This window comes from Rhinoderma darwinii, chromosome 1 (assembly GCF_050947455.1).
Source record: "Rhinoderma darwinii isolate aRhiDar2 chromosome 1, aRhiDar2.hap1, whole genome shotgun sequence".
NCBI classification, from domain to species: Eukaryota; Metazoa; Chordata; class Amphibia; order Anura; family Rhinodermatidae; genus Rhinoderma; species Rhinoderma darwinii.
In genome coordinates this window covers 115,414,447-115,558,625 of record NC_134687.1, presented here as the reverse complement: position 1 = coordinate 115,558,625, position 144,179 = coordinate 115,414,447, and the positions used below count along the sequence as shown (strand labels likewise).

At 42.8% G+C, this 144,179-nt stretch overlaps 1 protein-coding gene across 1 annotated transcript; it reads left to right on the top strand.

Annotated features, from left to right (window-relative positions):
* Positions 1-41,948: 41,948 nt before the first annotated feature.
* On the top strand, positions 41,949-142,504 carry FNIP2 (folliculin interacting protein 2). Its single transcript, XM_075860297.1, has 18 exons — positions 41,949-42,294; positions 75,554-75,680; positions 85,931-86,059; positions 93,440-93,540; positions 98,328-98,399; positions 100,844-100,944; positions 101,413-101,502; positions 103,095-103,166; positions 105,604-105,739; positions 106,527-106,728; positions 108,737-108,825; positions 116,178-116,324; positions 117,775-117,944; positions 119,957-121,205; positions 122,268-122,424; positions 122,624-122,824; positions 123,577-123,692; positions 139,216-142,504. Exons 1-18 carry the CDS (start codon positions 42,209-42,211, stop codon positions 139,292-139,294), a joined length of 3,324 nt encoding a protein of 1,107 aa, XP_075716412.1. The 5' UTR covers positions 41,949-42,208; the 3' UTR covers positions 139,295-142,504.
* Positions 142,505-144,179: the final 1,675 nt, after the last annotated feature.

Genomic DNA, 144,179 nt, shown 5'->3' with positions numbered 1-144,179 from the left:
ACGGGCACGTTTTCGATGCAAAAGTGCACTGCACTAATCAGCAGCCCCTTCTCTCTATCAGTGAAGGATAGAGAGAAGGGGCAGCCCTTTCTGAGGTAAAAGTAAAAGAAATTCATACTTACCCGGCCGTTGCCTTGGTGACGCGTCCCTCTCTTGACATCCAGCCCGACATCCCTGGATGACGCGGCAGTCCATGTGACCGGTGCAGCATGTGATTGGCCTGTGATTGGCTGCAGCGGTCACATGGGCTGAAACGTCATCCAGGGATGTCGGGCCGGATGTCGAGAGGGACGCGTCACCAGGGCAACGGCCGGGAGACCGGACTGGAGGAAGAAGCAGGAAGTTCTCGGTAAGTATGAACGTCTTTTTTTTTTTTTACAGGTTGCTCTATATTCTGATCGGAATTCACTGTCCAGGGTGCTGAAAGAGTTACTGCCGATCAGTTAACTCTTTCAGCACCCTGGACAGTGACTATTTACTGACGTCGCCTAGCAACGCTGCCGTAATGACGGGTGCACACATGTAGCCATCCGTCATTACGGGAGCTCCATAGACTTCTATGGGCTGCCCGTGCCGTTATTACGGCCTGAAATAGGACATGTTCTATCTTTTTCAACGGGAAGGTACCCGTGGCCAATAGAAGTCTATGAGCCCGTTATTACGGGTCGTAATTACGACCCGTAATAACGGGAGTTTTTACAGTCATGTGCATGAGGCCTTACCAAATTGATCCGTGCAGTCTTGGAGGCATATGGACAGTGACATCAAGGGCAACTCTTGAATCGGAATCCCCGTCCACAGCGTTGCCTGCGCGGTGGCCAGTGATTCGGCTCCAGGAGAAGCCCATGACGTCATTGTCCATAAACGTCATTGTCAGTGGCTTCTCCTGAAGTGGAATCCCCGGTCACAGAATCGGCAACGCTGTGGAATTCCACTTCAGGAGTTGCCCCTGATGTCACTGTCCATATATGGACAGAGACATCAAGCGCTCTGTTCAGGAGCGGAATCCCTGGCCACAGGGGGATTCCACTCCTTCAGGGAGCTACAGTGGCGCTATCTACAGGAAGGGGGGTGCTATCTACAAGGGGGCTGTGTGGCACTACCTACAAGGGGGTGTGTGGCACTATCTATGGGGGGGTGTGGCACTACCTACAAGGGGGCTGTGTGGCACTACCTACAAGGAGGCTGTGTGGCACTACCTACAAGGTGCTGTGTGGCACTATCTACAGGGGGCGTCTGTGAGGGGGGCTGATGGTCATTTTACTGTGAGTAGGGGGCTGATGGCCATTTTACTGTGAGTGGCGGGCTGATGGTTATTTTACTGTGAGAGAGGGGCTGATCGTTATTTTACTGTGAGTGGTGGGCTGATGGTCTTCTAGTGGTTTCCACCTCTGTCCTCCAATTGAAATTAATAGGAGGCAGAAAATACCTGCGGCACTCGTTTGGAGTGCTTTTTTGCCTGCATCTTTTGAAGCAGCTTCAACGGCTTAAAGAAAACGCAAAAAAAAACTTCAAATATTGCTGTCAATTCAAAATCTGCCTCAAAATTCCTACGGGTATGTTCACACGGCCTATTTACGGACGTTGCCCCGAATTACGTCCGAAAATAGCGCCTCAATAGCGCTGACAAACATCTGCCCATTGAAAGCAATGGGCAGACGTTTGTCTGTTCACACGAGGCGTAATTTACGCGCCGCCGTCAAATGACGGCGCGTAAATAGACGCCCGCGTCAAAGAAGTGACCTGTCACTTCTTTGGCCGTAATTGGAGCCGTTATTCATTGACTCCAATGAATAGCAGCGCCAATTACTCCCGTAATTGACGTGGCGTTCAAGCGCCTGCACATGCCGGTACGGCTGAAATTACGGGGATGTTTTCAGGCTGAAACATCCCCGTAATTTCAGCCGTTATGGACGCCCTCGTGTGAACATACCCTAAGGGAATTTTGGGGCAGATTTTTTCTGCCTTACAAAAAACGCTGTGAACATACCCTAAGGGTATGTTCACACGGCCTATTTACGGACGTAAATCTGGCGTTTTTGCCCCGAATTACGCCCGAAAATAGCGCCTCAATAGCGCTGACAAACATCTGCCCATTGAAAGCAATGGGCAGACGTTTGTCTGTTCACACGAGGCGTATATTTACGCGCCGCTGTCAAATGACGGCGCGTAAATAGACGCCCGCGTAGAAGAAGTGACCTGTCACTTCTTTGGCCGTAATTGGAGCCGCTATTCATTGACTCCAATGAATAGCAGCGCTAATTACGGCCGTAATTTATGCGGCGTTCAAGCGCCTGCACATGCCGGTACGGCTGAAATTACGGGGATGTTTTCAGGCTGAAACATCCCCGTAATTTCAGCCGTTACGGACCCCCGCCGTGTGAACATACCCTAAGAGTGTAGTGCTTGTTTTTAGCCATTTTCTGTCTTCCTCTAAACTATTTTTGGTAGGGGTGCCCTTAGGGCAATTTTTTTTCCAGAGGTGCCACGAGTCCGAAAAGGTTGGGAAACTTTGTACTAGGCTACAGGCTGTTCGGCCTGCAGCCTATCAAGTGTAGGGACAGGATCCCTGCGCAGGCCGGCGTGATGACATCACTGGATCACGCCGGCCTACGCAAGGATCCCATCATCGGAGTTGTGGAGCAGCTCCATTCATCGTGGAAACGGGGCCTAGGTGAGTAAACATTTTTTAGGTTTGGGGGGCACAGTCTTCAAGAGGGAGGTGGGGGCTGTATGGCACTGTCTACTAGGAGGAGGTGGGAGATTATGACACTGTTTACAGGGAGGCTGTATGGTATAATCTACAGAGGGGCACTATTTACAAGGGGGGCTGTGTGTGGCAGCCATGGGAGGGGGGCATTATACTTTGTGGAGGCCTCTAAGCAGACATTAATCTGTGTAAGGGCATTAAAGTGGGCAATATACTGTGTGTGTGTGTGTGTGTGTGTGTGTGTGTGTGTGTGTGTGTGTGTGTGGCACTTAGGGGGCATAATACTGTGTGGGCACAATTAGAGGACAAAATACTGTGTCCTTGAAGGGGTTATAATATATATTATTAAATATTATTATACTGTATAGGGTTCACTAAAGGGGCATTATATAGTGTGTGGTGCACAAAAGGGGCATTATACTGTGGGGGCACTATATAGGGCATTATAATGTGAGGGGCATTATAGTTTTTTTATGGGCTATATTTTTTATGATGGGGGTGGGGCTCCAAAAGATCATTTCGCAAGAGGTGCCAACTATCAGCCCTGTCTTTCTTCACTGAAATAAGTTCTATTGTTGGTATTTACATTTGCTTTTTCTGGCTTGATAGGAACTTCAGCGCAGATAACCGTCCATGTAGATAGATGTTTTTCGTTTTTTCAGGCGTAATCGTTGATGAAACAATGTAGTCTGCAATGTTTGCAGATACCTAGTCCCCCAAATCCACAGCCTCCAGAAAAGCATAGAGGGACAGAGCAGGATCTGAAGTCTTAGAAGAAGAGCTGCAGTTGAGATTTAATAAGGAAAATCTGCCCCAGAGGAAGGGCGAAACCCAGGGTCGGGCGAGTGTGTTTGACGTGCCGCCTAGAAATTTTAAAGATTTTTACTTACCTTGATGCTTTTATTTCTTGTTACTTCTGTGAGTATGGATTAAACTTGGCGTGGAGCAATCCTTTTTCAGAGGGTGTTGCACTATGTGTTCCTTTTTCCATCTATTAGAGACATATAATCCTTTTCCTACCAGGAGTTCTTTGAATGTGGAGAGAGAAGATGAGCTCGGTGGAACTACAAGGATAAGAATTACCATCCACACCCTCATTGGATTGCGGATTGTCCACTGCATTTTTCTGGGAGAGAGTGTCCATATTGAATGATATTGGACTGTTACCAGTGCCGTTTGAGTTGTAAACTTAACTGTACTTTTTATATGTGATAATAGTAAGTTTTTAATGTAAAAGGGGTGAAATCCACTTCAAAATACGCATGTAACGCGTACGGATTTTGCGGCGGATATGCTGTGGAAGATTCCCAGCATTTCTGTCCCATGTACTGTAAATTCAGCCTGAGTATTGAGACATAATATCGTCTTACCTGTGTTGACACCAAGCACATTGGTAGATAAACACGAGTTACTTTCTGTACATATGCCAACCATAATGGACCATGTCCAGCCTTTTGTGCTCCATCAATAAGCCAGCAGGAAGCATGACACATTTCATGGACTAATGTGTCTCTTACTTGTGCTAGGAAACATCCGTCTCTTTAAGATTCATGACTACTACCGGTAGCCTGGCTTCTGGGTGGTTCTGGTTTTAGTTGCAGAGCCATTCTCATTTCTCTGTCTTCTTCCTATCAGATTCTAGGGTAGAGTATTTAAAGGAACAGTGTTACCACAATTTTTTTTTTAATATGTTAAAGATGTTAGTGCTTTATTAAAAACGTTTGGATTAATTTGTGTGTTTGTGTGTTACTTTTTCTTATTTTTACACTTTTTCTTCCCTATGGGGGCTGCCATTTTTTTTTCCATTTCTGTATGTGTCGATTAACGACACATACAGACATGGAATACGGCAGCTCCAGTCCCATAGGGACTGCGAACGGGGCCCGTTCCATCCACTTCTGTGTACGCCGTCTGTGTGGGAACGGCGCATGCGCCGCTCCCACAGTCCAATTTGAAATGCGGACTGTCCTGTGGACCGGAAGTCGCGGCCGGACAGTACGATTACTACTTCCGGTCGCGGCTTCCGGACTTGTGCACTTGGACCAGCGGCAGCAGACGGAGCGGAGGGAGCCGCGGCGGCAGGAGCAGGTAAGAGATTTCTATGTGTGTTTGTGTGTGTTTACTACTGTATGTAAACCTACTACACTGTGTGTTAGCTCAAAAAATGGCGACACACAGTGTAGGAGGTTAGACCGTTCAATCCCCTCGTTTATCCCGGCACTAGCCAGGATAAAGGAGGGGGGGATGCTGAGAGCTCACTAGAGCGAGGGCTTTTTACCCAATTTTGCAGCATAAAGCAATGTGGTTGCTTTACCACATGCAATGCTGCAATTTTGGGAATGGCTCCATCTAGTGACCAGCAATGGGAAATATTATAAATTAGAATCCAATTGAATCCAATTTATAATATTTCCTGACTCGTGAAAAAAATAAAATAAATTAGAACAATGTTTAATCACCCATACACTAATTGTTTAACAAAAAAAAAATAATCATGTTTTGCTGGCAACACATTTCCTTTAAGTCTGGTCAGTTCTTTTGTTGCTTGTGAATTTCTTTGTGTATGCAAGTATTTCATCAAGCTCCTGGCTACACCCTGTATCCCCTGACTATTTTGATTTTTGGAACTGGACCTCGGCTTGTCTTTAGATTAACCCTTTGCTCTGATTTGGAAATTCTGCTCTAGGCTGGTTTTGACCTCTGCAACTCCTGGTGTTCCTCTGCTTTCTGATTTGGACTTACAGTCTCCCCTGGTTATTCTGTTGCTGTGTACCCGCTGTCTGGTTTCGGTTCTGGTATCGCCTGCATTGCTCCTCCTGTCCAACACCATATTCTGTTAAAGCAACCTGGGTTCTATGCAGCCAAATCTAAACTTCCATGCGGTGGGCTCTGGTGAAGACCATAGAGTAGCCTAAGGCTGGGTTCACACGACCTATTTTGAGGCGTAAACGAGGCGTATTATGCCTCGATTTACGCCTGAAAATACGGCTTCAATACGTCGGAAAACATCTGGCCATTCTGGGTTTCGCCGTCGTACTGTGTCGACGACGTGTAATTTACGCGTCGTCGTTGGACAGCTGTCAAACGACGACGCGTAAAATGTCTGCCTCGTCAAAGAAGTGCAGGACACTTCTTTGGACGTAATTCGAGCCGTTTTTCATTGAATTCAATGAACAGCTCTAAATTACGGCCATCAATGACGCCTCGCAAAATGCGAGGACGAGCAATTACGTCTGAAATTATGGAGCTGTTTTCTCCTGAAAACAGCTCCGTAATTTCAGCCGTAACGGAGGCTGCCGTGTGAACATACCCTTAGACTTTGCTGATCAGAGTAGTGACGGACTTGAGATAGTGGATTACCTCCATCTTTTATCCAGGCACCCACCAGCTGCCTCTGGGGAATCAGTTACAGAGAAATTCCATAACTTGCACTCTGGGGAATTGCTCAAATAGTGATTCCGTTACAACTCGGTCTAAAAGAAAAAATAAATCATATGTACAATGAGTATAAAAGACATATTACATCCCATGTACCAACCTGTTACTTGTATCACAGATGGAGGACTTAATAGCAGGGAGACGGTGATGCCACAGCCAAAAGCAAGACTGGTTCGAAATTACAGATAGCTATACGATTCCACGCAGTTTCCAAAATGCATCGGGCACTAAACGGAAAACACATGACTTTTTGCCGACACAGGACGAGAATACTCGTCCTGAGCGGCAGCCAGTGTCTGCGCGCCATGATGAGCGGGCAACGGCTGTAATACACAGCCGCAGCCCTGCTCTAATGGTGGAGAGAAGAGAAATCTCTTCTCTCTGCCGTTAACCGCTTGAATGCCACGATCAAAGCTGATCGTGGCATTCAAAGCAACACTGAGAAGGGGGATTCCCCTTTGATCACGTCACAGAATATCCCTGTGGCGTGATCGATAGCTATACCTGGTATGGGCAGACAGCCCAGGGTCTATTGAAGGACCCCAGGGCTGTTTCACCATATTCTCTGTTAGGGCATACTGTGGTTTGCCCTAAAAACTGCCTGTGTACAATCAGTACACAGGCTAATATACTGGCAAATACTGTAGATATATGCCAGAGCATTAAATTTGAACAATCAAAATTAAAAATTTCATAATAAAAAAAAGTATTAAATTAAAAAAACGAAATATACAGAAATACACATTTTTTACAATAAACAAACTTTTCAAAATATAAGTCCCAAAACATGAAATAATATACGCATATTTGGTATTGTGGTATTGCCACATCCGTAGCAACCTGTACAATAAATGTATAGCATTATTTATAATGATCGGTGTAAAAAAAACAAAGAAACTGCATGGGAACTGCCTTTTTTCTACATTTTTGCCAAAATAAAAATTTATATAAATGAAACGATAATGTAAATGTACCAAAAAATACTACCTACATAAAGTACAACTCGTCCCGCAAAAAACAAAGTCTCATACAGCTACGTCGGACAAAAAAATGTAAAAGTTATGAGCACCGTGATGCAAAGAGGGGGGGGGGGAAGCTCCTTAAGGGGTTAACTTTATTTATTTTTGTATATATACACTGCATGTCAACAACAAACATTTATAGCAATATACATACATTTAAAGTAATACAATTATTTTTGTATGTAAGGGAAGGAAACATGCGATCTACCTCCCGTACAGGTTCTGTCACAGAGAAATCAACAGAAATGCTGACAGACACTTGTTGGTAACAAACATCAGCACTTCAACTTATAACATTATACAAAGTGCAGTAGATACCGCGACTCCTCGGAGAATATGGAAAAATATTAAGAGACAGCAGTATTTATTTCTTATATTTTAGGGAGATGGGGTGTCATGTTGGGTACGTGGACCCACTGGGCCGTACCGTCTTGGCGGTAAGGCAGCTGGCCAACAGGACGCAGGTCAAAGTCTATAGTTTGTATAGGTACCAGTGGTAGCTCGGACAGTAGCAAGGCAGGCTTGGCAGGAACTTGGCAGCAGGTGAACGTCAGGCGTGGAGAAGCAGGACAGGCGTGGTATACAGCACGGGACTAGATCAGGATACAAATATAGGATACAGGAACACTGGGAGCAGGAAACACTAGGAGGCCATATGCAAGACAGACTAGGAATAAACAACAAAGCTTAGGCAAAGAACTAGCGGGCTGGACCCCTCTTACAGTCCAGAGTACTCACGGGTCAAGGTTCATGAATGAAGTCCGGTGCGCGCGCTGCCCCCTTTCAGAGCGGGCACGAGCGTGCGCGCGCACCCTACGTGATCCGGCCTTGGTGAGTAGACGCGAGTGCTGGCTTCTCCTGAGGAGGCTGGGGCCAGTGCTTGCCGACTCGTGGCTGCGGCTGTCAGGGGGGAGAACGGAGCTAACAGCCCACAGCCACGGACATTACATGGGGATAGGGATTGGGGCAGAGTAAGTTTTGTATTTTTTATATTTAGGGGAGGGATGGGGAAAGGGTTCATTTTATTTTATTTTTTTATGGGGAATTGATAAGAGACGGAGTAATAGTTAGCTCCACTATATAGTTTTTCTTTCAATGAGCAGGATCTTTATTCCTGGAAGAAGCAGCACATCCTCCTTGGGGAATAGTTTTTTTTTTTGTTTTGTGTTCTCTTTTTCTTGGTGTGTTTTTCTCCTGGTCCAACTCTTCTCCCTCTACTGCAGTAGGCACACAACTGGTATCTAGATTTGCTTTTTCCTGGTTTGACGGGGACTTAGGTAACAACTGTCCATGTAAATAGTTGTTACAGGCAGAATTGGTTATAAAGCCATGAAGTCTGCCATGTGGATGCCAAATTTCCCCCCAAATGTACATCCTTCAGAAAAGAATGCAGGGCTGGAGCAGGATCTTTAGTCCAAAAGAAGAGGCGCAACCTTGTTGGAGAATTTAGTTTTTGTTTTTTTTGCTTTTATCTTTGGAACACTCTTATTTCTCCACTGCAGTATGTCCATTGTTGGTATTTACATTTGCTTTTACTGCCTTGATAGAAACACTAGCGCAGATAACTGTCCATGTAGATAGATGTTTTTTCAAGCGTCATCATTGATGAAACAATGTAGCCTGCAATGTTTGTTCTTAGAAGAAGAGCTGCAGTTGAGATTTAATAAGGAAATTTTTTTTTTTTCTAGAGGTGCCAGGACTGAGTTTTTGGATGACATTATGGTGGCCAATTCTATATGCTGCTTTCCTGGCTAGATCGTAGTTCTCTCTATAGGTCTCGGTAGATGGAGTATAATGACTCACAGATGGATGTTCATCATTTTGGCTGGTGGTCAGTAGATGTAGTCTGCCTCCACAGAAACGGCAATAAGCTTTATTATCTGCAATGTTTCTGAAACGCCCAAATCTATAAAGGACAAATAATATTGGTCACCAGACAAGAATTGGTAAAGAACACAAGTTAATACAGAACAAACATAGATGCCAACAACAACAGCAAATCTTCACCAATGTATGAATAACTGTCGACATGAAAATAGCTCTAGCACACATAGAATTGGCAGCAGCCTTAACCCATAAAACTGCCCTCAGACATCAGTCTACTGTGATAATAGTAAGTTTTCAATGTAAAAGGGGTGAAATCCACTGCAAAATCCGCATGTAACATGTACGAATTTTTCTGCGGATAAGCTGCGGAAGATTCCCAGCATTTCCGTCCCATGTAAATTCAGCCCAAGAGCATTGAGACACAAAATCATCTTACCTGTGTTGACTCCATGCGCATTGGTAGTTGAACTTGTAGTTGATGTCATATGTGTGGTAAGTGGACACCATTGGCAGCTCAGGATACACACCGGTTACTTTCTGTGCATATGCCAACCATAATGGACCATGTCCAGCCTTTTGTGCTCCATCAATAAGCCAGCAGGAAGCATGACACATTTCATGGACTAATGTGTCTCTTACTCGGTCTAAAAGAAAAAAGAATTAATATGTACAATGAGTATAAAAGACATATTACATCCCAAGTGCTAACCTGTTATTTATTTCATAGATGGAGCACTTCATCGCAGGGAGACAGTGATGCCACAGCTAAAAGCAAGACTGGATCGAAATTACAGATAACTACATGATTCCACACATTTTCCAAAATGCATCGGGCACTCAACGGAAAACACATTACTTTTCTTTAAAACGTAAATGTTTATTTTGTGTATGTACACAGCAAGTCAACATCAAACATTTAAAGCAATATACATACATTTAAAGCAATACAAAAATAATTGTATGTAAGGGAAGGAAACATGCGATCTACCTCCCGTACAGGTGCTGTCACCCAGAAATCTGCAGAGATGCTGACAGACACTTATTGGTAACAAACATCAGTACTTCAACTTAGAACATTATACGAAGTGTAGTAGATATCCCGACTCCTCGGAGGATATGGAAAAAGATTACAAGACAACAGTATTTATTTTTTATATTTTAGGGAGATGGGGATAGGGATTGTGGTAGGGAAATTATTTTTTTTATTTAGGGGATGGATAGGGAAAGGGTTAATTTTTTATGAGGAATTGATAGCGACAGGGAGTAATAGTTAGCTCAACTCTATAGTTTTTCTTTCAAGGTTATACACATTTTTCTTCCTCTACTGCTGTAGGCCAATAGCTGGTATCTACGTCTGCTTTTTCGTGGCTTTTTTGGGTTCTCTGGTGTTATCCATGTAGACAGGTGTTGTTATAAATTGCTTCCCTTGTGCTTCCAGAAGCAAAGTCCTCAAATTCACATTCTTCAGAAAATCATACATAGCCAGAGCAGGGTCTTTATTCCTGGAAGAAGCAGCACATCCTATACTATTGGGGGATAGTTATTTTGTGGTTACTTTTTCCTTTTTTTGGTGTTTTTTCTCCTGGTCAAACTCTTCTCCCTCTACTGTAGTAGGCACACAACTGGTATCTAGATTTGCTTTTTCGTGGTTTGACGGGGACTCAGGTAACAACTGTCCATGTAAATAGTTATTGTCAGTTGTTACAGCCAGAATTGGTTATAAAGCCATGAAGTCTGCAGAGTTTGCAGATGACAAATTTCCCCTTAAATCTACATCCTTCAGAAAAGCGTGCAGGGCTGGATCGGGATCTTTAGTCCAGAAGAAGAGGCGCAACCTTGTTGGAGAATTTAGTTGTTTTGTTGTTCTTTTGCTTTTATCTCTTTTTGACAGTGGGTCTGAACACGGAGCAATGGCTCATTAAGGCTAAAGAGGTCTTTTCAGATAGAAAAGAAACATCAAAAATCAAACACAATATTGTCCCACGAGGGTTAAGAATCACTTTAACACTGGCTCCTAGGTCCAGAATCCCGGGTCTTATTAACAAATGGGAAAAAGAAGCAACTAGTAGTTCTTTGCTTCATGAATCTACTCTTTGAGGATGAGAGATCCAACCTGGAGGTCCTTGATGCTAACCTCAAAGAACAAATAGATGTCACTCAAAAATGTAAGGGTGACACTGATTTCTCTACTAAAGAGAGCCAACTACAGAATACTCTTGAACGTTTCCAATGTCATCTCAAGGAACTGTAAAACGGACCTTCCTGTCAATCTTGTAGCCAAGCAATCAGGCAGAAACTGGCAGATTTAAATCTACAGTTTTCCACAGTTTATCGTGCACAGTCACAAGCAGCAACTTAAACAGGCTTTAACAGGAAATTTAGAAAATAAAATGTCCTTAGTTTCAGGTTAACAGTACAAACTCAAGTTCAGTGCTTCTCACCAAGCTTTGTAGGTTCAGTCCAAATGTGCTTTCTCTTTGCACCCTGGTCAATTTAGGCATTGAACTCCCAGTCTGGTCTTTTCTGCAAAACCACCCACTTCACACTTCTCTCTGGCAGACTTCTTTATTAGTCTCTCTGGACACACCTAGACTCCAGGTTCAGGCAGATAACACCAAGAATGGAGTATGAAGTGACCTTCTTACATAAGACCTTCAGTCACCCCTAAAACCCGGACCCAAACTCCAGTCACTTACATTACTGAGACAAGAAGCCTCAATGACACATATCTGCCATCAACTACTTTACCCACTGATTGTTTACATATACCTCTGCCGAAAGCCAAGGGGCTTGGCACCTACAGCCACCAAACAGTGGACCCTTGACAGTGCATCTGCATTTACATGCAATTTACCTGGCCAATGTTCCACCACAATATCAAAGTCCTGTAATGCTAGGAACCAATGTGTCACCCTAGCACTATTTCCATTATTTTGACTCATCCACTTCAACGGTGCATGGTCTGAGACAAGCCTGAACTTTCTGCCAAGTAGGTAATATCTCAAAGAGTCTAGTGCCCACTCTATTGTAGAAAGAGAGTGTCTGGCAATCGAGTAATTTTTCTCACATGAGTTGAGTTTTCTGCTCATGTGCATGACTGGATGCTCTTCTCCATTAATTTCCATGACAGCCCCTAACCCAACCTCTGATGCATCATTTTGTATTATAAACTCTTTGGAAAAATCTGATGCTGTCAACACTGGTTGTCTACATAATGCCATTTTCAACTCTCTAAATACTTTTTCTGCCTCAGCAGACCATTGTATCATTACAGACTTTTTACCTTTTATAAAATCAGACAAAGGAGCTGCAATACAGGCAAAGTTAGGTACAAACCGTTGGTAATCCCCAACAATGCACAGGAAACCCCTCACTTGCTTTTTTGTAAGGGGACGTGGCCAATCTTGTATTGCCTCTACCTTATTGACTTGAGGTTTAATCATACCTCATCCTGCAATGTAGCCCAAGTTCTTTGCCTCTTCCATGCCAATGGCACACTTTTCTGGGTTGGCAGTAAACCCTGCATTTCTAAGTGAATCCTAAACAGCCTGAACCTTACATAAATGGCTTTTCCAATCTAGGCTAAAGATCACAATGTCATTTAAGTAGGCCTCTGCAAAATCCTTGTGTGGAATTAATATTTCATCCATTGCCCTTTGAAACGTGGAAGGGGCTCCTTTCAACCCATAAGGCATCTTGATATACTGAAAACATCCATTAGAAGTAGAAAAAGCAGTTTTTTCTCGAGCCTCTTTTGCCAAAGGTATTTGCCAATACCATTTTGTGAGGTCCAGAGTTGTTATGTATCTAGCCGGTCCTAACCTTTCAATTAGTTTGTCAATCCGGGGAATAGGGTAGGCATCCATTTTTGAAACCTCATTAAGTTTCCGAAAATCATTACAGAAGCGCCAGCTTTCATTTGGTTTAGGGACTATTACAATTGGGCTAGACCATTCACTTTTGGATTTTTCAATTACTCGTAAAGTTAACATTCTCTGGATTTCTTGTGAGACAGCCCATCTACGGGTTTCTGGAATACTGTAAGGTTTTACCTTCGCTTTTACCTGCGGCTCAGTAATGATATAATGTTCAATAATATTAGTGCAACCCGGCAAGCTAGAGAACATTTCCTTATTGTGTTGCAAAAAGTGCTTACTCTCCTGTTTTTGAGAACAAGACAAAGTATCAGGAATTGTCACCTTATGGAATTCTGGGTCAGGAACAGGGGCAGAGCAAGCTAGTGCTGTCAGTGACTCCCTTTCTCTCCAAGGCTTAATCAAGTTCACATGATATATCTGCACTTGTTTCCTTTTGCCTGGCTGATGCACTCTATAATTTACATCTCCAACTTTTTGCAGGATCTCAAAAGGTCCCTGCCACTTAGCCAAGAACTTGCTCTCAACGGTAGGCACTAGTATTAAGACCCGGTCACCTGGCTTGAATCCCCTAATTCTAGCAGAGCAATTGTATACACTTTGTTGAGCTTATTCTGTAGGTGTTCCTTCACTATTGGCATCACCTTAGAAATTCTTTCCTGCATTTGTGCAATGTGATCAATTAAACTTTTATATGGGGTGACTTCAGACTCCCATGTCTCGTTAGCTACATCAAGCAGACCACGAGGGTGCCTACAATATAGCAACTCCACTGAGGAAAACCCTGTAAAAGCCTGCAGAACTTCCCTGATTGAGAATAACAAATATGGCAAAAGACAATCCCAATCTTTACCATCTTTGTCACGATCTAGGGGTATGTGAACCCACTAAGTAGCTCCACCATAGCGGAGAGGCAGCTGGCCAAGTTACAGTCAATGCACAAGTCTATACAAGAAGTATGTAGCACACAAGTACCTGAGATAGTGCAGACAATTGGCAGAGGCTTTAGCACGGATGAAGGTGGATGTAGCAGGTTGCGCCAGACGTGACAGATGACAGCAGGTTGCGCCTGGCATGGCAGATGACAGCAGGTGCAGCAGATTGCGCCAGACGTGGCGGATGAACGCAGGTGCAGCAGATTGCGCCAGACATGGCGGATGACAGCAGGAGCAGCAGCACATGACTCCAATCACTAAACAGGCTCAGGAACAATAACACAGCACAGGATACAGGTAGCACGGCACAGGAACACTGGGAGCAGGGTAACACTAAGGGACCATTTGCAAGACTAACAAACAATGCTCAGGCAAGGATCGAAAGGGCAGGGCCCTTTTTATAGTTCAACGTGATTAGTTAATTACAAATGCGCGCACTGGCTCTTTAAGGCTGGGAACCAGAGTGCGCGCGGGACCACTGCGGGACAGAGCGGACGCGTGTTCCGGCGTCTCGGGGAGGGAGATGTCGACAGGAAGAGGAGGACCTGCTGGAGGCAAGTAAGAGGAGGTTGCGGTCTGTGACCGCAGCCGTAACAATGTTTTTCAACAGCTTTTTTTAACATTGCTTTCAAGGTCTTATTAAACCTTTCTACCAGCCCGTCCATTTGCGGATGGTACACAGAAGTTCTTAGCTGTTTGATCTTAAGAATTTTACATTATTCTTTAATCACCTTGGATATAAATGGTGTACCTTGGTCTGTCAAGATTTCTTTGGGAAGACCCACCCTAGTGTATATATGAAACAACTCACAAGCAATACACTTAGTCGAGTTGTTTCTCAAAGGAAATGCCTCTGTGTATCGGGTAGCATAATCTAGAACCACCAAAATGTACTGATGTCCCCCTAGCAGACTTGACTAATGGTCCCAATATATCCATGGCAATCCGCTCAAACGGCACCTCAATGACATGAAGGGGCACCAACGCGCTTCTGAAATTTGACACGGAAGCATTTAACTGGCCGGTAGGGCAAGATCTACAGTAGTTTTTAATTTCTTTATAGCAGCCTGGCCAATAGAACCTCTGAAAGATACGCTCCCTAGTCTCATCTGTAGCTCGATGACCCCACCCCCAACACATGAGAATGAGCCATGTCTAACACCATTTTTCTATAGGCCCCTGGGACCACTAATTGTTCCACAACTTCATTATTCGCTTTGGTCATCCTATATTGTTTGTCAGCTCCCGGCTCTTGGGCAACACCATTTAGAACAGTCACATTTTCTAAGGCATATTTTTAGTGTGGGATCTTGCAACTGAGCAGTCCCAAATTAACTTGCGAGACCTCAAGGTCTGGCAAGGCTGGTCCAGACTCTGTGGCCTCAGCTTCATCTCCTACTAGAACGTCTAGGGGAAAATTATCAGGTACATCCGTGATTTCCTCTACCATTTCAGGTTGCATTTCATTATCAACAATGGGAGATTTACCCCACAACTCCTAGAAAAAAGGAAAACCACACCCTATTATGCTTGCATTAAGTCTTTTACAATGCCCACTTTGTGGGAGACATTACCACATTCAGTCTCTGTAGTCACTTGAGCAATGGGATAGTCCTTAACATCCCCATGTACACACATCACCGCCATGCTTTTTTCAGGCGCACACAACACATGGAAAGGATTATCCCTAAGAAGGGTTACCAGGCTCCATGAGTGCAATCACACAGTTGCCATTGACAGTCACCTGGCACATCTGGGGACCCCCTGTTCGGTATGGCACAGAACTGCAGACAGGGTATGCAAACAAGGAGCATCATCCAGCCACATCATATTCCATGGGCTCTGACCCCAAAGGACAATGTGCTGCTATGTGCCCAGGGTCATGACACCTCCAACAGATTATTTGGCAGGGTTGAGCTTTTGAACTGTTTTCAAAATGTTTTTTTCTTGTCCACTGCTTTTAGTCACCCCTCTCCCCAAGGTTTAAATAATCTCTTACTGAGTTCAGCGTGTACCTTGGGGTTCTTCGGAGATTACTTTGTTTTTTCACCCCCAGAGAGGAGATTCTCAGCTGTGGTATATCTTTCCACAAGGTTCACCAGGCTGTCTACATTCTGTGGATCTCCTTGGGCAACCCAGCGCTGTACCGACACTGGAAGAGCATGGATATAGCGATGCATCACAACTCTTTCTACCATCTGCTATGGGGTAAATGTTTCTGGTTGCAACCACTTCCTTACCAAGTGGAACAGATCAAACATTTGTGACCTTGGGGGTTTATCTTTGGAGAAAGTCCATTGTTGTATTCGCTGGGCCTGGACCACTAAACTGACCCCCAACCGAGCAAGTATTTCAGCCTTTAATTTGCTGTACTCTCTGGCAGACGTCTTTATTAGTCTCTCTGGACACACCTGGACTCCAGGTTCAGGTAGATAACATGAGGAATGGAGTATGAAGTGACCTTCTTATATAAGACCTTCAGTCAGCCCTAAAACCTGGACCTAAACTCCAGTCACTTACATTACTGAGACAAGAAGCCTCAATGACACATATCTGCCATCAACTACTTTACCCACTGATTGTTTACATATCCCTCCCCCTCTGCCGAAAGCCGAGGGGCTTGGCACCTACAGCCACCAAACAGTGGACCCTTGACAGTGCATCTGCATTTACATGCAATTTACCTGGCCTATGTTCCACCACAAAATCCCCAAGTGGTTAATCTGTCTGACAGAACTCTCAATCTATCTGAGAGTAGTATTCTGGAAAAGGGACTTTCCTTTGTACCTGCTTCTGATTTTAAGGTGTTTAGCTGAGTTAAGTACCTCAACCTATTTGCCCGACTTTTACACTGGCATAAGTTTTTCCAACTGCAAGAGAAAAGGGAAGCATTTGAATTGGGTGTATCAAGGGATATGGTGGCGGATGCTAGACATATGAAGGGGCTTAGTGAGGGCCTCGGTGATCTGAGGGGCTGTGGTCCATTTACATACTTAAAGAATAGGAGTACTAAAATACCGCCTCTAGCTGACGTATCGTGCATTGATCTATTTGTTAATATCGTATCAGATGAGCTTATTAACTCCAATTGTGGAAGTAGCACACATAATTGTAACAAAAAGGAGATGATGGCATTATGCACTTTGGAAGAGGATAAGTCTATTACCATGAAGCCCTTGGATAAGGGGGTAATGCCGTAATCATCACACCATACAATATCAAAGGATGTGTGAAATACTCATATGTGCTAAAGATGGATATGAGACTTTGCCCCCTTGTAACAGCATTGCCATCATATATGCGAGATACAACCTACCTACTTAAACGACTGGAGGGTATCTCCCTCAAAAAAGGGATGTGGTTGGCAAGCATTGATGTAGAAGCTTTTTACTCCACTATTCCACACGACATGGGTCTACAGTCGGTGGAATTCTTTTTGAGTACTAGGCAGTTGCAGTATCTTGCCCATAGTGATTTCCTATTGAATCACCTGTGGTTTCTATTGACGAGGAACTACTTTTTGTTCAATAGCAAGTTTTACCACCAGCTTAGGGGCACTGCGATGGGGAACCCATGTGCCCCCACGTATGCCAACTTGCTCCTGGGCTGGTGGGAGGAGACTATGGTCTTTGGTGATGAGGCTAAACAGCTTATTGACAAGTTTGAACTATGGGCAAGATACATTAATGACATTTTCGTCATCTGGCGTGGCACCAGGGAAGACTTTGCGGAGTTTGTCAGCGGCCTCAATACGAATATCATAGGTCTTAAGTTCACCTCTGAGATTGATGCACACTCGTTACCTTTCTTGGATGTACTCATGCGCACGTCCAATGAGGGCGCACTGCTGACGGAAGTCTATAGGAAATCGACGGCCACTAATTCCCTTCTTAGATGGGACAGTAACCATCCCCTACAACTAAAACGTGGAATTTCAAGGGGACAATATCTCCGACTTCGAAGAAACTGCTCATTAAATAGTGGTTTCATACACCAAACAAATGACATAAGATGCCACTTTAGGGAGAGAGGCTATCCTGATGACATACTTAGACCGGCGTTTCAGAGGCCACTCACCAGAATTATCTACTTATTCCTAAAGAAAAAACTGAGCAGGGAAGTCACATAATTCGAATGATTAATACTTTTGATAATGGGGCACATCTGGCTAAAAAAAAGTCTTTAATAAATAATAAAGTATCTTGAAAATGGATAGTGACATCAGAGATGTTTTAGGCCCAGTCCCTCAGATCACATTCAGAAAGGGGCGATCACTAAGGGATAGATTGGTTCATAACCATTTCTCCCCGAATACCAAAGGCACATGGTTGGATAGGAAAATTAAAGGTTGCTTTAGGTGTAGTAGAAGCATAGCTTATATATTTATGACATGTGGCAAAAGCTTCACTAGCACGGTTAATAATAAGACCTTTTTTATCAATGATTTCATCAACTGCAGATCGCGTGGTGTAATCTATAAAGCAACCTGTACATGTCAAATGGAGTATGTAGGCAAGACCATCCGTGAGTTCCGTAGAAGACTTGGGGACCATGTTGGAGATATCAAACATAAAAGGGATACGCCTATCTCCAGACAGATTAACACTGAGCATAATGGAGACATTACCGGCCTAAGGTTCATAGGTATTGATCTTGTGCCCCCATCGGATAGAGGGGGATACTGGGACAATAAAGTTCTGCAAAGGGAAACGGACTGGATTTTCAAACTGGGCACGGTCGCACCCGCAGGTCTGAATGAGCAGATCAAATTTGGCTGCTTTCTATAATGGCTCGCTTCCCCGACTCTTTTTAAATGCATGTACTATGTCTATTTTCACATGGAGTAATCTGTTTATATGGGGCTCAGATATTCAGTGGTTCCAGGACTTATCTGTGATGCTGCTTTGGGGAAATGGTGGCGTGCCAGTGTACCTGGACGACCTCCTTGCTCCCTACATCAGTGCCACTTCCGTTATGTTAGTGCATAGATACTGTAATGTCGGGGTAGGGAGACAGACAGGTGAGCCCTAATCTACCCGCCACTCCCTGCCTACTTGCACGGCCCGTCCTAGGCGACGGTGTACAACTGGGCGACGGTCCCTACGCTCAATAAGTGCACGACAGACAAACAGACAAGGGTACACAGAAGCGAAGGGAAATGGGGCAGTTGCCCACTACAACACCGTGAGCAACAAGAGTAGTGAACGAGCCGAGTCAAACTAGGAGTGTATGAGGTACCAAACGCAGAGCAGGAGAGTAGTCAGTAAAGCCAGGGTCAATTTGAAGCAGAAGTCAATAGTACTAGCAGGAACAGCAGAGCCAGGAAACCAGACAGAATCACAGGCAAAGGAAGAGCAGGAAATGAAGGTATAAATAGACCGAGGGCGGGAGCTAGCTCCGTCTGGCCAGGCTGTGATAGGTTCTCCCACTCCTCAGCCTACCAGCCTGAGTGGTAGCAGATCGAGTCACACTATCAGACCTAGGAGCAGATGCAGACTGATTAACCACGGGCGTTGACACAGAAGCGGTGTCTGGCAGATCCTTTACAGTACCCCCCCTTTTATGAGGGGCCACTGGACCCTTCCTAGGTGGACCTGGCTTATTGGGGAACCGAAGATGGAACCTCCTGAGCAATACCCCAGCGTGAACATCCCGGGCGGGTACCCAAGTCCTCTCCTCAGGCCCGTATCCTCTTCAATGGACCAAGTACTGGAGGGAGCCTTGGACCATCCTGCTATCCGCAATCTTGGCCACCTCAAATTTCACCTCTTCAGGGGTGATAACAGGGACGGGAGGTTTCATCGAGGTAGCCAAGGACGGGTAGCAGCGCTTCAGGAGGGAGGCATGAAACACGTCGTGTATTTGAAAAGACGGGGGTAACTCCAGCCGGAAGGAGACAGGGTTAAGGACCTCAATGACATTGTACGGTCCTATATACCGGGGAGCAAATTTTTTGGACGGAACTTTAAGATGCAAATTTTTTGAAGATGGCCACACCAGATCCCCGACCACAAACCCGGTTATTAAGGGAAAATTCGGCGTAGGGAATGAAGGAGACCCAATCATATTGACAGTCGGAGATAAAACACCTTAAATATTGTTCTAGAGACTGATTAGTCCTCTCAGTTTGGAAATTAGTTTCAGGATGGAAGGCCGAGGAGAAGGACAGATCAATCTCCAACTGTTTACAGAAAGCTCTCCAAAACAATGAAACAAATTGTACCCCTCTATCAGAAACAATATTGACAGGAACCCCATGGAGACGCAGGATGTGTTTGACAAACAAGGGAGCTAACGTCTTGGCATTGGGTAGTTTTTTGAGGGGCACAAAGTGGCACATCTTACTGAAGCGGTCTACTACAACCCACACCACCGACTTTCCTTGAGATGGAGGCAGATCGGTGATAAAATCCATGGAGATATGGGTCCAAGGTCTCCGGGGAATGGGCAAAGAACATAGTAAGCCCGCTGGTTGGGACCGGGGAGTCTTGGACCTAGCACAAATTTCACAAGCGGCGACGTAGGCCTTAACGTCTTTAAGCAACCCAGGCCACCAATAGTTTCTGGCAATGAGATGCTTGGTAACCAGGATGCCTGGGTGGCCAGATAGTTCAGAGTCATGATTTTCCCTGAGTACCCTTAGCCGGAATTGCAGGGGAACAAACAGCTTGTTCTCAGGAAGGTTCCCGGGAGCTGAACCTTGATCAGCCGCAATTTCGGAGACTAGGTCAGAATCAACAGAGGATATGATTATACCTGGGGGCAAAACACAAGCAGGATCTTCCTCCGAAGGAGGGCTGGCCATGAAGCTACGCGACAGTGCATCAGCTTTAATATTTTTAGACCCAGCCCTATAGGTGACCACAAAGTTGAATCTATTAAAAAACAACGGCCATCAAGCTTGTCTCGGGTTTAGCCTCCGGGCAGATTCTAGGAAAACCAGATTCTTGTGGTCGGTGAGGACAGTTACCTGGTGCCTAGCCCCCTCCAAGAAGTGGCGCCACTCTTCAAATACTCATTTAATGCCTAAGAGTTTGCGGTTGCCCACGTCATAGTTACTCTCAGTGGATGAGAACTTCCTGGAGAAGTAGGCACAGGGACGGAGATGGGTGAGGGACCTGGTACCCTGGGACAAGACAGCACCCACTCCCACCTCGGAGGCGTCAACCTCCACGATGAATGGCTCCATTTGGTTAGGTTGAATCAGCACTGGGGCAGAGATAAAGGACTTCTTAAGGATCTCAAAAGCCTGGACCGCCTCCAGAGGCCAGTGGAGGAGATCAGCACCTTTGCGAATAAGATCCATAAGAGGCTTAGCGATGACGGAGAAGTTAGCAATAAATCTCCTGTAATAATTAGGAAACCCCAGGAAGCACTGTAACGCCTTCAGGGAGGCAGGTTGGACCCATTCAGCCACAGCCTGAACCTTGGCAGGGTCCATGCGGAATTCATTAGGAGTAAGGATTTGACCCAAAAATGGTATCTCCTGCACCCCAAACACACATTTTTCGGATTTAGTAAAGAGTTTGTTTTCCCGAAGGGCCTGGAGCACCTTCCTGACATGCTCAATGTTGGAGGGCCAGTCCTTGGAAAACACAAGTATGTCATCAAGGTACACTACAAGAAATACCCCCAGGTAGTCTCTTAAAATCTCATTTATGAAATTCTGGAAGACCGCGGGACCATTACACAACCCAAAAGGGCATGACGAGGTATTTGAAATGACCTTCGGGCGTGTTAAACGCAATCTTCTACTCATACCCTTCTCTGATTCGGATAAGGTTATAAGCCCCCGAAGATCAAACTTAGAGAACCATTGGGCCCCCTGAACCTGATTGAAGAGATCAGGAATCAAAGGAAGGGGATACTGGTTCCTTACATTGACCTTATGCAAGTTTCGGTAATCGATGCACGGTCTAAGACCACCATCCTTCTTCCCTACGAAGAAGAAGCCAGCACCTACCGGAGATGTAGAGGGGCGAATTAAACTCTTGGCCAGGCTTTCCTGGATATATTCTCTCATGGCCTCACGTTCGGGACAAGAGAGATTAAATATCCTACCCTTAGGGAGCTTAGCTCCTGGTATCAAATCAATAGCGCAATCGTAGTGTTTTTGGACTTTGCAAAGGCATTTGACACTGTCCCCCATAGACGCCTAATGGGTAAATTACGGACTCTAGGTTTAGAAAATATAGTTTGTAATTGGATTGAGAATTGGCTCAAGGACCGTATCCAGAGAGTTGTGGTCAATGATTCCTACTCTGAATGGTCACCGGTTATAAGTGGTGTACCCCAGGGTTCAGTGCTGGGACCCCTATTATTCAACTTATTTATTAATGATATAGAGGATGGGATTAATAGCACTATTTCTATTTTTGCAGATGACACCAAGCTATGCAATATAGTTCAGACTATGGAAGATGTTCATGAATTACAGGCAAATTTAAACAAACTAAGTGTTTGGGCGTCCACTTGGCAGATGAAGTTTAATGTAGATAAATGTAAAGTTATGCATCTGGGTACCAACAACCTGCATGCATCATATGTCCTAGGGGGAGCTACACTGGCGGATTCACTTGTTGAGAAGGATCTGGGTGTACTTGTAAATCATAAACTCAATAACAGCATGCAGTGTCAATCAGCTGCTTCAAAGGCCAGCAGGATATTGTCGTGTATTAAAAGAGGCATGGACTCGCGGGACAGGGATGTAATATTACCACTTTACAAAGCATTAGTGAGGCCTCATCTAGAATATGCAGTCCAGTTCTGGGCTCCAGTTCATAGAAAGGATGCCCTGGAGTTGGAAAAAATACAAAGAAGAGCAACGAAGCTAATTAGGGGCATGGAGAATTTAAGTTATGAGGAAAGATTGAAAGAATTAAAGGGGTTTTCCAATACTTTTTTTTATTTTTTAAATCAATGCAATGTTCCTCTATTAAGATATTAGTGCACTCTGTCTAGCTTTTTCTTGATAATAAATGGTTTTAGTAACATTACTCCCTATTGTTTACCTGGAGAGGTTTGTTTTGCTCAGTAAGTTCATTCCTCTTCTCTTCCTGTGTTTCTCCTCCCTGCATGCACTGCTCTAGTCCCAGCATGCAATGTGCATGCAGCAGTGCACTTGCTCCGCCTACTACACCCAGCTCTACTAACTTCTGCAATCCCAGTCTTCATTTTGGTGCTCTCATTCTATTACTGCTAGCACAAGCTGAAATCACTGGATATCTGCGTTTTTAAACAACACTGACCCTATATGATGATACGTAAAGTTTGGTCTTTATAATTATAAGTTTTCTAAATGTATATTAACTGTTTATACAGTCTTAGTTTTAAATACTGTATTTTATATATATATATATATATATATATATATATATATATATATATATATATATATATATATAAAATAAAAAAAATTGAATTCTAACATGTGAATTGGGATAAAAGGAGCAATACCTGTGGATCGCCGCTGCATCCTGTGTCGGAGATTCACAGTGAGCAAGAAAAAACTAAAGGGAAGCAGCGCTCCTAACTAGCCATCGATGAAAAATAATTCCCCTTCATGTAACTCTGCTACCTGTCAACTGAAAAGTCATCCACCACAGGGAAAAATGTTAGTCCATCATGTCTGATTCCCAGGTGTTTCTTTGCGGTACTCCTCTGTGTGGAAACATTTTTCACTCTGGCAGCTGATTTTTCCATTGACAGGTAGCAGAGTTACACAACAGGAAAACAAATTCCCCATCATGTAACTCTGCTACCTGTGAACTGAAAAGTCATCGGCTGTTTGAAGGGGGTGCACCGCTCGTATAAGCGCTGCTTCCCCTTACTTCATCACACTGTGAATCGCTAACTAGTTCGTATAGAAGCGAAGTATTGCCTAATTATTTTTTTTGGGCTTCCAGTTCAGTTCTGAAGTGGCTTTGAGGGGCCTATATATTAGACACCCCTATGAAACACGACATTTTAGAAACTAGACCCCTCAAAGTATTCACAACAGCATTTAGAAAGTTTATGCACAAAATGTTTTACCAGAGAAACGCAACTCAATACTTATTGTCCAGATTCTGCAGTAGAAATATCCCACATGTGGCCCTCGGGCGGTAATGGACTGAAGCACCGGCCTCAGAAGCAAAGGAGCACCTAGTGGATTTTGAGGCCGCCTTTTTATTAGGCACCATGTCCGGTTTGAATAGGTCTTGTGGTACCAAAATAGTGGAAACCCCCAAAAGGTGATCCCATTTTGGAAACTAGACCACTTGAGGAATACATTGTAGTTTTCTTGGAGTGCATGCAGCTTTTTGATCAGTTTTCATTCTATTTTTAAGTGGCGCGGTGACTAAAAAACAGCAATTCTATTGTTTTTTAATTCTATTTTTGTTACAGCGTCACCGTGCGCTATAAATGACATATTCACTTTATTCTATGGGGCGATACGATTAGGGCTCATTTACACGAGCGTATTATACGTTTTTGCAACGCGCGTCGCAGGGACCTATGTGACTCTATGGGGCCGTGCAGACAGGTACGTGATTTTCACGCAGCGTATGTCCGCTGCGTGAAACGCACGACGTCCTATATTTGTGCGCTGTTCGCGCATCACGCACCCATTGAAGTCAATGGGTGTGTGAAAACCACGCATGTCGCACGGAAGCAATTCCGTGGGACGCGCGTGATTCACGCAACAGCACTGTAAAGGATGAATGAAAACAGAAAAGCACCACGTTCTTTTCTGTTTACAAACATCCAAACGGAGTGTCATAATGATGGCGGCTGCGCGAAAAGCACGCAGCCGCGCATCATAAAGGGCTGACACACGGAGCTGTTAAGTGCTTTTTGCGCACGCAAAACGCCGCGCTTTTTGCTTGCACAAAACGCACACGCTCGTGTAAACTCGGCCTTACGGTGACACCAGATGTTTATAGTTTTTTTATGTCTTATGGCGTTTGCACAATAAAATACGTTTTGTAAAAAATCATTCACTTTTTGTTACCTTATTCTAAGAGCCAGAACTTTATAATTTTTCCATCAATAAAGCCGTGCGAGGACTTATTTTTTGCGTAACGAACTGTAGTTTCGATCAGGACCATTTTTCGGTAAATGCAACTTTTTGATCTATTTTTAATACATTTTTTGGGAGGTGAAGTGACCAAACAATTGTGATTTTGGTACGGTATATTATTATTTTCTTTTACGGCGTTCACCGCGCGGGATAAATAACGAAATAATTTTGTAGTTCAGGCCGTTACGGACGCGGCGATACCAATTATGTATCGTTTATTTATATATTTTTATTAATAAAAAAGGACTGATAAGGGAAAAAAAGGGGGATTTTTTTAACTTTTAATTTCTTATTTTTACACATCTTTTTTAACTTTTTTTTTTACTTTATTACTTTGTCCCACTAGGGGACTTGAGGGCAGGAGGCCCTGATCGCTATTCTAATACACTGCACTACATCCGTAGTGCAGTGTATTAGAACTGTCAGCTATTCACTGACAGCAAGCATAGTGGGTCCTGACTTTGTTAGGACCCACTAGGCTTCCGTCGATGGCATAGCCGGACGCCTTTGTTTGGTGTCCGGTTGCCATAGTAACCATCGCCGGCCGCTATCGTGTAGCAGGCCGGCGATGGTAACTTAACCCCTAAAAACCCGCGATCTCTATAGAACGCGGCTTTTAAGGGGTTAGACAGCGGGGACACAGCGATCGGTCCCCGCTGTAGGAGCTGCGGCAGCTGCTGTACGAGACAGCAGCTGTCACAGCTCCTGCACCTGTCGGGAAGACGGCCGAAACGGCCGTTATTCCTGCAACTTCGTATACACACCGCTACACACCTTCAACCTTGCGCATGCGCAGTGTAATATACACGGCCGCTGAAGACGCAGCCACATAATTTCACAGAGCATGCGCGGTGGAGTGTGTTCACCACGCATGCTCTAATTCAATAAAGAAGCACGTGGTACGGTTACGTCATTTTTGACGTAACCGTACAGTGTGAAAGCCGGAAACCGGAAGCAAGGCAGAAGACCAAATGGACGGGTCTGCACAGGAAGTGCAGATTTTGCATTGCTAAGGGGACGGCGACGGAGGAGGATATACGACGCTACAGCCATCTGATGAAACGTAAGTACATTGGAAAGTTATATCTTTTTCATTGTTTTATTTAAATAAATGTAATTTTTTAGTTCCGGAATACCCCTTTAAACCTATTTAGCCTTGAAAAAAGACGACTAAGGGGGGACATGATTAACTTATATAAATATATTAATGGCACATACAAAAAATATGGTGAAATCCTGTTCCTTGTAAAACCCGCTCAAAAAACAAGGGGGCACTCCCTCCGTCTGGAGAAAAAAAGGTTCAAGCTGCAGAGGCGACAAGGCTTCTTTACAGTGAGAACTGTGAATCTATGGAATAGTCTACCGCAGGAGCTGGTCACAGCAGGGACAGTAGATGGCTTTAAAAAAGGGTTAGATAATTTCCTAGAACAAAAAAATATTAGCTCCTATGTGTAGAAATTTTTCATTCCCTTTTCCCTTCCCTTGGTTGAACTTGATGGACATGTGTCTTTTTTCAGCCGTACTAACTATGTAACTATGTAACTATGTATTCTCTATGAGGAGGTAACACTTTGGAGGCCTTTTTAGAAAAAACATCAGCGAAGTCCTGAATAAACTCAGGTAGAGTGTTCACCTCCTCAGGGAGAGAAATAAAATTAACAGAAAAACAGGACATCATGCATTCATTACTCCATTTAGTAAGATCCCCAGTACTCCAGTTAAACGTGGGATTATGCATCTACAACCAGGGAAGGCCTAAAACCAAATCGGACGATAATCCCTGCATCACAAGTACAGAACACTGCTCCAAATGAATGGAGCCAACAATGAGTTCAAAAACAGGGGTATGCTGCGTAAAATAACCATTAGCAAGTGGAGTGGAGTCGATACCCACTACCGGGACAGGTTTAGGCAAATCAATCAATGGCATAGCTAGAGACATAGCAAATTCCACAGACATAATATTAGCAGAAGACCCTGAATCCACGAAGGCACTGCCGGTGGCAGACCTACCCTCAAAAGAGACCTGAAAGGGAAGCAAGATCTTATTAGGTTTCATATTTACGGGAAATACCTGTGCGCCCAAGCGACCTCCTCGATGGTCACTTAGGCGCGGAAGTTTTCCGGCTGCTGATTCTTACCCCTAGGACAGTTGTTCACTTGATGCTTGTCATCCCCACAGTAGAAGCAGAGACCATTCTTCCTGCGGAACTCTCTACATTGTTGGGGAGACACGGAGGCCCCGAGTTGCCTTGGTTCATCCGAGTTTTCCGTGGAAGAACGAAGCAACGGAACCTCGGGAGCCATCATGGGGGAGCCAGAGGAGAAGGCACAAAAACGTTCAAGTCGTCATTCCGAGACGTCGGTCAAGACGTACCGCTAAAGCCATAACCTGATCTAGAGAGTCAGAATAGGGATAGCTAACTAACAGGTCTTTCAGGGCGTTCGACAGACCCAATCTAAACTGGCACCTCAAGGCAGAGTCATTCCAGCACGAAGCTACACACCACTTCCTAAAGTCAGAACAGTACTCTTCAACGGGTCTCTTACCCTGACGTAAGATCACCAGCTGACTCTCGGCAAAGGCAGTCTTGTCAGTCTAGTCATAGATGAGCCCGAGAGCGGAAAAAAAAAGGTCAACAGAGGAAAGTTCAAGGGCGTTAGGAGCCAAGGAGAAGGCCCATTCTTGGGGGCCGTCCTGGAGCCAGGAGACAATTATACCCACTCGATGGCTCTCAGAACCTGAGGAGTAGGGGCCTTAGACGGAAATAGAGTCTACAACTCTCCCGAAAGGAGAAAAAAGTCTTCCGGTCCCCTGAGAACTGGTCAGGCAACTTGAGATGGGGTTCAAGAGGTGAGGTGCAGGGCACTAGCTGGTTAGCATCACGCTGGTCGCACCTCTGAGCCAGGGCTTGGACCTGTAGGGAGAGACCCTGCATTTGCTGAGCCAGGGTCTCAAGGGGGTCCATAGTAGTAGGAACCAGGGTAGAACAGGTATATGGGCCTGTGATTATGTAATGTCGGGGTAGGGAGACAGACAGGTGAGCCCTAATCTACCCGCCACTCAGTCCCTGCCTACTTGCACGACCCGTCCTAGGCGACGGTGTACAACTGGGCGACGGTCCCTACGCTCAATATGTGCCCGACAGACAAACAGACAAGGGAACACAGAAGCTAAGAGAAAAGGGGCAGTTGCCCACGGCAACACCGTGAGCAACAAGAGTAGTGAACGAGTCAAACCAGGAGTGTACGAGGTACCAAACGCAAAGCAGGAGCGTAGTCAGTAAAGCCAGGGTCAATATGAAGCTGAGGTATTAGTAATAGCTGAACAAGCAGAGCCAGGAAACAAGAGAGAATCACAGGCAAAGACAAGAAGCAAATGAAGGTATACATAGACCGAGGGCGGGAGCTAGAACAGTCTGGCCAGGCTGTGATAGGTTCTCCCACTCCTCAGCCTACCAGCCTGAGTGGTAGCAGATCGAGTCACTCTATCAGACCTAGGAGCAGATGCAGACTGATTAACCACGGGCGTCGACACAGAAGCTGTGTCTGGCAGATCCTTTACACTTGTTTCTCAAATATTTTATCCACCTACGAACCAGGGATAAGCCGAGTGTTTGTGAATCAGGGGGGAGTGTCCGTGATGTCCTGCGGTCTCGTGTCTCTATCTGAATGGGCGGATTCGGAGTGACATTTTCGCCTGTCTTTCCCTGGCCCCTCCGGATGACGCGACACCGGAAGCACATCGCCGGACATCTTCGTACCTGGCGTTTGTCGCTGCATAGAGGCTATCCCTTCATAGTTTGCCCTCACACGTCTCTCTGGCATGATTGGACAATGCCTATGTAAATAGCAGCTTTCCGCTGGAGAGACACCACCCCCGGATGAAGGCATTCTGCCGAAACGCACGTTGGGCTGGAGTCTCTACTGTGCAGGAGCCACAATAGGGGTAAGTAAGACTGTTTACTGTGCCACTCACACAGGTCTGGCTGAATATACACTACCGTTCAAAAGTTTGGAGTCACCCAGACAATTTTGTGTTTACCATGAAAACTCACACTTATATTAATCAAATGAGTTGCAAAATGACTAGAAAATATAGTCAAGACATTGACAAGGTTAGAAATAATGATTTTTATTTGAAATAATAATTTTCTCCTTCAAACTTTGCTTTCGTCAAAGAATGTTCCATTTGCAGCAATAACAGCATTGCAGACCTTTGGCATTCTAGCTGTTAATTTGCTAAGGTAATCGGGAGAAATTTCACCCCATGCTTCCAGAAGCCCCTCCCACAAGTTGGATTGGCTTGATGGGCACTTCTTGCGTACCATACGGTCAAGCTGCTCCCACAACAGCTCTATGGGGTTGAGATTTGGTGACTGCGCTGGCCACTTCATTACAGATAGAATACCAGCTGCCTGCTTGTTCCCTAAATAGTTCTTGCATAATTTGGAGGTGTGCTTTGGGTCATTGTCCTGTTGTAGGATGAAATTGGCTCCAATCAAGCGCTGTCCACAGGGTATGGCATGGCGTTGCAAAATGGAGTGATAGCCTTCCTTATTCAAAATCCCTTTTACCTTGTACAAATCTCCCACTTTACCAGCACCAAAGCAACCCCAGACCATCACATTACCTCCACCATGCTTGACAGATGGCGTCAGACACTCTTCCAGCATCTTTTCAGTTGTTCTTCGTCTCACAAATGTTCTTCTGTGTGATCCAAACACCTCAAACTTCGATTCGTCTGTCCATAACACTTTTTTCCAATCTTCCTCGGTCCAATGTCTGTGTGCTTTTGCCCATATTAATCTTTTCCTTTTATTAGCCAGTCTCAGATATGGCTTTTTCTTTGCCAATCTGCCCTGAAGGCCAGTATCCCGGAGTCGCCTCTTCACTGTAGACGTTGACACTGGCGTTTTGCGGGTACTATTTAATGAAGCTGCCAGTTGAGGACCTGTGAGGCGTCTATTTCTCAAACTAGAGACTCTAATGTACTTGTCTTGTTGTGCAACGGGGCCTCCCACTTCTCTTTCTACTCTGGTTAGAGCCTGTTTGTGCTGTCCTCTGAAGGGAGTAGTACACACCATTGTAGGAAATCTTCAGTTTCTTGGCAATTTCTCGCATGGAATAGCCTTCATTTCTAAGAACAAGAATAGACTGTCGAGTTTCACATGAAAGCTCTCTTTTTCTAGCCATTTTGAGAGATTAATCGAACCCACAAACGTAATGCTCCAGATTCTCAACTAGCTCAAAGGAAGGTCAGTTTTATAGCTCCTCCAAACAGCAAAACTGTTTACAGCGGTGCTAACATAATTGCACAAGGGTTTTCAAGTGTTTTCTAATCATCCATTAGCCTTCTAACACAGTTAGCAAACACAATGTACCATTAGAACACTGGAGTGATGGTTGCTGGAAATGCGCCTCTATACACCTATGTAAATATTGCATTAAAAACCAGACGTTTGCAGCTAGAATAGTCATTTAGCACATTAACAATGTATAGTGTATTTCTGATTCATTTAATGTTATCTTCATTGAAAAAAACGGTGCTTTTCTTTCAAAAATAAGGACATTTCTAAGTGACCCTAAACTTTTGAACGGTAGTGTATATTTCTATGAGCGCTTTTTTTCATATGTTGTTACTCAACAATTACCTCACATTTTTCTTACAACTAGCTTTAACTACATGCACGGGGATTCTTGCCCATTATTAATCGCGTATACTGGGTCAGTATTCCTCTGTGGCTTACATTTACTCTCATTTATTGTGTCATGCCCATATGCTTCCTGATTTGTAGGACACCTTTTTGCACTGCATGTTTCATTTTTTAACCTGTTTTGTCTCATATATGTTAATAATAAAGGATATTTTGTAATTTTTTAAACAATCTTGTGTGTTAATTGACCTTACCTGTAGGCTATATCTTAAATATAATAGGTTAATGCACCAAGTTCTGACTTGGTTATATGTATAATCTTTTCTGACTGTCAGTCTAAAGATTTCTCTACTGGAGGTACATATAGGTGATATATTGCCCAGATTCTGCAGCTTTTAGAAATATCCAACATGTGGCCCTAGTGTGCTAATGGACTGAAACATAGGCCTCAGAATGGAGCACCCAGTGGATTTTGGGGCCTCCTTTTTATTACAATATATTTTAGGCACCATGTCAGGTTTAAATAGGACTTGTCGTGTCAAAATAGTGGAAAACCACCCAAAAGTGACCTGATTTTGGAAACTGCTCCCCTCAAGTAATTTATCTAGGGGTATAGTTAGCATTTTGACCCCACAGGTTTTTTGCTGAATTTATTGGAATTAGTTTGTGAAAATAAAAATCAATGTTTTTTTCTGAAAAAACATAGAAATTATTTATTTTTACTAGGAATAAAAGGTGAAAAAGCACCCCAACATTTGTAACGGAATTTCTCACCATTACGGCAATACCCCATATGTGGTAATAAACTGCTGTTTGGACCCACAGCAAAGCTCAGAAGGGAAGGAGCGCCATTTGGATTTTGGAGCTCAGAATTTGCATTAATTCGGTGCCATGTCACATTTGCAACGACCTTGAGGGATTAGAACAGTGGAAACCCCATGAACGTGACCCCATTTTGGAAACTACACCCCTCAAGGAATTTATCTAAGGGTATAGTTAGCATTTTGACCCCACAGATTTTTTTGCTGAATTTATTGGAATTTGTGAAAATAAAAATCAAATGTTATCAAAGGAATAAAGGAGAAAAAGAACCCTAACATTTGTAAACCAATTTCTCTCGATTATGGCAATACGCCAAATGTGGTAATAAACTGCTGTTTGGACCCACGGCAGGGCTCAGAAGAGAAGGAGCGCCATTTGGAGCACAGATTTTGCTGGAATGGTTTTCAGGTGCCATGTCGCTTTTGTAGAGCTCCTGAGGTACCAGTACAGTGGAAACCCCCAAGAAGTAACCCCATTTTGGAAACTGCACCCCTCAAAGAATTTATCTAGGCGGTGTGATCACTTTTATGACCCCATTGTTTGTTTTGCTGAATTTAGTGGAAATCTGGCATTTTTCAAAAATTAGTCATTTATAGGACAGATTTATCAGACACAGAGCATGTAAGTGAAGGAAAGCACCTAAACATTTATTGGGCTATTTCTTTTAAGTTCAGAAATAGCCTCAAAGTGGTCTATATATGTTGTCTGGACACATAGCAGTGCCTGGAACTGAAGGAGCACCACAAAGATTTTGAGGCCTTAATTTTACTTGGATGATTTTTGGCATGGCCGGCGTCAGCACCTGGCAAACCCAACTAACTAAAAAGTCCATTCCAGGCAGCCCTTCCATCTGCACGTGATTTCCTGCCACAGAAGTAAATTCTGGGATTTGGGTGGTGTAATTGGTTGGGGTAACCAATCAATGCTGGTAGTACCAGAGTCAGGCATCACGGCAGTACCATGGTCAGGCAGTACCTGGGCACTAACCCTCCTGCGACTATGAAGAGGTTCCTCACTGTCACTGGAGGAGGAGAGAATTAACTCTGGTTCAGCTTTGCTCACTGTCTGTATCAGACGCGATCATGGTAATGTCGTGCTGCCATTTTATTAATATGTGTGTGTGTATAGTCTCATGTAATGTATATACACACGAAGCTCAGTGAACTGTTGTATAACAAAGATGTTTTTCACATAAAACACTAACACTGACAAACACATATTTTTTTTTATAAGGGTATGTTCACACACACTATTTACGGACGTAATTCGGGCGTTTTAGCCCCGAATTACATCCGAAAATGCGCCTCAATAGCGTCGGCAAACATCTGCTCATTCATTTGAATGGGTCTTACGATGTTCTGTTCAGACGGTAATTTTTTTTACGCCCCGCTTTCAAAAGGCGGGGCGTAAAAAAGACGCCCACGTCAAAGAAGTACCTGACACTTCTTGGGTCGTAAATGGAGCCGTTTTCCATGGACTCCATGGAAAACCAGCTCCAGTTCCGTCCGTAACTGCCGTGCCGTGAAAACAGCCCCGTAGTTTCGGCCGCTGTCGTGTGAACATACCCTAACACTTCGCAACACTTACTACACTTACTAATTGACACTAACTGACAAATTCACGGACTGACAAGCTAAAGGACTGACGCTGACAAGTGACGCGACTAATTGACAGTGACGGATTGAAACTGACGGACTGACAAGTGATGCAACGGATTGACGCTGATGAACTCATGCTACGGATAGACACTAATGAACTGACAACTAACACGACGGATTGACGCTGACTAACTGACAAGTGACGCGACTAATTGACAGTGACTGATTGATACTGACGGACTGACAACTGACGCTACGGATTGACACTGACGAACTGCCGCATCGGATTCATGCTGACTAGCTGAAAACTGACACGACGAATTGATGTGGATGAGCTAGACAACTACCTAAGAACTAAAAAAAAAATTGTCCCTAAGGCCTCATTTACACGAGCGTGTGCGTTTTGCGCACGCAAAAAAACACAGCGTTTGGCGTGCGCAAAAGGCACTTGACAGCTCCGTGTGTCATCAGTGTATGATGCGCGGCTGCGTGATTTTCGCGCAGCCGCCATCATAGAGATGAGGCTAGTCGACGTCAGTCACTGTCCAGGGTGCTGAAAGAGTTAACTGATCGGCAGTAACTCTTTCAGCACCCTCGACAGTGAATTCCGATCACAATATACACCAACCTGTGAATAAAAAAAAGACGTTCATACTTAACAAGAACTTCCTGCTTCCTCCAGTCCGGTCTCCCGGCCGTTGCCTTGGTGACGCGTCCCTCTCTTGTCATCCGGCCCCACCTCCCTGGATGACGCGGCAGTCCATGTGACCGCTGCAGCCTGTGATTGGCTGCAGCCTGTGCTTGGCCTGTGATTGGCTGCAGCTGTCACTTGGACTGAATTGTCATCCCGGGAGGTCAGACTGGAGGAAGAAGCCGGGAGTTAGCGGTAAGTCAGAACTTCTTTTTTTTTTTACACGTTCATGTATATTGTGATCGGAAGTCACTGTCCAGGGTGCTGAACCAGTTTAACTCTTTCAGCACCGTGGACAGTGAATGTCTCCTGACGTCGCGTACCGGAAAATTTTTTGCCGGGTTCGGTCAAAACGAGTTCGGCCGAACCCGGTGAAGTTCGGGTCGCTCATCTCTAATTTGACACTCCGTTTGGATGTTTGTAAACAGAAAAGCACGTGGTGCTTTTCTGTTTACATTCATCCTTTTGACAGCTCTTGCACGAGTCACGCAGTTCGCACGGAAGTGCTTCCGTGCGGCATGCGTGGTTTTCACGCACCCATTGACTTCAATGGGTGCGTGATGCGCGAAAAACGCACGATTATAGAACATGTCGTGAGTTTTACGCAACGCACTTGCGCTGCGCAAAATTCACGCATTGTCTGCACTGCCCCATAGAGTAATATAGGTGCGTACGACACGCGTGAAAAGCACGCGCGTCGCACGCGCGTATATTACGCTCGTGTAAATGAGGCCTTATACGCTGGGAGGTGGTGGGGACAGACACTGGGAACAAGGAATTGGAAATGAGAGGCTTGGATTTGTTAATACTGTTTTTAACATTATGAGGGGCAGACAAAATGGCACAGGTTCTGATCTCTTCACCTACTAAGAGATCAGAGCCTGAGACTATTATTTTTCACCCGCCGTGGGTGAAAATGCAGTGTGACCCCGCACGATCAGCTGCTCTGGTGGCTTCCAGACGACCATGTCGGAAGCAGTTGGCTCCGGCCATGGAATAGCGGCTGAGCTGCAACTCTGCTCCTATTCAAGTGAATAGGAGCAGAGCTGCAGCACGGCCGCTATGCAATGTACGAAGCCAACTGCTTCCGACTCCGTGCATTGCATACTGTGCAATGACATCCGGTTCCTGCCGGCCACCGGAGTAGCTAATAGGTGAGGGGTCCGGGTATCGGATCCCCAAAGATCACATACTGATGACCTATCCGGTGGATAGGTCATCAGTTGTCCAATAGTGGCCATCCCCTTTAACCCCTTCCCGACATTTGACGTGTCCGTACGCTAAAGTTGGGTAGGGGAAGTATGGAACGGGCTCACAGAGTCAACCCGCTCCATACGATGCCGGTGTCGGCTGTATGTTACAGCCGACACTTCAGAGTAACGAGCGGGATCGCGCTCGATCGGGATCCCGCTTGCTTAACTCGGTAAATGCTACGGTCAATAGGACCGGAGCTTTTAAATAATTAGAAAGAGGGGGATGACCCACTCTAACAGCTCATCGCGCCCCCCGCAATGCAATCGCGGAGTGGCGATGGTTGCTATGGCTGCCTGGGGGCCTAATGAAGGCCCCCAGGTCCGCCATCTTTGTGCCCCTATTAAGCCCTGAAGCCTGTCAGAATCACGATATACTGCAATACATTAGTATTGCAGTATATAATGCAAGCGATCTAACAATCGCTGGTTGAAGTCCCCTAGGGGGACTAATTTAAAAAGTAAAAAAAATTCCCCCTGGAGCATAGTAAAAAAAATAAATAAATAAATAAACATAATTGGTATCGCCGTATCCCTAAAAGTCTGAACTATTACAATATATCATTATTTAACCCGCACGGTGAATGCCGTAAAAAAAAAAAAAAAAAAGTTAACGCCATAATCTCTATATTTTGGTCACCTCATCTCCCACAAAAAATGAAATCAAAAGTGATCAAAACGTTGCATGTACCCCAAAATGGTATCATTAAAAACTACAGCTTATCCCGCAAAAATAAGCCCTCATACCACTTAATCGACAAAAAAATAAAAAAGTCATGGCTCTCGGAATTTGCCGACACAAAATAAATTATTTTTTACACTTAGGTTTTTACTTATAAAAGTAGTAAAATATAGAAAAAACGATATATATTTGGTATCGATGTAATCGTATTGACCCACAGAATATCTTTAATATGTTGTTTTAATTGCACAGTGAATTCTTTAAAAACTAAGCGCAAAAAACAATGGAGGAATCGCTGTTTTTTTTCATTTTCTACCCCACAAATAATTTTTTTACCGTTTCCTAGTGCATTATATGGCCCAATAAATGGTGCTACGAAAAACTACAACCCGTCCCGCAAAAATCAAGCCCTCATAGGACTATATCAACGGAAAAATAAAAAAAGTTATGGCTTTTGGAAAGTAGGGAGGAAAAAACGAAAATGTAAATCTGAAAAATGGATTCGGCGGGAAGGGGTTAAAGGGTTTTCCCATGATATCATGATTTCACAGGATATGTCATAAATGTCAGATAAATGCGGGTCCCTCCTCTGGCACCCGCACCTATCTCTAGAACGGGGTCCCCTAAACACCGTTCTAGCTTTTTGTGCTCACGCTGCCTCCCGGCCACTTCCTGATTACATGGTCGGGAGTTACGAAAACAGCATAACTCTCTGAGCTATGCTGGTTCTGTAACTCCCAAAGTAGTAAATGGCATTTATGGAAGCAGCGTATCATGCGAGTTACGCTGTTTCCGTAACTACTATTCAGTTCTATGGGAGTTACGGAAACAGCGTGGCTCAGCAAGTTACGCTGTTTCCGTAAACCCCTGACCATGTAATCAGGAAGTGGCCGGGAGGCAGCGTGAGCACAAAAAGCTAGAACGGGATTTAGGGGGCCCCGTTCTAGAGATAGGTGCGGGTCCCAGAGGTGGAACACCACATCTAGCTGACATGTATGACATATCCTGTGGATATGTCATAAATGTCTCTGATGGGAAAACCCCTTTAAGGGCCTGTTCACATCACCGTTCGCTTTCCGTTTCGGGGTTTCCGTCGGAGGTTTCCGTCGGGTGAACCCCGCAACGGAAAGTGAAACCACAGCTTCCGTTTCAGTCACCATTGATATCAATGGTGACGGAAACATCGCTAATGGTTTCCGTTCGTCACCATTCCAGCAGGTTTCCAGTTTTCCGACGGAATCAATAGCGCAGTCGACTCCGCTATTGATTCCATCGTTAAAACGGAAACCTGCCGGAATGGTGATGAACGGAAAACATCAGCGATGTTTCCGTCACTATTAATATCAATGGTGACTGAAACAGAAGCTGTGGTTTGACTTTCACTTTCCGATGCGGGGTTCACCCGACGGAAACCTCAGACGGAGCCCCGGAAAGGAAAGCGAACAGTGATGTGAACAGGCCCTAAGGGTGCGAACGCATATGTCAGTTGTATCAGCATCAGTTTTTTTTGTCTCTCAAGTGATTACAACTGATGCAAAAATGGATCAGTTGCCATCAGGCTTTTTCACGATTTTTACTACAAAACCATCAGTTGTCATCAGTTGTCATCAGTTTTTACCACAACGGTCCACCAAAAAGGTAGTCTAGGGTCTGAAAATGTGCCAATTTTATAAGGGCCGGTTCACATCAGCGCTCACTTTCCGTTCAGGTGTTCCGTCTGAGTTTTCCGTTTGGTGAACCCCTCAACGAAAAGTTAAACGGAAAGTTGACTGCGCTATTGATTCCGTCGAAAAAACGGAAACCTGCCGGAACGGTGACAAACGGAAAGCATTAGCAATGTTTCCGTCACCATTGATATCAATGGTGATGCAAACGGAAGCTAAGGTTTCCGTTTGACTTTGCATTGAGGGGTTCCACGATAGATTGGATACATGATAGATTAGATACTTGTGTTCCATGTCAGGGCTCTCCTTCTCTGCTCCGGCCTTGGCGCTACACTGAAGTCTGACACACACATTGTAATGTCACGTGTGTCATATTCAGCGTAGCGCCAAGGCCGGCACCAAGAGAGAGAGCCCAGAAGGCAGCTGCTGTCCACTGACCTGAGATCAGATCTTTGAAGCAGCCATGGGAGCCTGAAAAGACGCCAAAAACTAGCCATAACTTCAGGGAGTAGTTTTTGGCGCCTTTACAGCTACCCAATACCACCCTGCATCTCCTACCCACACCACGCAGGGATTCACACAACAGGGTTTGGGTGTCGGCTGTTAAAAACAGCCGTCTAGGTCAGTTTTTGACGGCCGTTTTGCATCTGTTCCGTGTTTTCCGTTTTTGACAAATTTTTAAAAACAGATGAATTTCATGTGTAGATAATGAAACACTGCCCTCTGTAGATAATGCAGCAGTGCCCCCTGTACATAGTGCCACAAACCCCCTGTAAATAATACCGCAGCGCCCTCTGTATATAATGCCACAGTACCCCCTGTATATAATGCCACAGTAGCCCCTGTATATAATGCCACAGTAGCCCCTGTATATAATGCCACAGTACCCCTTGTAGATGTCACACAGCCCCCCTGTAGATAGTGCCATGCAGCGTCCCCTGTAGATAATGCCGCAGTGCCCTCTGTATATAATGCCGCAGTACCCAGTGTATAATGCCGCAGTAACCCCTGTAGATGTCACACAGCTCCACCTGTAGATAGCACCACACAGCGCCCCCTGTAGATGGCGCCACACAGCGCCCCCCTGTAGATAGCGCCACTCCCACTGTATATAGTGCTACCCCCCTTCCCCTGTAGATACCTCTAAAGCTACCCCCACTGAAGCAGAGGAATCCCCGGCCAGAGCATTGCCGACGATGTGGCCGGGGATTCCCACACGGACGACCCCCTGACTCCACTGTCCATGGATGGACAGTGACGTCAGTGGCTACTCCTTGAGTGTAATCCCCGTTGCCGACTCTGGCCGGGGATTCCGCTCAATGAGTAGCCACTGACGTCACTGTCCATACATGGACAGTGGAGTCAGGGGGTCGTCCGAGAGGGAATCCCCAGCCACTGCGTCGGCAATGCTCTGGCCGGGGATTCTTCTGCTAGAGGGAGCTTCAGGGCTCCCTCTAGCCGTTAAGGGCTTCCCCGAGCACAGCACCGTGCCCGGGGTATTCTCGGCAAGCGGAGGATCTCCCTCTGCTCCTCCGCTCTGAACTCATGCTGAAGAAGGGACCTGATCATTCACTGCTTCAGTATTAAAGAGGCTCTGTCACCAGATTTTGCAACCCCTATCTGCTATCGCAGCAGATCGACGCTGCAATGTAGATTACAGTAATGTTTTTATTTTTAAAAAAACGAGCATTTTTGGCCAAGTTATGACCATTTTTGTATTTATGCAAATGAGGCTTGCAAAAGTACAACTGGGTGTGTTTACAGTAAAAGTACAACTGGGCGTGTATTATGTGCGTACATCGGGGCGTTTTTACTTCTTTTACTAGCTGGGCGTTAGGAATGGGAGTGTATGATGCTGACGACTCGGCATCATTCACTTCTCTTCACAACGCCCAGCTTCTGGCAGTTCAGACACACAGCCTGTCCTCGCGAGATCACGCTGTGACGTCACTCACTTCCTGCCCCAGGTCCTGCATCGTGTCGGCCACATCGGCACCAGAGGCTACAGTTGATTCTGCAGCAGCATCAGCGTTTGCAGGTAAGTAGCTACATCGACTTACCTGCAAACGCCGATGCTGCTGCAGAATCAACTGTAGCCTCTGGTGCCGATGTGTCCTCGCTCGTCCGACACGATGCAAGACCTGGGGCAGGAAGTGAGTGACGACACAGCGTGATCTCTCGAGAACACGCTGTGTCTGCCCTGCCAGAAGCTGGGCGTTGTGAAGAGAAGTGGATGATACTTCTATACACACCGCCCAGCTAGTAAAAGTAGTAAAAACGCCCCGATGTAACACACATAATACACGCCCAGTTGGACTTTTGCAAGCCTCATTTGCATAAATACAAAAATGGTCATAACTTGGCCAAAAATGCTCGTTTTTAAAAAATAAAAACGTTACTGTAATCTCCATTGCAGCGCCTATCTGCTGCAATAGCAGATAGGGGTTGCAAAATCTGGTGACAGAGCCTCTTTAAGTTCAACTGTGTCTGCGTCCTGACAGCAACTTTACAAGCAACTTTACAAGGAGAAATATGACAGTCACTTGTGTGTCAGGATTCAAAATCCCAGTATGGGTAGAAAACCGGGCTGAGTTGGATTTAAGCCCCACCTCACTGAAGAAGACACGAAATCCTATTTACCACAGTGATAATACCAAATTATGACCCATAAGGACAAGTTAGTAGACTGCTTTTCAAATTTGTGTCTTGTGAGATCAATGAGAAGCTGCTTGCAGGCGTATTTCAAGTGTATTTTGGAACGTAATGCAAGCTTTTTCCGCTCCAAAATGTGCAGGAAAATATGCTGTGTGAGCGCTGCTGAACTAAAAAAAATGCCTCCTAAAAATACGGTTCATAAAAAAGAAGTGACGTGTCACGCAGATCTCTCCAATTAAGACTGGGTTCACACGTCACAGGTCAAAATGCGTTTTTGCCTTGCATTAAGGCCTCATGCACACGACTGTAAAAACACCCGTTATTGCGGGTCGTAATTACGACCCGCAATAACGGGCCCATAGACTTCTGTTAGTCACGGGTACCTTCCCGTTTTCTCACTGGAAGGTGCCCGTGCCGTTAAAAAAATAGAACATGTTCTATTTTTTCATTTTATGGGCCGTGCTGCTATACTTTATAATGGCAGCACGGCTCGCAAAAGCGGCCGGCTGCCCTTTGGCTGCCCGTGAACGGTCGTGTGCATGAGGCCTAAGGGTATGTGCACACATAGTGACAAAAAACGTCTGAAAATCCAGAGCTGTTTTCAAGGGAAAACAGACCCTGCTTTTCAGACGTTTTTTGACCAATTCGCATTTTTCGTGGCGTTTTTCGCGCTGTTTTTTTATGTCCGTTTTTGGAGCTGTTTTCATTGGAGTCTATGAGAAAACAGCTTCAAAAACGTCCAAAGAAGTGTCCTGCACTTCTTTTGACGAGGCTGTATTTTTACGCGTCGTCGTTTGACAGCTGTCAAACGACGACGCGTAAATAACAGGTCGTCTGCACAGTACGTCGGCAAACCCATTCAAATGAATGGGCAGATGTTTGCCGACGTATTGTAGCCCTATTTTCAGATGTAAAACGAGGCATAATACGCCTCGTTTACGTCTGAAAATAGGTCGTGTGAACCCAGCCTTAGACTGCGACTTGAAAACCCAGTTTGGCACTTCAAAAAAACACTTCCAAAACACACTAGCAAAAACGCTTCGAAAATTAGCTCCAAAAACTTTTGGATTTCAGAGGCTGTTTTCTTTCTAAATCAGTTTTCTGCTGTGTGAACATAGCCTGAGGGTATGTTCACACGTCCAAAAAGAAGTGGCTGAAATTTACAGAGCTGATTTCAAGGAGAAAACAGCCTCTGATTTCATGGCGTTCTTGAAGCTGAAAACGAAGCTTATTTTAATTTGAGGCTTCTTTTGAGCCGTATTTTAGGGACATGCTACTTATTTTTACAAGGCATATTTTTTAAGTTACCCCCTATCCGTATGATAACTTGCTGATCGATGGGTGTCCAACAGCTCGGACCCCCACCGTTTACGAGAACGGGAAGACCAAAGTTGCCCGAACCCCAAGTTTGAACCAAGCGGCAGGTCGCTCATGCGCACTGCCGCTTCATTCATTCTCTACGGCAGCGCCGGAAAAAGCCGAACACTGCACTCGGCTATATCCGGCGCTCCCATAGAGAATGAATAGAGCGGCAGTGCGCATGAGCGGGCAACTTCGGTCTTCCCTTTCTCATAAACGGTGGGGGTCCGAGCCGGACACCCACCGATCAGCAAGTTACCCCTATGGATAGGGGGTAACTTGTAACCGGAATACCCCTTTAATTCAGCAGGGTAAAAATACGCCACATGTGAACAGCAGTGTATTTCCCATTGATATAAATGGGAAACTGCAGGCTTATTTCAGGTGTATTTTGGAGCATAATACGAGCCTTTTTTGCTCCAGAATAAGCGTGAAAATAACCCTTGTGAACATACCCATTTGTATTAGGACAATAATCCCTGCTGATATAATGCTATATGATCTTAACATTTAATAAGAGACTGAGAAAAAATAGAACCAATTTTAGTCACATAATTGTTTCCCGCCTATGCTGCCTCCGGTGAATAGATACCATAGTGCTGTATATACGTGGGGGTCTGTCACGTGGATATTAGCTTCGTACAAGAAAGGAGACTCCGCTAAGACGTCATGCCCTGGATGACATCACACCGCTAGGTCCTCTCCACGTGGCTCGAGGGGAGTGGGGTCCCCTAGAATGAGTTGTGAAGAAGCTGCGTGGCCCCGCCCTCTCCTGTCTTCCCAGAGCCGGGTCCGCCCCTCCTCCCTTTCCAGTCACATGAGCCGCGGCTCCATGCAGGAGATAAAGCTCTCTTCTCCCACCATGGCGGGCAGCAGCTGGCGAGGGCTTTTACCGGCCCCGGTTATCTTGTTAGTCGGGTACCGGAGACCGTGCTAGGAGCGGCTGCTATGTGTCATCATCATGGCTCTTCTACATAGGCTTTTCAGTAAGAGGAACAACTGTACCCCTGTATCCAGCAGAGGTGCTAAGGAGGGAGCCGCGTTCAGGTGATTACCCAGCGCTGGGCATAGGCTCATGCCCCTCTGTATAGGTGTGATGCCCTCTACATAGGGTTGTGTGTAACGTGGCGCCGGGCATGTACTTTGCACAGCAGGGTTGTCTTATAATGGAAAGGTAATGATGCTGATTCTAGTTGTAACCTGCTGGATGGGCAGTGTTCCTCCCTGTGTCTTCAGCTGTCTGTGGGCATGGCCATTTATTGTTAGATGATGGCTGGTTTCAATCATTACAACATCTATGGCACTAGACTTGGTTGGCGTGTTTATTGGGCATGCTTTTGTAGTGTTGGTTGGTTGGGTTCATCACTTATGGGTACAATTTCTGTCTGGTCCAAGTGCAGAGGCCGGTGTGATGTGTTGGATGGCATTGCCATGTTTCACAATACAAGTTGCCCATTCATTCTATGTTTGGGAATTAATTTTTTTTCCCCTCTCAAACCAGTCCTCCTGACATGACTAATAAATGTGGTGGGGAATTGCCTGAAATGGCACCGCTGATGGTGCCAGCAGGGAAATGGTAAAATGGCTTTGGGACCAATACTGATGAACGCGTGATCTTGGGGACAGTACTGTACTCTATGTAGTTAAAAAATGACAATCCTTTAAAAGGAATATAATCCATTACACTTTTATGTTTTCTGGTGCAGCAGTTTGGTTTAGGGGCAATGAGTTACCCGCTGGAGGCACTGTGGGTCAGATCAGTGGTGCTGTATATATGTATACCAAGTATCCCGATTTATAGCTGTATAATTGCATTGCCAATTCCTTACCCTTTTTTTTTATTTTTTATTTTTTTTACTTTTTTTATCCCTTTATTTCCAACCCGTCACTGCCATGGTGTAGCTTTGATCTTCTGCTGGTGACCTGTCCATGGCAAGCTAAAAGTGCCCATTCACATTAGATGAACGTTGGCAGGACTGGCTGACCATATAATATGTATACAAACCATAAAATCACCGCAAATATCTGGATACATTATGGAATTTAAGCCCGTTGGGTGGTATTCCTGTTTATTCTCTGTATGATCTATATGACACAAGTTTTTTGATAAAAGGAGATTTTTTTTGCAAAGAGAAACCTGAGAACACCAGCTCGGCCCAGCGTGCCTGTGTATGTGGAGGACTGGAAGAATAGCTGTCCTCCGAGCATTCGGCTTACAGATATCTTATTTGTAACCACCTTAAACTGGCTTCCCTAGTCAAATGTGCACCCTAGTCCATGTCTGCAGATCAGGGAGAGAACTTGAGTAGATTTCTAAAAACTGGTGCAAAGACAAAGTGAAGTAGTTTACCCATGTCAACCAATCAGGTTACGGTTTTAATTTTCCAAAGGGCCTACTCCACTTTTCCTTTGCACCAGTTTTGATGAATCTCTTCCTTTTATGCCTTATTCACACGAATGTATAATACGTCCGTGCAACGCGTGTGAAAAATCATAGGTCGCATGGACCTATGTTACTGAATGGGGCCGTTCAGACTGTCAGTGAATTTCACACAGCGTATGTCTGCTTCGTGAAACGCACGACATGTCCTATATTTGGCCGTGTTTCACACAGCTCGCACCCATTGAAGTCAATGGGTGCGTGCAAATCGCACGCACTTCCGGGTGCAGCGCGTGATTTGCTCAACAGCGGTAAAAACAATGAATGAAAACCGAAAAGCACCACTTGCTTTTCTGTTTGTAAACATAAAACCAGAATCGTCATGATGCCGGCTGCGTGAAAATCACGCAGCCGCGCACCATATGCTGATGACACACCGACCTTTTGCACACGCAAAACGGACACGCTCGTGTGAATCCGGCCTTAGTTCGTATGCCTAAAGCCATCAGATCAGCTGGCCTAGCAAAGGAGTATTGTTCAGGCCAGCCGTGGACGGGGGGATACAAGGCGAGTCTACCCCCTTCAATAACTAGTATATACCGGTCAGATCCACTTTTTGGTAGACCCGATTTGAGATAAATCAATAGACCATTTACATGTAGTGATTTGACTTAATAATGGTCTGATGGTACTATGGGCAAACTCCTTATACTATTCTGTGATCATGAGGGACTCCAAGAATTTTCAACGACTAACCAGTCATGGCAGGCTTACTTCAAATGTCTTCAGTCAGTGCCTTCTTGTTTTTTTTTTTTTTTGTTTTTTTTTGAGCATCCGTGCCATAGACGGTTCAAGTCTATAAGGGAAAAAAAATCTCCAAATATTCCACCCCCAGAGCACACTGCCTTTTGAGCAAAAATTCCAATGAACAAGAAGTGTTGAACTTTTATTTATTTTCTATTAATCTGAGTCAAATTTGTTGCCAAATGTGCTGCAAATTCCTATTTAACCTGCATTTCGTGTACTTGTGGTTGCAGATTTTTTTTTTTTTTGACTGCCGACGTTTACTGGGACAGCCTTAGTTCTTATTCAGACGAACGTAAAATACGTCCGTGCAACCCTCGTGATTTTCACGCGCCTCGCGCGGACCTTTGTTAGTCTATGGGGCTGTGCAGACATTCCGTGATTTTTGCGCAGCGTGTGTCCGCTGCGTAAAACTCACGACATGTCCTATATTTGCGTTTTTCGCGCATCACACACCCATTGAAGTCAATGGGTGCGTGAAAATCGCACGCACCACACGGAAGCACTTCCGTGGGACGCGCGTGATTCGCACAAGAGCAGTAAAAAGTATGATTGAAAACAGAAGCACCACGTGCTTTTCTGTTTACAAACATACAAACCGAGTGTCCTAATGATGGCGGCTGCGTGAAAATCACGCAGCCACGCATCATATGGTGATGACACACGAAGCTGTTAAGTGCCTTTTGCGCGCACAAAACGCACACGCTCGTGTGAATCCGGCCTTAGGGTATGCGCGTACAGGGCAGATGTGCTGCGTGAAAGTATGCAGCGTATCCGACCTAAAACCGCAGGGAATTCAGTCTGAAAAACCGCACAAAATTGTGGTGCAGACTTTCGGTTGGAATCTCCACTGCAGAAAACAGAGTTGGAAAAATAAAACCAGCCTCGGCCATTGACATAACGGCGCGTCCCTCTGTTCTCCGTGCAGCCCGGCCTCCTGTGCTGACGCTGCAGCCCGTGTGATTGCTACAGCCTGTGAATAGCTGCAGCAGTCACATGGGATGAAACTTCATCCCACAAGGCTGGGCTGAACAGAGGGATGGGTGGCTATGGCAATAGCTGGGGAGAGGTGTGTTTTTTTGTTTAGTATCTAGTGGATGAAGAAGGTGGTTCTTTTTGGTTGCATATAGAGGATTGTGTGGTATTCTAGAGGTGACAGAAGGATATATGGTTGTGAGCTTCAAATTTTTAATTTTATTTTTTTGTTCTATCCATCTGTTGACATTAAAGAGGCTCTGTCACCAGATTTTGCAACCCCTATCTGCTATTGCAGCAGATCGGCGCTGCAATGTAGATTACAGTAACGTTTTTATTTTTAAAAAATGAGCATTTTTGGCCAAGTTATGACCATTTTTGTATTTATGCAAATGAGGCTTGCAAAAGTACAACTGGGCGTGTTGAAAAGTAAAAGTACAACTGGGCGTGTATTGTGTGTGTACATCGGGGCGTTTTTACTTCTTTTACTAGCTGGGCGTTCTGACGAGGTATCATCCACTTCTCTTCAGAACGCCCAGCTTCTGGCAGATCACGCTGTGACGTCACTTCCCCAGGTCCTGCATCGTGTCGGACGAGCGAGGACACATCGGCACCAGAGGCTACATTTGATTCTGCAGCAGCATCGGCGTTTGCAGGTAAGTCGTTGTAGCTACTTACCTGCAAACGCTGATGCTGCTGCAGAATCAACTGTAGCCTCTGGTGCCGATGTGTCCTCGCTCGTCCGACACGATGCAGGACCTGGGGCAGGAAGTGACGTCACAGCGTGATCTCTCGAGAACACGCTGTGTGTCTGTGCACTGCCAGAAGCTGGGTGTTAACGAAGAGAAGTGGATGATGCTGATTCGTCAGCATCATACACTCCCATTCACAACGCCCAGCTAGTAAATGAAGTAAAAACGCCCAGATGTACGCACATAATACACGCCCAGTTGTACTTTAGAAAGCCTCATTTGCATAAATATAAAAATGGTCATAACTTGGCCAAAAATGCTCGTTAAAAAAAACGTTACTGTGATCTACATTGCAGCGCCGATCTGCTGCAATAGGAGATAGGGGTTGCAAAATCTGGTGACAGAGCCTCTTTAAGTGGTCACCCTTTATTATTTGAATGGATGCTGTTTAATACGATATAAGATTTCTCTGGAAGGTTCTCCAGCTATATCAGTTTGTCTCATCAGCAGCACTCTGACAATCACTTAAACCCCTTAATGACAAAGCCATATTGCGCTTTAACGACCAAGGATTATTTTTAGTTTTTTCGCGGTCGCATCCAAGAGTCGTAACTTTTTTTTTTTTTTTATTCCATGGACATAGCTGTATAAGGGCTTGTTTTTTGCGGGACGAGTTGTATTTTGTAATTCTACAATTTTTGGATGCATATAATATATCGATTAACTTTAATTTAGGAGAGAATTGAAAATAGCTATTCCAGCATTAATTTTCACGTTCTAAATTTACACAGTTTACTATGCAGCGTAAATAACATGTTAACTTTATTCTATGGGTCGGCACAATTACGGGGATATCAATTATGTAAAGGTTTTATGTTTTCCTACGGTTGCACAATAAAAACCCTTTTAGAAAAAAATTACTTGTTTTTGCATCGCCGCATTCCAAGAGCCGTCATTTTTTTATTTTTCCGTCAATGTGGCCGTATGTGGGCTTGATTTTTCGGGCCAAGGTGTAGTTTTCATTTGTACTATTTTGGGGTACATAGGACTTATAGATTAACTTTTACTAAAAAAATTTTTATGGGGGGAAATGGGAGTAAAGAGAACATTTTGCCGTTGTTTTTTTTTTTGACGCCGTTCATCCGGCAGTTTTAATGTGTTCATTTTATTGTTCAAGTTGTTACGATCGCGGGGATACCGTGTATGTGTTATTTGTTTTGGCACTTTTACTAAATCCACTTTTTGAGCCAAAAAATAGTAGTTTATTTTATTTTGACTGTAAATTTATTATATTTTTTTCACAAACTTTATTTAACTGCTTTACATTTTTATTTTTTTTCGTCCCACCAGGGGACTTCACTATGCGATCTCCTGATCGCATATATAATGCTTTGGTATACTTAGTATACCAAAGCATTATTGCCTGTCAGTGCAAGGCTGGGTTCACACGACCTATTTTCAGACGTATACGAGGCGTTTTTTGCCTCGTTTTACGTCTGAAAATAAGTCTCAAATACGTTGTCAAACATCTGCCCATTACTTTCTATGGGTATAACGCTGTATTGTTCCCACGACGCGTAATTTTACGCGTCGTACGGCAATTACAACGCGTAAAATTACGCCTTGTAAAAAGAAGTGCAGGACACTTCTTTTGACGTTTTTGGAGCTGTTTTCTCAGACTCCAATGAAAACAGCTCCAAAAACGGACGTAAAAAACGCCGCGAAAACGGTGAGAAAAACGCAGCAAAAAATGCGAGTTGCTCAAAAAACGTCTGAAAAGCAGGGGCTGTTTTCCCTTAAACAGCTCTGGATTTTCAGACGTTTTTGGTCACTACGTGTGCACATACCCTAAAACTGACAGGCAATCTATTAGGCCATGCTTCCGGCATGGCCTAACAGGCATTTCCTGAAGACAGACCTGGGGGGCCTTTGTTAGGCCCCCTGGCTGCCATGGAAACCCGTCAGCGCCCCACGATTTCTTTGCGGGGATGCCGATGGGATGACAGAAGGAGCTGGGTTAAACTGCCGGAATCGGAGCGCAATTCCGGCAGTTGCAGCAGGAGCCAGGCAGTGTATAACAGCCGTGCTCCTGCCGCTGTTCGCGTGTGTACACTGACAGTACCCACGCGATCAGAGGACGGATATATCCGTCCTTCGGTGTTAATGATCAAAACTGAACTTAAGGAGGCAGTGGGGGGAATTTATTAACCTGTAGAAGAGTCGCAAAGAGCCCAAAAGTCGCAATCTGCGAATTCAGGGCAGTTATGCCGCTCACAACACTTTTTTTTTTTTTATTTTTTTTTTTTTTTGTCTTCGGCGTCAAAGGGCCCAATACATTTACTACAATTTTAGTCAGAAACTGAAGATGAACAATGTTTGCTAGTGAATATGTTCTTTGACCCCCTTGCTGACATTTGACACACGGTTAGGTCATACCCGGCAAGGAGAAGTATGCAGCTGGCTCACGGGCTGAGTCGGCTTCATACTTTGTGGGTGTTGGCTATATGTTAAATCCAACACTTAATTGCAATGTGTGGGATTGGCAATTAATGCTAATCCTGCCTGTTTAACCCCTGAGATGCCACGGTTAATAGAAACCACGGCATCTACGCCATTCGAAAGTGGAGATGGCTCCCTTCGACTTCCATTGGCCTACCCGCGAAGTGATCTCAGGGTGCCGATTGTTGTCATGGCAGCCTGGGGACCTAATGAAGGATCCTGGGTCTGCCACCTTTCTGCTCCTATTAAGCCCATAAGTATTGCAGTATATTGCACAAGCGATCCAATGATCGCTTGTTTAGGTCCTCTAGGGGAACTAATACAAAAAAGTAAACTTTTTATATACAAAAAGTCTTTAACAGTTATCTTTATAGGGTTGATAATGTGCACCGTTCAACTAGAACATTCATCCCTTAACCCTCTCATGATCAAGGGTCGTTGATGCCCCTGTGTCCAGGTCAAATTTTCCATTTCTAATATGCACTTTAAACGATAATATCTTCGCAACCGCTTTGAATATCATAACTATTTTTACTTATTTTTTTTTTACAAGACTTATGGGGCTTTCATTTTCTAGTTTTGTTTAATTAACTCCATGTTTTTAATTTTTATTATGAGCAGACAAATCACTAAACATGTGGAATAAAACACTTTTGTAATTTTTTATATATATTTCTCTATTATATGTATGTGTAGATATATATCTATATCTCGATAGAAAGCAGCAGTATTCTATAGCAAATCCCACTATAGTGACGGGTGCCCAGCAGGTAATCCTGATCCAAGGACCATGTAGTATATCAAGAAGAAATTCTGCAATACTCCAGTATAAGCAAAAAATAAAGTCATTTATTCAATCAATGCAGAGATGCGACGTCTCTGTCCAGCCTTAGGACTTTTCTGAAGCATGAGCATGATACTTGAGAAAAGTCCTAAGGCTGGACAAAAAGTCGCATCTCTGCATTGATTGAATAAATCACTTTATTTTTTGCTTATACTGGAGTGCTGCAGGATTTCTTGAGATATATATATATATATATATATATATATATATATATATATACACACTACTGTTCAAAAGTTTAGGGTCACTTAGAAATTTCCTTATTTTTGAAAGAAAAGCAGTTTTTTTTTCAATGAAGATAACATTAAATTAATCAGAAATACACTCTGTACATTGTTAATGTGCTAAATGACTTCTAGCTGCAGACGTCTGGTTTTTATTGCAATATCTACATAGGTGTATAGAGGCCCATTTCCAGCAACCATCACTCCAGTGTTCTAATGGTACATTGTGTTTGCTAACTGTGTTAGACTAATTGATGATTAGAAAACACTTGAAAACCCTTGTGCAATTATGTTAGCACCGCTGTAAACAGTTTTGCTGTTTAGAGGAGCTATAGAGACATTGGACAGAGGACGATTGGAAAAAAGTGTTATGGACAGACGAATCGAAGTTTGAGGTGTTTGGATCACACAGAAGAACATTTGTGAGACGCAGAACAACTGAAAAGATGCTGGAAGAGTGCCTGATGCCATCTGTCAAGCATGGTGGAGGTAATGTGATGGTCTGGGGTTGCTTTGGTGCTGGTAAAGTGGGAGATTTGTACAAGGTAAAAGAGATTTTGAATAAGGAAGGCTATCACTCCATTTTGCAACGCCATGCCGTACCCTGTGGACAGCGCTTGATTGGAGCCAATTTCATCCTACAACAGGACAATGACCCAAAGCACACCTCCAAATTATGCAAGAACTATTTAGGGAAGAAGCAGGCAGCTGGTATTCTATCTGTAATGGAGTGGCCAGCGCAGTCACCAGATATCAACCCCATAGAGCTGTTGTGGGAGCAGCTTGACCGTATGGTACGCAAGAAGTGCCCATCAAGCCAATCCAACTTGTGGGAGGGGCTTCTGGAAGCATGGAGTCAAATTTCTCCCGATTACCTCAGCAAATTAACAGCTAGAATGCCAAAGGTCTGCAATGCTGTAATTGCTGCAAATGGAGCATTCTTTGACGAAAGCAAAGTTTGAAGGAGAAAATTATTATTTCAAATAAAAATTATTATTTCTAACCTTGTCAATGTCTTGACTATATGTTCTAGTCATTTTGCAACTCATTTGATAAATATAAGTGTGAGTTTTCATGGAAAACACAAAATTGTCTGGGTGACCCCAAACTTTTGAACGGTAGTGTATGTGTATATATATCACTGTTGCCCTGGATCTCTGAGCGGTTAAGAGGGCTATATTCACACAACGTGAAAAAAAAGGGCAGTTAACAACGCATCACCTGTCCGCTTTTCATGGCTGTTTTGCATCAATGTGTCAATTTTTATCGCTTTCCCGGCCGCCTGATAATTTTCCACCGACATTTGCCATCCATTTATCATGAACGTTTAAAAAAATAAATATATAATTAATGAATTTTATTTGTTAGGGTTTTTTTTGTCACAGCCACCTGAATATACCATAGTGCCCATGTAGATAGTGATGCAATGCCACTGTAGATAGTGCCACACACTGTGCCCATGTAGATAGCGCCAGTGTCCCCTTTAGGTAGTGCCGATATAATGCCAGTACCCATGTAGACGGCGCCAACTGCTGCAGATAGCGATACTTTCCCTGTAGATGGTGCCGCTCCCCCTGTATTTATCACATATAATTAGCTCATCCTTCCTGTAAATAGCTCCCTGTAAAAGCTGAATACATCTGGCTGGAGATTCCGCTCCTAGAGGGAGCCCCTAAGTCTCTGCCCGTATATGGACAAACTCTAAAAGTGGAATCCCCTGCCTCAAGCGTTGGCAGTGCTTTGGCTGGGAATTCCGCTCCAGGAGTACTCCCTGACATCACTGTCCATGTATGGACAGTGACTTCAGGGGCTCCCTCTAGAAGCAGAATCCCTGAGACAGAGCAATCTGACACCGGGGATTCCGCTCCTAGCTGGAGCTTAGGTGGCACTATCTACAGCGGGGATAGAGAGATGTCGGGAGCTCCCTCTAGTAGAGTAATCCCTGGCCAGAGAGCTGGCCGGGGATTCCGCTCCTAGAGGTAGCTTAGATAGCGCTATCTGCTGGGGGTTTTGCGACAAATACAGGGGTTTGTGTGTGGCGCTATCTACAGTGGGGGGGGGGGTGTAGTCCGGGGCTTAAAGCCCCGCAGACATGAGTGCAGCGCTGCTCACACTGAAGCACCACTGCACTCATTAAAACCCATTCAAGACTTTCGTCGTTTATACATGTGGGAACTGCACGGGGCTTTGGCAGTTGGAACGTATATAGCTGTATTGCAGTCGTGAAGGGGTTAAACGATGTTTTTTTTTTTTTAGTTTTTTTGCAACTGCTTTCAATATCGCAACTATTCCTTTTTTTTTTTTTTCTTTTTTTTTTACAAGACTTATGAGGCTTTCGTTTTTCTAGATTAGTTATTTCTTCCCTCTCCATCACCCTGGATAGTTGTGAGGGGAGAGTGAAGAGGGCTATAAGACTATATTCACACGACGTGGAAAAAAAAGGCAGTAAACCGGATCAACGGTCGGTTTTTCTTGGCTGTTTTGTATCCATGTGTCTCAATTAGAATTAATTTTCTTGCCGTTTTTAACCGCCATTTGCCATCCGTTTTTCATGTGCAGCGCTGTTCACACTGAAGTAGCACTGCACTCATTAAACCCCGTTCCAGACTGCCAACTTCTTTATAAGTGACAACTGCACAGGGCATCGGCAGTTGGACCATAACTTTTTTTTTTTTTTTTTAATTTTTTGGCGACATAGCTGTATGAGGACTTGGATTTTGCAGGACAAATTGTAGTTTTTCATGGCACCATTTAAAGTACCATATAATGTACTGGGGAACTAAAAAAAAATAAAAAATATATATATATATATTTGTGGGGTGAAATGGGCAAATAACGATTGTGCCACTCTGTGCTCTTAAAAACTGCATGCTCACTTAGGATTAGGTAAACACCAAATTTGTGTGCTAGAAATATATATATGTGTGTGTGTGTGTGTGTGTGTGTGTGTGTGTGTGTTACCATTTTTAGAAAAAAAAAAATTCTGTGTTACCACATTCTGAGAGCCATCATTTTTTATTTTTTTTTCCATCGATTGAGTGGTGTGAGGGCTTAGTTTTTTAGGTACAATCGACTTTTTGAACACTTTTAATAAAAAATTTTGAGGGCGCGAGGGTGACAAAACAGCAATTTGGGCGATTTCTACGGCATTCACAGAGGTTAAAGAGACTGTCACCACATTATAAGTGCCCTATCTCCTACATAAGGAGATGGGTGCTATAATGTAGGTGATAGCAGTGGTTTTTATTTAAACTATTTTTACCACTTTGAGCGATTTTTAGCTTTTATGCTAATTAGTTTCTTAATGCCCAAGTGGGCGTGTTTTTACTTTAGACCAAGTGGGCGTTGTACAGTGTATGACGCTGACCAATCAGTGTCATACACTTCTCTCCATTCATTTACACTGCACTCGCGATATAGCTATATCGTTATGTGCAGCCACATACACAAACACTAACATTACTGCAGTGTCCTGATAATGAATTTACATTACCTCCAGCCAGGACGTGATGTGTATTCAGAATCCTGACACGTCTGAATCTTTTCTGTGAGATTTCCAGCAAGGCAATCGTAATCTCGTTTTAAATGACAGGCTACATTGTAATCTCGCGAGATTACGTTTGCCTTGCTGTAATTTCACAGAAAAAATTCAGATGTGTCAGGATTCTGAATACACATCACGTCCAGGCTGGTAGTGATGTATATTCATTCAGTTCACTGCAGTAATGTTATAGTGTGTGTATGTAGCTGCACATAACGATATAACTATATCGCTAGTGCAGTGTAAATGAATGGAGAGAAGTGTATTACGCTGATTGGTCAGCGTCATACACTCCTCTGTTTAACGCCCACTTGGTCTAAAGTAAAAAACGCGCCCACTTGGGCATTAAGAAACTATTTAGCATAAAGCTAAAAATCGCTCAAAGTGGTAAAAATAGTTTTTCTAAATAAAAACCACTGCTGTCACCTACATTACGGCGCCCATCTCCTTGTGTAGAAGATAGGCCACTTATAATGTGGTGACAGTCTCTTTAAGTAACGTTATATTGTAATAGTTTGGGCTTTTCTGGATACGACTATGCCAGTTATGTTAATTTTTTTTAAATATTTCTTTATGGAAATAATGGGAAAGGGGGGGTTGAACTTCTAATATTGTCCTTGACCTAGGCAAAAAGGAGGCAGACTTCGGGGCCTTCATTGGGCTGCCATAACAACCATTGGCACCCCACAATCACATCGGAGGGGGCCGGCCCCTTCTTTCTAACAGCTTAGATGGCGCTGTCGCTATTGATCGCGGCATCTAAGCGGTTAAACGACCAGGATCAGCGCGATCACTGTTCCTGGCCGTTAGTGCAGGGTGTCAGGTGTAATACACAACTGATAATCCGCAGTGTATGGTGCAAGCTCAGCGCCTGAGCCCCCTCCATAATTCACTGCCCCACACCGGGACCTATCGGCACGTCCTGGTGCGTGAAAGGGTTAAAACCACCTGTCTAATATTGTGACGGTCCCACTCGTCCCTCCAAAACAGCTGACCTGTCGTGGCATGGAGTCCACAAGACCTTAGCAGCAAAAATGGTGGTTGTCTGAGATTTTTAAACACAACCTGGAGGAAATGTTACAAAAATAAAGGTTACTTTCTTTTTAAATCCCTCTGCTGCTCCTGCACCGATCCTCCTTCGATGTCCGTGATGCCTTCATTTACAGCACGTGACCGTTGAGGACTGTGATTTGCCGCAGCGGTCACGTGAATGTCATTTCTGCTGAAACGGCAGGGGGATTTTTATTTTTACGTCGGGTGCTGAAACTTGTAAAAATCTCGGACAACCCTTTTAATTCTTGTAATTTGTGCGGTGAGGCCTCCGTGGATCAAGCTGGTTTTTCCAGCACCTCCCAGATACTTTGGAGCCCAAGTCACCACCTTGAACTCTGTCATGTTGCACAAACCTTTTCTGAACCATTTTTGCAGTGTGCTAGGGTGCGTTTTCCTACTGAAAGAGGCCAGTGCCATAAGGGAATACCATTGCCATGAAGTGTTATAATTGGTCTGCAAAAATATTTAGTTAGGTGGTACATGTCAAGTAACATCCACATGAATTCCAGGACCCAAGGTTTCCCAGCAGAACATTGCCCAGAGCATCTTACTGCCTCTGCCAGGTTGCTTGATTCCTATATTGCATCCTGGTGCCATCTCTACCAAAAGTAAGTGACACACCCAGCCGTCCACATATTAGACCAGGCCACCTTCTGTTGCTCCCTGGTCAACTTCTGATGCTCACGTGCCCATTGTAGGTGCTGTTTACAGGGTACAGCGACTGGTCTGCTGCTAGGCAGCCCCAAATACAGCAAGCTGGGGTGCACTGTGTGTTCTGACATCTTTCTAGCTCCTTCTTTTTTTTTTTTTTTTTTTTTTTTTTTTTTCTTTCAGCAATTTTCTGGATTCCCATGATTGGGCCACCTTTTGTAGGTACGAAGCACTTAATACCAGGGACACTCCACAAGACTTGGGGTTTAGGAGGTGCTTTGACCCAGTCATCTAGCAATCACAATTTGGCCCTTGTCAAGGTTGATAAGTTTTTTTTTTTTCACACTTGCCCATTTTTCCTGCTTCCAACATCAACTTCAAGTACTGACTGTCGACTTGCTGCCTTAGGCCTTGTTCACATGGCATGTATTCGACGCGTGGAAAAACGTGTCAAACGCTTCCCATTGACATCAATGGGGAAATGCATATGACCCGTTTTTGTTTTTACGCTCGTGTGTCTAAAAATAACTTGTCATGTAAAAAAGAAGCGTCGGGTCTATTCTTGGCGCGTACAACTTGCCGAAAACGCGCCTAATTCCCATAGTCAATGTGAATCCTAATTACGTCCCCAATAATGTGCCGCAGGCGTGTCAAACAATGCGTCAAACGTCTGTACTGTAGCGTTTTTGCAAAGCGCTTTAGCGTTTCATGCGTTTACACGGTGGTTTTTTTTAAGCGCGTGTGAACAAGGCCTTATATTTCACATTCCCTTGACAGGTGCCTTTTGTAATGAGAAAATCAATGTGATTCACTTCACCTGTTAGTGGTTTTAATGTTATGGCTGAATGGACAAGAGAAGGAGACTGTCTGTCTAAGGGCTCATTCAGACGAACGTGAATAACGTCCGTGTGCTGCGCAGGAAAATCACGCGCAGCGCACGGACCCATTGATTTCAATGGGGCCATTAACACATGCAGGAGTTTTCACGCAGCGTGTGTCCATTGCGTAAAACTCACTTCATGAAGTCAATGGGTGCGTGAAAATCACACAGCACACGGATGCACATCCGTGTGCTATGCGTGATTTAAGCATCAATTAAATAATAAATAAAAAAAATGTGCTTTGCGAGTGCGTGAATAACGCATGCCCTCGCTAAGAACACTGATGCATAACAGACCAGATTCACGCGCATCAATCTGATACGCTCGTGTGAATGTAGCCTGAGGGTATGTGCGCATATAAAACGGCTCCTGATTTCAGACGTTTTTTTTAAGCCACTCACGGTTTTTTACGTCTGGAGAGGTTTTTCTATAGTCTATGAAAAACTGCTACAGAAGTGACATGCACTTTTTTTTCGCAGCCGTTTTTTTACGTGGCCGCGTAAAAGAATGGCCCGTTGGAACAGAACGCAGTTTTTCCCATTTAAATCAATGGGCAGATGTTTGTAGGCGTTCTTCTTCAGATTTTTCGGGCGTTTACGGCCCAGAAAACACAGGCAAAAATAGGCCTATGGCTACATGCACACGTTGCGTATTTAGCTGCAGAAAATACGCTGCAAAACCGCAGGGAATTTTTTTTTTACCTGAAAATGTTTCTGTGCGTCTTTTTTTTTTTTTTTTTTAAGGCGCGTTTTCATTCTGTGGATTTTGGTGTGTTTTATCTGCACTAGGCATATAGAATTCGCAAGCGTAAACGCAAGAAAAATTGACACGTTGCGGATTCTAAAAAGCACCACAGGTCCATTTCAGTCCTGAAAAATACAGCAGCGTGTATACATGAGATTTCCTGGAAATCCGCACAGCAAAACCGCACGTAATACGCATCGTGTGCATTGATACTAAGGCCCCCGTGCACACGACCGTAGATTTCGTCCATAATTACAAACCCGTTCGTTTCTATAGCCGACTGACCCCTTCCAGTATATTTATGGGAAGGTGTCCAGGCCGTAGAAAACTGTAAAAAAAGAAAACGTCCTAATTTTTTTTACAGACCGTGCTGCCATATTTTATAAGGGGAGCACGGTCTACAAATATTGGAGACTGACAGCGACAGGCCATGCCGGTAATCATGGACTCAAGGCTGGGTTCACACTGAGCGTTTTTTTTTTAAATCATGTATTTTATTCTTTATGTGAACTCCCATTGAGATACATAACCGTTTATATACCAACAAAAAAATGCAACAAAAACGCACTGTGTGAACCCAGCCTAATAAGGACTCTACCTCCACACACCAAATCTACAATTAACTTCTATTCTGTATAATATACACCACAACACCCTACGTTTCGTATGTGGTCAGAAACCTGTTTAGCTAGCCAAGTGATGTTTGCCAAACACTGTACCTGAGGTTTAATAATAGATTGTTAGGTGAATAGAGCAAGGCATGGATGGCTTCATTATAGTCAGGTTCACATGTAGCGTAAATACTGTGGATTTCCACTATTGAATTGTAATTCTATCTCATACACACGCTGCGTAAACGCTCAAATTGGCCTCTGGTGCGTTACATTTTTTTTTAATCCGCAACATGTCCATTGTATTTGTGTAATCGCAGCACTTTTGTTACAGGTTTTCTCCATTGAATTCAATGGGGAGGTAAAACCTGCAACCAATAGCAGATGTTGCGTGTTTTTTTTTTTTTTTGCAACGGAAAAGCTGCGATTCTGCTGCAAAAATTGCAACTCGGGGAGGAAAAAATTTATACTTACCCTGAATTCTATGTTTCTTCGTCCAGGCCAACCTCCTGGGGTGACTTTTCATCCCGTGTGACCGCTGCAGCCAATCATGGGCTGCAGCGGTCACATAGGATGAAACGTCATCCCAGGGCTGCAGGATGTCTGAGGGACGCGTCTCCATGGTAAGTGTACAATTAACTTTTTTTTCATTCCCTCATTTCTGCAGCGGACATTCCGTCCGAAAAACTGCAACAAAATGTGCGGTTTTACGGCCGGGATTCCCTGCAGTGACCAGGTACGCGGTGTGCTACTATGCAGCATATCTGACCTGTGCGAACTAGGGTTGTCACGATACCAGAATTTGGACTTCGATACCGATACTTTGTGTAGTATTGCGTTTTTCGATACCAAAACTATACTTTGCCAACAGTAATAAAAAAACTAAATAAGTTCTTCCATTTTCTGATGTGAGGCACGATGAATTTTAAATTTGCCTCACATTAATAGTAATTAACCCCATCATGTTTAACTCATGTGTGAGGTACATGATGGGGTTAATTACTATTACTGTGAGGCACATGGAGGTTAAATTCATCAATGGGGTTCTTCTGCGCATGTACGAGCGGCTCTCCATTGATCTCTATGGAGCTACGGAACGGATAAGCCGGACACAGAACCCTGAAGTCCAGGCTTCTGATGTAGCGCTTTGGGTGGTCCCCTGTTCTCCTTATCGCTGGGGGGTCCCCGCGGTCAGACCCTCCCCCCCCCCCCCCCCCGCGATTTGACATGTAGCCCCTATCCTGTGGATAAGGGGATAAATGTGTTTTATGGCAAACCCCTTTAACCAGTTAAATGTCAGGGTCAATAGCGGCCGCAGCATTTATAGGGGTTTTTCTATGAAGGACATTTATGACATATCCACAGCATATGTCATATAGATGCAGGTCCCATCTCTGGGACCCGCACCTATCTAGAACAGGCCCCCTAAATTCTGTTCCAGCCTTCTGTGCTCTCCTGGCCACTTTATTACATGTGGAGTTACTGAAACAGCGTAAATCGCTGAGCTACACGGTTTCCGTAAATCCCATACAACTGAACAGTAGTTACGGATGCTACGCTGCTGCCGTAACTGCCATTCACTACTATGGGAGTTGGAGAAACAGCATAGTTATGCTATTTCAGGAGTGTAAAAAAAAAAACTTTTTCTGACTTTTTTTTTTTTCCCCCCCAAGCACAATGTAAAAAAATCAAATAAATTGGTGTCGCTTTGTCCGTAATAGTCCGATCTATTACAATATACCATTATTTAACTCGCATGGTGAGTTTAAAAATTGAAAACCTCAAAATAGTTTTTGGGTCACCTTAGTGCTTAAAATATGAAATAAAAAAAGAAGTGATGAAAAAAAAATCGTATGTACCAATAAATGGTGCCAATAAAAGTACAGCTCGTCCAGCAAAAAATAAGCCCTCATACCGCTCAATCGATGAAAAACATTTTGGCTTTCCGAATGTGGTGAAACAGAATAAATTATTTAACAAATAATTTTTTTCCTATTTTCTGTTGTCTAAAACCTGGGTGCGTCTTATGGTCAGGTGTGTCTTCTAGTCCGAAAAATACGGTACCTTAGTATGCCCTAACAGGAAATATGGTCAGACAGCCCTGGGGTCCTTCAATGGACCCTGGGTTGTCTGCCCATATATGGTATGTCCCTCAATCGCGTCACAGGAAATTCCTGTGACGCGATCCAAGAGGCATCTCCCACTTGAATGCTGCGGTCAGCTTTGATCACAGCATTCAGGGGAATAGCGGTGGAGATGATGATAGGTTTCTCTCATCTCTGCCATTAGTATCCAATAGAAAGAGATCAGCAGCACATCCGTGCCAGAGAGCATTCACAGGGAGCATTCAAATAGAGGGAAATTTTTTCTCAATCGGTGCAGGCAGTGTCAAGTTGTAGCCTCTCCTACTCCAAAGCAGACACCAGAAGGTAAAAAAAACTGGAGCACACATTATCCAGGTATCAAAAAAGGTGTCTTTATTTCACGTTAAAAAGCGACGCTTCGACTCCAGTGAGGGTCTTTTTCAAGCGGAGTGTGCTGCAGTTTTTTCTACCTTATCTCCGCCGTTAGAGCGGGGCTGCGTCTGTGTAATCTAGCCATTGCCCCGCTCCTGACAAGTGCGCGTGTGGTCAGCATGAGGTGATGCGGCCATCGCTGTACTAATGAACGGCGGCACAGAACGTGGGGGTGTCTTTGTAGTGCGCCTGCCATGTTGTCTTCAGTGCTTCGCTGGTCGCATCACATCATGCTGACGGCGGGCACTTGTAAGGACTCTGGAGCGGGGCATCGACTATCACACAGCCGCAGCCCGCTCTCATACATTCATGTGTTACAATGCTAAGTTGTGCGGCCGCACAGCTTCGTATGGAAATACGTGAAATGACGGTATTGAACCGTTTTAGGGTGCACGGTATCAAAACACTATTGAAGTTTCGATGCATCGTGCATCCCTAGTGTGAACATGGCCTAGCAATGTGCTTTATTTGTCCATCTAAACTGAGCCATTTTATGGTGTTTGCAGAGAGGTATAGTTGTTTCACACATTTGATGGATTGTTTTTGTTTTTTAACGGTTTGAACTGGGTATCCTTATTTTACAGCTTTCTTTACGTAGCGGACATGCTATGTAGAAAGTGACAGAGCGAAAAGTCACCTTGTGGGTTCTGTGTATGACCGTGTATGCTTCCCCAGGCAGGACTCGCTGTGAAATATCTGCAACAAAGTTCTGTACCGTTTAGAGTAGCATCAAAGTGGATAAGATTTCAGCCACACGCTGCAGAAGAAAAGCAGTGTGGAAACTGTTCTGCAGTGCAGCTTTTCAGTCCGCAGCATGTCACTTTATACGGTGTATTCTGTGCGGTGGAATACAGTATCGGCAAAGTGGATAAAACTTGAACAAATCTCATCCACACGCTGCGTAAATGATAAGCGGGGAAAAAAAACGCTCAAATTGCGTTTGTTTTTAATCTGCAGCATGTCAATTGTGGTTGTGTAATCACTGCTTTTTTTTTGTTGCAGGTTTTCCCCATTGAATTCAATGGGGAGGTAAAACCTGCAACAGATAGCAAATGTTGTGATTTTTGCGGCGAAAAGCTGCGATTTCGCTGCAAAAATCGCACCTCAAGAAATAAAAAGTTATACTTGCCCACGTCTCTCTGCTTTTGCATCCAGCCTGGCCTCCATGGAGGGTTTTTCTTCCCATGTGATTGCTGCAGCCAATCACAGGCTTCATGGGTCACATGGGATAAAGTCATCCCAGGGGGCCGGCCTTCAGTACGGCAGAGGGATGTGTCGCTATGGCTACGGGTGCGTTATAGGCTTTTTATTTACTTTTATTTTTTTAACCTGTGGTTTTACACAGCGGATGTTCTGGCTGAAAAAAACTTCACCACAATTTGGTGCTGTTTTTCATCTGGCATTCCTGGCAGGCATTCGCCCTGTGTGAATATACCATTTCTGTAACTGATTTACCTGTGGTTTTAGGAGATTCTTTTGCTGGTTTTTTGTTCAGGAATATCTGCAGCGTATCCTGTCTGTGGGAACCTATATTTTTTACCACAATCTCGGTAATCGCAGCAAAATCCTGCCACTTTTTTGCAAAACCACAGCGTTTTTACTGTGATTGTGGGGAAAAAAACACCCTAAAAGACTATTCATGTAAACATTCCCTAATAGACAGGCAATTGTCTCACGAACTGAGAGGTGAGCTGTTTTCTATCATAATAGAGATGGATCCTTTCCATTGTACATACCTGATTGCTGTAAAAACATTTAGATCATTGCAGTAGCCAGCTTGCCTTTTTTTAATGGCCCGGTAAAAAGTTTTCATAGACCTCAATCGCGATAAACCCTTAATTTTTGGGTTTGTAGACGACCTGGCTCTTGGGATTAATTCTGCTCTGTTATAAGCAGAAGGTCTGTGGCCCTAAAGTTTGTGATGGACCTTTATGAAGAAATTCATGTAATTTGTATACCTGACCCCCCCCCCCCCCCCCAGCATGCAATCGACACTATTTTATAAAGGTGTTTCAATACTAGAGTGTTATCACAAGCGCAGGACATCAGAAGTGTCATTTCGGAGCAGCTACTATACTTGGCTCCTGGTGGGTGCCCTGCTATTCACCCCAGATCACATGTACTAAGCAACAGACATACAAATATGGTGGAATGTAAGGGTATGTTCACACGGCAACACTAAATACGTCTGAAATTACGGAGCCGTTTTCAGGCGAAAACAGCTCCTGAATTTCAGACGTTTTGACAAGTGCATGCGTTTTTCACGGTGTCCATTACGGATGTAATTGGAGCTGTTCTTCAATGGAGTCAATGAAAAACTGCTCCAATTACGTCACAAGAAGTGACATGCACTTTGAGGCGCGTAAAAATACACCTCGTCTGCACAGAACACCGTAAGACCCATTGAATTCAATGGGCAGATGTTTGCAGACGGTTTTGAGCCGTTTTTTTCAGCCGTAATTCGAGGTGTAAAACACCTGATTTATGTCCGTAAATAGGGCGTGTGAACATACCCTTAAGCTGAGAGATTTTTCCTTTTTTGCTTGGACAGACGACTTACACGTCGTGGCCCTGTGCCCTCTGTCAGCACTGTTTACTTTGTCCGCCTGACTTTGGTATTGGGATAACAGAGAATTGCTCATTATGTGTAAAATATTTGGAGGGATTGAGGCATAGATTCCGGCGTTACATCAGCGATAACTGATGCAGACATTAGACATTAGACTTGATGTCTGGCAGTGAGTGTGACCTCTGGACTCCAAACTGTCACGAGACTATATCCGGGTTGTTTATGATCGCCAGCAATTCCTGTTTTGTAGGTGTACATACAGTTTGGGAAGATCTGTATTGATGAGCCTGTAAAATTGTATCCAAGATAAATAGTCCATATTGTGTACCATGACTAGGAGTTGACACGTGTGTACTATTGTTAGCTCTCAATTAAAGCGCCAAAAATTAGAATGACTTTTCATTAATACATAATAAAGGCAATAGATTACAATTTGCAGTGTGGGCCCCTTACCAATTTATTTTTTATTTTTTCATTTTTAACTCTATTCCGGTGCGAGTTCAGCTGGTTGTAGCATGGCCTCATGCACACGTCTGTGATCTGGCTCAAGACAACCTCCGAGTTGGCGTGAGCATACAAGTTTGTGTTTTGTTTGCCTCCTTTTTCATAGAGGCATATGTATCATCTGACAATTGTATTTTTTTTTTTTAACTTTTTTTTTTTCCATGTTCTATCGGAAGCGGTTTGTCGTTTCTAGGGGGAATAGCTTTGTATATATGGCACCTGATGGAGCATTGTATTACGGCATCACATAAAGCTGCTTAGTACGGGAGTAAGGTCATAGTGAACAGCAGGGGGGGGTCATGTGATCACGTCAGTCTGACAGCAGCAAAGGCTCTGAGCAGTTCCAATTAGCAAAGCTGGGCTACTGCGGACTTCATTATTCTATTGAAATTGGTAAAATTAGCAAAAATATCCCTGCTTGATTGGATATGCTAGAGAATGGAATATCTGAAAAAAGGGGTTGTTAAAAGTCTAAAGTAATACTTTTAACTTCGTTTATGCAACAATAATTAAATTTCGTCCGTTTATTCCAGGCGTCTGCAACCTATGGCATTGGTGCTACAGCCCGTACATGGGGCATGGTTTGCTGGCACACTTCCCTCTCCCGGTGTCCAGCGCAGAATGTGTGGGGGAGAGAGAGCAGTGCTTCATTATGCACTTGGCGGCACTGATCACCAGGAGACAGCAGTGATTCATTGTTTGTTGCTGCTGAACACTTGGCAAGCACACCATTCAGTACTGCTCTCCTGGTGTTCAGCGTTTCCAAGTGCATAATGAAGAGCTGCTCTCTCTGGTGATCGGCGCTGCAGGGACAGAGTTCAGTAACCGCGCTTTAGAAGGAAGTTAGCAGAAGATGGCAGCCCTCTCCTATGTGCACCCCCAAGCTGGTGTTCAGTAGCTGTGGTCTCTCCTATATGCACCCCACCCCCCCCCCAAATCTGGTGTTCAGTAGTCGCTCTCCCTCCTTTGTGCAACGCCCCAAAGCTGGTGTTCAGTAGCCGCTGTCTATCCTATATCCCCCCCCCCCCTGCACCTTATGTCAATACAAGGCTACTGAACAACAGATGGATTATTTTTGCAAAGAAAGGCCGGGACAAGGGTCAAACTGAAATATAAAATTAACGTATTAATTGGTTTGTCACATACATATTTTACCAGTTGGCCTTATGACTTTTGTGTTTGCATGGGACACTGAGTACTTCATTTTTTTTTTTCTTTATCTGCATGCCGTACAAAAAAAGGTTGCCTACCCCTATTCTCTACTATATGGGGTCTACAAAAATAGTCAGTGTGAGAGAATAGGGAGGGCTGGTGAAGAAGCTATTTGAGATTGTAATTATTGCTTTCCCTGGACTACAGTCTACTCCATGGCTGACGTTTGAACCATTGTTCTAAAGCGCTTAAATACAGTTTTTGATTTTATATAGGGGTTGTATCAGAATCAAAAAATCTAACCTACCCCAATTTTCTGATCGTCTGAGTTTCCAAATCTCCTGTTCCTCCTTACTGCTCGGCAGCAGTGAGGAGGACATTAAATGGAGCAGTGGTTGATCATGTGTCTTACTGCTCCATTCAAAGTTTGTGAATGAGGGAAACCGCATTTGGCTGTCTCAGTCATTCTCATAGACGTTGAATGGAGCGGCGGGCAAATGCTCGACTACCGCTCCATTCAAGCTCCTCCTCACTGGCAGGGGTGCAGTAAGAGGGATCTGGGCGTTTGGGGCACCCATTCTCCCAATTTCTTGGGGCCCCCAGCTTTTTAAATATGGAAATACTCCATTAATGCGAAGTCTGATTAAATCTGCGCAGTAGCTTCCGATTGACCCCATTGACTGTTACAATTGGGTTACAGCAAAAGTGGGGCTGTCTCAATCACTGACCAATGTAGTGATGCCATGTCCGTGCCTAGGCAAGCCTTGTGCAAGCCAATAGGAGCGGACTGTGAAAAGCATGACATGTATGGGTTGGCCACTTTTAAAAACCTGTTTTTATTGAAAGAGACGGTCCTCTGATGAGCAGTGTATCTTGCTAATGGGACCTTGGCCAAAAAATTCTGTTTTTCCCTTAGTATTCCGGCAGTCGTAACGACATACTTGTCTGTCTTGTATTTTTTGCAGGTATTATAATTTTTGTATTTTTTGTTAGTACCATCTTTTGGTACCATTTGAGTTAATATGTTAATAATTAATCTTAATCTTCAGACTAAATTGCAAAAACAAATGTTTTGTATTTTTCATTTTTATTACGCCATTCATCAATCAAATTAAATAAGATATTTATATGGTTTTACCCAATATGTGTGCAATTGTAAGTTTGTAACAGTTACATAATAAAATGTATTGTGTAAAAAAAAAATATATTGTGTTTGCGGTTTTATTTTGTTTTTGGTGTTTTACACAATGTTATCAGTTAATTTTTATTTCGTATTTTATTTTATAAATCCATAATTGCAATTTTATTTCTATTCCATACTACACTTGCATTTATACATTATGTGCAAGGACATTAGCCAGTGTGCTTATAAGTACATTGGCTCTTAAGGCTTACCTAAGGCACCATGCAACAACCGTGCCCGTAATTACGGGGGACGGACGGCTGCAGACAGCCATCCGTATTTACAGGCCATGCTCCCATTATAAAGTATGGGAGCATGAGCCTTAAAATAAAATAACACGTCCTATTTTTTTCGGCAAGTTTCTACGGCACGGACACCTTCCCATAAATATACGGGAAGGTGTCCGTCAGCCATAGAAGCGAATGGGCCTGTAATTACGGGCAATTTTACGGTCGTGTGCGTGGGGCCGAAGTATTCCCTAAGAGGAATCCTGAACAGACAGCCTTCAATGGACCCTGGGCAATCTGTGTAAAGGCATAGATCAAAGTGGGATCCCCCTTTGCTTCCCTCTGCTTTGATCGCAGCATAAAAGAGATTAGGTTAAACCAGTGGTCCCCAACCACTGGGCCGTGGATGATGTTGGTACTGGGCCGCGATATCTGGTATCTGCCCCGGTGGGCGCAGGGATTTCTGGGCGAATAACTGCGCCAAACTGGTGCAGGTTTTTTTGCCTGGAATGTCCGCTGTGGAAACTGCAGCATTAACTGTGATTGGCTGCAGCAGCGGTCACATGGGATGAAACGTCATTCCAGGATGCCTGAAGGAAGAAACACAAACTTCTGGTTAAGTATAGGATTTATTTTAATTTTTTTAAGTTGCGTTTTTTGCAGCAGAATCACTGCGATTCCACTGCAATAAACACAACTGCTATTTGTTGTGGGTTTTGTTGAATTCAATGTGGAAAACCTGTAACAAATGATCAGCGTTTACGCAATTACAATTGACTTGCAGTAGAATAAACTCCGCACCACATGTCGATTTCTGAGCGGTTTTTCTGCTCCGTATCTTTGCATTGTGTGGATGAGATTTGTTCTATCTTATCCACATTTCTGCTACTGTATTATGCTGCAGATTTTCCGCAACTAATTCCGTTTGCAGTATTTACGCAACGTGTGAACTGCCCTTAAACGTTTTTATTTTCTTCTTAATTGTGGGGTGTTTGGTAACGTGCGTGATACCGCCCTTCTGCCAGCCCGTGGAAAAATTGGCTTGCATGGAAGTGGTCCTTGGTGCAAAAAAGGTTGGGGACCACTGTGTTAAACGATGAATATCAAAGGTTTCCCTGATCTGTCCTTAGAGCAGGACCACGACGGTGTTCTACAGCAGAATGGTAAAATACAAGGCAACCCAACGTAACTGAAGCCCGCACCATTGCCAGCAGGTGTCAGCTGTGAATTACAACTGACACCCTGCTGCATGGCCAGAACCGGAGCTAGCCACCGATCCGGCCGATTAACCCCTTAAATGCAGTGCTCAAAAGCAAGAACTGCATCTTTGGGGTTTACCAGCAGATCTTAATCCAGCGATGTAGACGTGGGGTTCCGATAGCTGCTTTGGCAGACTGGAGGCCTAACAATGGCCTCCTGTCTGCCAAGTACGGAAGCCTGTTAGGTACCGATCGGAGGCGGGGCCTAAAAGGTTTCCGTCCCCAGAAACCAGATGGCTCAGAAGCTGAGCCTGTGACATCCGTCTGACACCCTGCTGTGACGGCAGGGAACGGAGCTAGCTCCGATCCCTGCCATTAACCCCTTAGATGTCCCGATTTTCAGGAGGAAACATCCCCGTAATTTCAGCCGTAACGGCATGTGCAGGCGCTTGAACGCCGCGTCCATTACGGACGTAAATGGCACTGCTTTTCATTGGAGTCCATGAATAACGGCTCCAATTTACACGCCGTCATTTGACAGCGGCGCGTAAATATACGCCTCGTGTGAACAGACAAACAGCCCATTGCTTTCAATGGGCAGATGTTTGTCAACGCTATCGAGGCGCATTTTTTGGACGTAATTCGGGGCAAAAACGCCCGAATTACGTCCGTAATTGGTGCGTGTGAACATACCCTAAAGATCAGAAGTGCAGGCCTTCAAGTCCCCTAGTGGGACAAAACAAAGTTAATAATGTTGAATAAAAGTGTAAAAATAAAAGTTTCAAGTTACAAAAAACAAACACTGCCTTTTTTCCTATAAGTCTTTTATTATAGGGGGGAAAAGAAGTGCACATGTTTGGTATCGCCGTGTCAGTAACAACCCAAAGTGTAAAGCTATAATCTTATTTTTTTCCCGCAAGGTGAACATCGCAAAAAAAACAGCAATGCCAGAATCGCAATTGATTTTATTTTTTTGGTCACCACCCCTCACAAAACACAGAATGAAAAGTGATCAAAAAGTTGCATGTACCCCAAAATAGTACCAACAAAAACTACAACTCCTGCCACAAAAAACAAGCTTTTACACAGCTTTTTTTTAATGAAAAATAAAAGTTCTGGCTCTCCCTTTCTAAAGTGATTACTGTGCAAAAACTGCAAAACATAAAAAAATATATACATGTGGTATCGCCGTCATCTTATCGACCCGCAGAATAAAGTAAAATGTAATTTATAGCCCACGGTGAACACTAATAAAAAACATTGTCCGAATTGCTTGTTTTTGGTCACCTTGCCAAAAAAAGAAAGTGATAAATGGCATGTACCCCAAAATGGTACCAATGAAAACTACACATTGTCCCGCAACAAATAAGCCCTCACACAGCTCTGGTGGAAAAAAAAAATAAGCGTTCCGGCTCTCAGAACATGGTGACGCAAAATGTGCAGTGTCTTCCAAAAGTGGATAAAATTGGGCACCATTTATCAGTGCGACATTGGCCAGACACCTATAAATTATTTACCTCATTATTATACCCTTATGTACTCTGCCGAGCCTACATATGCCTCCACATTATAAACTGAAATACCAGTAATACCCCAAACAGAACTCCAAAGCATACTCTGCGCTCCAATAGCCAAATGTCGCTCCCTCCCTTCTGAGCCCTACAGCGTGCCCAAACCGCAGTTTACGTCTACATATATGGCATCGCTGTACCCGGGAGAACCCGCTTAACATTTTATGAGGTATTTGTCTTCAGTGGCACAAACTGGGCACAATATATTGTGCACTAAAATGGCATATTGGTGGAAAATGTAAAAAAAAAAAATATAAAATAGGGGTTACAACTTGGGCGTTTTTGTTTTACTATTTGACCTCAAAGCCTTGCAATTGTGGGCCAATGCTGTGAAACCACCAAAATAGGCCTCAAATGCGCATGGTGCTCCTCAGTTCTGAGCCCTGTCATTTGTCCAGGCAAATGAGAAATGCCTTGTGGGGGTTGGTTTCCAAAATGGGGTCATTTCTTGGGGGCTTCCACTGTACACTGGTACCTCAGGGTTTTGTAAATGCAACATGTCGCCCAAAACTCAAATCTGCAAGATCTGCTTGCCAAATAGCGCTCCTGCCTTTCTGAGCCCTGCCTTGTCCAAACTTCAGTTTATGACCACATGTGGGGTATTCCTGTACTCTGGAGAAATTGCTTTACAAATGTTTTAGTGATTTATTTATTTATTTATTTTTTCTCCTTTACCTTGTGGAAATTAGAAAATCCAACGTTTTAGTGTTTAAAAAAAAAAAAAAAAAGTAGATTTTCATTTTCACAGCCTATTTTCAACTATGCAAAATATCTGTGGGGTCTAAATGCTCACTATACCCCTTGATAAATTCTTTCAGGGGTGTGGTTTCCCAAATAGGGGTCACTTTGGGGGGGGGGGGTTTCCACTGTCATGGTCCTTCAGGGGCCTTGCAAATGCGACATGACCCATAAACTATTCCAGCAACACTTGAGCTTCAAAAGCCAAATGTCGCTCCTTCCCTCCTGAGCCCTGCCTTGTGTCCAAACAGCAGTTTATTACCACGTGGTTTCTGCCGTAATCGTGATCAAATGTTTGGGTGTTTATTCTCCTTTAACCCCTACCCGCACGAGTCAGTAACTATACGTAGTCGCGCGAGGTTACTTCCGCACAAGGACGTATAGTTACTGAGTTGTTTCCGATGCACACTGTCGGCGACACTGTGCATCGGGAACCGGGAGGTCAGCTGTCGCCACCAGCTGACACTTAACTCTTGCCGGCCAGTGGTCCTTTGCCGCTGATTTTGGCAATTAACCCCTTAAATGCGATGACCGTTTGCAATTGCTGCATTTTAGAGGTTTCTAGCATATCGGCAGACCCCGGTCTGAAATCGCAGGGCTTGCCGATAGTTGGCATTTGCCATGGATGGAAGCCCATCCGGACCAACCTCCGGCTGGTCCTGATAGGCTTCCTGTCAGAGTGACAGGAAGTCACTGTCGTTCCCGATTCACACTGTCGGTTAAAAGCCTCTGACTGGTTCTCATAGACTTACTGTCAGAGTGACTGTGACGTCACACTGACCATTGGAATACATTACACTACCTAGGTGGTGTAATGTATTCTAGCAATGATCAGAGCTGCTGGTAAAAAAAAGTGTAAAGTATAATAAAAGGTCCTAAAAATGTTATAGGAAAAAATTTTTTTTTACACTTTTCAAAAAGTCTTATTAAAGGAAAAAAATGAAACCGTTAAAAAAAAAAACCCCCCACATATTTGGTATCACTGCGTTGGTTATCACCCAAACTATAAAACTAGAATGTTGTTTTTCCCACACGGTGAACACCGCAAACAAAATAAATGAAAAGCTGTGCCAGCATCGCTATTTTTTTAAAACCACCTCTCCCGAGACATAGAATAAAAAGTGATCAAAAAGTCTCATGTACCCCAAAGTAGTACCAATAAACACTACAACCCGTCCCGTAAAAAACAAGCCCCTACACAGCTGTGTTGACTAAAAATTAAAAAAAGTTATGGCTCTCAGAATATGGTGACAGAAAATAAATTATTTTATAGAAAAGTAATTTTATTGTGCGAACTCTGCAAAACATAAAAAAAAAATATATACATATGGTATCGCCATAATCGTATCGACCCACAGAATAAAGTAAAATTTAATTTATTGCCCGTCGTGAAGCCGTAAGAAATTAAAGAATTTAAAATGCCAAATTCGCTCAAAAATAAAATGGAATAAGTGATCAAGAAGTTGTACGTACCAATAAAAACTACAGCTCGTACCGCCAAAAAAGCCCCAAGACTGCTCCATCAACCAAAAAATTAAAAAAGTTATCCCTTCCCGAATGTGGTGATACAAAACTATTTTTTTTTTTTTTTAAACAAAGTCTTTTCTTTGTAAAAGTAGTAAAATATATATAAATTTGGTACCACCGTAGTATTGAGACGCAGAATAAAACTAAGTTGTAGTTTTTACCGCACTGTGAAAGCGGTAAAAACAAAACCCCAAAAACAAGAGGAATCCGTTTTTTCCAATTTCAGTCCGCAAATTTTTATTTAGTTTCCCAGTACATGTATATTTAAATGGTGTCAATAGAAACTACAACTCCTCCCGCAAAAAATAAGCCCTCACACCACTCTATTGATGGAAAAACGAAAATGAAATGGCAAAAAAGGACCAGTCCTGAAAGGGTTAGTTAATTTCTAATAAAAAAACATTTATCACCACATATGGGATATTGCCGTTATCGTTAGAAATTGCTTTAATAATGTTGGGGTGCTTTTTCTCCTTTTATTCCTTGTAAAAATGAATTTCATCTCCACTTTGCTTTTAATTCAATTCCTGTGAAATGCCTAAAGGGTTAAGACACTTTCTGAATGCGGTTTTAAATAATTTGAGGGGTGCAATTTTTAAAATGGGGTGATTTTTGGGGACTTTCTATTATATAAGCCACTTCAGAACTTAACTGGTACCTGAAATTACCTCTTGAAAATATGAGAAATTGCTGCTAAAGTTCTAAACCTTGTAACGTCCTAGAAAAATAAAAATGTTCAAAAAAACAATGGCAATCTAAAGTAGACAAAGTAATACCACACAAAATAGTTACTAGTTAACATTTACAATGTTTTTTACAAGCAGAGACATTTTAAATTGTGAACAATTCTAATTTTCCAAGTTTTCTCTACATTTTGGCAAATATTGATTTCTATCGATACATTTTTCACTAACAAAGTACAATATATCACAAGAAAACCATCTCAGAATTGCTTGGATAAATAAAAGCATTCCAAAGTTATTACCACAAAGTGACACATGTCAGATTTAAAAAAAAATATATAGGTTTTGTCCAAGGTCAAAGTTGTCTGTCTCCAAGGGGTTAAAGCTACCTCTTGAGTAGACCTCGAGCAGCCAGTGAGCCAGACATGCAGAGCCAGTGCAGACAATGCCAGTGAGTGGCAGAACTACTTTGCGTAGTCACATGACGAGTACTTCTCACATGACAGTCATTTAGCAGGCTGTCCAATGTTATTACAGTCTTGCTGCAGAGGGTGTGCACTGTACTGAAGTCCTGCCTTCTGCCAAACATATGTCTGAGTCTTGTGACTTTCTAATGTATGGTCGGTTACTAGAGATCTGGAAAGCAGCACGTCGTACCTGTCAGTATGTTATCTGTTCATACTAGGCAGAACCTGGAAAGGACCAGATCCTGCCTTGCCAGCCTGGGATCTCCATGCTTTTCCTCTCCATATACCGAAGGTGGACTTGTTTCTGTATTCATGGGATACGCATTGTAGTACTTTCCCATTTTTATTTTTGTGAATCAAGAGAATGTGTGGGGGCACCCAGAGAAGCGGCAGCTATGCTGGGTGCTGTTCAAAAAGACTAAGAAACCGGTGGATTGCCACCTGCCTGCTTACAGAGAGATGTAAATATTCTGACAGCAGAGCAGCAAAGGGAAAACGCACAAGACAACCAACGAACAACCGTCCTGAGACTAATTCTTACACACCGTCAAGGTAAAGTGTTCCAGCAGAGTCACATAAAGCAAGTGTGGATTTTATTGCAATTTATTATTTTTTTTGTTTCATAATGGTTTTCTCTCTAATCTACGATGGGAACTTGGGGCTGGCCGTTCTAAAAATTGTTCCTTTTTATGTTTTTTGTTTTTTTTTTTTGTTTTTTTAATCCAAAAATGAAGGTGGGTGAGGGGCTTTCACAAAGGTTTCTGTGATTAAAAGGAAAAATAAAATATTTAATATGGGTCACAAACTGGAATTACACTAGCATAGCTTTCTGTGGGAAAGTACAATTCTATTAATCCACATTCTGTGGATTGTCAAATAGAACCAGCGCTGTTGGGGTATGTTCACACGGCAGTGTCCGTTACGGCTGAAATTACGGGGCTGTTTTCAGGAGAAAACCGCTCCGTAATTTCAGCCGTCATGGCATGTTGAGGCGCCCTTTCGCTGCGTCAATTACGGACGTAAATGGAGCTGATTTTCCATGGAGTCAATGGAAAACTGCTCCATTTACGTCTGAAGAAGTGACAGGCACTTCTTTCACGTGGGCGTCTATTTACTCCCCGCCTTTTGACAGCGTGGCTTAAAACAATGACCGTCGGAACAGAACATCGTAAGACCCATTCAAATGAATGGGCAGATGTTTGCCGACGCTATCGAGCCGCATTTTCGGACGTAAATCGAGGCGGAGAACGCCCGAATTACGTCCGTAAATAAGCCGTGTGAACATACCCTTAAGTGACTTCATGACACACAACCTACTGGGCTCACATAGTCTGAGAGGAAAGGGTGTGTGTGATATATATCTATATCTCTGTATAGTTTTTGTTTATACTTGAATACGGCCCGCTGCTACTTTTGAGTGCGCTGTATGTATTCTACAAGATATGACCATATTTTTATGCACTTTTTAGGTTTGAAATCTGAACTTAGGCCATGTTTATACACCCGTCAGATGGCAGATTTTCTTTGATAACAATAGTGTAGCATGCTGCACTCATCTGTCAAGTTAAAAATGGATCATAACTTGGTTGTCATGGCTCCTGTAAAAATGGAAGCCATCGTGCCAGTGGGAAGAGAGCTAAAGTCTGTCATGCCCTATTGCGTGCCATTCTTCAGTCCCCATTGTGCTTGCGAGTGCACCTTCTCAATCTCTCTCTACCATATTCTGCAAAAGACAATCAAGCGTAATTGGTGACATACTGAAGGGATCTATGTATTGAACCTGCAGCTTACCCTCAGCTTTATTTTTTATTTTTTTTAAGCAGAATGTGAATTACGTTTTGCTTTGCACTTTATTTTGCTGCACATCAACCAGTAGGGCAACCATACTATGCACAATCTCTTCACCTTATCTCAAAGGTTGAGTGCTAGTAACTACACAAACCTTGTGGCGTGGACAGATATGTGCAAAGAGGGTCACCATACCAAAGATCAAAATGGGGCCCTCTGCAGGTACTTGTTCATATCATCTCCCACTATTCTGGGATAGAAAGGCCGCTTGGTGCCCTTACCCAGCTCCACCTAATCCCTTAAGAGAAGGATGGCATCGCCCTTTGGCTATGTCCCGTCCCCCCCATCAATAGTTTGCTTATGCAGCTGCGATTGTGGGTGCTTACCTCCTGTGGCTGGTCTATCGTTGGATATGGTGCATTATTTATTCGAGGTTATGAGGACGTGCTACTGTAACTCATCTGTGCCAGTGACCAATCCAATGACCATTGGCGTAGGCCTGTTGTATTCAGCTTTTTTTTTTGTTATCTGATGCAGTGTAGCCCACTGAAAAGTGCACACTTCATGCCAGTTTTCTGCCACCCCTACAGACTTTTCCTACACATAGGGAAAAGGTTCGGCATATTAAGAGCTGGATAACATTAGCTGTTTTCCTTTATGACCGACAAGTGTTGACTATAGAATGAGCAGGAATTGGCTGGCCCGGGTACTGACTGGGGAGAACGCAGGGTGATATCGGTGTGCTGTGTTGTGATCTGTGCTAGGACAATGCAGAATAGAAGTGCAGCCGTCAGTCTGCTCAGCAGCTTTTGTCATGTGGGTTAAGGGGAGCCAGCCCGTAGTCATCTGATAGTCTTTGTGCTTTTAGAATGGACCCCAAATGACGTTTGAGGGCAGTTCTACGTGGACTGTATTGGACAACCTGCCTGTGTCCATGTGGAGGTGCTCATGAATAGGATGAACTTTGCAGACCGGTATTCCTTCTTTTTTTTGGCAGACTGTAGTGTTGCTTTTCTGTAGCCAAGAATACCCAGCCGGTGACTTGGTTTGTGATTTCTTCATGAAACTGACTGTTGTGCTGTGTCTGTGCTTGTTCTGTCACATAAAAATCTGCTAATGATGTAAAGCTAAGTGGATAGTACAGGTATTCTATTTCTCCTGAACATGTTTATGAAAGCTTTTCTAAATCACTCGTATATTTTACTTTAGGTTAATACCTGGTCAATTTACATTACGATAGATAGATATCGGAGTATAATTTGTTTAATCTCTCATTACTTGAGCCGTATAGGTGCCGCATAGTGTTTGATAGTCATAGAAATGTATGTCACTTGTAGGCCTAAGGTGGCCATGCACATATTCGATAACGGTCGGCCAAAATATTTCTCCGACTCCCCCTAAACATGCACGCTCGGCTGAGTCTTCTCGCTTATTTTAATGAAGAGCGGCAGCAGCTTGTCTCCTATGAGAACAAAGGAGCATACATTTAGAAATGTAACATGCCCGATCCTTCTTTCCGCTGACATCTGCTGCTGTCTGTTAGTCGCCATACACATTAGATCATTAGTTGAGAAATCTGCAGTGTTGGCCGATGTGTATGGGCACCTTTTGAGAGAACAATTAGGTAGACGGCACAAAATTAAATATTACCACAAAATCTGCCTATAACATCTGAATTGGTTGTGTCTACAGGTAGCGTTAAACTCCAGTCGTTTTCTGTGCAGTAAAGAATTATAGAATTTTTTTGGGGCAGATTATCTGCATTATTTATTTCCAGACTAAATTTCCCTGCACCTATATCTTTGTTCTAATTTGTGAATTTATTCGTATATTTTCTTTTTTGCACTATTGGGAAGGGGGTGTGGCGCTTTATATTTTTTTTAACCCTCACCCCCCCTGTTTTGTAATTGTCTGAGTTTGGCCAAGGATATATATCCTTGACTCTGCAGCTGGCTTTGGTTTTTTAGGACCGAGCTTCTTATGTAAAGTAGAATTGTTGGTACATGTGGCCATTCGTACTTGTTACCAGCATTTCCAATCCCTGTCCGAGAGAGACAGATGTCATTCTCTGGGGAAGCGATACTGACAGGAGATTGTATCCCCCTGGACTGTTTCTTATACATTTAAAAATGACCAGTTGCTTTTAATTTAGAAAAAATAAAAAATGTATATATTTTTTTTTTTTCTGCTCTTCTGTGCTTCAGCAAATACAGCGAATGTGCATGGGAGATCCTGAGACCTGGTAATACCAGTCTGACCAAACGCCGTGTTTTTCATTTACAGCTGGCCTTGTACAGAGTTTGACTTGAATTGCATCCGTCTGATTGTTTACCAGGACTGTGAAAGAAGAGGCAGACAAGTCTTGTTTGACTCCAAAGCAGTTCGTGAAATAAAAGATGAAAACGCACAGGTGAGCAAAAAAAAAATGTTTTTATTTAAATTTTTTTTTTTTGGTGTGTCTGATTCACTGTATTTAATATTTTGAAGACTTGATTGTCTGGCATGGAAAAAATTCTCCTCCAGGTTAGCAAAAAATATACCTACCACGGAGAGTATCTTTATCCAAAGGGATCCTCATTCTCTGGGGCACCAATATTTTAATACCATTATGTAAGTATTAGGGTTTATTCAGATGAACGGGATATACGTCCGTGCAACGTGTGATTTTCACGCGCGTCGCACGGACCTATATTAGTCTATGGGGCCGTGCAGACATGTGCGTGATTTTTACGCAGCGTGTGTCCGCTGTGTCAGTCACGACATGTCCGTTCTTTGAGCGAATTTTGCACATCACGCACCCATTAAAGTCAATGGGTGCGTGAAAACCACGCATGCCACACGGAAGCACTTCCGTGCGACCAGCGTGATTCGCGCAACAGCTGTGGAAAGGATGAATGAAAACAGAAAAGCACCACGTGCTTTTCTGTTTACAAACATCCAAAAGGAGTGTCATAATGATGGCGGCTGCGCAAAAAGCACGCAGCCGCGCACCATATGATCATGACACACGGAGATGTTAATTGCTTTTGCGCGCGCAAGACGCCGCGTTTTTCGCGCGCGCAAACGCACATGCTCGTGTGAATCCGGCCTTAGGGTATGTTCACACAGTGCAAATGCTGTACACTTTGTCTGGAGTTGCTGTGGGATCTATGTGAGAAGCAGCAGCTCAGCCAGCTATATACAGGAGCTTCATATTCTACAGCAAAATGGTAGGACATTTATAAAATTAAAATCAGCACACCGGTATCCATAGCCTTTTAAAGGGTTTGTAAACATTAAATGTGTGGGTTGTTTTTTTTAATTGTATGTATTACAAATATTAGGTTTCTTTTCTACACATTATTACAAATGTTGCCTACTTTTTAGAGCTGCACCTTCTATGCCTCCACTTTACATAGAAGCTGCATCTCGGCATTTTCAGCCGTCTGTTCGTGTTTACGTGATTGACCGGCTGAGAGCGGATACATTATGGCTATAACCACTTATCTCACGCTAATACTAAACGGCGTTAAGTTGACCAGCAATGTTCCATGAACGTCTTTGCAGTCATGTATATGCTTATGTAAAAGTGTGGTACATATTTTCAACAGTCTGTTAACTACGATATTCTCATGTAGCTCTGCCTGATATAACATTTGAGGTGTCCATTAAAAAAAAAATCACCTTTTAAAGGGATTTTCCTATCCTAGTAACCGATGGCATATTGCTGGGATATGCTATGATTTACCGGGCGTGAGGGTTTGCCTGCATAACCCCCCCACCCCCCCACCTTCTTACTGGTCCTTAGAACGAATGGACCACTGTGAAATCTGCTGTTTGTTCCTGTCACATAACTGCATAAAATTGGTGTACTTACAGTACATGGGACTATTCACTCAGCCGTTGCTTTAACGGACTGTGTGAAACCGCCCGTGAAAAAATAAGATGTCCTATTTTTGTTTTGGTTTTTTTTCATGGATACCTCAATGGACTTAAGTCTATGAGGGGTCCGTGAAAACTGGTCCCGCACGGATGCAAATCGACCCTGAAAATCTGTTTTATACGGCCGATTTGACACCCGTTCGTGTGAATATAGCCTTAGTATTTCCCTGCACAGTAATGCGCTCAGCAACGCACTGTTCGGGGACTGCAACACTACCCCACTCCCAGGCTGAGCGTGACATTCAATAACCCAAGAGACAACTTTCATTCTTTAATCATATAACTTTTAACATATGAAACCTATTAACATTCAATTGATCAAAAATGCTAAGCTTAGTGGTGCGCTCACATGTGGCGTACTTGCATTGTTTTTTCGCAGTGTGGAAATCTACCATGTACCCTAACGGGAAAAATATTCTGCCACCCCTCTAGGTCTTGCGTTGCGGAATATTTTTCTCACAGACCTACAGTGTAAAGGTTTTGCAGTTTGTTTATTCTGCAAAAATACAATAAAAGTACACATGAAGATTGAGCTATTCTGCAGTCCAGTTCTTTTCTCCGTAGAGGAGGAGGCTGTTCTGTCTCCCCCCTATGCTTTATACTGCGGTTCTGACTGTTCAGTTTGACTGCCTTTATAGGATTAGAAGCCCAGCATGAAGTTGGCAATTCACTGACCCTGAGATGATTTCTATTATAGTAAGAGCAGAATAATTATCTGACAGGCCCCATGCACATGACCGTATTTTTCATGGGTAATTACATACCCATTCACTTCTATTGGCCACGGACACCTTTCCGTATTTTTACAAATGGGTGACCATGCTGAAAAAAATTATAGAACTTGTCCGTAGTTACGGCATAGAAGCCTATGGGTGCTACCGTAAATACGGATGTGCATCCGTAAACTAGCTGTCTTTACGGAAGCATTGCTATGCAACACGTTGGTAACATTTGCAACCTGTCTTCGGTAACGTTTGTGTGTGACTTACAGCACATTGAGATCACGTTGTGCTGTAATTTACAGCGTGATCTCGTGAGATTACGCTTGCTGTGTTGTAAGTCACAAACAAATGTTACCGAAGTGTCGGGATTGTGAATAGACATCCCGTCCTGGCTGGACGTGATGCCGATTTACTGTCAAGACGCTTCAGTAACGTTAATGTGGGTGTATGTGACTGCACATAGTGAACAATGCAGGATCACTATGCGCAGAGTAAATGAATGGAGAGAAGTGCATGACGTGGATTGGTCACTGATTGGCCAGCGTAATACACTCCTCTGTACAACGCCCAGTTGGTCAAAAAGTAAAAACACGCCCAGTTGGGCATTACGAAAGTAATTAGCATAAAGCTAAACTCATAAATTGGTGAAAATAGATCGTTTTTCTAAATAAAAGCCACTGCTGTTACCTACATTACAGCGCCGATCACATTATATAGGAGATAGGGCACTTATAATGTGGTGACAGTCTCTTTAATCGTTCAGTAATGTTTTATTCTGATCCAAAAAGTATAAATTGATTTATTTCTCTAGTAATAGGAGATAATGGTATTGCTGTGAAATGTTAGTTCCTCGTCGCTTACATTCTGCTGTGTGATCTAAGTGATTAATGCGGTGTGTGTGCACCACGCTTAAGAGCGTCACATGATCGCCTGAACTGCTGCCAACTAGCAGTTCATGCAATGTCTGACTGATCATCTGCTTGTGAGCACAAATAGGTCAGGCCGTTTAACATTAATGCCTTTCTGGCACTATCTTTCACCCACAATGGCAAGGTCATGTGGGTTGGCAGGTCTCGACCATTATGAGAACTTTGGATTTCACAGTATAGCCTGTCTTCTCTATATTCATTTTCAGAATCACAGGAATGTAATGGGTACATTTAATAAAAGTAACGCATGTACCTGCCTAATTGTGTATTTCTACTATTCTCTCCAATGTTCAAGTGTGTATTTTTAGTACTGTGACAGATGTGTGGGTTTTTGGGTGTGCTTTAGCCAACACACTTAAGGCTAGGAATACACAGTGACTTTGGCCTCAATGCAGGTCATGTGACAAAAGATCATCCTGCCTACATTGCAGGTAAAGTCAATGTGGCTGCATTGCAGCCCACGTGATGCATGGACAGCGACCAGACAGTTGCAAAAAAATCCATCTATTTTAGGATTTCTTGCAAGTGCCGCAGTCGCAATGTGGCCACATTGACTTTTATTACCTGTGATTCTGGCAGGGTCACACAGCGATACTTGATTGTGTCGCAGCCAAAGTCGCCGTGTAGCTCTAGCCTAAACTGAGGTGCACCCTGGTTGTTGAGACGTGGCTAGGCTGGCAGTTTTGACAGGCCTTGAGCTTTCTGCAGGAAGAAGTTACATGCAAGCAGTGTGAAGCAGGCCCTCGATTTGCTTTCTGGAAATTAGACCACCGGGTAAACTGAATGTCAGGCGGTATATTCGTCTGACAATGGGCAGTGTGGCTGGCATGATCTTTGGGGGCTATGGTGGATATTCTCTGATGTTACTGGGTGCTCTTCTGCTGTCTCCACTTTATATCTGATCAGCCAGACTCTGTGGTCGCGGTCATTTAGCTACTGAAACTTAAAGAGGTTGTCCATTTTTTTAAGATTTGTTTTACTTATAGAATAGGAAATTGTACAGATTTCTGATATACATGTGTTTAATATTCTGCTCCCGTACATTTCTTATATCCGTGCGGCTGCCTTTGTCAATAAAATCGAAATAAAAAATTGTATAGCCCACAGATTAGTCCATAGAAACGCATCCATAGGATAACTGAATGGACTAAAAAAATGGTGGCAGGCATGATGTGATCACTGGTGTTCAGGTAACACTGTCCAGGTATAGAACAGGTGAATATAACTTCTGCTCCTCAATAATCCATTAAAGTATTTCTACCTCCAGCAACGTGCGCGTGCGTGCGTTAACATCACCTCTCAAACAGGCAGCCATTTTAAAAATCCTCTAGAAACTTTGCATACAGGCACAGTGAAGTAGTTGTTTATCATTATTCCACCATTAGTCATATTCATATAGCCCATGGATGTGTCCTCTGTAGCCCCAGCACGTGAATGTAATGTAACCCTGGTTCTAACTGAATGTTGAGGGCCACATGATATGGGGGGGGGGGGTCACATGGCTGCAGCCATATTTAGTCATATTCAATTAGCCTCTGGATGCGTTACTATTCCTCCCTCCCAGCCGTCCCGGATTCCGGGCGGTGTCCAGCTGCCACGGGCAGCTGGTGATATGTCCGGTGTCGTGTGAATGTAGTCCATGTATCTTATTTTTTTTTAGAAGGCACTATGGGGCATTATACTGTATGGGGGCCGCTAAAGGGGCATTATCGCCACAGGTATAGGTTAAACCTATACCTTGGGAGCTTGCAACATCACGGTCCATATAGGGATAGTGAAGTCAGGCGCTTCCACAGTGTTGGAGTCCCTGGGCAGAGCGCTATTAGATCTGTCCTGGGTCTCCAGCCCCCTGAAAACTCCTAAAGTCACTGTCCGTGTTTGGACAATGACATTAGGAGGAGTGCTGTAGTCCCGGAGCAGAGCATCAGCTGATGCTCTGCTAGCCAAATCCAGCGATAAGTAACTCCTGAAGTCACTGTCCATAAATGCAGTGACTCTAATAGTTTTGCCAGGGCTGGTCCCTAGACCACAAATCCCACTGTCATGCAGTGGGATACGTTTTGGGCCTTTTGATGGAGTTATACGTTGGGGTCTTCCTGATGTATACCTCTGACGGAAGCCCCGAACGTGTTGTGAATAGGGCCTAACTGGTGAGACCCAGTCTGTTTCAGAATTTTGTATTACGGGCACACTGCCCAAATCTCCCTCTGTTCAACTGAAACTGAATTTGGATCGCAATAGAACCCTATAATCAAAGTTTAGTACAGTAGAATCGCATGAGGTCCGGGTAATACAGCTGATAAAATACAGCAGCATAACAGCTGTCTGCAACCAGCCGTTGGCTATTGGGAAATACATGATATTTAGTGCCTGGTAGTCTGGTTATTTTTTTTAACCCCTTTACTACTGCTTTATGGCTATATATGTTCCAACTGCCAATGCTCCCTGCAGTGGTCACGTATATAAACGTTGGGAGCCTGGAACTGGTTTTATTGTGTGCAGTGTTGCTTCAGTGTAAGCAGCGCTGCACTTTCATGTCTGCCGGGGCATTGAGATGCCTGGAATCCCCCCCCCCCCCCCACTGTAGATAGCGCCACCTCGTAGCACAGAGCTCCTAGAGGGAGCTGAGGTAGGGGGGGTTCTACCTACGGGGGGGAGGGTGATATATCTACATGGGCACTATGTGGACACTACAGTGAGAACTGGCACGATCTACAGGGGCATTGCGGCACTATCTACATGGGCACTGTGGTGGTTTCAGGGGGTCGGGACAGAACTCTTATAAAATTCATCCATTTGTTTTTTTTAACTGCCATGAATAACGGATGGCAAATGGCAGTTAAAAAACCGACTATCCCTCCTTGCTATTCTGTTTGTGGCTATGCAGTTACAGGAGAAAGTGTAAATGAATTCTCTATGCTACACTGCATGTCTACAAAGTTTTATGGCTATGCTGGTATAACTTTTTAAAGGGGTTGTATGAGACTAGAAAAAAAAAAAAAGCCCCGTCCCCTCCAGAAACAGTGCCCCTCTTGTCCATCGGCTACGTCTTGTAATGCAGCTCAGTTTCCTTCACTTCAGTGGGCCTGTACTACAAAACCAGACACCGCATATGGAAAAGTTGCTTTTCTTGGAATGGAGGCGATAGATTATTTTTTAGAGTAGTCTCATAATAACGGTTTAATTCTCTACGAGTATATGTAATATAGCAACCAGCCCATGGATTTTCTCCACCTGACGTTTTAATGGGCTCGTGCAGCAGATGTACAGTATTATGTGAATGTTTGCAGATTGATATCAGAAGTGGGTTAATGTACTTTGCACAGTCAGTACATGGACACGACTCTGGAGAGAGGACATGTTTAATGGTCTTGTTTTTCCCTATCCCTGCATTGTGTTAAGCACATGACGGCTGCATGTACATTTAATCTCCTAGTGATGGTCACATTGGAGATTGCATAAGCCACACCGCCTGGGTGTTTACTAGGGAAACTTCTCCGAGCAATGTACATACTCTGGTCCATTTACACACTGTTTGCTTATAGAATCTGCTTTCTTTCTGTTCTATGTGTAGAATTTCTTATCTTTTTGTAGTTGTAGAAATTTTGAGGTTTAAAAATTATATTTCCCTGAAATGTTTCTGCAGGTTCTAAGGTCTGAAACCATTGAGGGAAGGTAATAATTATAGGGGCAGATTGTTTTCTGGAACACCTGTCAATAATCCCATTGTAAGCCAAACTGCCGACTCTGACGACTCCTATTTTTTTCAGCGTCCGACTCCTTCATAAATGGCTCCTGTATAATAAGCCCGGTTGTCTGCCCGCTGTGTATAAATGTGTGTGGCTGGTAATGTAAGAAAGCCATGGGCACGCCGATAACTTTATGCAGCTATATATATATGACCTGGAAATCGGGCAAGTCTAAATGGATGGAAATAAAATAAACATTTGATCTCTTGCCTTAATACTTCCTGTTCTGATCTCTCTAGCGGTTCTGAGATGTTGGCAGGCACGCCCAGTTTGGGCCAGTTTTAAAGGGGTTTTGGCACAAAACGCGTATCCCCGATCAACAGCGTAGGGGATACATGTGTGATTGCAGGGGGTCCGACCGCTGGGATGAGAATGAAGCCCAGGTGCGCATGCTCGGCCAGCGCTCTATTCATTTCTATAGGACTTCCGTGACCCCGGTGTCCAGCAGCTCCATAGAAATGACTGGAGCGCTGGTCGAGTTCAGAGTCCACTGGCATTTTAGTGTCTAGCCCCCACCCCCCGGTCCTGAATGTTTTCAATCCTAAAAATCTGTAAAATTACCAAGTCGGACACATGAACCTTGTTTTCTGTAGAGCGAACATTTCCTCATATAATGTGTCCAAATAATTGATGAGGAGACCACAAAGCCAGAAAATCCCGTTACAATTGCTAATTCCTCACTATCCTACTCCTCTTGTGTCACACTTACAGGGTTCAGGAAGCTGAGATTTGGGAAGACTCTTGGTGGTATCTTCCCACTAGAAATGTGGTCTAGTCAAGGAAGAAACATCGCCATTGTGTTTTTCGTCAGTCACTGGGAGCTAAATCCGATTAGGATCAAACCACTCCCTGGATGTCCGCTTTCTAGGCCACGTTAAGGCCCAGTACGCGTTTTTTTTTGTTTTTTACACTGATTTTGACGTGGAAACCGCATCTGAATCGGCAGCAAAAACCACCTCCCATTGACTTCAATGGGAGGCTATTTTTTTTTTTTTTTTTTTTCCAATGGCAATTTTTATCTTTATATTTTATAACTTTAAGATTCATAATCTTTCTTCAAATCAATGGGAGGCAGAGTGCTTTTTTTCATGGCGTTTGCCCACGGTGCTTAATGGCTGCGGGCGAGAATCGCGACAAGAATTTGCAGGCAGCTCAAAATCTGCCTGCGAAAAACTGTGAACAGAGCCTTAATGTGACTTTGGGGGGGGGGGGGGGGTGTGATGTGCCTAACTGTATTTACAACCAAAATTCACCAGCGCAGATGTGATTTATTTATTTTTTTCATATTTATTAGCGTAAGGGGAACAAACTTCCCGTGTGTGTGTGTGTGTATATATGTGTATATATATATATATATATATATATATATATATATATATATATATATATATATATATAAATAAATAAATGTCGGAGATAGAAATGCTAAATGTAAGGCGGAGATTCACACAAGCGTATGCGTTTTGCGCGCGCAAAAGGTCCGTGTGTCATCAGCATATGGCCGGCATCCTGATGACACTCTGTTTTTATGTTTACAAACAGAAAAGCACGTGGTGCTTTTCTGTTTTCATTCATTGTTTTTATTGCTGTTGCACGAATCACGCGCGGCACCCGGAAGTGCTTCCGTGTGCCGAGCGCGATTTGCACGCACCCCTTGACTTCAATGGATGCATGCTGCGCGAAACACTGCCAAATATGGGACATGTTGGGAGTTTGTACGCTGCGTGAAATTCACTGACAGTCTGAACGGCCCCATTCAGTAACATAGGTCTGTGCCATGCGCGTGAAAATCACACGTGTGGCACGGACGTATTTTACGGTCGTGGTGAACGTATTTTACGGTCGTGGTGAATTTGCCCTAAGGACAGGCCCCCAAGCTATTTGCTTGGGGGACACATAGTTGCACAAGCCACAAAAAAAGTTTTATTGGTATCTAGGTCTTTTATTTAGCATGGATTTCTGTTTGTGTATTTCTCTCCCCCCTTAGGCCTTATTCACATGACAGTGAAAAACGGGTGTGTGACAGACGTTCTTTTAACGGCCGTCACATGGCCGTTTTCAGAACAATGATGTTCTATGGGTGTATTCACACGGCCGTTTTTTTAACGGCCCGTAAATAATGGCCGTCAAAAAAAGGGCATGTCCTATTTTTGTGTCAATGGATCAGTTTTTAACGGCTGTCAATACATGTAACAAGTGTTAAAAACTGATCTGACACGGGGATTGGCAAGGGAACTACTAGTTCCCTTGCTGAGTATCGATGGCATAGTCACCGATGCAGCACCGATCTCTTCAGGTGTGGTCTCTCTTTTTCACGGGTTCTGCGAAGGCTACGCGATGACATCGCTCCGCCTTCGCAGATCACGTGAAGACGAGACCTTACCTGAAGGAGGCCGTGCTGCATCGGTGAGTATGTAGGGCATTCATAACACCCTGTGTGGCATAATCTGTCGGGGGGGGGGCTGTGTGGCATAATCTGTCGGGGGGGGGCTGTGTGGCATAATCTGTCGGGGGGGGGGGGGCTGTGGGGCATAATCTGTTGGGGGGGGGGGCTGTGTGGCATCATATCCAGGGAGGCTGTAAATGGTGTCTAGGTGAACATGTGACCTTCCTTTGGGTGTTTTCAGGGGGTTGGGACAAAAAAAGCCTGACCAATCAACTTTTTTTTTTTTTTTTTTTTTTTTAACGGCCATGAAAAACTGATATAAAACAGATGTCAAACGGACTGGAAATGTATGAAAGTTTAGAGACACACTGATGCAAAATGGCCATGAAAAACTGAGTTGATCCGTTTTTTTTTTTTTTGTTTTTTTTTCACGGTCGTGTGAATATAGCCTTACCTTTTTTTCCATATGTAGTAGACTGGTGCTTACCATACGGACGTCCCCTATGTAAGCTGTACAGGTGGTACGAGCGGTTTCCAGTTGTTACGATCTCCAGGCAGATGTTGCCTGGTCAACAGCTGATTGGTCAAGGTCAGCTGTGCGAATTGCATGAGCAGGTTCCAGAAACTTCTATTTCCAGGCAGATTTTCTCCCAGGAACAGCTGACTGGTCATTTGAATTCCAAAAGCCTGGAATCTGAGCCATCAATGAGCGAGTTTTCTTCGTGGTCCAGAAGTTCCTCTAGAGCCTGGACCGTCGCCCACCCTCCCTCCCGTTTTATGTTCTGAAATTCCTTCCTGTTGCGATGTTTGTTAGAGGTGTTTTGTTACCCAGCTTATGCTGGGCGGACTTGGTCTTTTATTATAAACGCTAGATTTTTATTTTTTTTATTGGTTATCATGTTTGTGGGGTCTGTGCGATCATGGATAATAAACATCTTGGTCTCTAAATACAGAGAGCAGGAGAAGAGGCCCCAACAAAGTCTAAGCCCTGTCAGACCAGCAGCAGTGGCACTTGTACCATCTCCTCTCGAAATACATCAAGATACGCCCGGCCCGCCAGGAAGCAGCTACCCAAGTACCAGGTATGAGCTTCACTTTTGAACAATGTCTTTCCATTCACTTCCAAAAGGTAGATTTAAAAATTCCTGCTAGCTCCCCAGAATCTGCATGCATTTTTTTATGAACTCCGCCAACATTCATGTGGCCTATCAGGTGAGCTCCCACTATGCACCACTCTCTGGTAACCGGACACCAGCAAAAAATTAAATTTAATCTTCTGTCTGAATGGAGAATAAAATCTGAGAATTAAAAAGCCGTATGAGATAAGTAAGGCAGAGTAATCTGAGGGAGGCTGGATTCACACGAGCGTGGCGTTTTTGCGCACGCAAAAATGCGGTGTTTTGCCTGCGCAAAAGCCACTTAACAGCTACGTGGGGCATCCGCATATGATGCGCGGCTGCGTGCTTTTCGCGCAGCTGCCATCATAATGACACTCCGTTTGGATGTTTGTAAACAGAAAAGCACGTGGTGCTTTTCTGTTTTCATTCATCTTTTGGACAGCTGTTGCGCGACTCACGCAGTTCGCACGGAAGTGCTTCCGTGCGGCATGCGTGGTTTTCACGCACCCATTGACTTCAATGGATGCGTGATTCGCGCAAAACGCCCAAAGAACGGACCTGTCGTGTTTTTGTTTTTTTTTCAGCGGACTCACGCTGAGTAAAATTCACGCACATGTCCGCACGGCCCCATAGACTAATATAGATCCGTGCGGCACGCGTGACAATCACGCGCGTTGCACGGACATAATTCCCGTTCGTCTGAATAAAGCCGTAAACTGATATATTTTTTAAAGATGATCTAAGGCCGGGTTCCTGTGTAGCGTAAACGCTGTGGAATTTCCGCAATGGAATTCTGTCAAATTCCACATTTACAGTAGCCACAAAGTGGATGAGATTTAAAAAATCTCATGCCCACGATGCAGAAAAAAGCCGCAGCGTGTCGGTTTTATGCCGCATTTTTGCTTTTCCGTTGCGGGTTTTCCCCCGTTTGAATTCAATTGGAATGAAAATCTCGCAACACAAAGCAACGTGTTGCGTCTTTGGCTGCATATTCACAGCGATACGCAACTACGTGAAAAAAAATAAAAAATCATACATAACCTGAAAGCCTTCCTTCCTGCAGTTTGGCCTCCTGGGGATGACTTTGCAGGCCATGTGACCGATGCAGCCAATCAAAGGCTGCAGCATTACATGGCCTGCAACATCATCGCAGGAGGCCGGACTATGCCTTTCGGACAGAATGCACTGCGGGTTCCAGGTCGGATTTACTGCGCAGATATTGTGCAGCGTATCCGGCCTAAAGTAGACTTTTCTTAAGCATGCCTTTACTGAACGTTTTAGCTTAAAAGGGCCTTTTGCCAGAGTTAGGTTCTGTTCACACCGAATAATACATAAAAACATTCTATTCCGTCTTTGTTACAGACCGAAAACCAGAGAAAACGTTTCCGTTGATGCACTCAAGAACTTCAATCGAAATATTTCTAAAGGCCAAGGCGTTCGGTTTAGTCTGCGTTCACATCTGTCAGGGCTCCGCTCCACCGTCGGAGCTTTCTGTCGGAACGGAGCTTTGACTAACACAAACGGAAACCATCGATTTCAATGGTGACTGATCAGGTGCAAATGGTTTCGGTTTCTCTCCGTTGTGCAGGGGTTCTGTCGTTTTGACGGAATCAATAGTGTAGTAGACTAGGGTATTCTTGCCGTCAAAACGATGGAACCCCCTGCGCAACGGAGACAAATGAAAACCATTTGCACCGGTTCCGTCACCATTGAAATCAATGGTGATGGAAACGGAAACCTCTGGTTTTAGTTTGTCAGCCAGGGCTCCGTTCCAACGGAAAATTTCAACAACGTTGGAACGGAGCCCTGACGCAGATGTGTGAACGCAGCCTAACTTTGATTCCACCAGTGTATATATAGATTATTATATTGTATACAATTATAGATAAACATATGTACTACTCTACCTAGGTTAAATAAATAACTGAAATTTGAGATCGATACTTTCCATTTTTTTTTTTTTTATCTATTCGTTTTCCAATCCATCAGAAAAAAAGTATTTGTTAAAAACTAAAGTCATACTTAAAGAGGCTCTGTCACCAGATTTTGCAGCCCCTATCTGCTATTGCAGCAGATCGGCGCTGCAATGTAGATTACAGTAACGTTTTTATTTTTAAAAAACGAGCATTTTTGGCCAAGTTATGACCATTTTTGTAGTTATGCAAATGAGGCTTGCAAAAGTCCAAGTGGGCGTGTATTATGTGCGTACATCGGGGCGTTTTTAATACTTTTACTAGCTGGGCGTTGTGTATAGAAGTATCATCCACTTCTCTTCAGAACGCCCAGCTTCTGGCAGTGCAGACACAGCGTGTTCTCGAGAGATCACGCTGTGTCGTCACTCACAGGTCCTGCATCGTGTCAGACGAGCGAGGACACATCGGCACCAGAGGCTACAGATGATTCTGCAGCAGCATCGGCGTTTGCAGGTAAGTAGCTACATCGACTTACCTGCTAACGCCGATGCTGCTGCAGAATCAACTGAAGCCTCTGGTGCCGATGTGTCCGACACGAAGCTGGGCGTTCTGAAGAGAAGTGGATGATACTTCTCGTCAGAAAGCCCAGCTAGTAAAAGTATTAAACACGCCCCGATGTACGCACATAATACACGCCCACTTGGACTTTTACTTTTTAAACACGCCCAGTTGTACTTTTGCAAGCCTCATTTGCATAAATATAAAAATGGTCATAACTTGGCCAAAAATGCTCGTTTTTAAAAAAAATAAAAACGTTACTGTAATCTCCATTGCAGCGCCGATCTGCTGCAATAGCAGATAGGGGCTGCAAAATCTGGTGACAGAGCCTCTTTAAGGCTTCGTTCACATCTGCGTCACGGCTCCGTTCTGACGTTCCATCTAAGCAAGCTGTCCGAACTGAGCCCTGACTGAAACAAACGGAAACCATAGGTTTCCGTTTGCATCACCATTGATTTTAACGGTGACTGATCCAGTCCAAATGGTTTACGTTTGTCTCCGTTGTGCATTGATTCCGTTGTTTAGATGGAATAGTGTAGTCGACTATGCCATTGATTCAATCAAAACGACGGGACCTTTGCACGATGGAGACAAACTAAATCCATTTGCACCGATCAGTCACCGTTGAAATCAATGGTGATGCAAACTGAAACCTATGGTTTCCGTTTCAGTCAGGGCTCTGTTGTGACGGAGAGCTCAGACGGAACGTCCGTATGGAGCACTGACGCAGATGGGAGCGGATCCTTACAATAGTCCTTTCACCACTGACTGGAATACACTCCATTGGAAAAGATAATAAGGTCCCATGATTGTGAGTCACTGTACAAACATTCAACACCCATTACAAATACGTTTATGATCTTTTGCTATTCCTAGATACTGCATGTGAGGGAACACCCAAGATACAATACTCCACTGTGACTGGCTGATAAATTCCTCGTAGATTAAATGACGAGACGCACTTGAGTTTCAGTGTAATAGAAAGTAGTACTCACTGTTTTGATTTGTTTGCGAGCGTACGGACGCTTCCTATGAAATACAAAATCACTTTTTAACCCCTTCAGGACTGAGCCTGTGGACGGAGCCAATTTTTTTTTCAAATCTGACATGTTACCTTATGTAGTAATAACTTGGGAATGCTTTTGCCTATCCAAGTGATTCTGAGATTTTCTCGTGACACATTGTACTTTTAGTAAAAAAATTTGGTCGATAAATTCAAGATTTGTGTGAAAAACACCAACGTTTTGAGAATTTGCAAAAATATGCATTTTTCGAAATTTAAAATGTATCTGCTTGTAAGACAGACCATAATTCCACACAAAATAGTTTACTATTTCAGATTTCCCAAATGTGTACTTTGTTGCATCGTTTTTTGAACGTCCTTTTATTTTTCTAGGACGTTACAAGGCTTAGAACTTTAGCTGCAATTTCTCACATTTTCAAGAAAACTTTAAAAGGCTATTTTTTTCAGGGACCAGTTAAGTTCTGAAGTGGCTGAGGGCCTCATATATTAGAAAGTCCCCATAAATCACCCCATTTTGAAAATTGCACCCCTCAAAGTATCCAAAACATCATTCAGAAAATGTTTTAACCCTTAAGGCGTTTCACAGGAATTAAAGCAAAGTGGAGGTGAGTTTTGCCAAAATTAATTTGTAATCGTTTTTTTCTGAGAAACACAACTTAATATTTATTGCCCAGATTGTGCAGTTTTTAGACATATCCCACATGCGGCCCTAGTGTCCTAATGGATTGAAACACGGGCCTCAGAAGCAAAGAACCTTGTGGATTTTGGGGCCTCCTTCCTTTTTTTATTTTTTTTTATTTTAGACACCATGTCGGGTTTGAAGAGATCTTGTGGTTCCAAAACAGTAAAAAAAAAAAAAAAAGTGACCCCATTTTGGAAACTGCACACCTCAATGAATTTATCTAGGGGTACAGTTAGCATTTTGACCCCACAGTTTTTTTAGCTAAATATATTTGACTTCGTCTGTGAAGATAAAAATCAACTTTTTTTTTTTTTTCTGAAAAAAGTAGTTTTAACACGGAATAAAGGAGAAAAAACACCCCAGCTATTATAAAGCAATTTCTCCCAATTACGGCAATACCCCATATGTGGTAATAAACTGCTGTTTAGACCCACAGCAGGGCTTAGAAGGGAAGGGTCGTTATTTGGCTTTTGGAGCTCAAATTTAGCTCAAATGGTTTTCGGGTGTCATGTCACATTTGCAAAGCCCGTGAGGGACCAAAACAGTGGAAACCCCCAAAAGTGACCCCATTTGGGAAACTACACCACTTATGGAATCCATCCAGGGGTATAGTGAGCATTTAGACCCCACAGGTCTTTTGCAGCATTTATTAGAATTAGGCCATGAATTTTTTACAGCGTTCGCCGTGGGCTATAAATGAAAATTTTACTTTATTCTGTGGGTCGATACGATTACGATGATACCATACGTATATATATTAAATTTTTTTTTTGTGTTTTTAACCGCGTTCGCCAAACGCGGTTTTTTTTTTTTGGTCTTCAGGACGGGTTGTAGTTTACTTTATTGGTACTATTTTGGGGTACATGCCGGTTTTTTTTTTGGTTGTTTTTTTTTTGCGGTGTTCACCGTGTGGGAAAAATAACATTATAGTTTGGGTTGTTACGAACAGGACGATACCGAATATGTGTTAATTTTTTTCGTACAATAGACTTATAGGAAAAAAGCAATTTTTTGTTTAGGTAACTTTTTTTTTTTAAAAACATTTTTATTAACTTATTTATACTTTTCTGGTCCTCAGACTTCCGTAGGCCTCCGGTAGTCGTGGCAACAATCACCAGCACCTCTGGTTTCATGTGGGGGCTGCTGATCTGCTCCAAACACCTTAAATACGGCGGTCGCAATCGACCGCCACTTCTAAGGGGTTAACTGCCAAAATCAGTGGCAATGGCCTGTTGATCGGCAACAGGGAGAGCAGGGCAGACACCCTGCACAGTTAAGCGCCACTGCGTTGTAGCACTGTGTGGCGGTTTACTGTCAAAGTACGGACCTAACTGTCCGTCCAGGTGCGCAAACTTACTGCTCCCCCTTGACATGCAGTTACGTCTAGGTGCGGGAAGGGGTTAATCAAATAGTCACAGTTCTATTCCTCTAGTCTATCTCTTTCTGGGAAAGATGAGTGACAACCAACAGTTCCCACTTGGGTTATTACCCAGCTTCCCTAGACTACTGAATATCAAATCTACATGGTTATACAGTGATCATGGATGTATCAAAGCATAACTGATTTGATGTACAGGGCTACTGGGAAAGCTGATTAACGACTTCTTTTTAAAGGCGATGTACACTTTTGTTGGAAATTTTTTAATAAACCAATGATTTAATTGATTTTTGAACAACTTTTGAATCGTTTTTATTTAAAAAAAAAACTTTTTTGAGACACTTATACTCTGTATAAATTCATTCCGCTTTGACAGCAGGATACAGCTTCTGTCAGGTCAGCAGGACTGATTTCTTGGGTGAAAGCTGGTCCTGCATGTCTGACACGCAGGACTCAGCTGTTGTCAATCACCTCTATGTTCATGTCTTTAAAAGTATATATAGCCTTTAACCCCCTTTGCAACATGTCAGGCACATGACCGCTACCAGGGGCAGGTATAAAGCGGGCTCGTGTGCTGGGCGCGCTCCATACTGAGCGGCTGTATGTTCCAGCCGACACCTCACTGCAGCTGTCTGGGTCGGAGATCACTACATGACTTAACCACTTAGATGCCGTAGTCAATAGCGGCTGCAGCATCTAGCCGTTGGAGGGGGCAGCCCCCTTGAGACCCAAGCAAGTGGTGGCACTAGTTGTTATGGCAGCCTGGGGTGTATGCCAGGTTTGCCATATTTGTGCTCCTAATAAACCCTGCTAGAGGTAAGACAGCACGATGTACTGCAATACAAAAGTATTGCAGTATATTATTAGTCATCTAAAGATTGCTAGTTCAAGTCCCCTATGCGGATCAAATAAAAATAAATAAAAAAAACACCTTTTTAAGGTCCAAAAATATAAATGGAATTAAAAAAAAAAAAAGAATTAATTTTATTGGACTTTTAAGGGAAAAATTGAAAAGGTTGTGTGGGCTTGTACTGATGTGGCAATAAACAAGCTGTTCTAATATAACGTTTAATAAGCCCACACCGTGAACACTGTAAAAATAAAGATGAAAGCTGCCAAATTTGCGGTTTTGTGGCCTTTATAGCTACCTAAAAAATAGAATAGTGTTCAAAAGGTTGCATAAAGGACCCAAAATGGTACCGATAAACTACAGCTCACCCCGCAAAAACAAGCCCCAAACATCATCAATGGAAAAATAAAAAAGCTATTGCTCTCAGAATATGGCGACACAAAACAGTTTTTTAACCCAAATTTTTTTTTTGTTGTAGTGGTAAGACAAAAATAAGCTATTTAAATTTGCATTGCCATAATCTTATTGACGGATAGGATGAAGTTAGCGCTTCGTTTTTGCCACTTGGTAAGCTATGGCTCATAACTCGTCCAGCAAAAAACAAGTCCTCATTACAGCTTTGTCGATGGAAAAATAAAAAAATTATAGCTTTTGGAAGGCCATGGGGTTAATGTCGCCATATTATATTTGTTGTCTCCCTACTTTTCTAGTACCATGTAGAACTAAAAAAATAGACCTTAGATTCTTAATCTTTGGCCCTAAGTTTTCAAGGGAATATGCTCTTTAAGCATCCCTGTTTCTTTAAGAAGACCTTCTCTCCTCAGCTGTGTCAATGAGTTTATTTGACTAGACAAGTAGAGCAGAGGAACCCCAATTTATTTTGTCATTGGGCAATCCGTATGGCTTTTTATCAGTTTTTTTTTGTTTGTTTTTTTACAGTACACAAAGCCGGCCTCTGATGTGAACATGCTGGGAGAGATGATGTTTGGTTCTGTGGCAATGAGTTACAAAGGTTCCACTTTAAAGATTCACTTCATCCGGTAAGTTTGGTAGAGCATATGGTAACCAATATTCTTAATAGATTACAATGCATTATAGATCTTTCAAGCATGGAAGGAGATGCACCTGTGATTCTCAGAGGATATACCAAGAAAATGTAACTGAGTACTGAAACTTGTAAAATAGGCCGCTACTTCCAAATAATAAAGAAATTAATGTGTTTCATGTATGGTCTATAATCTTTCATTTCTTAACCTGTGATGACTAGAGCTAATATGGTTAGTATTATTTAAAAAGAGTTTTGTTTCCTACTGATCTGAAACTGTAATACGGGCAATGGTTAGAGTAATGAAGTGTTTGGCAAGTAATTTGTTTCCATGGCTCCAAAGATATGACACCCAGAAAGTAGTCCTGTAAATGTTATGTGGTTCCGCGGTCTGTTGGGGCGTAAGATCGATTTATAAAGTAGTTACCACATCCTAATATAAAATGAATGTAGAAATGAAACGGTTACACAAGACCTGGTCACTGAGTACTTTTAATACTGACAAATTGGTCTAAAGACATGTTTATGGGGAGTCTGTTTATAGCGGTCAGCCAAAGCATTCTATGGTTATCACATGTCCATGGCTAGCTTAACCCCTTCCCGCCCAATCACGTACAGTTACGTGATGGAAACTGGTGTCTTTAACGCATTTCCACGTAACTGAAGGAGATGGAGCTAGCTCCAGAGCTGAGCCCGCACCATCACAGCCAGGTGACAGCTGTATGTTACAACTGGCACCCTGAGGTATCGGCCAGGACCGGAGCTAGCATCCGATCCGGTAGATTAACCCCTCAGATGCTGTGTCCAATATAGATCGCAGCATGTGAGGAGTTTTTAGCCACCGGCACCCCAGCAACGTGATCGCTAGGTTGCCGGTGGCTGCATAGGCGATCGGAGGCCCAATACTTGCCTCCCGGTCTGCCAGCAACGGAAGCCCCTTATGCCACGCTCGGCGGCGGGGCTTAAAAGGCTTCTGGTACCATTGGCAAGATACATCAGCTGTATCAGCATGAACCGGAGCTAGCTCCGATTCCTGCCATTAACCCCTTCGATGCAGCGGTCCATTGCGATCGCTGCATCTTAGCGGTTTGTAGCAAATCGGCAGCCTGCCATGCGATTGCAAAGCTGGCGACTGCTACTATGGCAACAGGAAGCCTAACAATGGCCTCCTGTCTGCCATTACGGAAGCCAATTAGGCACCGCCCTGAGGCACTGAAAATACTGCCATAATTGCATTTTTTTTTTTTTGTCAATTTGCCTTCCAAAAATTGAAATAAAGTGATCAAAAAGTCGCATGTATCCAAAAATGGTACCTATAAAAACTAACTCTTTTTGCAAAAAAACAAGCCCTCATACAGCTCCATCGACTAAAAAGTTATGGATCTCAACTTGGCGACAGAAAAAATCCATTCTCTTTACAAAAGTAATTTTTATTGTGCAAAAAGTTGTAAAACAAAGTGCCATAAATTAGGTATCGCCGGAATCGTACTGACCCGCAGAATAAAATTAACATGTAGTTTATAACACTTGGTCAACGCTGTATAAAAAAACTATGGCAGAATTGCTGTTTTTTTGTCCCCTTGCCTCCCAAAAAAAGGATAAAAAATGATCAAATAGTCGCATGTACCCCAAAATGGTAGCAATAATAACTATAGCTCATCCCGTAAAAAAACAGGGCTCATATCCACTAAGTCTATGAAAAAATAAAATAATTGAAGGCTCCAATAAGTCAGGAAAGAAAAATATCCAGTTGTGCAGCCTGAGGGGAACATTTCTTCTATTTCAAGAAGCAAATTATCAAGGCACTAAAATTAGGGAACCAGGAAGGGGAGAGCCCAAACATATCTGCTGCAAGCGAAGGTACCGGTTTTATACCAGGACAACACATCCCAGCAAAATTCCCCAAACTGCAAAGGTGCCGATTGTGGACCAAAAGGGGGGATAAGAAAGGACATTTATCAGTGCGACACCGGCCTGTGCATAAAGGATTGCTTCTCAGCGTAACACACATCTATGGATTATTTTTATTTATTTTTTACCTTATTATACCACCTGACTATGCCGCTTACTCTGCCCAGCTCACATATGCCCCAAATTATAAACAGAAAACTACTACCAAGCAAAAGCCACGTTCCAAAATCCAAATGGCGCTTCCTCCCTTCTGAACAGTACAGCGTGCCCAAACCGCAGTTTACTTCCACATATATGGCATCGCCATACCCGGGAGAACCCTTTTAACAATTTTTGGTGTGTCCCCAGTGGCCTAAGCTGGGCACGACATTTGCCACTGAATTGGCATATCTAGGTAAACTTTTTAATTTGCACCTTCTGCAGCGCAATAATTTATGGAAAAGACCTGTTGGGTGAAAATTCTTACTACACCCCTTAATAAATGCTTTCAGGGGTGCAGTTTCAAAAATGGGGTCACATGTCAGGGGTTTCTTTTATTATTTCACATCAGAGCCTCTGCAATTGTGATTCAATACTTTGTAAGTCGCCAAATTAGGCCTTAATTTTACATAGTACTCTTTCACTCCTGAGCCTGGTTGAATGTCCAGGCAAAAGATTACGGCCACATATAGGGTTATTCTAAAACCGGGAAACACCGCATAATAATTTAAAGAGCTGTCTTGTTATGGTGGCACAAGCCGGGCACCACATATTGGCATATCTATGGAAAAAAATCCCATTTGCACTCTGCAACATCGATTGCACACTAATTTCTGCCAAACACCTGCGGGGTTAACATGCTCACTACACCCATAGGTGAATACCTTGAGGGGTGTGGTTTCCAAAATGGGGTCATTTCTGGGGGGATCCACGGTTTTGGTCCCACAGGGACTTTGCAAATGCGACACAGCGCCCAGAAACCAAATGCAGCAAAATCTGTACTCCAAAAGCAAATGGAGCTCCTTCTCTTCTGAGCCCCGCCCTGTGCCCAAACAGCAGTTTATGACCACATGTGGGGTATTGCCGTACTCTAGAGAAATTGCTTTACAAGTGTTGGGGTTCTTTTTTTCCTTTATTTGTTGAGAAAATGAAAAATTTTGAGCTAAAACTACTTATTGAAGAGAGGATTTTTTTTTTGTATTTTCACTGCCCAATTCTAATGTAGTTTCCTAAATGGAGTCACTTTTTTGACGTTTTTCACTGTTTTGGTCCCTTAAGGGCTTTGCAAATGTGACATGGCCTCCGCAAACCATTCCTGCTAAATTTGAGCTCCAAAAGCCAAATAGCTCTTTCCCTTCTGAGCCGTGCCGTGTGTCCAAACAGCTGTTTAGGACCACATGTGGGGTATTGTTTTATTCGGGAGAAATTGCTTTACAAATTTTGCAGTGCTTTTTTTTTTTTTTTCTCCTTTAGTCCTTGTGGAAATTAGAAAAAATTAGCTAAACCTACATTTTCTTTGAAAGAATGTAGATTTTCATTTTCACGCCCTACTTTCAATAATTTCTGCAAAAAACCTGTGGGGTCAAAATGCTCACTTTACATCCCTTGCGGAAATTATCTAGGGGTAGTTTCCCAAATGGGGTCACTTGTGGGGGGTTTCCACTGTTTTGGCACAGCAAGAGCCCTTCAAATCTGACATGGTGCCTAAAATATTTTCTAATAAAAAAGGAGGCCCCAAGATCCTCTGGGTGCTCCTTTGCTTCGGAGGCCGGTGCTTCAGTCCATTACCACACTAGGGCCACATGTGGGATATTTCTATAAAATGCAGAATCTGGACAATAAATATGGAGTTGCATTTCTCTGGTAAAGCTTTCTGTGTTACAAAAAAAAATAGATTATAAATAAATTTCTGCAACAACAAAAAAAAAAAAAAAATATTTGAAAATGTCACCCCTTCTTTGCTTTAATTCCTGTGAGACGTCTAAAGGGTTAAGAAACTTTCTTAATGCTGTTTTGAATACTTTGAGGGGTGAAGTTTTTAAAATGGGGTGACCTATTGGTTACTAATATATAAGGCCCTAAAAGCCGCTATACAACTGAACTGGCCCCTGTAAAAATAGCCTTTTGAAATTTTATTGAAAATGGGAGAAATTGCTGCTAAAGTTCTAAGCCTTGTAATATCATAGAAAAATAAAAGTATGTTCATAAAACGATGCCAATCTAAAGTAGACACATGGGGGATGGTAATTAGCAACAATTGTGTGTGGTATATCTGTCTTACAAGCAGATACATTTAAAATGTATAAAAATGTAAATTTGGGTGGTTTTTCACGAATAAATATTGAATTTATCGACCAAATTTTTCGACTATCCTAAAGTACAATAAGTCACAAGAACACAATCTCAGAATTGCTTTGATAGGTAAAAGCATTACCAAGTTATTATCACATAAAGTGACACATGTCAGATTTGAAAAAATGGGTCTGGTCCATAAGGCCAAAATGAGCTTGGTCCTCAAGAGGGTTAAAGCATGGGCTGTATTTTTGTAGTGCAATTGGTTTTAAATTTTAAAGAGAGCTGCAATCCAAAGGAATACGTTGAGTTGCATGCAATATTGTGGACTGCAGCTGTCAGATATGCTACAAAAAGTTTCCCTTTCTGCTAGTGGTGTCTGGGTAGGTGTTGGTGCTAGAACTTTGGGTTAAATATGAGAATTTTCTAGGTTGTTCAACATTTAGCCACATAATGAATCATGTATATTGGCCAGTATATACTTCCTTTGTTTTATTCATTTGCTTCATTCAGTAATGGAGGCATATTTTGGCATATCTCTTGGTTACAGGCACCCTTAGTATGAAGACATACCGATTTTTAATTTTGTTTTATTTTCAGGTGTCCTCCTCAGCTCATGATTAGTAAAGTGTTCACTGCTAAAGTCGGAGGTTTCAGCGGCAGCACCAGCATGTAAGAATTATATTCCTTACAGGATATCCTCTTAGGCCCCATGCACATGTAATTACGAGCATGGCCGGGCACGGGCAGCCGGCCGTTATTCCGAGCCGTGCTCCCATTATAAAGTATAGTAGCACGGCCCGTAAAAGAAAAAAATAGAACATGTTCTATCTTTTTCAACGACACTGGCACCTTCCCATGAGAAAACGGGAAGGTACCCATGGCCAGCAGAAGTCTATGGGCCCGTTATTTCGGGTCGTAATTACGACCCGTAATAACGTTTTTTTTTTTTTACGGTCGTGTGTATGAGGCCTTCATCTGGAAATGTCTCCATCTTTGATGAAAACTGGCATAAAATGGACTAGTATCACATTCTAATGATATTAACCGCTTCAGGACCGGGCTATTTTGATCCTTCAGGACCAGACAACATTTAGTTCTTAAGCACTTGTTAGTTAAACGGCTATAACTTTTTTTATTTGTTGGGCTAGCGACTTGATTTTTGCAATGTTTTATTTGTAGACCATGCAGGTTTCTTTTTTTTTCTTTTTTTTCTTTTTATCCTTTTTATACACCTTTTAGGTATATTTAGGCTTAAAGTTTGAAAATAGTAAAAAAAAATATGCTTTTTTGGTTTTAATCTATTTTTTTTCTGATGACCGTTTTACGCAAAAATAGACCTTTTACTTGTCATAGTCATTGTCTACCGTACATTTTAATATTACTATTTTAGGGTAATTGACTCAGGGCTAGCGTTACGAAAATGATTGGCGGAAGAACGTTTTTTTTGGGGGTGGGTATTTTTTTTGTACTATTTTATTTTACTTTTATTTTTCACTATGTTCTGTCTCTCGAAGGTCAGAAAAGACCTTTGGGGGACTTTATTTATTTATTTTTTCTTTTACACCATGTTTTTCCACGGTAACTGGGGCTGCACAGCATTGAGCGCTGTGTAGAAGAGATCAGAGAAGATAGCGAAAGCTGCTTCTCTCCTCAGCTGCCTGATCGCTCAGGCAGCAAGCTAAAACCCACACCGTAAATAGTCTATGGCGCAGGTTTTAAGGACCCTGAACGCTAAATACACAGATCATTAACCGGTTCCCAACCGCTGGCTATTAGTGGACCTCCAGTTATTCAAAACTTTTATCAGTGGGAATCCTTTATAATGCAAGTCTATAATTTCTCCTAGGGGGACGATGCTCTGCAATGTGCCAGACCTCCTTTATTCTAGCTATCTGTGGGTATTATTGCGTGGTTCACCTCCAATGAGAACTTGACATGTCTCTCACATTTCAGAAGTTTACTTTACTGGTACAATCGATCACGGTTTATAGCCTCACAATACATTTATCAATAAACAGGCGAACAATCCAAATTGTGTTAGATATCTGAGCGTTTATCGTCATAGCAAAGTCAGACTTTTTGCTTTAGTTGGATATTCTATATTGCTACAGTAGACTTCTGTCATAGTTTGAATGGGAATTTCTTTGGTGATTTGTGACTTATCTTCTCAGAGAAACATATTGATTGTAGACGTGAATGTTTAGAATTTTATTGGAATCATCTGTGCCTATGGTGCAATTTCAAGATTTTATTTTAAAAAACCCTCATGTTTTAGAGATACTGATCTCGTTTGTCAACCAGGACCCTCACCATTCACTAAAATGAAGGGACCCAGGTGCTCTTTCAAGGATTTAGCTAAAGAATCTCCAGACCTCTGAGCAAATGCAAGTCTGAATTCACACATGCAGAATTTGGTGCAGATTTTTATTTTTTTATGCCTTTTTTATTTTTATTTTTTTAGCTAAACCCAGCAGTGGATACAAAAGGAAGATACATTCAGGAGAGGTTCCTCTATAATTTTACTTAATAAAAACTTCAAAGCTGCATGTGAGATTCTAGCTGAATAGAACTGGTATGCGCATTGTGTCCAACCATTTGTCTCTTTTTACAAGTTTTCGTCCGGATCCGTTTTTCCAACAGGATAGACAGACTAACTGAAACGGTCTTTCTGTCCAGTTGAACTGGATCCAGATGGATCTGTTTTTCTGTACTATGCAAATATATGGAAACTCTATGCTACAGGATAGGCATCCTTATTGCACCATCCAGTCTAACATCCGTTGTTGTTTTTTTTTTTTTGTTTGTTTGTGTTTTTTTTACATGATAAACGTAAAAAATTTGATTTGAACCTAGCCACAGTTCAGTGAAACGTTTTAATGTTCTATATACCCTTGAAGACTTCTCAGATATTTCCAGAACTTGCGTTGAAGTTTTAGGCACAGTACATCTGTTCCAATAATTTAAGATCGGACCATATTTGTCACGCAGAAATTGTATGCTGTTATAAATTTTCCTGGAGGTTTTTACTCGGCTAAATTAGACTCGTATGACACAGGCACCAGTATGTATCGTGATAAATTTGTCTTGACCACCTGCTTTTTCTGGTGTTTAAGCTTGCAGGATGGCATGGAGAACATCGGTCATGATCGTACTGGAGCTAAGCTTGGCGTGAGCCACACTGGACAAGGTTTATGGCAGAATGGATCTAATCTAGGTATATGCGTAGCGTATTTTATTCTATATAGCATCAATGCTTACTTAAATTTATGTACTGCTTTTTGCCACAGGTCTGGCACTGATACTCCTCGTGATATCTGTTGTGGAAATGTATGTTTAAATGGGAGCCCCTCTTTCTTATAACATCCATATGGACTAATCGGACATATGGACAGGCGTTGTCTTCTTTAGACAACTCTATGTAAACCATTTATTCCGGATACGTGAACTTAAGACACTTTTTTTCCTTATCTTGGCTATGAAACGCGTGAAACTCTTCAGTTACGTATTTGGGAATATAGCCTAGGATATCTGCCTTCTCTTTTTCCCTAGACCGCTATATTATACTGTACACGTAGGGCTCTATGATGGAGTCTTTATATCTCTACCTACGTTAAAGTGTGTGGCTTACTTGAATTTTATTTTTGTCTTCTTTCCGATCTTCAATTTTTGCATCCTGTTCTAGGTATATTACAGATGTGTGGCAGCAAACTGCTGCCCGCCATGTTTGAAGCACACCCCCTCCGGCTCATCCGGAGTGCCTCTTTCTTTGCAGGTTTGTGTGGAATGCAGAATAACTTGAAAGCCACACAAAAAGCCAGTGTGATTGTACGATTTAGAGAACCAATGGTCCACTTCATAATTACACAGGGTCCTTGTTCTAATTCTTTATTTTTCTGTATAAATGATTGTAAATGAAGATTAAGAAAAAAAAACTTATGTTTAACACATTCATAGTTTTGTAGTCTCCGCTGCTCTAGCTAGTTAAAGTGGTTTATTATAAATTTGGTAACGTATTTACTAGTTGATGAAATCTGTTATGGTATAATAACAATGAACCCTTGTAATTCTGAAATGGTTTATGGTTTCTCTATTTTATTGAAATTTTTTTGGGTGACTTTTAAATCCGATGCATCAGCTTGTGTAATTATTGTATGCACTGTTCTCTTCCATCTTGATCTGGTAACAATGGTACAAAATGTTATTACTGGTGATAAAGTGCATTCTACTTGGCTTTCTCTGTCATCCCTAGAAATAAACCTATACCAAGCCTGTATACCGTATTAATATTTGCTGTTATGGGAGAGGCACCCTGATGCATGAGTAAGTCATACCGTATTACAACCACGTCCCTGTTCAGTCTTTTGACGCGGACACTGCATGGGAATCCAAGCCAAAAAAAAGTGTCTGAAATTGCCCACGCCCCCCCCCCCCCCCCTAAAAATTGACTTTAATTGGAGGCTGAAGCTTTTATTTTTTATTCTGCTTTGTTCCTGGGCCTCTGATCTCCCGTTAAAATCATTGGGAGGCAGGAAAAACCTACAGCGCTAGTTCACAAACTTTTCACTGCGTTTTTTGCCTGCGGTTCTTGCGTTCGCTTCATGGCCGCAGCAAAAATAGCGCAGGCATTTCAATATCTGCCTCAAAATTCCTGTAGTGATTCTAAGGCTATGATTCTAAGGCTGAGTTTTTTGCAGGTGGAATTTCTGCCTCAAAATTCCATTTGGAAGTTTGAGGCAGATTTTCCTCTCCCTGCACGCCGTTTCGCGTCGTTTTTCGCCCGTGACCATTGAGCACCGCGGGCATAAAACGCAGCGAAATACTATTTCTCTGCCTCCTATTGAAGTCAAAGGAAGGTCAGAGGCGTAAATGCCCGAAGATGGGGCATGTCGCTTTTTCCCACGAGGCGGTTTTACCGCTCGCGGGAAAAAGACTCCTCCGCTTCCCATTGAAATCAATGGGAGGCATTTTCGGGATGTTTTTGACAAGTTTTTGGGCGCGGTTTCTGCGACAAAAAACTTGTCAAAAAACTGTGTGAACATAGCCTAAGGCAGTTTTTTTTTTGTTTTTGTTTTTTTCCCCTGCCTGCAAAAAACTGAACAGTAAAGGTGGCTTTGGCTTTTAGATGCGTAGACTTTACTTTTTCACAAAGTATGAAAATCTTTAATTTACTTAAATTTTTTTTTGATTGCATGAACATTGGTGGAGGTACTAACCGACTTGATGGTGGCTGACCTTTTACTTGCCATTAATAGAACATTTTAATGGGGGCCTGTCTTCCATATGTACTTTTTCCTGTGATGTCTATAGTGAATTTCTGTTATAGGATTCTGCTTCTCATTCTGAAATGTACCGTCTATTGTGCAGCTCACAGCACACCGGTGGATATGCCAAGCAGGGGGCAGAATGAAGATAAGGACAGTGGCATTGCTAGATCAGGTATATACCGTAGATATAAATATAATCATTGTCAAAATCACTTCACCCCCCCCCCTTTTTTTTTTTTCTTGCTACCCACACCAAGATTTTACTCACCAGCAGTGTCCGAGTCTCCTCTCCCTTACATGGTGTACTTTTATTGGCCTCAAAGGCTAGAGGGGCTAGTCAATTCTCTGATGGGTTATCATTGCTCCTCTTACAAATCAGAGAAATTCTGAAAATAGGACTATTTATAGAGACTATTACAGTCCCTGTTATCACATTGCCAAGGGATTTTTGGTTACCTGCACACGGGAGGTAAAAGCTGCAGAAATTCTGTAGCGTGTTACATTTACAGCAAAGTCGATGAGATTTGAAAAGATCGTATCAACACACTGCAGAAAACATGTGTGGAGTCTCAATCTACAGCATGTCAATTTATCTTGTGCAAACCCTACGGAGATTTCACAGCATTTCCGTTCCGTGTGCAGGAGGCCTTCAAGCTCGCTCGGTTTTAAATATAATTTATGTGGTTTATTTGGGAAACCGGTATATTTCTCCCAAGCGGTTACTTTGTCATGTTCCTCAAACCATCCTAAACTATTTTTGCAGTGTGACGGGGCACATTATACTGCTGAAAGAGGTCACTGCCATTAGTGAATACTGTTGCCATGAAGGGGTGTACTAAAAATGTTCTAGGTAGGTGGTAACATCCACATGAATGCCAGGATCCAATATTTCCCAGTAGATTGCCTATAGCACACAAGGGCCTTGCTTCCTTCCAGAAGTGCATCCTGGTGCCATTTCTTCCTTAGGTAAGCGATGCACACATGCCCAGCTGTACACCGAATGTGAAATGTGATTCATCAGACCAGGCCATGGTCTTTCATTGCTCCATGGGTCAAGTTCTGATAGTGTGCCCATTGTACGCGCTTTTGGTATAGAACGTAGGTCAGCATTAGCACTCTGACTAGTCCGCATCTACACGTCTCCAAACAAAGCAAGCCATGATGCAATGTGTGTTCTGACACCTTTCTATCACACTTATCAATAACTTTATCAGCAATTTCTGCTACAGTAGCTCTTCTGTGGGAACTGACCAGATGGTCTAGATTTCGCTTCCCACGCATATCAATGAGCTGTGGGCACCCATGACCCTGTTGCCAGTTCACCAGTTGTCCTTCCTTTGACCACTTTTGGTAGGTACTAACCACTGAATACCGCAAAACACCCCACATGACCTATTTCAGAGATGCTCCTGCTTTCAACACATTAGCTACAAGAACTAACGGTTCACTTGCTGCCTAATATATCCCACCCCTTGACAGGAGCCATTGTAATGAGAATCATTGTTATTACTTCACCTTTCAGTGTTGCTAAAGTTGAGTTTGATCGCTGCTTATGTGTTATATAAATGCTACCTTCATAATGGTTATCAGTGTACAACCCCATTGGCTTAGAGGCTCTGTCACCACATTATAAGTGCCCTATCCCCTACATAAGGAGATCGGCGCTATAATGTAGGTGACAGTAATGCTTTTTATTTAAAAAAAAACGATCTATTTTTACCACTTTATTAGCGATTTTAGATTTATGCTAATGAGTTGCTTAATGCCCAAGTGGGCGTATTTTCACTTTAGACCAAGTGGGCGTTGTAAAGAGGAGTGTATGACACTGACCAATCAGCATCATGCACTCTCCATTCATTTAGGCAGTGCATAGGGATCCTGCTAGATCCTTATGTGCTGTCTAATACGAACACATTAACAATACTGAAGTGTGTAGACAGTGAATAGACATTCCACGGGATGTCTATTCACAATCTCTGCACTTCGTTACTGTTTCTATGGTAGTTACAGCAGAGGAGGCGTGATCTCGTTGTAACCTGTCATTTACCGCGTAATCTCGCGAGATCACGCTTCCTCTGCTGTAACTACCACAGACAGAGTAACGAAGTGCAGAGATTGTGACTAGACATCCCGTGGAATGTCTATTCACTGTCTAATCACTTCAGTATTGTTAATGTGTTCGTATAAGACAGCACATAAGGATCTAGCAGGATCCCTATGCGCTGAGTGAATGGAGAGGAGTGCATGAGGCTGATTGGACAGCGTCATACACTCCCCTGTACAACGCCCACTTGGTCTAAAGTAAAAATACGCCCACTTGGGCATTAAGCAACTCATTAGCAGTGGTAAAAATAGATCCTTTTTTTTAAACAAAAAGCATTACTGTCACCTACATTATAGCGCCGATCTCCTTATGTAGGAGATACGGCATTTATAATGTGGTGACAGAGCCTCTTTAAACACATCAGCCTGTGAAGACTTAAATACCAAGGTGTCATTTTGTATGAATAAGGTCCTGTAGATTAAACAGGGAAGCCCTAAGATGTCTCTTCGTATGTTAGAATACATATGTATGTTTTTTTTTTAATGTAATATTTTTGTTTTTGTAGCCTCTCTAAGCAGCCGTCTGATAACCCCTCTCCCTTCTCCAAGTACCTCGTTCTCAAGTAACTGTGCCAGCAGCTATCAACGGCGTTGGTTAAGGAGTCAAACTACCAGTTTAGAGAAAGGTCTTGTGCCACGATGGTGCGTTGTCAATTTTTCTTGTTTACAGTGTGCAACTTTTTTATTTGACAGTTTCAATAAGAAATATACCGTCATATTTATGTAGTTAATAAAACCTGCAGAATCGCATTTAATTGGGCAGCTCATGCAAAAGAACTATAAAAGTTGGATCCTTGTCGGATGTACACAGTGGCACGTAATGATCAATGCTTTTATGGCGGTTTTCTGACATAGATATGCTGAAAAATATGGCCTTTGGGTCGAATGCCAGTTTTGAAGCCACTTTTGTTATTTTCTGGGACATTAATGTGTTAAAGAGAAGTGGGTGGGGGTTCAGAGTAGTGTTCTACTTGTAAAAGGGGTAGAAAAAAACTAAACGTGTGTGCATGTAAAACCCGTTACATGGGTTTGCTAACAAAAGGACTGCAGCCGCCTGTTATATATATATATATATATATATATATATATATATTTATTGATTTATATGCCCCCACAGTATAATGCAACCCTATAGCTGCCAACATATCAGACAGCCCCCCCCCCCCACCATATGTGCCTTATAGAAAATAATAACATAATTACTTCCCTATCCCCGTTCCACCGACGGGGGGGAACCTTCTCCTCCTCTGTGCTGTAAGTGACTCGGTACAGGCAGGCGCATTGACGTCACTACATCGCGCCTGCCTGGGCCGAGTCGCTCACGGCACAGTGAATGCTGGAGCAAGGGGCTGTCAGCTCCTTGCTCCAGCATTTGCAAGGACACCATAAAGTGTACCCTTTTATCTACCATGATGTATTTTATTCACAGGACCACAGAAGAAACCTTTAGTATGGCTGATGAAAGCTACACCTCCAACCCAGCAATGATTGGTCGAAAGAAAATTGCAGTCAGTATCATCTTCTCCTTGTCTGAAGAAGAGGAAGCACAACGAAACTTCCAAGATTTCTTTTTCTCGCATTTTCCTCTGTTTGAATCTCACATGAATAAGCTGAAGTCTGCAATAGAGAAGGTAACTTGAATTGTCAGTGTTTAGTATTAATAATTCCTGTGAGATAATAATTTGTGAAATTTTAAGACTATAAAACAATCTCTTTGCCATCAGTACAACCCCTGTCCACGTTCCTTATCGAGACCTCATAAAAGTGTGGTGGGGGGGGGGGGGTTCCCCTGCTTAGGACTCCTTTTCTATTAGCCAGAGTCGAGAGCTGCTGCAACAAGCGGTCCTTACTCTGGAGGATGCTGCCATGTATTACATGGTTTCCCATGGGTTTCCGTGGATGGCATGTACTAGGCTATGCTTCTTTGCAAGCAGTGGCAACAGACCATGGCATCTGACTAGGAATCAATGATGATTGGTACTTGGGAGCTCACCGAGCACATCTGCTCACAGCCATTACCACGCCCCAGCAAACACAAATGTCAACTTTATCTTAGGGTCACATTACATTATAGTAAGAATTTGAAAAAGATGAACTTTCTTTGATATTTTTACACACCAAACTTGTAAAAGTTAAATCCTATTTGCCACAGAAAAAGAAAGGAGGGGGGAAAAAAAAGCAAAGATTTTGATGCATTAAATAAAAAGAAAATAAATTAAAGCTGTTAAACCAGCAAGTACTAAAAATCACAGCACCTGCTTGTTTAAAGAGGCTCTGTCACCAGATTTTGCAACCCCTATCTGCTATTGCAGAAGATAGGCGCTGCAATGTAGATTACAGTAACGTTTTTTGTTTTTTTAAAACGAGCATTTTTGGCCAAGTTATGACCATTTTTATATTTATGCAAATGAGGCTTTCTAAAGTACAACTGGGCGTGTATTGTGTGTGTACATCTGGGCGTTTTTACTTCTTTTACTAGCTGGGCATTGTGACTAGGAGTGTATGATGCTGACGAATCGGCATCATCCACTTCTCTGCACAACGCCCAGCTTCTGGCAGTGCACAGACACACAGCGTGTTCTCGAGAGATCACATTGTGACATCACTTCCTGCCCCAGGTCCTGCATTGTGTCGGACGAGCGAGGACACCGGCACCAGGTGACAGAGGCTACATTTGATTCTGCATTGGCGTTTGCAGGTAAGTCGATGTAGCTACTTACCTGCAAACGCCAATGCTGCTGCAGAATCAACTGTAGCCTCTGGTGCCGATGTGTCCTCGCTCGTCCGACACGATGCAGGACCTGGGGCAGGAAGTGAGTGACGTCACAGCGTGATCTCTCGAACACGCTGTGTCTGAACTGCCAGAAGCTGGGCGTTGTGAAGAGAAGTGGATGATGCTGATTCGTCAGCATCATACACTTCTATTCACAACGCCCAGCTAGTAAAAGAAGTAAAAACGCCCAGATGTACGCACATAATACACGCCCACTTATACATTAAACACGCCCAGTTGTACTTTAGAAAGCCTCATTTGCATAAATATAAAAATGGTCATAACTTGGCCAAAAATGCTCGTTTTAAAAAAAAAACAAAAAACTTTCCTGTTATCTACATTGCAGCGCCGATCTGCTGCAATAGGAGATGGGGGTTGCAAAATCTGGTGACAGAGCCTCTTTAGAACATCGTAATGCGTTCTTTTTTTGTGGTACTGTAAGTGTTGTGCAAACCAGGGGGAAAGGATAAAAAAGATTGTATCCTGCCTGTATATGTTACTGTGTAACCAGATACAATAACTTTAGTAAGTGGTTGTAAAGAGAGATTAGTGTTCATCTGAACTGTACAAAATTGGATTTCACCTATAGGAATTTGTAAGTTGATATTTGATGACACGACATGCCTCACGAATATGGAAGTGAAGGCAACTATTCGTTGCTTGTTAGTGGGCGCCATCTCCTGTGTGTTTCTCTGTATTGTAACCCAGTGAGCATAAAGCATACTGTAGCATGTTTTATAAATCTATGTAACAGTCCTGCATGCACTAACTTATTTTACATAGTCCCTTTTTTTTTCAAAGTCCCTGAAGCAGACCTTTTGTAAAGTACAAGTTAACTTGGTTTAAAAATTCCCATCCGTTTTCAGGCAATGATCTCCTGCAGGAAGATTACAGAATCGAGTCAACGGGTTCAAGTTTACCTCCGTCAGGTCATGGATGCTCTAGGGCTGTTTAGGTAGGTTAAGAGTGATTGGTTTGAAGGGGTTTAACAGAAAATCGAACAGTGTATGCGAGTTCTCTATTGTAAGGAATATTGCAGCTGTGCCACTTGCACGTGATCATGGTTGTCAGCCTTTGGATGTAAACTAAAATGTTCCTATTCACTGACCGCAAACTGAGATCTTTAACCCCTTCCCGACATTTGACGTACATGTACGTCATGGAAAGTACTGACTTCCCGCATCTTGCCGTACATGTACGTCAAACGTTTGGCACCGGCTCAGAAGCTGAGCCGGTCCCATCATCACCGGATCTCAGCTGTATCTTACAGCTGACATCCGACTGTAACGGCGGGGACCGAAATTAGCTTCGATCCCCGCCATTAACCCCTTAAGTGCAGCGCTCAAACGCGATCGCTGCACTTAAGGTGTTTGCAGCTCATCGGAACCCCAGTAATGAAATTGCCGGGGTTCCAGTGGCTGCAATGGCAACCGGAGGCCTAATACTGGCCTCCCGGTCTGCCTAGCACCGAAGCCGGTCAAGATCCGCCCGGCGGCGGAGCCTGATCGGCTTCCGTAGCTGCCGGCAAGATGGCGCCGGGTCAGGAGCTGATCCGGCGTCATCAGCGGTGGAAGTCAGCTGTACTGTACAGCTGACATCCACCTGTAACGGCAGGAACCGGAGCTAGCTCCGATCCCTGCCATTAACCCCTTCGATGCAATCGGGACTGGCGACTGCTGTTATGGCAACAGGAGACACAATGGTCTCCTGCTCTGCCATTACGGAAGCCGATTTAGGCCCCGCCGGGAGGCGAAGCCTAAACGGCTTGCTGTCAGTGAATGACTGACAGATCTAATACATTGCACTACATAGGTAGTGCAATGTATTAGAAAAAAAAAAATCTGACCGTTGGACCTTCAAGTCCCCTAGTGGGACTTGAGAAAAAGTGTAAAAAAAGTATAAAAAAGTGTAAAAAAAAGTGCAAAAAATAAAAGTTTGAAAACAATAAAAGTTTCAAGTAATCAAATAACACACAATCCCCCTTTTACTCTTATCAAGTCCTTTATTATTGAAAAATAATAATAAACCATATGTATTTGGTATCGCCACGACCGTAACGACCGGAGGTATCAAAATATTATATTATTTATTGCACGCGGTGAACAGCGTAAAAAAAACCCGTAAAAAACGTTACCAGAGTTTCTGTTTTTTAGTCACTTTGCCCTACAAATATTACAATAAAAAGTGATCAAAAAGTCGCACGTATCCAAAAATGGTACCTATAAAAACTATAGCTCGTCCCGCAAAAAACAAGCCCTCATACAACTCCGTCGACAAAAAAATTAAAACGTTATGGTTCTCACAACTTGGCGACAGAAAAAATACATTCTTTTTACAAAAGTAATTTTATTGTGCAAAAAGTTGTAAAACATAAAAAAGTTCTATAAATGAGGTATCGCCGGAATCGTACTGACCCGCAGAATAAAGGTAACATGTAGTTTATAACGCATGGTGAACTCTGTATAAAAAAAAAACCAAAAAAAGCTGTGCCAGAATTGCGTTTTTTGGTTTACCTGGCATCCCAAAAAATAGGATAAAAGGTGATCAAAAAGTCACATGTACCCCAAAATGGTACCAATAATAACTACAGCTCGTCCCGCAACAAACCAGCCCTCATACCGCTACGTCTATGAAAAATAAAATTAGTTATGGCTCCAATAAGTCAGGAAATAAAAAAATATGCAGTTGTGCCCGAGGAGAACATTTCTTCTGTTTCAAGAGGCGATTTATCAAGGACCTAAAATTAGGGAACCAGGAAGGGGAGAGCCCAAACATATCCGCTGGAAGCGACGGTGCCCGTATTATACCAGGACAACACTTTCCCAGCAAAATTCCCCAAACTACAAAGGCGCGGAGTGTGGACCAAAAGGGGGATAAGAAATGACACCATTTATCAGTGCGACACCGGCCTGTGCAGAAAGGATTGCTTCACAGCGTAACACACATCTATGGATTATTTTTATTTTTTTATACCACCTGACTATGCCCCTTATATACTCCGCCCCGCTTACATGTACCCCCACATTATAAAACACCAGCAATACTCAAACAAATATAGTACCAAGCAAAATCCGCTCTCCAAAAGCCAAATGGTGCTCCCTCGGCCCTGAACCCTACAGCGTGCCCAAACAGCAGTTTCCTTCAACATATATGGCACCGTCATACCCGTGAGAACCCTTTTAACAATTTTTGTGGTGTGTGTCTCCAGCGTCATAAGCTGGGCATGACATATTTGCCACTGAATGGCATATCTAGGGAAAAATATAAATTTTTAATTTGCACCATCCGCAGCGCATTCATTTATGGAAAAGACCTGTGGGGTGAAAATGCTCACTACACCCCTTAATAAATGCCTTGAGGGGTGCAGTTCCATAATGGGGTCACTTATCAGGGGTTTCTTTTTATTATTTCACATCTGAGCCTCTGCAGTTGTGAACCAATACTTTGTAAATCGCCAAATTAGGCCTCCACTCCGCATGGTACTCTTCACTTCTGAGCCCTGTCATATGTCCAGACAAAAGATTAGGGCCACATGTAGGGTGTTTCTAAAACCGGGAAACACCGCATAATAATTAGAGAGCTGTCTTGTTATGGTGGCACAAGCCGGGCACCACATATTGGCATATCTATGGAAAAAAATCCCATTTTCACTCTGCAACATTGAGCGCACACTAATTTCTACAAAACACCTGCAGGGTTAAAATGCTTACTACACCCCTTGGTAAATGCATTGAGGGGTGTAGTTTACAAAATGGGGTCACTTCTGGGGGGTTTCCACTGTTTTGGGCCCACAGGTGCCCAGAAACCAATCCAGCAACATCTGCACTCCAAATGGCGGTCCTTCCCTTCTGAGCCCTGCCGTTTGCCCAAACAGCAGTTTATGACCACATATGGGGTATTGCCGTACTCGGGAGAAATAGCTTTACAAATGTTGGGTTCTTTTTTTCCTTTATTTGTTGAGAAAATGAAAAAATTTGCGCTAAAGCTACGTCTTATTGAAGAAAAAGGACTGTTTATTTTCACTGCCTAATTCTAATAAATTCTATGAAACATCTGTGGGGTCAAAATGCTCACTACACCCCTAGATGCATTCTTCAAGAGGTGTAGTTTCCTAAATGGAGTCCCTTTTTGGGCGTTTTCATTGTTTTGTCCCCTCAGGGGCTTTGCAAATGTGACCTGGCCTCCGCAAATCATTCCTGCTAAATGTGATCTCAAAAAGTCAAATAGTGCTCTTTCCCTTCTAAGCCCTGCCGTGTGTCCAAACAGCCGTTTATTACCACATGTGGGGTATTGTTTTACTCGGGAGAAATTGCTTTACAAATTTTGTGGTGCTTTTTCTCCTTTAGTCCTTCTGGAAATGAGAAAAAATTAGCTAAACCTACATTTTCTTTGAAAAAATGTAGATTATTATTTTCAGGGCCTACTTCCAATAATTTCTGCAAAAAAACTGTGGTGTCAAATCGCTCACTATACCCCTAGATAATTTCCTCAATGGGTGTTGTTTCCAAAATGGGGTCACTTGTGGGGGGTTTCCACTGTTTTGTCCCCTCAGGGGCTTTGTAAATGTAACATGGCCTCCGCAAACCATTCCTGCTAAATTTGAGTTCCAAAAGCCAAATGGCGCTCTTTCCCTTCTCAGCCTCGCCGTGTGTCCAAACAGCCGTTTATTACCACATGTGGGGTACTGTTTTACTCGGGAGAAATTTCTTTACAAATTTTATGGTGATTTTTCTCCTTTAGTCCTTGTGGAAATGAAAAAAAATTAGCTAAACCTACATTTTATTTGAAAAAATGTAGATTTTCATTTTCACAGCCTACTTGCAAAAATTTCTGCAAAAAACCTGTGGGGTCAAAATGCTCACTATACCCCTAGATAATTTCCTCAAGGGGTATAGTTTCCAAAATGGGGTCACTTGTTTGGGGTTTTCACTGTTTTGTCCCCTCAGGGGCTTTGTAAATGTGACATGGCCTCCGCAAACCATTCCTGCTAAATGTGAACTCCAAAAGCCAAATGGCGCTCTTTCCCTTCTCAGCCACGCCGTGTCTCCAAACAACCGTTTATTACCACATGTGAGGTATTGTTTTACTCGGGAGAAATTGCTTTACAAATTTTGCGGTGCTTTTTCTCCTTTAGTCCTTGTGGAAATGAGAAAAAAAATCGCTAAACCTACATTTTCTTTGAAGAAATGTTGATTTTAATTTTCACGGCCTACTTCCAATAATTTCTGTAAAAAACCTGTGCGGTGAAAATGCTCACTACACCCCTAGATAATTTCCTTGAGGTGTCTAGTTTCCCAGATGGGGTCACTTTTGGGGGATTTTGACTGTTTTGGCACCGCAAGAGCCCTTCAAACCTGACATGGTGCCTAAAATATATTCTAACAAAAATAAGGCCCCAAAATCCACTAGGTGCTCCTTTGCTTCTGAGGCCGGTGTTTCAGTCCAGTAGCACGCTACGGCCACATGTGGGATATTTCCTAAAACTGCAAAAACTGGGCAACAAATATTGAGTTGCATTTCTCTGGTAAAACCTTCTGTGTTATAAAAAAAATTGTATTAAAAATGTATTTCTGCAGAAAAATATGAAATTTGTAAATTTCACCTCTACTTTGCTTTAATTCCTGTGAAATGTTTAAAGGGTTAAGACATTTTCTAAATGCTGTTTTGAATACTTTGAGGGGTGAAGTTTTTAAAATGGGGTGACTTTTTTGGGGTTTCTAATATATAAGGCCCTCAAAACCACTTCACAACTGAACTGGCCCCTGTAAAAATAGCCTTTTGAAATTTTCTTGAAAATGTGAGAAATTGCTGCTAAAGTTCTAAGCCTTGTGAGGTCATAGAAAAATAAAAGGATGTTCAAAAAACGATGCCAATCTAAAGTAGACATATGGGTGATGTTAATTAGCAACAATTTTGTGTGTTATAACTGCCTGTCTTACAAGCAGATACATTTAAATTGAGAAAAATGCTAATTTTTGCAATTTTTCGCTAAATTTTGGTGTTTTTCACAATTAAATACTGAACATATCGAGCAAATTTTGCCAGTAACATAAAGTCCAATGTGTCACGAGAAAACAAACTCAGAATCGCTTGGATAGGTGAAAGCATTCCGGAGTTATTACCACATAAAGTGACACATGTCAGATTTGAAAAATGAGGCTCTGTCAGGAAGGTCAAAAGTGGCTAAAGAGGGAAGGGGTTAAAGTGAAATGGCCACCAGAATTTCACCTATTAACCCAGCAATACCTGTAAGTGGGTGAAATGTTTTGTTTTTTAACGTTCCCGCGCCGTATGCTCATGTGCATAAGAGTCAAATCTTTGGTTGTAAAGTCATATCTTCCTCAAACCTTTCCGAGTTTCCTTGCTCTTGATTGACCGCTTCTCGCCTCCCCCCCCAGCACAAACAAAAGTCTGCGCTTGCACATTGATCTCATGTGTATGCACAACGGGACACCACAGCGGCGTATGTACAGTAACTAGATTTGAGGCCTGGACGAAGGAGTGACGAGTGTCACATACATGACGGGCATATGCGTGCTTTCTCAGATGTGATTTCGACATTTAGGGCGGGCCAGTTTTCGGCGGTTGGAGGGCATAAGGAGTGGAACGAACAAGACTGACAGATTATTACCATAAAAGCCGTGAAATGTTTGCAGACCGTTTACGGTCAGGAGGAGTTTAGGATATGGGTAACGGCAATAAACTTTTGACAGTAGCGGCCACTGAAGGGTAAGTAGAGTTAAATAGGTGAAATGCTGGAGACCGGTTCCCTTTAAGGATGTGCTATGTATGTCTGATAGATGCCGTCCCCAACACTGGGACCCACGCCTTATCGAGAATTGCTTGGCTGTTTCCGTAACTCTTGGGATATGTTCACTCGCAGTGTTTTCAGGCTTATTTCGTGTCTTTTACGCCTCTAAGAAAACGGAAGCTGAACGCCTACAAACATCTGCCCATTGAAATTAATAAGAAAAACTGCATTTAGTTCATATGTGGCGTCCCTTTACGCCGCTGTTTTACAAAACGGAGCGTAAAAAGACGCTCCATAAAAAGAAGTATCATGTCACTTCTTGAGGCGTTTTTTGGAGCTGATTTTCCATTGAACACTATGAAAAACATCAAAAGAAGCTCCAAATTAAGGGTGAGTTCAGAGTTTTTTGCAGGAGGAAATTGGAATTACCCTAAGGCCCTGTTCACACTGAGTTTTTTTACGAGTTTTTTGACGCGGAAACAGAGCCGCAAATCTCCTCAAAAACCGCCCGACAATGCCTCCCATTGATTTCAATGGGAGTTGGATGAGTTTTTTTTACCGCGAGTAAAAAAAAAACGCATCGCGGTAAAAAAAAGCGTCATGACCCAACTTGAGGCGGTTTCCGCCTCCAAAACTCCATTTCAATCAGTCAAAGAGGAAAAAAACGCCTCGACTAGTGTTTTGACTAGTGTTTTGACTAGTGTTTTGACTAGTGTTTTGACTAGTGTTTTGACTAGTGTTTTGACTAGTGTTTTGACTAGTGTTTTGACTAGTGTTTTGACTAGTGTTTTTGTCAAATCACTGTGCAAAAACCGTCTGGAGCAATTTTTGCAGGAGTAATTTTCCTCCTGCAAAAAACTGTGTGAACATAGCCAAAAAAAGTCTCTAGAAGTGACATGCTACTTCTTTTTACTGAGCGTCTTTTTACGCTCCGTTTTTTAAAACCGCGGCGTAAAAAGACGCCCCATATGAACTAAATGCTGTTTTTCCCATTGATTTAAAAAAGCAGATGTTTGTAGGCGTTCAGCATTTCAGTGTTCAGGCGTTTGAGGCGTAAACGCCCGGAAATACAACTGAAAACAGCGTGTGAACATACCCTAAGGCCCTGTTCAAACTGAGTTTTTTTACGAGTTTTTTGGCGCGGAAATCGCTCCACAAAACTCGTGAAAAACTGCCCAACAATGGCTCCCATTGATTTCAATGACAGGCGGACAAGTTTTTTTTACCGCAAGCGGATAAACCGCGTCGCGGTGAACAGAAGCGACATGACCCATCTTGAGGCGGTTTCCGCCTCAAACCCCATTTCAATCAGACAGAAATGGGAAAAAAACGCCTCGACGAGTTTGTCAAACCACTGTGCAAAAAACTTCGCGTTTTTGCAGGAGGAATTTTCTTCCTGCAACAAAAACTCTGTGTGAACACAGCCTTAGGCTTTATATAAAACTGGAAAACAAAAATCACATTGATGATTAACATCAATATTCTGTTATTGATTAACTGTAGATGGGGGGAAAAAAGGGCAATATCCTTAGAAGATAATGTTACATATGTTACAGGGAAACCATCTGGAATTTGTACTGCGCTCCTCGTATTGCTGAGCCAGTGTGGCTTATCATGATGTCCAGCACTACTGAGAAAAGTCACCTTTGCCAACATTTCTTGAAAGAGTTCACCTATCTGATTGAGCAGCTCCACAAGAACCAGTGAGTAAAGTGTACTAATAGTAGTGATTACTTCAGCTTAATCCAAATCCCCAGCGTGTAGCCTTCTGACAAGGTCCCTCCTGATGCGGGCTGTCTGAAAATCAAATTATAATCGCCTATTGTATAGTATTTTGCCTCATAAATTACTACTTTTTGTACTTTTTAGAGGTCTATGGATTTCTTTTAACTAGTTCAGTGTCTTGAGGTTTTGCTTTGTCTGTAAATATGGAAACCTTGCTGTACATTAAGCCCTTATTCACACGACAGGGTTTCCCGGCCGGGTGACGGACATTCATAAATCGGTCGTCACACGTCTGCAGTAGGAACAATAGACCCCTAATGGGGCTATTCACACGACCGTTTTTTTTTTTTTTGACGGCCCGGGAAACCTGGTCTATGGGGCCGGGTAATAGACGGCCATCACCCGAATGTGTCCCGAGTGATAGCCGTGTATTCCGTCGCTAGCACGCTCTCTCTCCTCCTCCTTACAGTGCAGAGTGCATGTGAGGAGGAGGAGGGTCTTTTTTTGCTCCCTGTAGGAGTCTGAATCCCCAATCCCCGGCCAGGGATTGGGGATTCCACTACAGGAGAAGTGAGTGACAACATTGTCCATGTATGGACACAGCGACGTCACTCACTTCTGAAGCGGAATCACCGGCCCTGTGGCCGGGAATTTCGCTACAGAAGAACGGAGTGACCAAACTGCCCATATATGAACACAGTGACGTCACTCACTACGGAAGCGGAATTCCCGACCTGTGGCTGGAAATTCCTCTCCAGGAGAAGTTAGGGACCACACTGTCCATATATCGACATTTAAGTCAGTGACTTCTCCTGGAAGGGGGGGATGGGTGCAACCCACAGGGTGCTGGGTGACATTACCCACAGGGTGCTGGGTGACATTACCCACAGGGTGCTGGGTGACATTACCCACAGGGTGCTGGGTGACATTACCCACAGGGTGCTGGGCGACATTACCCACAGGGTGCTGGGTGACATTACCCGCCGAGGGCTGGGCGACATTACCCGCCGAGGGCTGGGCGACATTACCCGCCGAGGGCTGGGCGGCATTACCCGCCGAGGGCTGGGCGGCATTACCTGCCGAGGGCTGGGTGGCACTATGGGCCGGGTGGCATTATCTACAGAGGGCTGTGTGTGGCAACAAATTTAAATGAAATTCATCAGATTTTAAAATGGACAGGGAAAAAAAGGGTCAAAATCGGCCGTTAAAAACGGCAACTTGGAACGGAATCGGAACAGATGCAAACCAGCCGGGAAAAACGGCCCGAAACGGCCGTTTTTATCGGCCGACACTCGGACCCCGTCGTGTGAATGAGGCCTTATGCCACTAAATAAGCTTAATACAGTTTTGCGGTTTTCACCTTTTTTTTTTTTTTTTTCTCTCCTGTTTGCATTGTGGTAAACCTCTGCATTTGCCGTGTTTTTTCAGGTTTTTTTCAGCTTTAATCACTGCTGTTTTGACTTACCACCTGGCATGGGTTCCAACAGTAATGCCAAATGACCACCCTCCAATTAAGTCTTTTTGTGACAAGCACACTTCCCAGTCAGTCAGTCTGTTGGCAAAGTCCCATCCATATAACCCCCTGTGGGCTCAGCTTGGTAAGTACCCGTCAGTTGTTGGCTCTAAGCTTTAGTTTTGCCTTCACCAGTGTCTGTTATGTATGTCTGCTATGTTTGTCTGATTTTGCGTTGTGTATATTTGAATTCTGTTTGAGGAGAAATGGACAAGTAATGCTCTGTTCACATCTGCATAACCCCCGTCAGAGCCGCTGCTGCAGATTGCGTCATGCTTGACTGGAAAATAGTACTGCATGCCGAGCTTTTTTTCTTGCAGTAATGATGGGCAAATTGGCAGAACTCGAGGCACCCCATTATCAGTCATGCACCGCTCGTATCGATCATGCGATGGAAGCCACAATGCAGATGCAAACAGAGCCTAACTAATTGCTTATCCTCCATTAAATCAACTATATTAAAATTTACTTTCTTTTGAAGGCCATCAATGTGTGATTTATGGGTGTTCTGCCCGCAATGAGCAGAACAAATGGACAGAAGTGCCAGTCAGGCAGAGAGACAAATGTAACTAACATACAGCATACACTAGTCTATTTCGGAGGCCGCTGCGTGTGATTTACCTATGCCTGATTGGCTGAGAGGTATCAAGTGACCCCAGTACCTTTACAATGAAGGTGCTGTGGACGGGGTTTGTCATGTGACTACTAAAAGAACATTAGAATCTCTAACTTGAAGTTTTGTCATCACAGATCCACAGAATATTTTACAGTGGGAGATTGTAGTTTCCCTTTTAATCGTAACCTAATAAACATGCTGTATCCGTTCTTTGTTTAATTTTGCTCGCTCTGATTTAGGTTATGAACACGTCCACTTTACTTGACTGATTTATTTGTATCTGTTTTCTTGTGTTGTCCGCTTATTACTCAAACTAGTAAGCCGCTTCCAGGAAGCTAGTAAAGATCTCATTTCTCTAGGTAGATTGATAGATTCCTGGTATGTTTTAGTTGTTTTTACTAATGGGATCATGTAAGTTTAAATGTTAATATATCTGTTACAGAATAAAATAATCCGCATTTGTAAAGTGAAAATTAGGATCTACAATAGAAGTGTATTAACAAGAGGCATCGTGTCATTTTTTTTTTTTTTTTTTTTTAAACCTTCTTGCATTTTTAGGCTAGGGCAACTTTGGCCGCGTCACAGTCCGCACAGGCAAAGATCGCTGTTATTGCAGTGTCTCCGTCTTCATCGCAGCAGTTAATGTGACCTCATTGACACTCGCAGGTTGCTGCGACATGACACTCGCAAGAAATTCTAAACCGATGGATTTCTTGAACTGTCTTGTGGCAACCTGCGGGTCGCAACGCAGCCACGTGCGCTGGCTGTATCGCAGTAATGAGATTGACACTGCTATTACACAGCGATATTTGGCTGTGCGACTAGTGTCCGTGTGTAGCCCTAGCCTGAAACTATAAAAGGATGCAGCAATGTGATGTGAATTCAGCCTTTGACTGAAGCAGGTGACTAATCCACCCACGTGCGGCTGCAGTAAATCTGACAACCTAGGGCTAAACTTCTTATCTCCAACCGCTTTTGTAAAGTCTAAAGAAAATGCTTGAGTACACCAGGTGATAGAAACCGGATAGTGTCCTTGTTCTTCATCATTATGTACTGTATGTAATATTGGTGTGGTCAGGGACCGAACGGTTTTGTTTTTTGTGTTTTTGGTTTTTTTAAGTGTACCACGAAACTGCTGATAAATCTGCTCTAATGTAAATTGATCTTCTTTGTATGCCATCTTATATGAAAGGAGTTGTGACTACCTCGGTGTCCAATGTCTTATGCGGTGTACAAAATACGCAACGCCAATTCTGTGCGAAACTGTCACCTTTCTATTTCATTGTATAAAGCCTTCTTGTTAAATATAAAAGAGAAGCTGAATTTTACGATTCTACCTTTCTTTTTGTCCTCAAAAAAGTTGTTCAAATGTATTTATAGCGGGATTATTTATATATACAAAATTCTAGATTTTCTTTATAAACGTTATTTGTTTGTTTTTTACCCCATCTCTCGCTCTCTCTCTCTCTCTCTCCTCTCAGGTGATCTATATGGGGCTATTGGATCCCCTGTCCGAATGACTCGAACTGTTGTTGTAGGAAAGCGTAAAGATTTGGTCCAGCGCATTTTGTACGTCCTTACCTATTTCATCCGTTGCTCAGAACTTCAGGAGAACCAACTGGTGCACAGCAGAGTCTTAAAGAAGGGGGAACATGTGGTACAGGGCAGTAATGTCACAACATCACTTGAGAAGGGTGAGGTGGAAGACTCTGACTACGTGATCATAACACTGAACAATGAATCTGCCCTGTTGTCTCCTTCAGTGCCCTGTAATTTAGATGTTGCCTCGCCACAAAATGGTAATGGTCTTGAACACTCTGACATTTCAATAACTACAGAAAATAAAAGTGATGACTGCTTCCAATCAGACCAGGGACCTGTTGGATGTTCTACTAGCAGTGGCGCTATTTTCGGTAATGGAAGTTCTTGTAAAGAAACTATAACATTGGTTAAAGAAGCCAAAGTAGAGACTTTGGTTTCAGTCACAAGAATGCCAGCTTACAACCTAGAAGATGTATTTACCTCGGATTCTCTAACATCTCATGCTAAAAGCCACCACTCTGCTAGCAAATATGACAAGAAAGCCAGCTCTGAAGTGCAACTGTCTGACTGGGCAAAAGAAGTACTTCGCGCAGACCGGAAAGAGGATAAATCGCTGGAAAAAGTAATCCTCAGAATGGGCTGTACCCCATTATCTGACACTGATCTGGAGACTTGCAGAACAGAACTCTACGAGAATGTCAAGTCCCTACACTGCAAGTCAGAGCAGTCAAGTGTGCCCACAAATTATTCACTCGCTGCTCAGAGGAGGATGATGCATTCACGCATCCCCTCCTGTGATGGAGGGTCAAGTTTGTTTGAGTATTTTGTGGAGGGTAACCGCATTGAAACGAATACAGCAGAAGCCCTTCCTTGTCATTCACCATTATCAGAAAAATGTTTTGTTTCTAATAGCGTAGCAGATAATCCTACAGAGGAAAGAACTTGTAAGAACGACCTGATAGATAGTATTCAGACTCGTATACGCCCTTCTCCGATACCTTCCCAAAGTATCCCCTGTGGGGATCCACACCATAAGACTGGAGGCAAGCTGGAGAGAAACATTTCAAGGAACAAAAGTTATGACAGTGCCCTGGGCCACAGTGACGAGAATCTCCATACCGGTCACACCCATTCAGAAAATTGGAACCACAACAGTCCCCATGCAGAAGTAGAACTTCCACTGCCTAGGTAAGACTTCGCTTACAGCCAAGCATCACGAAAGCTAGCTAGATATAGTTGATTTATTAATTTTTGTTACGTTTTATATTTACAACTTCAAAGAAAGCAGCAGTGTTTAAGATTATTATAATTTTCTCAATATACGTTTGATGCTTTTCTTTACTAAAGAGCGCTGATCCTCTGCTCTCCCACCCAACACTCTATACTTGAAGAGGCTCTGTCACCAGATTATAAGTGTCCTATCTCCTACATAATCTGATCGGCGCTGTAATGTAGATAACAGCAGTGTTTTTTATTTATGCAATTTTAGATTTATTCTACTTCGTTTCTCAATGACCAACTGGGCGTGTTTTTACTTTTGACCATCTGGGAGTTGTACAGAAGAGTGTATGACACTGACCAATCAGCGTCATACACTTCTCATTGTTCCAGCCCATTGTTAGTGTGATTGTGCAGTGAAAGAAGCTGGGCTGGAACAATGAGAAGTGTATGACGCTGATTGGTCAGTGTCATACACTCCTCTGTACAACGCCCAGTTGGTAAAAAGTAAAAACACGCCCAGTTGGGCATTCAGAAACTAATTAGCATAAATCTAAAATTGCACATAACTTGCTAAAAGATCGTTTTTCAAAATAAAAACCACTGCTGTTATCTACATTACAGCGCCGATCACATTATGTAGGAGATAGGGCACTTATCTGGTGACAGAGCCTCTTTAAAGGAAAACTTCAGCCAAAACTGATAATCTTCTTCGTGCAGTGCATGACCGATATTTAGTGTTTGAGTCACTCGCTGCCCCCACAGGCCCTGCATGAGGGAGAACAGTGTATCCGTTAAACATCTCTGCATGCCATTTACTACAATCAACGTCTGATCCAAACCATATGCAGTTGTTTACCGTTACTCTTGACCAATATTGGCTCTTCTCACACTGGTGCCATGACTTCTGTTATTGTAGGAGCCGGTATGGATCGATTATGTAATGGCACCTGATGGATTACTTATACGTATTTATGTGTGTGTGTATTATATATACAATGGATTTTTTTTATTTTTTTTATCCCCTCTTAGGTCTGATGTCATCAGTAGCCCAAGTGTTAAAAACTTTGGGAGGTCTCTGTATGGTGGTTACTGCTCTACATATATGCCTGATATGGTGCTTCATGGGATTGCAAGTGCTGAAAAGCTGAAGCCATGCTTGGTGGCCAGCCTGGCTCATTCAACCCATGTATGTTGACATTGTTCCAGGGAGCAAGGATATAGTGGTTATTTTATTAAGATGACCAACATAACTTTAAAAAAAAATATTTATATGTAGCCTGCATTTAGTTAATTTGAGGGGTTCTATGCCTTTATTAAATAAGAATTACCATGTTGTGCATGTATTAAGTAAAATGTATTGTTTTTTTGTTTTTTTTTGGTTCTAGCACCCTGTCCTCGATGAGCCTTTAGCAGAAGCTGTGTGCATAGTGGCAGACACTGAAAAATGCAGCGTCCAAGTTGTTGGCAGCCAGAAGACTACAATAGACAGCATGAAGCTTGGTACAGAAGTATTGGTGTCCAGTCAAGTGTGCACTTTGCTTCAATCTGTTTTACAGCTTCATAAGCTGAAATTACCCCCGGTGTTTGTAAGTACTCATCTGGTACAGAAGCTAATAGATGCGGATAAGGGTTCCTGTGTACTTTTAGGGTTTTTGTGTTGCTGTCTCAGTCATAGATCCCTATTTTTATGGGTTCTAAACAGTCACTGCTTCATCAAGAAATGACTTGAAGTCCTATATCAATACTGTTTGTAAGTAAGAGCTACAGGAGTACACTTTTTATTTTATTTTTCCCTGACAAATTGGAAAGCTCCATTAAATTTAAGAACATAAAGCCTCTTCATCAAGCTAGTGTTCAGTACTTCCAATATTCAAAGTACCTTTTTAAGACAAGTTTGTTTTATTGTATTGGCTGTACTGAGGGCAGAATAAAACACTATTTATTTTTTCTTACAATTAGCTGTTTCAAATTTTTACTTGGTTAGGGTTCTGCAGCCTACATGTCTTTTTTACATAGCAGGCTGCAGAATGCCGTTTACAGTCAAAACTGTCACACTTTTTTCTGACGGCTTGTTCTTTAGCCCCTCTCTCTCCTCTTCTGAATGGTCTAAGCTGATTTATGACCGAATCAGTTAAATTTTCAGCTTGGAAAATAATTGTTTTTTTGGCTTTTCCTACATGTAGAGCCGGCATTGTAGGTCTCCTTTTTTATTTTGATGCCTAGTTATATATGTGGGATAAATTATTGTACATAATGATTAAGAGGTCCTTTTTATATATAATTTCTTATTTATTTTTTTTTGTTAATGGTAAACAACATTTTCTTGTACCCTATATAGTGTTTGATGCATCTGGAGGACAAATTACAAGAGTTGTATTTCAAAAGTAAAATGCTGTCGGAGTACCTAAGAGGACACACCAGAGTCCACGTGAAAGAGCTTGGAGTTGTGTTAGGGTTAGTATTTCCATTTCTGATAGTCTGACTATAGACAATGGTTAGTTAAGCGGTTGAAAAAAGACACGTTCAACCAAGGGATGGGAAAGGGAAGCTAAACATTTCTACACATAGGAGCTAATATTTTTTTCTAGGAAATGATCTAACCCTTTCTTAAAGCCATCTACTGTCCCTGCTGTGACCAGCTCCTGCGGTAGACTTTTCCATAGATTCACAGTTCTCACAGTAAAGAAGGCTTGTCGCCTCTGCAGGTTGAACCTTTTTTTGTCCAGACGAAGGGAGTGCCCCCTTGTTTTTTGAGGGGGTTTTACATGGAACAGGATTTCACCATATTTTTTGTATGTGCCATTACTATATTTATATAAATTAATAATGTCCCCTCTTAGTCGTCTTTTTTCAAGGCTAAATAGGTTTAATTCTTTTAATCTTTTCTCATAACTTAGAAAAAATACAAAGAAGAGCAACGAAGCTAATAAGGGGCATGGAGTATCTAACTCCAGGGCATCCTTTCTATGAATTGGAGCCCAGAACTGAACTGCATATTCTAGATGAGGCCTCACTAATGCTTTGTAAAGTGGCAATATTACATCCCTGTCCCGCGAGTCCATGCCTCTTTTAATACACGACAATATCCTGCTGGCCTTGCAGCTGATTGACACTGCATGCTGTTATTTTGTTTATGATTTACAAGTACACCCAGATCCTTCTCAACAAGTGACTCCCCCTGTGTAGCTCCCCTAGGACATCCATAACTTTACATTTATCTACATTAAACTTCATTTTCCAACTGTATGCCCAAACACTCAGTTTGTTTAAATCAGCTTGCAATTCACGAATATCTTCCAAAGACTGAACTATATTACATAGCTTGGTGTCATCTGCAAAAATAGAAATAGTGCTAATAATCCCATCCTCTATATCATTAATAAATAAGTTGAATAATTTCATCGTGTGGGAAAAATAACATTTACGTTTTATAGTTGGGGTCGTTACGAACGCGGTGATACCAGATATGTGTACTTTTTTTAACGTGTTCATTTTTTTCCTATAATGAAAGACTTGTTATAGGGAAAAAATGCAGTGTTTGTTTATGTAACTTCTAACTTTTATTAAAACATTTTTATTACTTTTTTCACTTGTCCCCACTAGGGGACACTTAGACTTGCAGCTCTGATCTCTGCTGGAATACATTGAATAACCCTGTGGTACGCCACATATAACTGGGGACCATTCAGAGTAGGAATCATTGACCACAACTCTCTGGATACGGTCCTTGAGCCAATTCTCAATTCAATTACAAACTATACTTTCTAAACCTATAGTCCTTAATTTACTCATTAGACGTCTATGAGGGACCGTGTCAAGTGCCTTTGCAAAGTCCAAAAACACTATATCCACAGCGGCCCCTCTGTCTAGGCTTCTGCTCACCTCTTCTTCTGTCCTTAGTGAAACCGTGCTGACTGTCACTTATAATACTAATTTTTTTGTCATATCATGTATATAGCCCCTCAAACGTTTTCCCCACGATGGAAGTTAAGCTTACTGGTCTATAATTACCCGGGGGTCCTAGAGGCCTTTTTGAAAATAGCCACCACATTTCCCCTCCGCCGGTCCCTTGGCACTAAACCAGTCACTAGAGAATCTCTGAATATTATGAAGACTGGTACTGAAATAACTGAACTAAGCTCTTTAACCTCTTCCCGCGCTGCTCCGCAATAGTACGTCCTGAAGAGGAGTTAGTTCCCGCATCAGGACGTACAGTTGCGAAGTAGCTCCCGGCGCACACTGTCCTAATGGACAGTGTTCGGGAATCGGGAGGTCAGCTGTCCCCGACAGCTGACACTCCAGCCTTGCCGGTCAGCGGACCATCGCCGCTGATTTCGGCAATTAACCCCATAAATGCGGCGACAGATTGCCGTCGCCGCATTTAAGTGGTTTGAAGCACATCGGCAGCCCCCACGAAGTGATCGTGGGGGCTACCGATGCTTGTCGTGGCAATCGGAGGTCAGACAATGACCTCCGGGTTGCCATGTACAGAAACCTCGGAGGAGCAGCCTCCAGCCGGTCCTCCGAGGCTTCCTGTCAGTGTGACTGTCACGTCACAATGACAGTTGGAATGCATTACACTACGTGTGTAGTGTAATGTATTCCAGCAGAGATCAGAGATGCAAGTCTAAGTGTCCCCTAGTGGGACAAGTGAAAAAAGTAATAAAAATGTTTTAATAAAAGTTAGAAGTTACATAAACAAACACTGCATTTTTTCCCTATAATAAGTCTCATTATAGGAAAAAAATGAACACGTTAAAAAAAAAAAGTACAAATATTTGGTATCACCGCGTTCGTAATGACCCCAACTATAAAACTGTAATGTTTTTCCCGCATGATGAACACCCCCAAACAAATAAATAAAAAACGACCCCAGAATCGCTATTTTTTTTGGTCACCACCCCTCCCAAAATAGAGAATAAAAAGTGATCAAAAAGTCGCATGTACCCGAAAATAGTACCGATAAAAACTACAACCTGTCCCGCAAAAAAACAAGCCCTTACACAGCTGTTTTGACTGAAAAATAAAAGTTACGGCTCAGAATATGGTGACACAGAAAAGAAATTATTTTATAAAAAAGTTATTTTATTGCGCAAACGCTGCAAAAATAAAAAAACCCTATAAACATATGGTATCACCGTAATCGTATCGACCCGCAGAATAAAGTAAAATTGTCATTTATAGTGCAAGGTGAACGCTGTAAAAAATAAACTAAAAAACATTGTCAGAATTGCTTGTTTTTGGTCACCCGGCTAGCAAAAAATTTTAATAACAAGTGATCAAAAAAATCGCATGTACCCCAAAATGGTACCAATGAAAACTACAGATTGTCCCGCAATAAATAAGCCCTCACACGGCTCCGGTGGTGAAAAAATAAAAAAGTTCTGGCTCTCCGAATATGGCGATGCAAAATGTGCAGTGTTTTCTAAAAGCGGGTAACACCATTTATCAGTGCGACACCAGCCACACATCTATAAATTATTATTTATTTGCTGCATTATTATACCCTCTTATTATGCCCTGATGTACCCGCACATATTACATATACCCTGATGTTCTCCGCACAGATTACATATGCCCCCACATTATAAACTGAAATACCAGCGAAACTCAAAACTGAAAAACTACCAAGCAAAATCTGCGCTCCAAAAGCAAAATGGTGTCCCTCCCTTCTGAGCCCTGCAGCGTGCCCAAACAGCAGTTTGTGCCCACATATATGGCATCGCCATACCCGAGAGAACCCGCTTAACGTTTTATGAGGTATTTGTCTTAAGTGGCACAAACTGGGCACAACATATTATGCACTAAAATGGCATATCAGTGGAAAATTGCAATATTCACACCATCCGCTGTGCATTAACCCCTTTGACTTAATAGCACGTCATGGTGCGAGGGTTGATGTATGGAGCGGGCTCACGTGCTAAAGCCCGCTCCATACGCTACTGGTGTCGGCTGTGTATTACAGCTGACACCCGGGACTAACGGACAGGAACAGCGATCGCGCTGTGAGGCTGGGTTCACACGACCATGTTACGTCCGTAATGTACGGAACGTATTTCGGCAGGAAGACCCGGAACGAACACAGTGCAGGGAGCCGGGCTCCTAGCATCATAGTGATGTACGATGCTAGGAGTCCCTGCCTCGCTGCAGGACAACTGTCCCGTACTGTAATCATGTTTTCAGTACGCGACAGTTGTCCTGCAGAGGCAGGGACTCCTAGCGTCGTACATCACTGATGCTAGGAGCCCGTCTCCCTGCACTGTGTTCGGTCCGGGTCTTCCGGCCGAAATACGTTCCGTACATTACGGACGTAACATGGTCGTGTGAACCCAGCCTTACAGGAGTCTGTAAAAATAACAATATACTGCAATACATTAGTATTGCAGCATATTGTACCCATGATCCAATGATCGCTGGTAAAAGTCCCCTAAGGGGACTAATAAAATATGTAGAAGAATTAAAGTTATTAGTAGTGAGAAAGAAAGCAAGAAAAAAGTTTAAAGTTAAAAAAAAACTTTTCCCATTTATCTTCTAAAGTAATGTAAAAAAATAAACAGAATTGATATCGCTACGTCCGTATAAGGCCGAACTATTACAATATACCATTATTTAAAGAGGCTCTGTCACCAGATTATAAATGCCCTATCTCCTACATAATCTGATCGGCGCTGTAATGTAGATAACAGCAGTGGTTTTTATTTTGAAAAACGATCATTTTTGAGCAAGTTATGAGCTAGTTTAGATTTATGCTAATGACTCTCAATGGACAACTCGGCGTGTTTTTTTACTTTTTACCAACTGGGCGTTGTACAGGGGAGTGTATGAGGCTGACCAATCAGTGATCAATCAGCGTCATACACTTCTCATTGTTCCCGCCCAGCTTCTTTCACTGCATAATCACACTGTGCTGTGGAACATGCTGGGCTGGAACAATGAGAAGTGTAGGAGACTGATTAGTCACTGATTGGTCAGCCTCATACACTTCTCTGTACAACACCCAGTTGGTAAAAAGTAAAAAAACACCCAGTTGTCCATTGAGTCATTAGCATAAATCTAAACTAGCTCATAACTTGCTCAAAAATAATCGTTTTTCAAAATAAAAACCACTGCCGTTATCTACATTACAGCGCCGATCAGACTATGTAGGGGATAGTCAAGTTATAATCTGGTGACCGAGCCTCTTTAACTCGCACGGTGAACACCGTAAAAAACGTAAATAATTTCAATAGAAACTACAATTCCTCCCGCAAGAAATAAGCTCTCACACCACTCGACTGACAGAAAAAGAAAAAAGTTATGGCTCTTGGAAGGTGGGTAGTGAAAAACAAAAATAAGAATGCAAAAAATGGATCAGTACTGAAAGGGTTAATTCATTTCTAATGGAAAAAAATAAATGTATAACCACATGTGGGGTATTTCTGTACCCGGAGAAATTACTTTACAATAATTGGTTGTTTATTTCTCCTTTATCCCTTGTGAAAATGAGAAAATTAAACGTTTTAGTGGAAAAAAATTGTGATATTAATTTTCTCCGCCTAATTCTAATAAATTCTGCAAAAGACCCATGGAGTCTAAATGCTCACTATACCCCTAGAAAAATTCCTTGAGGGGTGTTTCCAAAATGGGGTAACTTGGGGGGCTTCCACTGTTTTGGTCCCTCCAGGGAGTTGCAAAAGTGGCATGGCACCGAAAAACAATCCAGCAAAATCCGTGCTCCAAAATCCAAATGGCGCTCCTTCCCTTCTCAGCCTTGCTGTGGGTCCAATCAGCAGTTTATTACCACATATGGGATATTGCCGTAATCGGGAGACATTGCTTTACATATGTTGGGGTGCATTTTCAGAAAAAAAAGTAGATTTTAATTTTTACAGACTAATTCGAATAAATTTAGCGAAAAACCTGTGCGGTCAAAATGCTAACCATACACCTAGATAAATTCCTTGAGGGGTGTAGTTTCCAAAATGGCTTCACTTTTGAGGTGTTTCCACTGTTTTGGCACCACAAGACCTCTTCAAACCTGACAAGGTGCCTAAATTATATTCTAAAAAAAAGGAGGCCCAAAATCCACTGGGTGCTCCTTTGCTTCGGAGGCCGGTGCTTCAGTCCATTATTACACTAGGGCCACGTGGGATATTTCTAAACTGCAGAATCTGGGCAATAAATATTGAGTTGTATTTCTTTTGTTAAACCCTTCTGTGTTAGGGTATGTTCACACACACTATTTACGGATGTAATTCGGGCGTTTTAGCCCCGAATTACGTCCGAAAATGCGCCTCAATAGCGTCGGCAAACATCTGCCCATTCATTTGAATGGGTCTTACGATGTTCTGTTAAGACGGTCATTTTTTTTTTACGCCCCGCTGTCAAAAGGCGGGGCGTAAAAATGACGCCCGCGTCAAAGAAGTGTCATGTCACTTCAGACGTAAATGGAGCAGTTTTCCATGGACTCCATGGAAAACCAGCTCCAGTTACGTCCGTATTGGACGCGGCGTTCAAGCGCCTGCACATGCCGTTACGGCTGAAATGACGGGGCTGTTTTCTCCTGAAAACAGCCCCGTAATTTCGGCCGTTACGGACGCTGTAGTGTGAACATACCCTTACACAAAAAAATGTATTAGAAATGAATTTCAGCGAAAAAAATTCAATTTGTAAATTTCACCTCTACTTTGCTTTAATTCCTGTGAAATGCCTAAAGGGTTAAAACACTTTTTGAATTCAGATTCGAATACCTTGAGGGGTGCAGTTTTCAAAATGGGGTGACTTCTGGGCATTTTCTGATATATAAGGCCTTCCAAGCCACCTCAGAACTGAACTGGCCCCTATACAACTGAACTGGCCCCTATACAACTGAACTGGCCCCTATACAACTGAACTGGCCCCTATACAACTGAACTGGCCCCTATACAACTGAACTGGCCCCTATACAACTGAACTGGCCCCTATACAACTGAACTGGCCCCTATACAACTGAACTGGCCCCTATACAACTGAACTGGCCCCTATACAACTGAACTGGCCCCTATACAACTGAACTGGCCCCTATACAACTGAACTGGCCCCTATACAACTGAACTGGCCCCTATACAACTGAACTGGCCCCTATACAACTGAACTGGCCCCTATACAACTGAACTGGCCCCTATACAACTGAACTGGCCCCTATACAACTGAACTGGCCCCTATACAACTGAACTGGCCCCTATACAACTGAACTGGCCCCTATACAACTGAACTGGCCCCTATACAACTGAACTGGCCCCTGAAAAAATAGCCTTTTGAAATTTTCTTTAAAATATGAGAAATTGCTGCTAAAGTTCGAAGCCTTGTAACGTCCTAGAAAAATAAAAGGACGTTCAAAAAACTATGCAAACAAAGTAGACATCTGGAAAATGTTAACTAGTAACTATTTTGTGTGGTATTACTATCTGTTTTACAAGTAGATACGTTTAAAATTAGAAAAATGCAAATTTTTTCTAAATTGTGGTGGTTTTCAGAAATAAATACCAAAATTATCGACAATTTTTTTCACTAACATAAAGTACAACATGTCACGAGAAAACAATCTCAGAAGCATTTTGACCCAACAGATTTTTTTGCTGAATTTATTTGAATTGGTCTGTGAAAATGGAAATGTACTTTTCTATATTTTTCCAGAAAAAAAAAAAATTCACATTTTTGCAAGGAATAAAGGAGAGAAAGCACCCCAACATTTGTAAAGCAATTTCTCCTGATTACAGGAATACCACATATGTAAACTCCTGTTTGGACCCACGGCAGGACTCCGGAGTGAAGGAGTGCCATTTGGATTTTGCAGTGCAGATTTTGCTAAATTGGTTTCTGGGAGCCATGTCGCATTTGCAGAGCCCCTGAAGTACTAGTACAGTAGAAATTTCCCAGGTGTGATCCCATTTTGGAGACCCCTCAAAGAATTAAATTCGAGATGAAGTGAGCATTTTGATCCCTCAGGTGTTTTATAGATTTTATTAGAATCGGGATGTGAAAATGAAGAATGGAAAATTTCCCCAATAATATGTAGTTTTAGCATTTCCACAAGGAATACAGGAGAAAAGGAATCCCAAAATTTGTTACACTTCCACCTGAGTAAGAAATACCCCATATGTGGTTGGAAACAGCTATTTGGAAACACTGCAAGGGTATAAAGGGAAAAAGCGCAATTTCGTTTTTGAAGTGGAGAATTATAGAGAATTGTTTTGACGCCATGTTGCATTGTGCTGAGGTACCAGTACAGTGAAAAATCCAGAGAAGTGACCCCATTTTGGAAACTACACCCCTTTAAGGAATTTTATCATGAGGTATAGTGAGCATTTTAACCTCACAGGTTTTGCAGAAATTAGTGCACTGTGGAAGTTGCCGTTTGAAAATTTCCATTTCCCACATATGCTATTTTAATGCCCAATGTCTTGTGCCACTGGAGACACACACCCCATAAATTAAGTGGGTTCTCCAGAGTAAAGTTATACCTCATATGTGGTCATTTTGGCACACTGCCGGGCCTAGAAGGAGCGCCGTTTGGCTTTTGGGGAGCACATTTTGCTTGGTAGTAGTTTTGTTTAGTGTTTTACTGGTGTTTCAGTTTATAATGTGGAGGCATATGTAATCTATGAGGAGTAAATCAGGGTACGTGTAAGCTGGGCGGAGTACATCGGGGTACGTGTAAGCTGGGCGGAGTACATCGGGGTACGTGTAAGCTGGGCGGAGTACATCGGGGTACGTGTAAGCTGGGCGGAGTACATCGGGGTACGTGTAAGCTGGGCGGAGTACATCGGGGTACGTGTAAGCTGGGCGGAGTACATCGGGGTACGTGTAAGCTGGGCGGAGTACATCGGGGTACGTGTAAGCTGGGCGGAGTACATCGGGGTACGTGTAAGCTGGGCGGAGTACATCGGGGTACGTGTAAGCTGGGCGGAGTACATCGGGGTACGTGTAAGCTGGGCGGAGTACATCGGGGTCATAATAGGATGCTCTAATAATGGGGTAAATTAATAATAAAATGATCCATGAATAGTGACATCCGCTTTGAACCAATCCTTTGTGCACAGGCCAGATTTTTGGGTGCAGGAGTCTCACTTCTAAAGGGTGTCCTTGGGATTGTACAAAATCTTTGACTTCTGCACTAGCCCCATGTGTAGCACGGACCCCAAAATGTCAGGTACCGCTGCATTTACAGAGTCTACCAGTGGGGGCTGCAAATGATCACGTGGAGTTTTTGTCCTGTATTGCCCTTTTTACAGAAGGTGTAAGCCATGTGGGGTTTAATTTTAGTCGTTTATACTTTGTTACCTATAGGAATAAATTTTGCACTATAATTACCCAAAGTATATTTGAAAATCTCCCATTTATCATTTGTACCATTATTTGACATTAGTTCTTCCCAGTCTATATCCTGAATTGCATCCCTCAACCTGGGCAAATTGGCCTTCTTAAAATTAAGTGTTTTTGCCCTCCCAGCCGGTGTTTTTTACAGTATAGGTAAAATGTAACTATATTGTGATCACTTTTACCAAGGTTTTCACGAACATTGATATTCCCAACAAGCTCTGCATTATTAGAAATGACCAGATCCAACAGAGCTTCACCTCTAGTCGGGTCTTCCACAAACTGGCCTATAAAATTTTCCTACAACAGGTTGAGGAAATTTCTCCCCTTTGCAGTTGAAGCTGAACCATGACACCAATTAATATCCCGGTAATTAAAATCTCCCATTATTACTACAGTACCCGCCTGTGCAGCCCGCTCCATCTGTTTATATAGCGGACCTTCCATCTCCTCAGTTATATTGGGGGGTCTATAGATTACACCAAAAGTAATTTTTGCAGTGTTTACCTCCCTTTCTAGTTCAACCTACAAGGTTTCAATCTCCTCACAATCTTCACCCACTATTGTCTCTTTCACACTCGCCTTCATATCACTTCTCACATACAGACATACGCCACCGCCTTTCCTATTTGTCCTGTCTTTCCAAAACAGTGTAAAACCCTGTAAACTTACAGCCCAGCCATGTGAAGAGTCTAGCCATGTTTCAGCAACACCAACTATATCTATATTTTCTTCCAGTATCAAGGTCTCCAGCTCCCCCATTTTGCTTGCTAGACTTCTGGGATTTGTGAACATATCCTTTAAAGAGGCTCTGTCACCAGATTCTCAAATCCCTATCTCCTATTGCATGTGATCGGCGCTGCAATGTAGTTAACAGTAACGTTTTTTTGTTTTTTTTTAAAAAACGTTCATTTTTGGCCAAGTTATGAGCTATTTTATATATATATATATATATATATATATATATATATATATATATACAAATGAGGTTTGAAATGGACAACTGGGCGTTTTTTTTTTTCGTTATGTCCAACTGGGCGTGTATTGTGTTTTTAACTGGGCGTGTTTACGTGTATGACGCTGACCAGTCAGCGTCATACACTCCTCTCCATTCATTTACACAGCAGCGATGTGCAGCCACATAAACCGAGATTAACGTTAATCAAGTGTCCTGATAATGAATACACATGAAATCCAGCCTGGACGTCATGTGTATTCAGAATCCTGACACTTCTGAATCTTTTCTTTGAGATTTCTAGCAAGGGAAACGAAATCTCGCGAGATTACGAGGTAAACGAGATTTCGTTTCACTTGCTGGAAATATCACAGAAAAGATTCAGAAGTGTCAGGATTCTGAATACACATGACGTCCAGGCTGGATTTCATGTGTATTCATTATCAGGACACTTAATCACGCAGCCGCCATCATTATGACACTCTATTTGGATGTTTGTAAACAGAAAAGCACGTGGTGCTTTTCTGTATTCATTCATCCTTTTCACTGCTGTTGCGCGAATCACGCGCGTCCCATGGAAGTGCTTCCATGCGACATGCAGGGTTTTCACGCACCCATTGACTTAAATGGGTGCGTGATGCGCGAAAAACGCTCAAAGAACGGACATGTCGTGGCTTTTACGCAGCGGACATATACGCTGCGTGAAAATCACGCACCTGTCTGCACGGCCCCATAGACTAATATAGGTGCCTGCGACGCACGTGAAAATCACGTGCGTCGCACGGACATATAACACGCTCGTGTAGATGAGCCCTTAGAATGATGAAAGTGAAGTGAATAACTTTTCAGTTAACCGGTTCACACGCCGTGTATTTGATACGTTTTTTTTTGCACATTTTACGTGCAAAAAACCACATTAAAAAAACGCTTGATTACACTTGATTTTGCATGTTTGGGGGGATTTGTGTGTGTGTGTGTGTGGGGGGGGGGGTGCTCGCCGCTGATTCTTCAAAACAGCTGATAAACGGATATGAAGTATCAGCGGCGCCCGTGCACACTACGCTCTGCCACACACACACACACACACACACACACACACACACACACACACACACACACACACACACACACACACACGGGAAAAGTCTTAAAGGGATCGTCCAGGAAAATATGGCGCCGCACCTGTCCTCAGGTCGTGTGGGGTATTACAGCTCTGTCCTATTCATTTCAATGAAGGTGAACTGCAATACCAGACACAACCTGAGGACAGGTGCGGCGCTGTGTCTCCAATCCGGTCACCCCTTCTGTCCTGAGATGACCTGACAGGGGAGGCGGGTGTCAGAGCCACCCACTGCCATCGCTGCAGACAGAGCCACACAACTACGGCATGAGGGCAGGGCTTGTCCTGAGTGCACGGTCTCTTGCTATGGACAGATTTATAGTCACATGAACCCCGTCTGATGAACCGGTAACCTAGGTCCGATCACATGACAGAGGGAGATCGCCAAAAACCCTGTGCACCCTCAGCCCGTCCATCCAGCCCTTTCCTGGTTATATCTGCTTCTGGGAAAGCTGGGTGACCACCATTACCCCTCCTTCTGGAGTATGTTTGGGGATGTGACTAATGAACCTCTCACACTCCAGTAGGAGGGGTAATGGTGGTCACCCAGCTTTCCCAGACCCCTGAACGGTAAATCTCTCTAGTTGTGCTGAGACTGTTTGGGAATGTGACTAATGAACCTCTCAGTCTCACCACAACTTTCCCTGTACAGTTGCATCATGTGTCCTTCATACAGGTGGGGCGTCCCTAGGGGGGGTTCCCGTCGGGGGGGGGGGGTCGTCTGGGGTCTGTGAGATAGTGGGACAGACAGAGACACACACTTTACCTGCAGTGCAGCTGGTCTTCATGATGGCGCCTGCTGTCTCCCTGCAAACAGCTGCTCTGCTGTGTGACTGACCTGCGTCTGCGCAGTACAGAGCCAAAGAGCAGAAGCAATGGAACGGCTCCCGTTCATTGAGTCCTATGCATTGTAGCTGCCGTATTCCATCTCAGTATGTGTCGTTAATCGACACATATAGAGATGAAAAACAAAATGGCAGCCCCCATAGAGAAGTAAAAGTTAGAAAAAAGTAAAACACAAACACACAAATGTTATTTTAATAGCATACTAAAAGCAATATTATATAAAAAAAAATTTTTTTCGCGACACCCGTCCTTTAACTGCTTTATTATTTAAAAAAAAACAAAACAAAGTTAAAAAGTTACACACATTTGGTATCGCCGCGTCCGTAACGACCCGACTATAAAGTTATTACATAAGTTAACCCGCACGGTGAACGTTGTAAAAAATAAAATAAAAAACCATAGAAGAATTGCTGTTTTCTTTGAATCCAGCCTAAAAAAAAATGTGATAAGTGATCAAAAAGTCGTATCTACTCCAAAATGGTACCAATAAAAACTACAAGTCGTTCCGCAAAAAAAAAAACTCATACAGCTGCATCAGCGAAAAAATAAGTTATGGCTCTTCAAATATGGAGACGAAAAAACGAATTATTTTGAAAGTGTTTTCACTGTGTAAAAGTAGTAAAATACACACCATCTACATAAATTTGGTATAGTTGCAATCGCAACAGCCCGATGAATAAAGTTATTGTGTTATTTATACCACACGGCAAACGGCGTAAATTTAGGATGCAAAAAAAGTGTTACGAAATTGCAGTTTTTCTATTCCCCCCCCCTAAAAAAAAAAGTTTATAAAAGTTAATCAATAAAATCTATGTACCCCAAAATGGTGCTATTAAAAATTACAACTTGTCCTGCAAAAAACAAGACCTTATACAGCAATGTAGACGTAAAAATAAAAAAGCTCTTTGAATGAGACGATGGAAAAACTTAAAAAAATTGCTTGGTCATTAAGGTCTAAAATAGGCTGGTCATTAAGGGGTTAACATTATTTGGGCATTTTTATTTTCATTGCTGTTTTGTAACAAAAGGAACTCCCTATCCTGTTGTCTAGTTCTCTCTCCACAGTCTGTTTCTCTCCCCACCAATATAGTCTCACCTCTCTCTAACCTGACTACCCCTTTATTTTCTACATTGACCTCCCTCCTCAGCCCTAGTTTAAATACTCCACCACCCAAGCTAGAATTCTTTCCCCCAGCACAGCGGACTCCCTTCCATTTAGGTGCAAATCATCTGCAGAATACAATTTGTACCCCAATGAAAAGTCAGCCCAGTGCTCTAGGAACCCAAAGCCTTCTCCTCTTCACCAAGACTTAAGCCATGCATTTAACTCCCTGAGATCCCGCTGTCTTTCCTGTGATGCGCATTGCACAGGCAGTATTCCTGAGAATACAACCTTGGAGGTCCTTCCCTTCAGCTTGTACCCTAGTTCTTTAAAATTATTCTTAAGGCTCCTCCACCTACAATTTATTCTGTCTTTGGTACGTACATGGACCACAACAGTTGGATCATCACCAGCCCCTCCCAGCAATTTGTCCACCCGTTCCACCACATGCCGAACCCTGGCACCAGGGAGACCGCAAACCATTCGGTTGAGGCGGTCTTGGCGTCAAATTATTCCTTCTGTCTTCCTGATAATAGAATCCCCTACAACTATTGAATGTCTTGCCTTACCTGCATTTCAATCACACCGACTACTAGCTGGGCTGTTCTCCCGGCTGTTAGGGAGAGTAGTATCCACTAGGGCTGCCATTTCTGAAACCGACACCCTCGCATCATCACCCAACTTGGCAATTGTGCTTGGAATATCAGAAACATGATTGGCTCTTCTTTGACCCCTTTCTACTGCCCCTAACTACATTAGCCCAGCTACTTGCCTGATCCTGCTGACCCATGTCTTCACCCTCCAGGTCTACCCCACTAACTGCTTGTTCCGTCAGCAGCTTGCTCCACTCAAGATCGTCTATCGCCCTTAGTGTTGCATTTTGCTCCTCCAGATCTCTAATGCGAGCTTCCAGGCGAACAACATGCTCACATCTGACATAGATGTATTCAATCTGGAACTCCGGCTCCAGTCGTGCATACATATGGCAAACTGTGCACTGAAGAAAACCTGCAATCTTGCAAACCATTATCCTAGTTACAAAAAAAACGTGAACAATTGTAAAAGAAAAGAAGAGTACTTACAGGGGCTTTAACTCCTCTTTTTAACTCCACTTGATCTACAAACCACTTGTTTAGCAAGCCAAAACAGAGTCGGGTGCTTTGAAATAGAATAACAGGTTCCTTAAGAGCAGTGGTCTGCAATATGTGGCTCTGTAGGTGTTACAAAACTACAACTTCCAGCATGCTGTTTGTTCTGCTTTAGAATGCCTAACCTCCATAGAGGAGGTATCATTGATTGAGACCCCGCATTCATGAGAATTAAGATGATCCTTTCACATTTGAGGTTCCCTGGGTAGTGCTATTATCGTCCTCACGGAATGACCTTTATAAGGCTGGGTTCACACGAGCACATTAACGTCCGTAATGGACGGACGTATTTCGGCCGGAAGTACCGGACCGAACTCCGTGCAGAGACGGGCTCCTAGCATTATACTTATGTACGATGCTAGGAGTCCCTGCCTCTCCGTGGAACTACTGTCCCGTACTGAAAACATGATTACAGTACGGGACAGTTGTCCTGCAGAGAGGCAGGGACTCCTAGCATCGTATATAACGATGATGCTAGGAGCCCGGCTCCCTGCACTGAGTTCGGTCCGGGACTTCCGGCCGAAATACGTCCGTCCATTACGGACGTTAATGTGCTTGTGTGAACCCAGCCTAACAGTGCAGAGACTATAATGATATAGGCAGACTATCACCTATCCATGGGTTAAATGCTGCAGCGGGAAAAAAAACATTTTAAGGCCAGATTCACACCAACACGTCTGTTTTGCATCCACACAAACGCACAGTTTTTAGTGCTTTGATAACACATGGAACAAACACTGATGGCACACGGAACTGCAGTTTTTCAGATCAGTGTTGGTGCACATTTTTTTTTTTTTTCTCAGTTTCTTTAGCAACTGGTGCGTGAATCGCTGGCCACACATGGATAACGTCTGTGTGCTATCCGTGATTTTCACGCACCTATACACTTAAATGGGCGACGTGGTCCGCAAAACGGACCAGAATAGGATATGCAGTGAGTTTCACGCAAGGGACACACGCTGTGTGAAAAACACGTGTCTGAATAGCCCCATTGAACTGCATGGGTCAGTGTGCTGTCCGTTTTTTTTTAATGTACAGCACACTGACGTATACAATGTTCATTTGAATCAGGCCATATGCTGTATATTCTAGTCATTATGGCCTGCTTCCAAGTATCAGATTTGTGTTTATATACAGTGGTAAACGTATAGAAATATTTATTGATCTAAATTCCTCCCTAAACCAGTAAATTAGCTGATCCAAGCCAGCAATTTTAAGGCTGAGTCTGGATGCAGGACAACAGCTATTTTATGGATATGGCTAGATTTATTGGGGAACGGATGGATAATAGAATCGACAGGGAAAATTGACCATGCCAGTTGTAGTCACGCCAACCCCTGAGAAGGGCAGCCCCTGCATACTTGTTAGAACTGTAATTGGAAATCTTTAGGGGTTGACATTGATATTTTACTATGTGTGTATTGTGTAATTTTCTAACTGGTATTCTTTGTATTCTGTTTCCCATTCAGGATTGAATCAAGTGACTTGCCTTTGTTGGCTGCTGTGGCAAGTACTCATTCTCCTCATGTTGCCCAAATTCTTTTATAAGCTGCATTATGCATTTGGTCATTCCATAAGCTACAGATAAGAAACAAACGTTCAGGAAAAGGGGAGACAGGAAGTGACGCTGCTGTTCTTGTACTGAACTGTATCCCCTTTTATCCTAATGGGGACACTTTTTTTAAAGTTTACATGAAGTGAAGGCATTATGCGATATCCCCAGTGGCCTTTTGTCGCTTCACAGGGAAGAATTTTAGAAATGCCTGAAATTCTAAAACTCTGCAGTGCTGATGTCTGGACAGCGACACCTTCTAATCTACTGAATAGTTCCTGCTTTTCTCCAGTATATTTTATAGTCTTACTGCACTGTGTTGATGACCGGAACATGTAAAGAATTGAGAATGTAAAGCCCTGTTCACATCGCATTCATGATGTTCGTTTAGCATGTACATCGGTAAAGCTCCAAACGTACACGCAAAACATATCCGTAGGTCTCCATTGGCCCGATGGAGGCCAAAAGCTGTTTTTTTTTTAATTTCTTTTTTATTATTTTGAAGATTGGAATAATGTGCCATTTTGTGTGGTATAGATAGATTTGGCCAACCTCCTGAAGTTCTGGAAGTAGTCCCAGCATGTTCTAGTAGATAGGAGAAGGTAAGACATTCTGCAGCCTCTCGGCTAAGGACAAGTTGAGGTCCTGGCATTGAACTAGCTTACCAGTTAGATTGACTTTCCTGACTGACAATTCCATTGTTTCTAAGGCCAAAAAAGACATTATTGCGGATTTAACTGTTTACTGTTCTGTTTCTGATGGAAGAATCTAGCTCACGTTGTAACTGATGAAACCTAGCTTGCCTTGTGTACCAAAATGGTCTATGAAAAAGTGGCCTTGTTGCCACTAGAAATGAAGCCATGTCCAGCTTGAATTCTAAACTGCACTGGAGAAAAGTTGCCGCAGTAGCAAATGGCACTTTTCTCTGGTACATTTTAGGTACTTGAGGCTCAATCTGTTTTTTAATTTCATATTCTGGAATCCACCAAATGAAAATCTGTGACCGCTTGGTGCTGATGTCTTCTGCTTATTTATTTTTATTTTTTGGAAGCTGCTTTTTTCTGCCTTGAGGGGGCGATGTGGTCGTGCTGAAGCCATTAAAGAGTAGAGGTCTTTATTTTAGGATATATTTAAGAAGAACTCGCAAAGCAGCGCTTGTCATGTATACTAACACTGGCATGTGAGCCTACTCTACCTTTTCTGTGCCAATATGCTCACAGGAGGGCACGTGTGGATGTAATTGAATGCTGTGTTAAACAGGATATTTTTAGTTGAAAAAAAGCTGTTACGAAGGTTCTGTCTAGCCGTGACCAATTGGAAGTGTACCATTATTCCAGGCCTTAAAAAGACCATAGCCATACGTGTCTTCCATTGCGGACTGTGTTTCCCTCTATGTATATCATAACATTTTTTGCATGGCACTAGTTATGGGGAACTTTTAAAATAAAATCTACAAGCTTTGGTGTCACAAGCTAGTCTCCAGCTCTAGGGCTCGTTTACATGACTAGATTTGAGGTCTGTGTTGCCTTCCATAGCTTACTTTGTGTGGGGAAAAAATGAGAATTGATCTTGGAAAAGCCTCTTTACCCTAAATGAGAGGTTTTCCTACTTCCCGCTTAATTCTCGCTTTTATAGAAATACTTCAGATATAGCCATGTAAGCGTAGGCGGTGATAACTGCTTATTCATACATTGTATGGTGACAATGGAAGCTTACTGGGTCTCTCAGGCATTTACACTGGAGTTGGAGGTTGACATTCTCCTCATTTGTGGTGTTGGATGTCATGTATGGAAGAGAAAAATCAACATTGAGGAAAATTTTTGAATTCCAAAGAGGGGGGAAGTATATAAACTAATTTAATAATATTGAGGGCTATCACAAAAAAAACGATACAAATAAGGTTTTACAAATGACTATCTAGAATGCTGCCATAGCTATCTGAAAATATAAGGGACATGAGCAATGAGCCTCACATAATTACTGTAGGGCTTGTTTTTTTGGCTGAAAAAGTTGCCGCATCTTCTAGTCTGAGATGGTAGCCAGTGCGTCTTGTAAAAAAAAACAAAATGGTACGTTCAACTGCGATCTTTAACACTTCAACATATTTTTCTCCGCAGGTTTAAACTGCCGTTGTAATAGCACATGGATGGGTTTAATTGACTTTTAACAGTTTTTGCATTTGCGATTTACAAACCATTCAGTAAATTGTGATTGGATTATTTATAGATCTGTTTCCCCGCACACATTCAGTAAGCTTAGTTATTGCAAAATGTATGATCAACTTTTGTTTTCTGACAAATAGCTTAGTAAACTTATGGAGATGCGTTATCCAATTAGAAAAGCTTAATAGTGTTGCCTATAGTAAGTCGGACGCTTTCTAGGCAACAAAAGTCATTATCTGCACTAGTTTCTAGATTTTTATTTTTTAAAGCAAAAACCCTGATTTAAAAGCTTGTAATAAACGATGTAGCAAATTGTTAACATGTCAGGCATTCGTTCTATCAAACGGTCGGAAACTTTTACTGTAATGTAACTTCCTTGTTCATACTTTTATAAATGACCTGTTACCTATGGAGAATAGACGCATGTAGCACAGAAGTCTTGTCCAGAAGCCTCAGTTTTTTTTCCCCAGACCAGTCATAAGTATAAATACATTCGGAAGTCTTATGCAGAAGAATTTGGACAATTCACTCTCCATGATTAGAGAATACACTACTTACCCAGACCTTCGTCACTGTCTTCTCTTCACCTTTCTACCTCAATTGTTATGACTGTGACTTTGTGACGTCTTACTTTTTCTATATATTTAAATGGGAAGTATGGATATTGTGGCAAGATTGTGTTGCAGAATTAAAAGATTTTTTTATTTTTTTTGTGCAAGAAAGGGGATAATACACTACTGTGTGCTTACATGTATGCTAGATTTTATTTTTTGGTTTAGCCCCCAGAAAAAGTTTATAGTATATATTTTTTTTAACTGTGTTTCAGTATTTAAGTAAATTCTGCTTCAACCATGTACGTTTTGATTGAAAATAAATATTGTGGTCATGTGCCACCTAGTAGTAAAAACCGAAGAGCTGCATACAAGTCTTAATCTGTTAGCGCAGTGTTGAAGCTGAAAAAAAGTTGTTTTTTTTCCCTAGTAGTGTTTTTTTCTTATTTTGTTGATGTTGAAGATTAACTCATTAAATATTTCCCTTTTTAAAGGTGTCTCTTTGGCAATATAGTTCCTCTGAATAAACTTAAAGTTTTATTTATGGAGTACACACAATCTAAACCATTCATAAATTGCTCATATGCATCTGGGTCGCCTGCACACTTTCTGCACTAGTTAAGTTGTCCGTTGAAATTGGGAAATATTTGTTTTTAAACTACTGTTGTATCATATGTAATATATTTTAATTGGAATTTGGTGCAATAAACGTTTGAATATAAATTGTTTGGGATGTGTCTTTGTTTTCCAATATAAGTGGATTGTATTTTTGAAATTGCGCCTTAGCACACGGACGAGAATCAATCTAGTCTGAATGAGCTCTGTGTGTTGAAACTGCACACCGCCCCATTGATTCCAGTAAAATGAAAGATGCCGTGACGGAACCAGCTAAAGTCATTGGGTGCTGTTGGTCCGTCCTGCAACGGATCCAGCGTTTCCGGGTTTTTCGTTCTGCTTCTATGACTGAGCAGAACAGGAAAAAAAAGGATGCAGATGTGAACAAAGCCTAAAACTGAGACCAACCGACACTTAACCATGATGAAAGCCCCATTTAAAACATGGATCCATTTGGGGTTTTAAAAAAAAAAAAACAGGTGTTCTAACAGGATTCTAAAACATGATGTGACGGGCCTAAAATCCAGGGTGAATAAAAGTTCACCTTTGATCAACAGGACAATGGTCCCAAGCAAAAGGCCAAAGCAACACAGGGGTGATTGACCAAGAAAACATGTGAATGTTCTGTGATGGACAAGTCAAAGACCAGATCTCAATCCAATTGAGAATCTGGGACCATTTTAAAATTGTAGTCTGTCAACCAACCTGAACTGGGAATAAATCTTCCTGGAAAATCGCTGCTAAATAGTATGCAAAGCTGATCGAAACGCAACCCAAAAGAGAAAGCTGGTGGTGGAGCAAAATGTGCACATAGTAAACCGTGCTGCTGGATGCACAAATCGAAGACAATAAATTGGAATTAAACTTTTACGGAATCCTTAGCAATTGTCATCCGTGACCATAAAACCCATCGCATCAAAGTTGTGTATTGTTACCGTAAACAACATCCATATACCAACTGGGTGATCTTTATTGGAGCATTTTTTAGACTGAAGAAGAAAAAAAAACTGGTTTGAACTCAAATTCCGTTTCCCTTTCAATGGCTTTAGGCCTCTCTGTTACATTATACAATGGTTATTGTCCTCTAGTCTGGTCATTAAATATTATAGTTATGTGCGAAGTATGTGTCAACCGCATACATATGGTTAAGTTGTCTTCTCCAGGAGTCGGCATTCACGCTATACCTGCTATTTTAAGCGCATAGCGCTTTTCATCCTAAGAAAAAGAATAAAATCATTAATATGATCTAAGGAAGTACATGGAGGTGGTCTACAGCTCACCACGACGTATGTTCCTTAATAAATAGGATTTCTCATCAAAATATAAACAAGGTTAGTTAAAAAGTTAGTGATGGCTAAAATTTGGCAGCTATCTTTTTTTTTTTTTACTGACAACCGGAAGGTTGTGATTTAGCGTCTCGATGTTTTTTTAATTTGCCGCTTTATTTGAAAATGGTTGTGTGTGTGTGTGTGTGTGTGTGTGTGTGTGTGTGTGTGTGTGTGTGTGTGATATATATATATATATTTTATATTTACATTTTTTTTTATTTTTTT

Excerpts from the sequence above, each read along its gene's own strand:
- FNIP2 (XM_075860297.1), top strand. The coding sequence starts at position 42,209 with ATGGCTCTTCTACATAGGCTTTTCAGTAAGAGGAACAACTGTACCCCT. Across the intron at positions 42,295-75,553 it reads AAGGAGGGAGCCGCGTTCAG|CTGGCCTTGTACAGAGTTTG; the intron begins GTGATTACCCAG and ends TTTCATTTACAG. Across the intron at positions 105,740-106,526 it reads AAAGGTCTTGTGCCACGATG|GACCACAGAAGAAACCTTTA; the intron begins GTGCGTTGTCAA and ends TTTTATTCACAG.